The sequence below is a fragment of the Conger conger genome, chromosome 4 (genome assembly GCF_963514075.1).
Source record: "Conger conger chromosome 4, fConCon1.1, whole genome shotgun sequence".
NCBI classification, from domain to species: Eukaryota; Metazoa; Chordata; class Actinopteri; order Anguilliformes; family Congridae; genus Conger; species Conger conger.
The window spans coordinates 75,470,196-75,604,954 of NC_083763.1; the positions used below are offsets into that span (position 1 = coordinate 75,470,196).

General features: G+C 43.9%; 8 protein-coding genes and 1 long non-coding RNA gene across 14 annotated transcripts in view; 1 reads left to right on the top strand and 8 right to left on the bottom strand.

The window, feature by feature from the left end:
* rsu1 (Ras suppressor protein 1) overlaps window positions 1–9,525 on the bottom strand; it is a 21,596-nt gene extending 12,071 nt beyond the window's left edge. Inside the window, exons 1-6 of one of the 2 annotated variants that reach the window (XM_061239196.1) lie at window positions 9,336–9,525; window positions 8,817–8,933; window positions 8,164–8,214; window positions 3,165–3,285; window positions 1,923–2,041; window positions 1,099–1,181 (exon numbers count right to left, since the gene is read on the bottom strand). In XM_061239196.1, the coding sequence (XP_061095180.1) occupies window positions 1,099–1,181; window positions 1,923–2,041; window positions 3,165–3,285; window positions 8,164–8,214; window positions 8,817–8,925 (483 nt within the window). In that variant the 5' untranslated portion in view covers window positions 8,926–8,933; window positions 9,336–9,525. Of the gene's footprint in view, window positions 1–1,098; window positions 1,182–1,922; window positions 2,042–3,164; window positions 3,286–8,163; window positions 8,215–8,816; window positions 8,934–9,246 lie in introns of both variants that reach the window. The other variant, XM_061239195.1, reaches the window with a different exon arrangement.
* A 3,085-nt stretch (window positions 9,526–12,610) lies between these two features.
* On the bottom strand, window positions 12,611–20,496 carry LOC133126796 (tripartite motif-containing protein 16-like). The gene is made up of 6 exons (XM_061239183.1): window positions 19,771–20,496; window positions 17,684–17,779; window positions 17,210–17,443; window positions 16,416–16,575; window positions 16,115–16,165; window positions 12,611–15,803 (listed from the first exon to the last, which is right to left on the bottom strand). Exons 1-6 carry the CDS (start codon window positions 20,359–20,361, stop codon window positions 15,220–15,222), a joined length of 1,716 nt encoding a protein of 571 aa, XP_061095167.1. The 5' UTR covers window positions 20,362–20,496; the 3' UTR covers window positions 12,611–15,219.
* A 6,055-nt stretch (window positions 20,497–26,551) lies between these two features.
* Window positions 26,552–50,445, bottom strand: LOC133126733 (uncharacterized). Its single transcript, XM_061239071.1, has 12 exons — window positions 49,855–50,445; window positions 47,586–47,681; window positions 34,910–35,143; window positions 34,608–34,767; window positions 33,671–33,721; window positions 32,681–33,194; window positions 30,085–30,679; window positions 28,557–28,652; window positions 28,083–28,316; window positions 27,790–27,949; window positions 27,534–27,584; window positions 26,552–27,078 (listed from the first exon to the last, which is right to left on the bottom strand). The coding sequence occupies exons 1-12, from the start codon at window positions 50,443–50,445 to the stop codon at window positions 26,552–26,554; spliced, it is 3,309 nt and encodes a 1,102-aa protein (XP_061095055.1).
* A 5,177-nt stretch (window positions 50,446–55,622) lies between these two features.
* On the bottom strand, window positions 55,623–56,571 carry LOC133126810 (uncharacterized). The gene is made up of 3 exons (XR_009708550.1): window positions 56,490–56,571; window positions 56,084–56,211; window positions 55,623–55,909 (listed from the first exon to the last, which is right to left on the bottom strand). It is a non-coding gene; the product is annotated as an uncharacterized LOC133126810 (long non-coding RNA).
* Window positions 56,572–64,811: 8,240 nt separating this feature from the next.
* Window positions 64,812–70,976, bottom strand: LOC133126800 (tripartite motif-containing protein 16-like). Of its 5 annotated transcripts, none has more exons than XM_061239188.1 (7): window positions 70,291–70,976; window positions 67,111–67,206; window positions 66,637–66,870; window positions 66,309–66,468; window positions 66,220–66,240; window positions 66,079–66,114; window positions 64,812–65,784 (listed from the first exon to the last, which is right to left on the bottom strand). In XM_061239188.1, exons 1-7 carry the CDS (start codon window positions 70,879–70,881, stop codon window positions 65,258–65,260), a joined length of 1,665 nt encoding a protein of 554 aa, XP_061095172.1. In that variant the 5' UTR covers window positions 70,882–70,976; the 3' UTR covers window positions 64,812–65,257. The 5 variants fall into 5 exon arrangements, with proteins under 5 accessions (XP_061095172.1, XP_061095173.1, XP_061095175.1 ...); XM_061239189.1 differs by having other exon boundaries at window positions 66,079–66,109; window positions 66,229–66,251; window positions 66,306–66,468; XM_061239191.1 differs by lacking the exon at window positions 66,220–66,240.
* A 6,221-nt stretch (window positions 70,977–77,197) lies between these two features.
* LOC133126734 (chemokine XC receptor 1-like) lies at window positions 77,198–82,981 on the top strand. The gene is made up of 3 exons (XM_061239072.1): window positions 77,198–77,219; window positions 82,023–82,053; window positions 82,093–82,981. Exons 1-3 carry the CDS (start codon window positions 77,198–77,200, stop codon window positions 82,979–82,981), a joined length of 942 nt encoding a protein of 313 aa, XP_061095056.1.
* An 11,878-nt stretch (window positions 82,982–94,859) lies between these two features.
* LOC133126799 (tripartite motif-containing protein 16-like) lies at window positions 94,860–100,729 on the bottom strand. The gene is made up of 7 exons (XM_061239186.1): window positions 99,915–100,729; window positions 98,534–99,137; window positions 97,480–97,575; window positions 97,007–97,240; window positions 96,704–96,863; window positions 96,463–96,513; window positions 94,860–96,154 (listed from the first exon to the last, which is right to left on the bottom strand). The coding sequence occupies exons 2-7, from the start codon at window positions 99,122–99,124 to the stop codon at window positions 95,634–95,636; spliced, it is 1,653 nt and encodes a 550-aa protein (XP_061095170.1). The 5' UTR covers window positions 99,125–99,137; window positions 99,915–100,729; the 3' UTR covers window positions 94,860–95,633.
* A 7,835-nt stretch (window positions 100,730–108,564) lies between these two features.
* Window positions 108,565–114,432, bottom strand: LOC133126801 (tripartite motif-containing protein 16-like). Its single transcript, XM_061239193.1, has 6 exons — window positions 113,842–114,432; window positions 110,404–110,499; window positions 109,930–110,163; window positions 109,610–109,769; window positions 109,365–109,415; window positions 108,565–109,088 (listed from the first exon to the last, which is right to left on the bottom strand). Exons 1-6 carry the CDS (start codon window positions 114,430–114,432, stop codon window positions 108,565–108,567), a joined length of 1,656 nt encoding a protein of 551 aa, XP_061095177.1.
* A 1,245-nt stretch (window positions 114,433–115,677) lies between these two features.
* LOC133126809 (tripartite motif-containing protein 16-like) lies at window positions 115,678–121,627 on the bottom strand. Its single transcript, XM_061239205.1, has 6 exons — window positions 120,569–121,627; window positions 118,767–118,862; window positions 118,293–118,526; window positions 118,002–118,161; window positions 117,117–117,167; window positions 115,678–116,638 (listed from the first exon to the last, which is right to left on the bottom strand). The coding sequence occupies exons 1-6, from the start codon at window positions 121,337–121,339 to the stop codon at window positions 116,112–116,114; spliced, it is 1,839 nt and encodes a 612-aa protein (XP_061095189.1). The 5' UTR covers window positions 121,340–121,627; the 3' UTR covers window positions 115,678–116,111.
* Window positions 121,628–134,759: the final 13,132 nt, after the last annotated feature.

Sequence of the window (134,759 nt, forward strand, 5' to 3'; positions counted from 1 at the left end):
TAAAGTTTGCGTGACTTTACACCAGAGGAGATGAAAGAGGGTTCAATTGCACCTTCATGGGGTAGAATGAAATACTGTGAAATGTAAGCAAAGAAGCAAGCAGAGAAACCTGTCTGTTCCAGAAACCAGACAGGAGTACACGAACACAAAAACAGACATACTAAAAAAAACTAATAATAATAAAATAAAATCTGGTTCCTACAGCCTTTTTGTGCTTTTGGTGAATGGTAAATGGTTGGAATTTATATAGTGCCTTTATCCAAAGCGGTTCTCAATCACCCATTCATACACACAGTCACACGCTGCCATGCAAGGCACCACCCAGCTCGTCAAGAGCATTTGGGGGTTAGGCGTCTTGCTCAGGGACACTTCGACACAGCCACAGGGGGATGGAACCGGCAACCCTCCGACTGCCAGACGACTGCTCTTACCCGCTTGAGCCACGTCGCTTTTCTCACGCAAAACATTACATTACATTACATTACTGGCATTTGGCAGAAGCTCTTATCCAGAGCGATATACAACAAAGTGCATACCCATAACCAGGGATAAGTTCGCTGAAAGACCCTAGAGGGAAGTACAATTTCACCTGCTACCTGTACAACAAAGATAAGGACCAGGGCCTTTTTTTTTTTTTTTTTTTTTTTTTTGAACAAAGAAACAAACAACAGAGCAAAAGTGACCACAGTTAACTATCCAAATACTGCTTACCTAGCCAACTCAAAATACCGATACACAAAGCAAGTCACAGAGACAACAATTAAGGTTCACAGGGAGGTAGGGAGGGATGGGGAGAGGTGCTGCTTGTTGTTGTTGTGTCTTCAGCTTGCGCTTCAGCTTGGAGAGATTCTACAGTTCAACAAAATCAACTTTGACTCTATTTGTCTCACTCGCAACCCATCGTCAGTGATAACACCTCGTTCTGAACAAAACTCAAATGTGACATCCTTTCTTCCCCAAACGGAGGCCTGAGAGACCTGAGGCCGCTTCGCAGCAGGCAAACAATGGGACCGAAAAAAAACAAACAAAAAAAACCGAAGGAAAACAGGAAAGCAAAGCGAGGATTGATTCGGCGGGGAATGCAGATAAATGACTCACGATCTGCAGCTTGCCCAGTTTGCCGATGTCAGGCGGGAGCATCTCGAAGTCGTTGTCGCTGAGATAGAGTGCGCGCAGAGTCGCTGCAAATTAACCAGGAGTGTGAGGGTGGGGGCACAGGCCACAGGCTGCAGCCTGATCAATACAGCAGCCACACCCCATTAATAACCACACAGAGAGGCAGCTAATGGGAGCGCACTCACACACTCACACACTCACACACTCACACACTCACACACTCACACACTCACACACTCACACACTCACACACTCACCATTAATAACCACACAGAGAGGCAGCTAATGGGAGCGTACTCACACACTCACACACTCACCATTAATAACCACACAGAGAGGCAGCTAATGGGAACTCACTCACTCACTCACTCACTCACTCACTCACTCACTCACTCACTCACTCACTCACTCACTCACTCACTCACTCACTCACTCACTCACTCACTCACTCACTCACTCACTCACTCACTCACTCACTCACTCACTCACTCACTCACTCACTCACTCACTCACTCACTCACTCACACCCCATTAATAACCATTACATTACGTGGCATTTAGCAGACGCTCTTATCCAGAGCGACGTACAACAAAGTGCAAATCAAACACAAGAACAAGTGCAAAAGTGGACCTGAGAGGAGAGTACAGTTCCGAGTCCTAGTGTAAACATACAGAAATTCAGAACCACACAGAGAGGCAGCTAATGGGAGCGCACACTCTCACACACACTCACTCTCACACACTAGGCTAGGGGAGGAGGTGTGGTTAAGGGAGGAATTAGGCTAGGGGAGGAGGTGTGGACTCACCCAGGTAGAAGAAGTTGCCGGGCAGAGACGACTCATTCAGGTTGTTGTAGGTCAGATCCAGAACCTCCAGGGCAGGGAGAGATCCAAACCCACGAGGGAGAGAACTCATTCTGTTCATCCTGCAGAGCGAAGAGAGGAAGGATTATGTCATTCCTGCATCTCCAGGGTTCAATACCTAACTAAATTGCTGCTGCTCATATTGTGTGTGTGTGTATGTTCATATGAGTGCGCTTGTGTCTGTGTCTGTATATGTGTGAGTGCACACGTGTGTGTGTGTGTGTGTGTGTGTGTGTGTCTACGTTGCTGCACTTGTGTCTGTATATCTGTGTGTGTGTTAGTGTGCCTGTGCTTCTGTCTCTGTCTGTATATGTGTGTGTGTATGCGCGCGTGTGTGTGTGTGTATGCGCGTGTGTATGCGCGTGTGTATGCGCGCGCGCGTGTGCGTGTGTGTGTGTGTGTGTGTGTGTATGCGTGTGTGTGTGTGTGTGTGCATGCAATTCTTATGACTTTCCATCATCGCTTGGCGGTGACAGGAATCTTGTATAAAGTCACGCAAACTTTATTTATCCCTCTCTTGCCCTCCCTCCCTCTCTCTTCCTACCTCTCTCTCTCTCTCTCTCTTTCTCTTTCTCTCTCTCCCTCTCCCTCTCTGTCCCTCTCTATCTCTCTCTCTCTCCCTCCCTCCCTCCCTCCCTCTCTCCGTCTGCCGTTTGGAAAAGGAGGCTCAAATTGATTTTGAGGTTTGTGTACAAAGCAATTACGCAGGAACAGGAGCGCTATGCCAAACGCAATCAGGGTCGGAGCGGAGGCCCGTGTGTGTCCCTGAATACCGCCAGCGAGCTTATTCTCCTCCCATTACACGCACCCCCCCAAATCAATACTACCGCTGCTACACACACGCTCCACAGCGCAAAACTCCCTAAGTCCACATGACATTGAGCCAACTCCTCTACCCCCATCTCTCCATCTCACACACAACTCCTCCACCCGTCTCTCCATCTCACACACAACCCCTCCACCCCCATCTCTCCATCTCACACACAACCCCTCCACCCCCATCTCTCCATCTCAAACACCACCCGTCTCAGCAAAAGTGTTCTCTGCTGAAAACGCGCAAGCTTCGTCATACGACATTGGAGTATAAATCAGGCTTAAGAGGTCAGTGGAGAACAGAATGGGGGAGGACACACAGAGGTTGAAGGGCTGGAGGGCCAGGGGCCTACCCCAGGCCCAGGGGCCTACCCCAGGTTCAGGTGCTTGAGTTTCTGCAGGCTGCTGATCTGTGTGGGCAGCTCCTCGATCTGGTTGTTGAACATATTCAGCACCTCCAGGTTCATCAGCTCGGCCACGTTGGGGGGGACAGCTGCCAGAGAGAGACAGAAGCCATTTTGACCGCCAGAAAAGAAGCCATTTTAACCCTGAGAAGAGAAGCCATTTTAACTCCATTCCCATTTCACATTCCACAAGCCAGAAGATGCCTAAAACACCATTAGCATACGGCGTAGATGAATTGTTTGCTAATACAGTTCCCTGTAAGTAAAAGTGGGGTCTGAGGTCATGCAGCACAGCCCTGGGGGGTTAATGTGAATTGCAGCACTTCCTTTAAAGGGAAGAGAGGATGGTGAAGGAAGAAGGGAAGAATAGATGAGGAGAGAGAGGCCAGAGAAGAGACAGGGTGTGTGTGTGTGTGTGTGTGTGTGTGTGTGTGAGAGAGAGAGAGAGAGAGTGAATGGGGTGTGTGTGTGTGTGTGTGAGAGAGAGAGTCTGTGTGCCCTGCGATGGATTGGTGGCCTGTCCAGGGCGTTCCTGCCTCTCTCCCAGTGCATGCTGGGACAGACACTGTCGTGTCCAGGGCACTCAGCTGGAGCAAACACCAGGCCCGGAGTTGGGACTCGGCGCGTGTAACCCGCTGTAGCTGCCAATCAAACTCCGAGGACGACCGGAGCCAGCGGCGCGTGTGCACACGGAGTAACAGGGAACGCCGCGCTACGCCGGGCAGCAGGAGGGATGGAATCTAACGAGAGGGAATGTTGTAATGCAGGGGTGTCAAACTCCAGTCCTGGAGGGCCGCAGGGTCTGCTGCTTTTCGGTGTTTCAGCACGGGAGATACATTTCAGTCAAGTCTTTCATTGGCTAAAGAGTCCATACGCCTTTCTTCTCAAGGCCAGAATTGGCCACTGATTGAAAGGAAACCACAAATACCAGCAGACACTGCGGCCCTCCAGGATTGGAGTTTGACACCCCTGTTGTAATGGGAGTCGGGGGCCTGAGGGTTTGACGACCCACTCCTTTTTAACATAGCATAGCATAGCATAGCATAGCATAGCATAACATTCAGCCCAGCAATGCACGCCTTTTCCTCCCAATATAGTGTACCGAATGCTTAGTTTACGTAAAAGCCAGACATCATTCTTCACTGGCCTTTGCTTAACACCCCACCCCGCTGCTCTGTCGTAGGCCATGTACTCCTCCATGGCTCGTGCTAACAGACGTCAACACTGAAGCCCACCAGCACACCGCCTGCAAATGCTCACAAGCGGCAGAGGTGTGAGCAGGATATTCCCAAAAACTGCTAAGGGAACAACCGTTCCTCCTTACAGAACTCATGGAGGAGTTGTGAATCAGCACAGTGCTGTTAGCTTACATTACATTATATTACATTATTGATTAGAGTAAGCAGGAGACAATCCTCCCCCTGGAGCAATGCAGGGTTAAGGGCCTTGTTCAAGGTGTGTCTCATTTTGGCTACACTGGGGATCGAACCAACGACCCTGTGGGTCCTGCACGCTAGCCAGCCAAACAGAACGATAAGTAGCCATTCAGTTTTCCGCTAAAAACGTCACACCGAAATCAACATTCGGCCGGACATGACTACGCAATGCTACTGCTGATAATTGATCAATAATTAGCCTACAGCGAACTCAATTAATCAGTGAATAATTTCCTCAATCGACCAGAGGGGTCACTAACGAGCGATGAGGGGAAAGGCACCGCCCGCCGACCAAAACCCTCCCTCCCTGGGCAACCCCACGGCCAATCACAGACCAGCTTCTAACAGCCCACAGCTCTAGAACAACACGCTAGAAAATTTGGGCACACAATGATTCAAGGCAAAAAAAATAAAATAAAATATTTTACCATATTTTGTCATGAGTGAAGCTCATAAACAGTCTTATGGTTTCATTGGATTAAAGGCGTATTGGAACCTATGAAATGAAAGTGTGAAAACTATTAGGTATGTAACCCCAGATCTGGTCAGTATTCATACCAGGTCTGATTCAGCCAGGCAAAACCACTCAGCAAAAAGCCTCTAGTCTTCCAGTCCGTCTGTAAGACAGCAGGATTAACCAGCGAGGAAGTCAAAAAGATGTGTAGCAGAAAAAGGCAGACCTGGCAACCCAGGGCTGAGGGGTGCAAGCGTGCTGGGAATGGAGATGAGAGAGAGAGAGAGAGAGAGAGAGAGAGAGAGAGAGAGAGAGAGAGAGAGAGAGAGAGAGAGAGAGAGAGAGAGAGAGAGAGAGAGAGAGAGAGAGAGAGAGAGAGAGAGAGAGAGAGAGAGAGAGAGAGAGAGAGAGAGAGAGAGAGAGAGAGAGCACAGCATTTTGGTGGGAAGTTCAGAATGAAAGTGGTAGACTGATGCTGTGCGTGTGTGCGTGCGTGCGTGTGGGGGGAAACCGGCCTAAAGTACCTCCCCACCACAGACCTGATCCAATTAAAACGGCGGAGATTAGGTCGCGGGCGGGGGAGAGCGGAGGTGCAGTGAAAATCTGATTCTGAGCCCGTGTCCGAGTCAGGCTCCACATCAACACACGCCCCTGATCCCAGATCAGTCTGGCTCCCGCAGCACACAGCCAGAGGCCAGCGTCTGGGGCCAACTGCCTGATCCCAGGTCAGCTGACGCACCTCAAAACACCCCCCAGCCTGCCCTGGCTCTAATAGGCTTCCTCAGAGGCAGGTGGGCTGATTGGGCAGTGGGGATGGAAATGGAAATGAGGCTCTCGGGGCAGTACAGTTGCCACCATTCCGGCTCAAACTAGAGGAACGCAACGGGCTGGAGCTGCCTACTGGAGGCCCTGGAGACCTGAACACGTGTGTGCTACGAGCAAGAGCCACATCAAACCTCTACAGACCAGGCGTAGCTTTTCAGGCTTCCGCCTTCATTTACGATGCGACCAGCACAAGCCGGAATGGCCATGCAGCTGCTGAACACTGGGACTGCTTGGAGGCCCACACCCAATACACTCACACGCAACCACCTGTAGGAAGAGCCAAAATGGCGGGAACCTCAGGTTAACGGTCTCACTGAAACCATCGTACGATCACAGGCGCCCTCATATATATGGCAGCGCACCTACTTGTCGCCGCTTTAGATCATAATCCCCATCAAGTCGCAAATGCACAGGAGTGAAATAGTACTTTAAACATAAACATAGACAATACTATTAATATGGATATTGGTAACGGCTCAAATCTGATTTGAAGCTCAAGAGGAAGGCGAACGGCGACACCTGGGGGTCTAAAAGCAACACTGCGGCAGATGCTACCGAGAAAGTGTGCGCACGCAAGAGAAAGTTCAAGACTCAGTATCCCATATTACGTTTGAGCACCTGATCTCAGATCAGTCACAGGGACAGCTGATCATCACACAAGGACTGCCCGCAATGGCATGACCGTTGTTGGCCCGAGAAACAGGCGATTAGACAATCGCCCCAGGAGCCGTGTGGGGTTGACCGCTAGATGTGCGCCATCATCATAAATGTTTAGTTAGTTATGACCGTCTCACCTGTAATATATGTAACATGTAACATTACATTATGTTTTTATCTTGCTTTATTTCTTTTCGTCCTCTTTCTATATGGCATACTCGATTGCATTTAAAATTTGAGCGTGATACCTCGATCTCGAAGTTAGCAACCCAGCCCCTAAGCCCTCCACTACTGTATTACATAGGGGAAACTGCAGCACAGCGGCGTGAAACGTGAGCCGTGCCCGACAGCCGTGTGAATGACAAGGACCCAGACAGACGTCATGGAGACATCAAGTCCCACAGCCCCCTTTCTCAGAAACACATCACGACTTTCTGTAGACATATCGGACACACAGTCTTAACGCCGGGCGTTCAATCTTCCCCCTACGCAGAAGCGCAAACATTCCTATCCGATGAATCTCCAGAAAATTCACTACGGAGCGTGACCTGGAGCGATCAAATTAAATTGATTTCATTTTTATATATAAAAAAAAAAAACACAAAAAAAAAAAAAACGGTTAAAGGCACTTCACAGAGTAGCAGAAAAAATAACTAAATCAAAGACATCCCCCCCACCAAATAGCAAGCACACGACAATGTACAATGCCATGGAGAAGATCATTCTGTACTGTTACCAACCCAAACATCCTGGATAGTACGAGTGCAGATGTTCAGCACAGATAAGACTATGGTAAAAGTCCTGTAAAATTAATCTAAATTGTGACATCATTATATCTTGGGCAGGGGGGCTATTCCGTTTCAAACCAAATAGATGTCTTTAATCCTCAATCTGTTTTCTTTTTTTTTCCCCACCACTCTGCAAAGGCCAATCGTATTTGTAGATATTTAACTTCTGAAGGGCGTAAAGTGTGTCTATAAACTGAGCTGCAATGTTCACCCACGGCTTCCGATAACGCAAAGGGCTAAACTACACGTTACAGTGTCTCCCTCTAGTGTTCAAAAGAAGCACCGTCATCCTCCATCAGGCCAGGGTACACAACATGACAGGGGAAACGTCTGCCAGTTCACCCGTGTATGGGGCTATTAGCTACAGTGGAGGTAGAAACTGCGGGGTTTTTAAAAAAAATAGTTTACCTAACAGCTAAATGGTAGCTAAGCAGCTGGTACATTTTAGTGATAGGTACAAAAGGTGAGCACGCTCTCGTAATTATGTTATATCATGTTGTTATATCATGTTACAATAATACACAAGTGCATTTCTACACGTTGGCAATTGCCGTTTGCAGTGCCAATGTTTCACGTCAGAGTCGTAAACACGGCAGGTTCACTACGCAATCGCAAGCTCAAACAAATTCCACCATTCACAACCAGCACACGAGGATAATGTACCTTCCCCAATTATAACAACGAGGACAACGTCGCATAAAACTGACAGACAGGGACTTGCAGAATGAGAATCTGGTCACGTGGTTATTCTGGACAGAGTCGCCAACTGTCAGACCAAATAAAAGAACAAAAATACGCCGAACTTACTCGTCAGCTTGTTGTGGCTCAGGACTAACTGGGTGATGTTGCACAGGGTGACTGAAAGAAAGAAAAGTTAAGATGTGAGATGTTCCAATAATTAAGTCCCAGGATAAATATCCCAGACTAAACGGGCTACAAACAGTGAGCAGTCAACAGGCGTTTTATTCCAGAGACAAGATGCAAAGCTAACAGCAGGTCAGTTGTGCATTCATTCATGTAGCAGACGGTCTTATCCAGAGCGACGTATCCATGGTACATCTAACATCTAGAAGGGTGCTAGGCCCTGAAATCGATTACATTACATTACATTATTGGCATTTGGCAGACGCTCTTATCCAGAGCGACGTACAACAAAGTATTTAAGTTAGCGAAGTCACAGACACAACTGTAGAGACAAGTGCAAAAACAAGAAGTGGGGAGAAAAAAAAAAAAAAAACATGGCAAGTCTATAGCAGCATAAAGCCATGCCGTTCTCTTCAGACAGATGGATCGGGTAGCAACCATAATACAGTGCCGTTATGCATTCTATTCCCAGAGGTATTTTAGTCAAATACGATGGTAGGGGTTAGTTGTACAAGACGCGACGTTCGCCTGATAGCACTAGGCATTAGCGATGAAACAAATATAGAACGATAAAATATGATATGACAATTACTTACAAAGCCCCGGGACATCTGTCATGTTAGATATGCCTCTGTCACACATGTCAACTTCGGGCAAGTTCTTCTCCCGACTCTCCTCCACGATCTTTTTCAATGACTTGGACATTTTCTACACTGAAAAGCATAAAACGGTAGACAATCAACTCAGACTAAGCGACATAATAATAATAACACTTTGGCTACTTTGCAATTTAGCTAAAAAAAGATCGAAGAACGTTTAGTTTGCTCGTGAATAAGAAAGCGCCGGCCAGTCTGTTAGCAAGACAGTTGTAAACAGTGAATTACGAGATGCTGGGCAGTCAGGAAGTTAGCTAGCTATCTGGCTAACGCTGCTAGCTAACCAGCTTTTTTTTTTTTGCAAACTAAAGCAAGCTCACATGATGGTTGAGCAACTGACAAACAATTCAATTTCGATTCGGAGCCGTACCAACTTTGTCGAACCAATGCGCTAAATTGTTTTGCACAAGAATAACGAGTTCCCACACCAAAAACTGCCTTTAAAAAAATCGCACACACCCTGATCAGCCGGAAATAGGTGGGTATGTTCCTTAAATTCTCAGCATTCCATAAAAGGACACTTCCTTCAGCGACATGCAACTCGGGAATGTGGTCGGATGGTTCTCCCGCGGTATCCAATCAAATTAAGGCATTCCTCTGTGTCGTTCTGACCAATGAGGATAGTTGATTTAGGCCGATTGGCCGAGGTTCGTTTGAGGATGGGAGGAAGTCGCAACTGAAATACGTTCCGCAGTGAAACAGCGCCCGAAGCTAGATTGTATTGGCTATGTAGCCGACAGGGTTGGAAAAAGAAAACTAGGAACAAAGAATTGATAACGCTGTGCCAACTGAGTGAGGCAAATATAATATTACTGCGAGACATGTTTCAATCTGTAATGTTTCATCGTGTCAATTGATGGGAAAGCGGTTAAAGCACATTATGCAAATGTTGCTAACAAGTTCTGAACTGTCTTTGAAATGTAACTTTTATTTTAAGGGAGAACTTTAAAAAGGAATAAATTATTTGAAAGAATATCACTACGGACCATAGGCCTACACATTGGACACAGACGTGTGCGTAAATGCGACAAGCTGCAAGTGTATACCCAATGTTAACCGTGAGCACAAAGAAAGGGTTCTTTTAGAAATCACGAGAGACAGGAGGAGGGAAACCGGTGTCTGTATAATTCCTGCAACGAAGAAACAAAAAAGTTGAAAGTTGAAGGTCACCTACACGTACATTCAAGATATCATGATGCATTTATTTTAGACAGAATAGGCGAACATAGCAAACCCAAACAGGATCGTGGAGCAGGTTTGGGGGGGGAATCAGTTGGTTGCCCACTCCCTGTTCTTACCTACATTATTACATTACATTATTGGCATTTGGAAGATGCTCTTATCCAGAGCGATGTACAGTTGATTAGACTAAGCAGGAGACAATGCAGGGTTAAGGGCCTTGCCAGGGAGATAAGAATGTGAGCTGTTGTGTCATCCTAAATGTAGCCCAGACGGGAGGGGACATATTGGTCATATGTATGTTCATATGACCAGTGGATGTAAAGTCCTGCATTGTCACTGGACAAAAGGTTACAGATGGGGGGGAGTGGTTCAACTGGGAGACTTAGCAAAGCCAGAGGATGGCCCAGGATATGGGGCGGATCCATTTTGAATAAAAATGTGTAATTGCTTGGCATTTATATAGCGCGCTATCCAAAGTGCCGTACAGTTGATGCCTCTCATTCACCCATACACACACACACACACACACACACACACTACATTACTGGCATTTGGAAGACACTCTTATCCAGAGCGACATACAGTTGATTAGATTGACGGGGATTAGAACCACTGACCTTGTGTGTCCTAGTCATTTACCTTAACCACTACGCTACAGGCCGCCCTACACCGATGGCGATTGGTAATGGGCTATGTGAATGTGGACTGCCCTGAGACAGAGAGCATGCACAAAAAAATCTCACAATGTTGTTGCCGTTTTTTTAAATCAATGTTATAACATTGACAAAACACTCCGGTGACATTGAGGGAGCATTTTGTTAACTGGAAGGAAAGCGTGAAATAGGGGATGTGTAACTCAGTGGCTGTAGAGCAGTGGGGTCAGGTCATTAGTGTGTGCTTAGTCTCGCTCGCTTGAGGGTTAAAACGGACGCTCAATTAGTGATGTGTGCATGTGATTGATTGAGTACAAGATTATGCGGTTGTTGAGGTTGACCAACGGTTGGCTGCAGCAAGGATTTCCTGGCTGAGCTTGCTCTGTGCATTTCATGCGCATCGCTCATTTTATAATTTTTCACCGGCAGATGGCAGGAATACGCTCTTTAGCGTCTAGCCAGGGAAACCAAGAAGAAAAAAACAACCGAGCTTGGACTCCCCCAAAAACAGAAAGTTCGGTAAAAAAAAAAAGAAAAAAACGAAATGGGAAGAACATACACTGACGAACAATGGTCGGTAAAATGTGTGGAGGATTTCCACAAAGACGGTTACCAGGACATAGGGAACTTGAGAACGATTGAGTTTGAACTCACAAAAACTAGGAAGTGATGTACAAAAGTGCTTTCCAGTGGGACGGAGGTCCAGTGCAAGAAAAAAAACTGTCAGGAAGTGTGACGCTGCAGCACAAGAGCTACAAACTGTGGGAGACAGTGCGAAGCACTCCTCATTTCTCTGCAGAATAACGTCATTAAAACATGGAGATGTGCCACGTTTCTCTCCGCAAGATTTGGTCCTGCCATCACCTTTGGTCTGGGAGGGGGGTATACGGTTAAATAATATGTTGTAAACGATAATGACAGTTGAAACACTTTTTTCAAGATAAAACGTGTGGTATACTTTAGTAAGCAAAATGCAAGACCCATGATATCATTTAATTTCAATGTGTCCTTTTGGAGTCTCCAAATGTCCTTTTTGTAAAAGAAAAGTGAACCTGATCTCTAAATGGTACAGAATTTAATATCACACATTTCTTCAAATTTTAAAGCAACCTTTTATTACTTTTTTTACAGTTTTGAAAAAAAAAAAAAAGGAAAAAGCTGAGAACCCTGTCAGTTAGTACTGTGTAACTCGGGCAACTATAACAGCTTGTAAACGCTTCCTGTAGCCATTAAAAAAAAAAAAAACACCTGCCATATTTCAAAATGCTTGGGATCTATTCCTACATAAGTTTCACCACATGCAGTACTATGCAATTCCAATGGGGGGAAGAAGGGTGAAACTGATGTAGGATTATATGCCATGCATTTTACAATATTCTACAGGTCCTGGAGCTTCTGTTAAGATAGACATGATCATGAACACCAGTACACAGCAAAATATTTAACAAAACAATGCACCCAACTCCCAATGAGCTTACAAGATTTCCATTGTTATTTTAAAATTAAACTTTTGAATGCAATTCACTTATGATTATCTGCTTATATCAGTACACATATCATATCATGAAATAATAAGTGTTTATAGACAAGATGATACAGTTTAAAGCTTTTTAAATCATGAAAAATCTGGTTTAAGCAGGAGGTTTTAATGTTGTGGCTGATTGGTGTATATTGTCCCATTTGGGAGGATCTCTTACACAACTTCAAACTGTATACATGTAATAATCAATTTACACATTAATCAAGTGAAAATGTGTCCCAAAATGAACGCAAGTTATATTTTCAAGTAAACATAAAGCGAGTAATATATAGCCAAAAATAGACATCTTCTCCATAAACCGCACACATTGTCTTGACAGTTGGCACTTCCTAGTGTTGAACTAGGTAGTGTTTTACCTAAAAAGGTAAAAATGCTTGTACAGTTGTGTTAAAAAAAATTGCAGTACAACATCAGTATGAGTGATGAGTGATGAGTAACAGTGATGACCACTGTTATTAGTAGTAGTGATATTTCTGCATGGCAAATACTTTACTTATAGATGTAGTAGTGTAATAGAAAAACAACAGACCCAACTGTCATGACATGCACGCTGCTTGTTCTGAGTAATTGACTCATTCATTGAAAGGGGTGTGTTCAAAATAATAGCAGTGTGGAGTTTAATTTGAGAATTCATTAATTCTGTGAAGAAACGGGTGTCATTAATTGTCCTTTATTAAGGAAGAAAGGGAAGCAAATGTTTCACATTGTTATAAAATATATTTCCTTCTGAATTGCTAAGTACAATGGGCCGTTCCAAACATTCTTTGGAGGAACAATGTAATTTGATAAAAAGTTGATTGGAGAGGGGAAAACGTAGCTGAGCTCAAAAATGAGCTCAAATTCTTTGAAATGGAAATAAAAACCCAAAACACGCGGAAGAAAAGGAGCAACTACTGTTAAAATGGATCGAAGAATAGTCAGAATGGCAAAGATTCAGCCATTTATCAGCTCCAGAAAGATCAAAGATGATCTACAATTACCTGTAAGTGCTTTTACTGTCAGAAGATGTTTGATCGAAGCTAAGCTATCAGCAGGAAGCCCCCGTAAAGCACTATTGTTGAAAAAATGGCATGTGCAGAATCATTAAAAATTTGAACACATCGATTGGCCCAAAGACAAATGGTATAACATTCTGTGGACTGATTAGAGTTAAATTTTTCTTTTCGGGACTAGTGGTTGTCGACAGCACGTCAGACGACCTCCGGGTACTGACTTCAAGCCACAGTACACTGTGAAGACAGTGAAGCATGGTGGCGCAAAAATCATGGTATGGGGATGTTTTACATACGACGGTGTTAGGTTCGTATACCAGGGATCATAGATCAGTTTGAATACATTTAAATATTTGAAGAGATTATGTTGCCATATGCTGAAGAGGAAATGCCCCTGAAATAGGCGTTTCAACAAGACAACGACCCCAAACACACGAGTAAGCGAGCAACATCTTCGTTCCAGACAAAAAGGATTGAGGTAATGGAGTGGCCAGTTCAATCCCCCGAACTCAACGCCATTGAAAACCTTTGGCGTGACATTAAAAACCCAAAAATTGACAGGATCTGTGGAATGTAGTTCGTTCATCCTGGGCTGAAATACCTGTTTCTCGGTGCCAGAAGTTGGTTGACTCGATGCAACGCAGATGCGCAGCAGTTATCAAAAACAATGGTTATGCAACTAAATATTAGTTAAGTAATTTAGAGTGAAGTTAAATCTTGAAAGATTTCTTCAGTTTATACAGTAAGTGTTTGTCGACACTGCCATTTTTTGGAACTGATTAATATTCCTTTTCTTTGCTTCCTGTAAATGAATAACGCAAACTTGATAAAATTTGTTAATTTGTGGAATTGAATGTGTAATGTTTCCACTAAATGTGAAATATTGAACACAATATTTGCACTTTATGCACTTTTTTTTTAACGCACTGCTATTTATTTGAACACAACTGTACATGTCTTGGCAAGCTGTTCCACACGGCGACCACTGGGTGTAAAAAAAATATTTCCAAATCTAATGTCTGTGTGAAATTGAACCTTTACTAATTTCCATTTATGCCAATTCTGCAAGCAGAACTCAACCTGAAGAATCTCCTGTAAGAATGTTTACATCCTGTAAAATGCTGCAGTGCAGCAGTATGACTTCTTTGGGGAGACTGATTGAACAGGAGTCGTTTCTACCCTGCAGGAGAAACAGGTTATTTATGCAATTAAGGTGCAACAAAATATGGCTGAGATGCTACGTATGGTTGTCCCACTCTAGCTCAGCACACACAACTTATAGAATGTTAATATACAAGGCAAGTACTGTTACATTATTGGCATTTGGCAGACGCTCTTATCCAGAGTGACGTACAGTTGATTAGACTAAGTAGGAGACAATCCTCCCCTGGAGCAACGCAGGGTTAAGGGCCTTGTTCAAGGGCCCAACGGCTGTACGGATCTTATTTTGGCTACACTGGCAATCGAACCTCTGACCTTGCAGGTCCCAGTCATGTACCTTAACCACTACACTACAGGCCACCCCTATTGTCATATATAACGTGTGCACTGATTATAGCCTATTTATGACTTTTGCCAGTTACTGTCACTGTCCTTAATGGGGTAATACACTAGATTGATGTGCTTCAACTTTAAACAGTGTGGTCCCTATGCACATAAAAAGGATTCCTAGATCTGCAAGAAGTACACGCTGCAAGTAGGACATTACAAATCCTGTGGAGCTGATCACCCCTGCAAGGCTACTGCATACAGCTTGAAAGAGTTATTAGAGTATACAGAATGCAGAGACTTTGAGAATTAAGCAATTAAATGCACCCGCCTATCAATGTATCTGTACTTATAGGAAATAGGCCATATTTATATTAGCTAGCTGACCATACTGGCAACACTAGTACTTGTGTTGCCAGTTGCGCACGTGTCAATCCTGAACTTTCTGTTAATTAATTTCATCAAAATATTTATTTAACTCTGTGATTTTATTTTTTATTTTTTTCTGTTTTCCCATCATTGGCCTCAACCTGATCTTCCCTCTCTAATTCCAGAAGTTTTACAGCACATCCAACAGGACCAACCCAAAACCCAGGATAGAGGGGCTGAGTGAACGTGGTCTGGACTCTGTGCAGGAGGGTCATTGTGTCAGAGACGCTGTAGAAGGACAGAGTTCCTGCCCTGTGATCCAGGTACACTCCTATTCTGTAGGAGGGGAGAACAGGGATTTTACTGATCCTCTTTTCGTGACAAAAAGAGTAACTGGAGGCAGAACAGTCCAAACTCCAGGACTTGTCATTACGTCCCATTAAACAGTCATCACCCTCTCCTTTCCTGCTGATGTCTTTATATGACACTGCTATATAAACCCCATCATCCCCACTCCACTTAGCCTCCCAGTAACAGCGTCCAGACACACCCTCCCTGCATAGCACTTGGAACACGCAGTCGAATCTCTCCGGATGATCAGGGCATGACTGGATCTCTCTCACATGGGTCACCTCTCTGTTCCCCTCAGACAGACGGAGCTGTTTATGCGCTGTGTTGGGGTCCAGTGTGTGCTGACAGGAATCTGATGGAGGAGAAGGATAAGATTTAAAATGAGGACAGGTCCATCTGAGGTCTGTCAACAGTGAATGATATTCTCCAAAAATACTATGCAGTGTGATTCCGGTTTCTGTTATCTGCATGTGCATTGTTGATTGTTTCAGATGAATCAGACTTACAATAATGGAGGAGAAGAAGTTAGGAGAATACCTTTTTATTAAATAGTAGTAGTCCTCTGTTTTGGGTTTATAGATAACATTTTTTATACGGAGAGATCTTGCATGTGTGTGTGTATGTGTGTGTGTGTGTGTTTAGAGTTTCAGAGTGAACACTCACACTGTAAGAAATCCTCTCTGGTCCTGGGCTCTAGAGTATGGACTTTGTTCACTACAGAGAGAGAGAGAGAGAGAGAGAGGGAGAGAGAGAGAGAGAGAAAGAGAGAGAGAGAGAGATGTGATGGTGATGATGGAAGACAATGCTCACACTGAGATGAATTAATAATGAAATTAAATTATCTGTAAAATGTAAGTGTTTACAGTGTAACTGACATTATGTTCACTTCACTGTATCTGACCATTGGTTTTGCGTTCAACAGAAACGTGAAAAATGCATTTCGCTCCGTAGAGTTTTTCACAACCTGATTCAGGGATTTTCACTAGATGCACATTGCAGACGTCCTCCAGTCGCTCTTTCAGCTCAGAGACACATTTCCTCACAGCCTCAAAAGAGATGTGTGGACTGACAGTGATGCTGGGTAAGTCTCCAGGTCCAGGAGGGACACAGAGAGACTGAAAGTTCTACAGACAGACAGAGAACAGTCATTACATTTACATTTACATTTTTTTGGCAGACGCTGGTGCGATAGTGCATAGGTTCTTCCACAAGTTAATGCATCACATCCATAACTAGTAAAATACACATGAAATGTTGTTCTAAACATATATTTTTTGGGGGGGGGGGGGGGGGGTTAGACAAGAGGGATAGGGATATCAGAAAGGGGGGTGGGGGAAATCAAGAGGGAGGACTAAGGTACACTTTGAAAAGGTGTGTTTTTAGTCTATGTCGAAATAGGGGGAGGGATTCTGCTGTCCTGACAGTGGTAGGCAAGTCATTCCACCACTGAGGAACCAGAGCGGGAAGCAGGCGTGAACGTGCAGCTCGACCGCCAGGTGCACGTAGAGAGGGAACCATAAGGTGACCAGAGCTGGCAGACCGGAGTGGTCTAGCTGGGGAGTAGGGAGTGATTAAGGATTGTATGTAAGGTGGGGCAGTCCCCTTAGCAGCCTGAAATGCCAACACTAGGGCCTTGAATCAGTCTCAATACAGATTCCTGTGCAGATGCCAGGAGAAGATCTTTGTAAATGAGGAACACACCTCACCATATATGTACAGTGTACATAGTGCAGACTGTCAGAGAGCCAGTGATGTTACCTGGAGGAAATGGATGTGATCCTCTGTGTGTGAAAGCTGCTCCAGCTCAGCGTCTCTCCTCCTCAGCTCAGCAATCTCCTGCTCCAGTCGCTCCAGGAGTCCTTCAGCCCGACTCACTTCAGCCTTCTCCTGATCTCTGATCAGCTCTTTCACCTCAGAGCACCTTCTCTCAATGGAGCGGATCATCTCAGTAAAGATACTCTCACTGTCCGCCACTGCTGCCTGTGCAGAGCTCTGTTAGGAGACACAGAGAGAGGAGGGCTGTACATTTTAACTAGGCCTTTCACTCAGCTCTTACTGGGACCCCAGAGAGCCTGTTCCCCACAGTGTGGCTCAGTGGGATTGAGCCCCACAGGGCTGGAAAGTGGCCCAACACTGGGCTCCTCACTGGTTGACTGGAGGAGAGCCCTGACTGAGCCCTGAAATGGCTCTTCCAGCAGCCAGCTGTTGTCTTCTCCTCTGGTCAGTACCCACCTTGAGTGACTGCATAGCCTGTCTCAGATCCTGCAGCTCCTTCTCTCTCTCCTGGATTCTCTGCTGGAATTGGCTCTGTGTCGCCGCCAGCTGCTTCTGTGGATAGATATTTTTTTCATATCACATTTATATATCATATAGCCCTTTGGGGGGTGAATGGGGGGGGGCATCTGACTTGGAATCTATTTCTGCTTCACACTTTGAACTCACTGCGTTGTTCAGTACTTCAAATAAAACATTTAAACATATAAACAGAATATTTAATATTGAATTTCATGTTGTTATAAATGGCGGCATGGATGGTGCAGTGGTCCTGGGTTCGAATCCCTGTCGGCCGGGGCCTCTCTGTGCGGAGTTTGCATGTTCTCCCCGTGTCTGCGTGGGTTTCCTCCGGGTACTCCGGTTTCCTCCCACAGTCCAAAGACATGCACGTTAGGCTGATTGGAGAGTCTAAATTGCCCGTAGGTATGAGTGTGTGAGTGAATGGTGTGTGTGCCCTGCGATGGACTGGCGACCTGTCCAGGATGTATTCCTGCCTTTCGCCCAATGTATGCTGGAATAGGCTCCAGCCCCCCTGCGACCCTATTCAGGATAAGCGGGTTAAGATAATGGATGGATGGATGGATGTTGTTATAAATAATATCATAATATAATGCAATAAAGCATAGGTCATAAATGACGGCGTAGCTATAAGCCAATATTATGTCTCATCATCTCTGTGGCAAAGCATTAGGGTTATGTGCACACTGCACAAAAAATAAGTCAATCTCAACAAGTATTTTAGTCTTCTCTGGCTATGGGGAGGCAAAGCAGACATTTTGGGAACAATATTTCCTGTTTACTGCTCCTATTTAAATAGAGCAGCAAAAGCTAAATATAAGCACTGTCGCATTAGTCTGATTTCAAAGTATGTTTTTCATGATTTAAAGACACACACTTACTCAGCACTTTATTAGGTAGACCTGTACACCAGCTTGTTAATGAAAATATTTAATCCACAATTCATGTGGCAGCAACTAAATGCAAAAAAGCATGCAGACATGGTCAAGAGGTTCAGCTGTTTCTCAGATCAAATGTCTGAATAGGATTTTACTGACCGTGGAATGATTGTTGGTGCCAGACAGGGTGGTTTGAATATCTCAGAAACTGCTGATCTCCTGGGAGTCTAATACATACCTAATAAAGTGCTCAATGAGTGTGGCTATTTGCTGAATATGATGGGATTTCAAGAACTCAGTCTCCCATAATGCAACTCAGTCTCCCATAATTCACCAACAATCATCCCTTTCATAGTGACAAAATATTCACAATTGGACTAATGCCACCAACAGCGGTATCTGTTTTCATTTATCATCCCGACTTAACCGACATGATTTTAACTTAATTACAAATGAAATACGTACATTAATTTAATCAGTAGTCTATCGATGGCAACCTGCAACTGATGTCAAATGCAATTGGGAAAACAAACCCATGGGAGTGAATGTTCTGTTAGGTCCCATGAGGCTGGCGAGGATAGATAACTTAATATTTTTTTACATTTTAGTCATTTGGCAGACGCTTTTAATCCAAAGTGACTTACAAGTGCATGGGTTCTTCCACAAGTCAAAGCATCACATCCATAACTAGGAAAATACACATGAAATGCTGTTCTGTTTGTTGTTGTGTTTGTTGCACAAATTTAACCGTGTGCTTGTAACGACCATATTGAAAAAAAAAAGTAATGAAAAGCTGCATGTCGATCATTTGCTGATGATATGGAGCCTTTTAATTTTGTGGTTGCTGAACGATTTAATGCTTAATTGGTTGTATGGAGTTGTCGCTGCTGCTGTCTATGATGAATTGCGCTAGCATAGTGTTTAGTAGTACACCAGAAATCCAATTCGGCAGGACATCCTCTTCACCTCCCCATTGCATTGTGTTACAGGCCGCACTGTGGATATTTTAAAGGGCACATGGGATTTGCAGTGTGCAATTCTGATGCAAGTACCACTTACTAAGGCAGTCATTAAGACAACCAAAAATGAGAAAATGACATATTGCCACTTTGACAGACTTTTTAGCGGTTTAAGATTTTTTGTTTTTACCTCTTTCTTAGTCCTTTCTACAGCAGCCGAGCCTATTTTATGGCCTCTGTGTTGTTCCATTGTACACGGATAACAGATACACTGCTGATCGGTACGACAGTAAATCTCCAACAGTTTGTCATGATGAGAGCAGATCTTCTCCTGCAGGTTTCCAGTGGCTTTCACCAGTTTGTGCTTCTTAAAGGCCGGAGATTCGTTGTGAGGCTGGAGGTGAGTTTCACAGTAAGAGGCCAGACACACCAGACAGGACTTGACGGCTTTGCGCTTTCTCCCAGTGCAGACATCACACGCCACGTCTCCAGGTCCAGCGTAACAGTGAGCAGGAGGAGCAGCTTGGAGTCCTGTCTTCTTCAGTTTCTCCACCACTTCAGCCAGCATGGAGTTTTTTCGTAGAATGGGCCTTGAGGTGACATTCTCTCTGCACTGGGGACAGCCGTAGACACCAGTATGATCATCCTGATCCCAGCAGCCTTTAATACAGCCCATACAGTAACTGTGTCCACAGTGAATAGTCACCGGATCCTTCAGTAGATCCAGACAGATCGTACAGCTGAACTGGTCCTGATCCAGAAGACCTGCAGCCTCTGCCATTGTACTGCTCAAATGGAAATAGATTAGTTGTAGTCCAGAATGTAGTATAGTTTCCCTGAATCTGTGTGAGAAAGAGCAGGAGATATTTATTTGTTCTGAGCAGATCTGCTTGGTTACTGAGAGTGGGACTGGTGCTCTGGCTCTGCAGGTTCTCACAGTTGCAGGTTATACAGGGCAGGGAGTGGAGAGAAAAATCTGGTTGTACCGGTATCTGAGGTTTGGTGATGGAGCGATAGTGAGAACTCTCGCAACACAGAGCCACCAGTCGGCCACAAACTCTTCTTCTGGTGTTTTAGTATTACTGTCATTTTCAATAAGAAATATGGAATATTTCACGGCCTATGATGTGGCGTGCTGGAACTCACACTCATACAGCAGGACTGGTTCAGGCCTTCCAGTGTGAGTGCTGGGTGGTTATTGGCCCAGTAGGGAATTGGGCCTGATGGGATAATACGTGAGGGAACTGGAATGTCTTCAGTGTTCTGTTCTCTTACCGTATCATCTAATGATCTCTCCTGGGCTTTTATCCTCTGACGCACACAGGTGAGTTGACACACCCAGGTATGTCTTGCATGTGACCTTACACGTTTTTAGTAAATGCCATATGGCCATGATCTTCAGTTTACAGTTTTTAAAAGTTTCGGGTCCCTCAAAAGGAACTGATCTAGCCGTCACAGGTCATCATCTGCTTGAGACGTTATCAAATCCACTCAGGTAAGAATTACTTAGTTATTACACAAACATTCTGCAAAATGCAACAAGCAGCAACAGGTTCATGCCATTCCTCTTTAGCAACGGCGTCACCAAGGTTTGAATACATTTGGTGCTGAGCCAAAGTCATCTGGGGCTGAGCTGGGAAGGAATGTTCCACACATTTTACCTCTACAGGTTAAACTGCTGTAATGTTTATCAGTCTGTATGTATAAATATAATAAACAGGGAGCCTGATGACAGTAGATTGGATTGAAAGACTTATTTACAGTATATAGCCATTTAAGTAGTACACTGATGTGACGTTAAATCACTTCAACAGCATCATCACCAGATCGACTGATAGACAGACAGACATACCGACAGTAGTGTGTAAGGCGGAAATGATTACAATCTGGCATTGTCACTCAGTGCGCTGGTCAGCTTGCTGGCTTCCTCTGGTATTGTGGCAATACGTGGCTGTAAAGTAATTTAACCCCAGGAGCATACACCATTAGCCCCCACCGTCTCCGCACCCATACGGGCAGGAGCCTGTGGGGGAAGACTCAGGCATCTGTTTTCTTGAGAAGCTCTCTGGTCCCTGGGTTTACTCAGGCCTCCAGCCGTAAAACTTGTGACGACAGGGGAAACATCCTTTACGGCACGGGAAGGTTTCAGAGGGCACGGCCTGTTGGGCCCATTATTCCCTTTGACCCCCCTTTCTTACTCCCTCCCTCTCAGATCTCCCTCTTGCTCAGTCACTAAATGATGTGTACAGCACTGGATGTTTCATGGCAAAGTTAGTTTAGATAATATTCATGTTTGGTATTATTCTGATTGTTTCAGTGCGACTGGTGCAATGGTTTAATTTCTGCAAAGCATTCATAGAGTCCTGTGTGGAAGAAGCAGAAATGTAAGCAAAGAATCCTATTTTCTGAACGCACAGGTTTCCTGTCTTATTCCTGTTTGATCTCTCTTCAGTTTCTGATAAATTATCTATACCACACAGTGTATCAGAGAAAATGAACAGATGATTTTCAATAAAGGAGGTATCCGCCCATTTGGGAGTCAATGCAGCTTCCATGTTTTATTTACTTCTCCTCTCTGTCTCACTGCAGTGTTTTTCTCTCACTCTGATTACAGCTGATCCTCCCTCTCTCTCATCACAGATCACACAGTTTCACAGAAGAAGCACCACGATTAAACCAAAACCCAGGATAGAGGGGCTGAGTGAACGTGGTCTGGACTGTACTGCTCAAATGGAAATAGATTAGTTGTAGTCCAGAATGTAGTATAGTTTCCCTGAATCTGTGTGAGAAAGAGCAGGAGATATTTATTTGTTCTGAGCAGATCTGCTTGGTTACTGAGAGTGGGACTGGTGCTCTGGCCCTGCAGGGTATACAGGGCAGGGAGTGGAGAGAAAAAGAGATTGATTGAGAAATATCTGGTTGTACCGGTATCTGAGGTTTGGTGATGGAGCGATAGTGAGAACTCTCGCAACACAGAGCCACCAGTCAGCCACAAACTCTTCTTCTGGCGTTTTATTATTACTGTCATTTTCAATAAGAAATATGGAATATTTCACGGCCTATGATGTGGCGTGCTGGAACTCACACTCATACAGCAGGACTGGTTCAGGCCTTCCAGTGTGAGTGCTGGGTGGTTATTGGCCCAGTAGGGAATTGGGCCTGATGGGATAATACGTGAGGGAACTGGAATGTCTTCAGTGTTCTGTTCTCTTACCGTATCATCTAATGATCTCTCCTGGGCTTTTATCCTCTGAAGCACACAGGTGAGTTGACACACCCAGGTATGTCTTGCAGGTGACCTTACACGTTTTTAGTAAATGCCATATGGCCATGATCTTCAGTTTACAGTTTTTAAAAGTTTCGGGTCCCTCAAAAGGAACTGATCTAGCCGTCACAGGTTATCATCTGCTTGAGACGTTATCAATTCCACTCAGGTAAGAATTACTTAGTTATTACACAAACATTATGCAAAATGCAACAAGCAGCAACAGGTTCATGCCATTCCTCTTTAGCAACGGCGTCACCAAGGTTTGAATACATTTGGTGCTGAGCCAAAGTCATCTGGGGCTGAGCTGGGAAGGAATGTTCCACACATTTTACCTCTACAGGTTAAACTGCTGTAATGTTTATCAGTCTGTATGTATAAATATAATAAACAGGGAGCCTGATGACAGTAGATTGGATTGAAAGACTTATTTACAGTATATAGCCATTTAAGTAGTACACTGACGTGACGTTAAATCACTTCAACAGCATCATCACCAGATCGATCGATAGACAGACAGACATACCGACAGTAGTGTGTAAGGCGGAAATGATTACAATCTGGCATTGTCACTCAGTGCGCTGGTCAGCTTGCTGGCTTCCTCTGGTATTGTGGCAATACGTGGCTGTAAAGTAATTTAACCCCAGGAGCATACACCATTAGCCCCCACCGTCTCCGCACCCATACGGGCAGGAGCCTGTGGGGGAAGACTCAGGCATCTGTTTTCTTGAGAAGCTCTCTGGTCCCAGGGTTTACTCAGGCCTCCAGCCGTAAAACTTGTGACGACAGGGGAAACATCCTTTACGGCACGGGAAGGTTTCAGAGGGCACGGCCTGTTGGGCCCATTATTCCCTTCGACCCCCTTTCTTACTCCCTCCCTCTCAGATCTCCCTCTTGCTCAGTCACTAAATGATGTGTACAGCACTGGATGTTTCATGACAAAGTCAGTTTAGATAATATTCATGTTTGGTATTATTCTGATTGTTTCAGTGCGACTGGTGCAATGGTTTAATTTCTGCAAAGCATTCATAGAGTCCTGTGTGGAAGAAGCAGAAATGTAAGCAGAGAATCCTATTTTCTGAACGCACAGCTTTCCTGTCTTATTCCTGTTTGATCTCTCTTCAGTTTATGATAAATTATCTATACCACACAGTGTATCAGAGAAAATGAACAGATGATTTTCAGTTTTCATGGCCATGATCTTAGGTTTCCAGTTTTTAAAAGTTTCAGGTCCCTCAAAAGGAACTGATCTAGCCGTCACAGGTCATCATCTGCTTGAGACGTTATCAATTCCACTCAGGTAAGAATTACTTAGTTATTACACAAACATTATGCAAAATGCAACAAGCAGCAACAGGTTCATGCCATTCCTCTTTAGCAACGGCGTCACCAAGGTTTGAATACATTTGGTGCTGAGCCAAAGTCATCTGGGGCTGAGCTGGGAAGGAATGTTCCACACATTTTACCTCTACAGGTTAAACTGCTGTAATGTTTATCAGTCTGTATGTATAAATATAATAAACAAGGAGCCTGATGACAGTAGATTGGATTGAGTAGTTCAACACATCATCACCGGATCGATCGATAGACAGACAGACATAGCGACAGTAGTGGATAAATGGATAAATAGATTGATAGACAGATAGATAGATAGATAGATAGATACTCAGCACCAGTGTCAAGTGAAGTTAGATAGCTAGCTAACTCCGTGTCTTGAATATAATTTGTATTGATAGATCACAGATCAGAGATCAGAGAATTAGATCCAAAGAAACACTTTTGGTTTGTGGTTTAGATTGAGCCAGTTTAACCCAGGATACGATGATTGTATTTCTGCTGTTCTCAGAAATAAACATATTTTTCCAATTCTGAGCCCTTTTCTTCCTGATTTCCTCTATTATTGCATATTTGTCCCGCAGAATCGTTTCAGATCTTGGGAGAAAATTTTATATTTGACAAAGGGAGCCTGAGTGAACAAGAAACACATTTTCAAAATGATTGTTTCGTTTATTTAATGAAAAAAGAGATCAAACACCAGTATCACTCATGTGAAAAAGTAATTATCTCCTAAATTTTAATATCACCATTTCTTGCAACAATAGCTGCAATCAAACACTTGTGTGATTCGATGTTGCAGAGTGTGGAGGAACTTCAGCCCCCTCTTTATTGCAGAGCTGCTTTCATTCAGACAGTCGGCAGGTTTTTCAGCATGAACTGCTCCTTCCAGGTCCCGCCACAGTGTCTATTGTGTTGATGTGACACAGCAGAGCAGAGGGCATCAGTGACAGAAGAGGAGCCCTGACCACAAAGAGCCAATGATCCATCAAGGCCAAAGGGGAACTACAACATGAGACAACCACCCCCAGATGCAGGAGTGCCACTGTGACCAAACCCAAACCACCACAGATGTAGGAGATAAGCCCCACCATTCAGAACCCTTAAGACAGGAGCCAATCGGGCCCTGACGTGCTCCTGTCTGGTGGTGAAACTGTGCTACTGCATGAGCTGCTCACTGTGGGACACTGAGCAGAGCCCAGCAGGATAAGAACACAAGATGGCAACGGGATACACAGGCATGGAGTGCTTATCAACCGACTAACAGTCCTGTACAGTCTGCTGTGTGAGACGGAAGATGGCGGCCATATTGGGGTACAGCACAGACACATTTACACAGGTTAATATCTCATTAGCTGCACAGATCTATGGTGGTGAGGCACTTCCTGTATGTGGTCACCACTGCTGTATTATAACTGACAGGAAACCCAGAGAGCCCAAAGCCCTGCTTTTCTTTCAGTTCTCTCCATCCAACCCTTTCAAACCTCACTTCAACTGTTCTCTCTCTCCCCTCTTAGCTGTCCACCAAATTTAAGCAGGAGGGAAGCAAAATATTCTTACCACACCAAAAACCGAGGGCAGAGAGGAATGAACAAACAACAAAGTATACAGTATGTGATACATGTATAACAATCTTTTGGAATTTTAATTCAGTTTACACTTCCTCACATTGGTACAAAGGACACATGAGCATAAACTACAGAACAACTTTCCCAAAAGAGTGATCGTCAAAAAGCATTCACAAGAGTCCTGTGTGGAAGAAGCAGAAATGTAAGCAGAGAATCCTATTCCTGATTGAGTCTTATTCCTGATTTATCTCTCTTTGGTTTCTGATGAATTCTTTTTAGCTTCTTCTCCAGGTCGTAATTCACACAGATACTTATCAGGAAATAGGACAACAGGGAAAGACTGAGCTTGAACTCACAGGAACCAGGAATAGGGGTTAAAAAGAGGATACTCGGTGGGATGAAACTAAACGGAAACAGCTGCGGCTAAAAAAATCAAAAGAAGAAGAAATCTCAGGTGTGGAGGAGCAGCACAGGAACAGCTAAGTGGGAGAAGGAATCCTTCTAGAAAAAGACCTGGAGGGACTCTCTCCTCCTTTCTCTGCACAATAATCTCATTACAAAAGTTTAACTAAAACATGGAGATACACCATGAACTATTTCACACCCACAATTTTAGTAATCTGGGGAGGAGGTTAAAATAATATGTCTCTACAGATTAGTGCGCGTGAATATCCCAGGATATTTCTGAGATACTCAAATCAACCTGTCTGCCACCAACAATCATTCCACGGTAACTTCTCCTCTCTGTCTCACTGCAGTGTTTTTCTCTCACTCTGATTACAGCTGATCCTCCCTCTCTCTCATCACAGATCACACAGTTTCACAGAAGATTCAAGATTAAGGCCAAACCCAGGGTAGAGGGGCTGAGTGAATGTGGTCTGGACTCTGTGCAGGAGGGTCATTGTGTCAGAGACGCTGTAGAAGGACAGAGTTCCTGCCCTGTGATCCAGGTACACTCCTATTCTGGAGGAGGAGGGAACAGGGATTTCAGTGTCCTCATTATTGTGCCAGAAAAAGTAACTGGAGGGAGAGCAGCGCAAAGCCCAGGACTTGTTATTATATCCCAGAGCAGCGGCATCATCCTCTCCTTTCCTGCTGATGTCTTTATATGACACTGCTATAGAAACCCCTTTATCTCCACTCCACTCAGCATCCCAGTAACAGCATCCAGACAGACCCTCTCTGCACAGCACCTGCTTCCAGGAGTCAAATCTCTCTGGATGATAAGGATATGACTGGTTCTCTCTCACACGGGTCACCTCTCTCTTCCCCTCAGACAGACGGAGCTGTTTATGCGCTGTGTTGGGGTCCAGTGTGAGCTGACAGGCATCTGATGGAGGACAGGGTTATGATTTCATATGAGAACAGGTCCATCAAATGTCTGTCTATAATTAATTGTTTTCTCCATACATGCTATATAGTGCAATTTTAGCTGAGTTATAATAATAGGCCAACATTTCTGAACTAAAACTGAGAGTCAAATCTATCTGGTTACACCCTCCTACAACTCATATAGTGACAACCAGGCTGTTCTGGATGTGTGTAAGTGTGTGTGTGTGTGTGTGTGTGTGTGTGTGTGTGTGTGTGTGAGTGTGTGTATGTGTGCGTGTGCGCGTGCGCGTGTGTGTGTATGTGAGTGTGTGTGTGTGTGTGTGTGTGTGTATGTGTGTGTGTGTGAGTGTGCATGTGTGTATCTGTGTGTGTATGTGTGTGTGTGTGCATGTGTGTGTGTGAGTGTGTGTGTGTGTATTTATCTCAGCTGAGAGTTTCAGAGTGAACACTCACACTGTAAGAAATCCTCTCTGGTCCTGGGCTCTACAGTATGGACTTGTTTCACTGCAGGGACAGAGAGAGAGAAAAGGACAAAAATAAAGTTATGGGAATGGGGGATTCTGTTTAAACTGAGGGGGGTTTTCAATATTATTCAGAGCCTATAGTTTAACAGAGAATTACTGTATATGCATTCCATTTGATCTCCCCAGTGGCTTTGCATGGTTAGAAACTTCAAAGAAAGATTTTGCCTGTTAACATTTTTCACAACCTGATTCAGAAATTTTGAGCAGTTCCCCCTTGCAGACGTCCTCCAGTCGCTCTTTCAGCTCAAAGACACATTTCCTCACAGCCACAAAAGAGACGTGTGGACTGACAGTGATGCTGGGTAATTCTCCGGGTCCAGGAGGGGCACAGAGAGACTGACAGCTCTGCAGACAGAGAACAGTCTCAGTACAGATCCCTGTGCAGATGCCAGGAGCAGATCTTTGTAAATGAGGAACACACCTCACCATGTATGTACAATGTACATAGTGCAGACTATCAGAGAGCCAGTGATGTTACCTGGAGGAAATGGATGTGATCCTCTGTGTGTGAAAGCTGCTCCAGCTCAGCGTCTCTCCTCCTCAACTCAGCAATCTCCTGCTCCAGTCGCTCCAGGAGTCCTTCAGCCCGACTCACTTCAGCCTTCTCCTGATGTCTGATCAGCTCTTTCACCTCAGAGCACCTTCTCTCAATGGAGCGGATCATCTCAGTAAAGATCCTCTCACTGTCCTCCACTGCTGCCTGGGCAGAGCTCTGTTAGGAGACACAGAGAGAGGAGGGCTGTACATTTTAACTAGGCCTTTCACTCAGCTCTTACTGGGACCCCAGACAGCCTGTTCCCCACAGTGTGGCTCAGTGGGATTGAGCCCCACAGGGCTGGAAAGTGGCCCAACACTGGGCTCCTCACTGGCTGACTGGAGGAGAGCCCTGACTGAGCCCTGAAACGGCTCTTCCAGCAGCCAGCTGTTGTCTTCTCCTCTGGTCAGTACCCACCTTGAGTGACTGCACAGCCTGTCTCAGATCCTGCAGCTCCTTCTCTCTCTCCTGGATTCTCTGCTTGAATATTCTCTGTGTCTCCTCCAGCTGCTCCTGTGGATAGTTAGATTTCTTATCGTACATTGTACACATAATTTATAAAATATTGCATCTTGTGTAGCATTGAAAAAAATAAAAATAAAAAATAAATAAAATAAGCACCACGTTTTAAGACACTAAATTGTATGCCGTTAAGGTTGTAGTAGTTTAAACTGTAAATACAATGACACCTGCAGGCTAGTGTGTAGCAGTGTACTGGTCAGATATAATTTAATGAATAGTGTTTGCAAAATAGACAGCATGTTCAGAGGTTATTAAATTATTTTCTTATTAAAAATGTCACCCAGGGAAGGTAATGAGTAAAGCAGGTTTTGAAAAGATGTTCAAATGCATAATAAAATTCTTTAAGTTTCTGCATGCTTTTAGATACAGGAAGATATTTTGTTTCTCTTGCTTTATTCATATATACACAGAAATAAAGGTACAAAAACTGCCTAAAAAGGTACTAATCCTTGTCACTTGGGCGCTAGTCTATACAGGTTGTACATACAATTTTATCCCTCGCCAGCAATATATCATTCATTATTTGTCCCTTTTTTGCCTGGAAAACATACTAATTTGTAACCAAAGAGAACATTACTGTCCTCTCAGGGTATATTTGGGAAATGTCATCCTTGAAGAACAAGAATATACCTCCACTGTCACTTTATTTGTGAGAGTGCAGGCAGAAAGCAGAGAGGGTAACAGACAGAGAAGGGACCAGAGCAGTGAAAGTGCCATGGGGGACCGATCCTCCGTCCGTGTGGGAGAATCAGATGTGGCACGTAGGGAAGAATACATTGCCTGCTTCATTGTTCTTGGAGGTCACCTGACACCTCAATCATACTGAATGATCAAGGGGGGTTAGGAAGCCCAGACTGAATGAACAAGGGGGGGGGGGGTTCACTGTCTGCTTTGCTGACAATGACCATTTGGTTTCCTTGATCACATCATATGCATACAAAATAATGTGTATTCGTCTGCCTGTGACCCATTCAGGGACAACTACCTGTATTTTACATCAGGAGGTTTGGGGCAGAAAAGCTCATTCCTTTGTAACGTGATTTTGAAATTTAACTGCCTTGCTTTTACCCAGTATGCTTCATACTGTAATTAAAGACTATTTTTGCTCTCTTAATACATTGTTGCTAACCTGAATATCGGACTACTTGTTCTACTTCACAAAGGACCAAATTCCTACAGGCTCAATATTCAGCCTCCCTACAGGTTCCAGCACATGGTCAAGAAGGTGTAACGTGTAAAAAACATTTTAACAACATACAAACATATACCATATTGTATGTGTTTTTTTTATTTTTTCAGAAAACATGGCATTACATTTTTTGGAGTGTTTTCAATCAGTAACTTTTCAACTTTAATTTGAAACTATTCCTCTCCTGTATTATTACCAGTGTCAGAGCTGCCAGGGAAGAGCTCCAGTCCTTACCTGTATCTCAGTCCTTGCTGCTGGAGCTGAGACTGTATCATGACCTCTGTGTTCATCCATTGTACACAGATAACAGATACACTGCTGATCAGTACGACAGTAAATCTCCAACAGTTTTTTATGTTGATGGCAAATATTGTCCTGCAGGTGTCCAGTAGCATTGAAGACATTATGTGTGTTTCCTGGGTGAAGCTCATTGTGAAGTTTGAGGTGAGTTTCACAGTAAGAGGCCAGACACACCAGACAGGACTTGATGGCTTTGCGCTTTCTCCCAGTGCAGACATCACACGCCACGTCTCCAGGTCCAGTGTAACAGTGAGCAGGAGGAGCAGCTTGGAGTCCTGTCTTCTTCAGTTTCTCCACCACTTCAGCCAGCATGGTGTTTTTTCTTAAAACAGGTCTTGGGGTGAAGGTCTGTCTGCATTGGGGACAGCTGTAGACACCAGGATGATCATACTGATCCCAGTAAACCTTAATACAGCCCATACAGTAACTGTGTCCACAGGGAATAGTCACCGGATCCTTCAGTTGATCCAGACAGATCGAACAGCTCAACTCGTCCTGATCCAGTAAAATGCCACCTTCAGCCATTTTACTGTAAAAACTGATAAGAGATTCGTTTTAGTTCAGAATGTAGTGTAGTTTCTCCGAATCTGCGTAAGAAAGAGCAGGAGGTATTTCCTGGTTCTGAGCACACCCACAAAGATACTGGTCTCTGCTATTTTACTGCGCACACTGACAGAGAGAGTTAAGTTTGGTTTTCTCTGAAACTGCGTGACAGAGAGTGGGAGGGACTCCCTGGCTCTCCCCACAGCTACAGGAGGTGTGGTGTTGGACTGAGGCCAGGCTGAGCAGAGCAGGGAGTGTAGAGAGAGAGAGCAGACTTTCAAAGCTCATAGAACACACAGTCTCTCTCTCTGAAAGGATGTTGAAATGTAGTTCTCACTGCAGGGACAGCAGGACTACATTTCCCAGCTCACATTGTGACTCCCTCTCCTGCCCTTTTCCATTTCTATCAATTATGAAGTGGGGTGGAAAATAAAATCTAATGTTTCTATTTTACTCACAGGGTAAATAACCCCTGGCTTGGCCAAACATTGTTCACACTTACACAGTCACTGTATGCAGCATGCTTTATTCAGATTCTGTACAGAACACACATTTGTGTTTAAAAGAAACAAACGTTTTGGAAGTTAATATTCAGATTTATCTGCAAAATAAGTGTTCACACACACACACGCCTCAGCAATGAGCTTTTGATTGTGTAAGACAAATCAAAAAAATAAATTCTGTCCTAACTATTACTATTGCTCAATATAAATTGTTATAGAGATGCAACATTATAGATTTAATTTGGTCCGGATTGGGTTAAACCTTCCAAGCCAGTAAGTAACTGTTCTCTCTCTCCACTCTCAGCTGTCCACCAAATTTAAGCAGGAGGGAAACAAAAGCAGGAAAGATTCTTAGCAAAAATCCAGGTCAAAGAAGAATGTAGTCTGTTTTTATTTCATTAAAGTAACACAAACTAACAAACAAAGTATACAGTATATATGATCCTTGTATAACAATCTTTTGGAATTTTAATTCAGTTTACACTTCCTCACATTGGTACACATTGGCATAAACTACAGAACGACTTTCGCCCAAAAGAGTGATCGTCACAAAGCATTCATAGAGCCCTGTGTGGAAGAAGCAGAAATGTAAGCACAGAATCCTCTGTTTGAAACTCACATTTTCCCTTTCTTATTCTTTATCGCTCTTCAGTTTCTGCAGTTTCTCCAGTGCTGGTAGAGGTGTAGAACTGTGTAAAATGTGCTCTTCTGATCCCAGTGCTGGTAGAGGTGTAGAACTGTGTAAAATGTGTTCCTCTTACCTCAGTGCTGGTAGAGGTGTAGCACTGTGTAAAATGTGTTCCTCTTACCTCAGAGCTGGTAGAGGTGTAGCACTGTGTAAAATGTGTTCCTCTTACCTCAGTGCTGGTAGAGGTGTAGCACTGTGTAAAATGTGTTCCTCTTACCTCAGAGCTGGTAGAGGTGTAGCACTGTGTAAAATGTGTTCCTCTTACCTCAGTGCTGGTAGAGGTGTAGAACTGTGTAAAATGTGTTCCTCTTACCTCAGAGCTGGTAGAGGTGCAGAACTGTGTAAAATGTGTTCCTCTTACCTCAGAGCTGGTAGAGGTGTAGCACTGTGTAAAATGTGTTCCTCTTACCTCAGTGCTGGTAGAGGTGTAGCACTGTGTAAAATGTGTTCCTCTTACCTCAGTGCTGGTAGAGGTGTAGCACTGTGTAAAATGTGTTCCTCTTACCTCAGAGCTGGTAGAGGTGTAGCACTGTGTAAAATGTGTTCCTCTTACCTCAGTGCTGGTAGAGGTGTAGCACTGTGTAAAATGTGTTCCTCTTACCTCAGTGCTGGTAGAGGTGTAGAACTGTGTAAAATGTGTTCCTCTTACCTCAGAGCTGGTAGAGGTGCAAAGGTGTACTCATGGTGAGGGCCTATACTGACTGAACCGCTCATCAGATCCTCAGCTTTCATCTTTTATGTTTCATTAGCTTCTCCTGTCTGTCTGATCCTCCCCCTCGCTCTCATCACAGATCACAGTTTCACAGAAGATCCGACAGCATAAACCCTAACCCCAGGGTAGAGGGGCTGAGTGAATGCGGTCTGGACTCTGTGCAGGAGGGTCATTTTGTCAGAGACACTGTAGAAGGACAGAGTTCCTGCCCTGTGATCCAGGTACACTCCTATTCTGGAGGAGGAGGGAACAGGGATTTCAGTGATCCTGTTATTGTGGTAGAAAAAATAACTGGAGGAAGAGCAGTATAAACTCCAGGACTTCTCATTTTTTCCCAGAACACAGACATTGCTTGACCCTTTCCTGCTGATCTCTTTATACGACACTGCAATATCAACCCCATCTCCACTCCACTCAGCCTCCCAGTAACAGCGTCCAGACAGACCCTCGCTGCACAGCGCCTGGGCTCTGTAATCAAATCTCTCTGGATGGTCAGGATATGACTGGATCTCTTTCACATTGGCTATCTCTTTGTTCCCCTCAGACAGACGGAGCTTTCTGTGCAAGGTGTTTGGGGCCAGTGTGAGCTCACAGGAATCTAATGGAGGAGAGATAAGATTTACTGTTCATAATCTCAGAAGATCTTTTTTCATCATTGTAATACTTGATAAAAGCGTTTCAGGTTCCAGTAACTATTGTTACCTGCTTCCTGCAGGTGCAGCACATCAGTCAGTTGGTCAATTTATTCATTGGGAATTGTGTGCACAATTGTGTGAGTTCACCTGGCTAAAAGAATAAAGCTGGAAGCCTTGGCACTTTTGAGAGACTGAGAAGAAGCATCGTTTTGAAGAACTGTTTGTGAGACTCTCTGTATTTGATCATTTTAGCTAAGTGTGTTGTGCCATGTTTGCAGTTTATTTTTGGTTATGGTCCATTATTGTCCCCCATGGTTATGTTAAGGTTTGTATATAATTTATTATTTTAGGAACATTCACACTAAACAGCATGTATGAGTGTGTGTGTGTGTCTGTGTGTGTGTGTGTGTCAGCTGAGAGTTTCAGAGTGAACACTCACACTGTAAGAAATCCTCTCTGGTCCTGAGCTCTACAGTATGGACTTCTTTCACTGCAGGGACACACAGAGAGAACGGAACATAAAGAATAAACAGAGAGAGGGAAAAGGACAAAAGGAATAAACAGAGTGATAGACTATAAGAGAGACATACAGTTGGCTGCAGAATTACTGGCACCCCTTTCTGGCAGTGCACAAAAAGAACAAAAAAAACCAAAAAACAATATCATTATTGAGATAGATACGTGTAAAATACTGTAATTTATACATGTTTCAATGGAAACAACCAAAATCAAACATTCATATAATAAAAAATAGATTTCACCAAAAAGCAAGGTTCCTATTGGCAGCCCTGGCCTAGTGCTTGGTGCATCCACCTCTGGCAAGGATAACAGCATGGAGTCTTTTCCTGTAATGCTCAACATGGTTACAGAACACATATGGAGGGATTTTGGATATTGGATTGAGGTCCGGTACCTGGGATGGCCATTGCAGAACATGGATTTTGTTGTCACAGAACCATTTCTGTATGGATTTTGAGGTATGCTTTGGGTCATTGTCTTGCTGGAAAGTCCACCTACAGCCAAGTCTCAGCCTTGTGGCAGAGGCAGCCAGACACTTGCTGGAACCGCTTATGTCATTGACTTGAACCAGTGCCCCTGGACCTCTGGAATTAAAACAGCCCCAATACATCACTGGCCCAGCACCATACTTTGCTGCGGGGATGAGGTGCCTCTCTGTTTCAGTGCCAAACATGTCAATGCTGTATCTGACCAAAATTACCAAATGAGACAATGTTTTTGAGTCCATCTCAAGAATTGTATTAAGTATTTTTTTTTGTGTATTGCCAGTCAGGGGTGCCTATAATTCTTGAACCCACTGTATGTAGGGGGAAAGAGAAAGAATTTGCCGAGAAGGATTGAGAATAATTAAGAACAACCTGATTCTGAAACTTTGAGCAGTTCCCCCTTGCAGACGTCCTCCAGTCGCTCTTTCAGCTCAGAGACAGATTTCCTCACAGCCTCAAAAGAGATGTGTGGACTGACAGTGATGCTGGGTAAGTCTCCAGGTCCAGGAGGGGCACAGACAGACTGACAGCTCTGCAGACAGACAGAGAGACAGACAGAGAACAGTCTCAGTACAGATTCCTGTGCAGATGCCAGGAGCAGATCTTTGTAAATGAGGAACCTCACCCTGTATGCACAGTGTACATGTGCAGACTGTCAGAGCCAGTGATGTTACCTGGAGGAAATGGATGTGATCCTCTGTGTGTGAAAGCTGCTCCAGCTCAGCGTCTCTCCTCCTCAGCTCAGCAATCTCCTGCTCCAGTCGCTCCAGGAGTCCTTCAGCCCGACTCACTTCAGCCTTCTCCTGATGTCTGATCAGCTCTTTCACCTCAGAGCACCTTCTCTCAATGGAGCGGATCATCTCAGTAAAGATCCTCTCACTGTCCTCCACTGCTGCCTGTGCAGAGCGCTGTTAGGAGGCACAGAGAGAGGAGGGCTGTACATTTTAACTAGGCCTTTCACTCAGCTCTTACTGGGACCCCAGACAGCCTGTTCCCCACAGTGTGGCTCAGTGGGATTGAGCCCAACAGGGCTGGAAAGTGGCCCAACACTGGGCTCCTCACTGGCTGACTGGAGGAGAGCCCTGACTGAGCCCTGAAATGGCTCTTCCAGCAGCCAGCTGTTGTCTTCTCCTCTGGTCAGTACCCACCTTGAGTGACTGCACAGCCTGTCTCAGATCCTGCAGCTCCTCCTCTCTCTCCTGGATTCTCTGCTGGAATTTACTCTGTGTCGCCCCCAGCTGCTTCTGTGGATAGTTTGATTTCTCATATTATTGTACATTGTACACATAATTTATAAAATATTGCATCTTGTGTAGCATGAGACAAAAAAATATGAAAAAATAAAAATAAGCACCACGTTTTAAGACACTAAATTGTATGCCGTTAAGGTTGTAGTAGTTTGTCACTGTAAAATAATCCTTAAACTGATAAAACCCTGGGTTAAACAATGATGTCATTTTCAATTGAACGCAGAGTAAATAACCAGGAAATACAATGACACCTGCAGGCTAGTGTGTAGCAGTGTACTGGTCAGAAATAATTTAATGAACAGTGTTTGTAATGTAGAAAGAAAATATTATAATAGCCTCTGAACATGCTAAGTTAAAATGTCACCCAGGGCAGGTAATGAGTTAAGTAGGTTTTGAAAAGATGTTCAAATGCATGATAAAATGCTTTAAGTTTCTATATGCTTTTAAATACAGGAAGATATTGTTTCTCTTGCTTTTTTCATATACACTCAGAACACACCGAAATAAAGGCATTAAAACTGCCTAAAAAGGTACAAATCCTTGTCACTGGGGCACTACTCTATACAGGTTGTACATACAATTTTACCCCTCGTCAGCAATATATAATTCATTATTTGTACCTTTTTTTGTTTGGAAAACATACTCATTTGTACCCAAAGAGAACATTACTGTCCTTTCAGGGTATATTTGGGAAATGTCATCCTTGAAGAACAGGAATATACCTCCACTGTCACTTTATTTGAGAGAGTGCAGGCAGAAAGCAGAGAGGGTAACAGACAGAGAAGGGACCAGAGCAGTGAAAGTGCCATGGGGGACTGATCCCCCGTCCGTCTGGGAGAATCAGATGTGGCTCAATATTCAGCCTCCCTACAGGCTCCAGCACATGATCAGGAAGGTGTGATGTGTAAAAGACATTAACAACATACATACATATGCCATATTCTATGCGTTTTTTTCCCGAAAACATGGCATGACATTTTTTGGAGTGAGTTTTCAATCAGTAACTTTTCAACTTTAATTTGAAACTATTCCTCTCCTGTATTATTACCAGTGTCAGAGCTGCCAGGGAAGAGCTCCAGTCCTTACCTGTTTCTCAGTCCTTTCTGCTGCAGCTGAGACTGTATCATGGCCTCTGTGTTCATCCATCGTACACAGATAACAGATACACTGCTGATCGGTACGACAGTAAATCCCCAACAGTTTTTTATGCTGACGGCAAATATTGTCCTGCAGGCGTCCAGTAGCATTGATGACATTATGTGTGTTTCCTGAGTTGAATTCATTGTGACGTTTGAGGTGAGTTTCGCAGTAAGAGGCCAGATACACCAGACAGGACTTGATGGCTTTGCGCTTTCTCCCAGTGCAGACATCACACGCCACGTCTCCAGGTCCAGCGTAACAGTGAGCAGGTGGAGCAGCTTGGAGTCCTGTCTTCTTCAGTTTCTCCACCACTTCAGCCAGCATTGTGTTTTTTCTTAAAACAGGCCTTGGGGTGAAGGTCTCTCTGCACTGGGGACAGCTGTAGACACCAGTATGATCATCCTGATCCCAGTAGCATTTAATACAGCCCATACAGTAACTGTGTCCACAGGGAATAGTCACCGGATCCTTCAGTAGATCCAGACAGATCGAACAGCTCAACTGGTCCAGTAAACCTCCACCTTCAGCCATTTTACTGTGAAAACCGATAAGAGATTAGTTTTAGTTCAGAATGTAGTGTAGTTTCTCTAAATGAGCGAGTAAGCAACTGTTCTCTCTCCCCCCCGTAGCTGTCCACCAAATTTAAGCAGGAGGGAAGCAAAAGCAGGACAAAGAGTAATGCTGTCTGACAGCCAAGAGACTGACTGTCTCAAAACGGATTCTAACCTGATATCTGTTACAAACTGTACATGAATCCAAACTATTTCACGATGAGAGCCAGCCTACAATGTTGTATACATCCATGTAGAAAACTAGGCCAGGGTCCATGTTGTATGTGTGGAAATTTTGGTCATTTTAATAATAAAACAATTTTAACGAGCGCTCAGACAATCACGATTTCCTCTGAAATGTGTAGTGAAGGAACAGCTTCCGTTCAGCCTGCAGTTCACTCCGCACATACTGAGCTACGAAGCCACTTCATGTGCAGTAGATGCAGGCAAACTTTTGTCTGAAAGTGGCTGAACAAATAGTGAATTACAATTAATACGAATATTATAATATCGCCATTGAGAAAAGAACTAACGTCACGAGAGAAAGTTCTAGAGAAAGCATTAGCTTGTCCCTGAAAAGCAATGCCGTGTTGTTAGCAGTATCACTTAACCAATAAACCTGAATAATTTATCCAGTCAACTACTGTAATCTCAGACAGTTTAAGGCACTAGTGTTCAGTTAATGAAAGTTAATAAACCTTTGCCCGTAGCCGTCTAATTCGCCAATAAAAGGTAAAGTGTTTTAACTTTGCTCAGCATTCTCTCAACGGTATGCCATAATTGCACAGCTGGACAAGCGAGAATATTTTAAACAGTCTTATCTGGGATAATGTATTATTATAATAACAAATAGAAATGATCTAGAAATATTTATTACATTAATATAAATAAAAGAACGAATGCACACGTAATGATTGAGCAGCGGAAAAACAGCACACAATTACTTACAATATCAAGATGCGAAGGACAAGCTCTCTGCGCCTCAGGAACAGAGAAAAGGACCTAAAACCACTGGCAAAGCGACAGGCTTTATACCGACTGTCTGAGGCACACCCAGAGATTGATTGGTAGTTCAGTTTGTTTAAAAGCTACTTGCGACATCATCAAAATGAAGGGGACATATTGGAATTTCTTCACACGGAGCAAAAAGTCCAAATTGCCGAGTCACTTGACTACCTAGAAACCAGACTGAATTTAGCCATGGAGCTATTTATTAGCTTGGCCTTTGTACATATTAATGAGATGCTTAGTCTAAAAAAAAAAAGCTGACTTTGTCGCACATCTTCCAGATACGTTTAACAATTGCATTGGGCAGAGCATGCTTAAAAGGTTTATTTCACAAATCCAATCATCCAATTTGAAACACTGAATTTACTCTCTTAATATGCTACTAAAATTCTTATCATGACAACTTCTGTTCTCTGCACAGGAGCATTACTGAAGTTTCCATCAGCATTACAAGAACCAATCTCTCCTCAAAGTCAGTTGCGTCTCGTGAGCTCAGAAATGGCGGGGCGCAAAACCTTCCTTTAAACTAATCCTTTAAACTACTCCATCCGGTTTTCATTCAAATTATCTTGATTAACAAACGTTTCAATGACGGGGCTAATCAATTAACCGCTTAGTAGCCTAGCCAACACTTATTAAAAAAGATGCGTCACTCTGTTATCTACCGCGTTCGCTTTCAGAATGACCAGCAGTACCAGTTTACAATCTACGCATTGTAGATCATTTCCACCCCAGTCTATTATCCGAGAGTGAGTGCGGACTGCAGTCTACATGTGTCCGCAAATAATGTTGATGAAATGTGCACGATTTGATAATGCAAATATAATTAAATGCGTAAGACATATAGGCTACTAAATGATAATACCTAATTGGGGAGATATCTGACGGCACTTAGTATTTTGCGAATTAATCGTTGAATGGATAGCCTACTCAACGAAAATCAGGGGAAGTCTGCCACTGCTTAGTGATTATAACTGATTATTGGAAATTGTATTCATCATTCATCACGATGTGATAAAGCCGCGTGTTAATTCCAGATTGATTAGCCAGATCGTCGACACGTTTGTTAATCAAGGAAAGTTAAAGAAAACAGTATGAAATCAAATCAATGATTGGTTTAAAGATAAGTTTTGCGCCCCACCAATTCTGAGCTCACGAGACACCACTGCTCTAAGTGCTAATACTGATACAGTGCCGCGGGAAAGTATTGCCCCCTTCCTGGTGTATGATTGTGTGTGAATCCACTCAAGTCTCAAACTCTGCTAAATCAATCATTCCGGCTCCTGCGTAGTTTCGCTACGACTCAGATAAGATTGACTCAGTTTAACCCAGGATACGATGATTGTATTTCTGCTGTTCTCCGAAATAAACATCTTTTTCAAATTGTGAGCCTTTTTCCTTACCCTGATTTCCTCTATTATTGGATATTTGTCCCGCGGAATCGTTTCAGATCTTGGGAGAAAACTGAAAATTAAACAAAGGGAACCTGAGTAAGCATGAAACACATTTTCGATTTTTTTTTTTTTTTTTTTAAGAGACCAAACACCATGATCACTCTTGAAAAAGTAATTCTCTCCTTAAACTTAATATCTGATTTCACCATTTCTTGCAACAATAGCTGCAATCAAACACTTGTGTGATTTGATGTTGCAGAGTGTGGAGGAACTTCAGCCCCCTCTTTATTGCAGAGCTGCTTTCATTCAGACAGTCGGCAGGTTTTTCAGCATGAACTGCTCCTTCCAGGTCCCGTCACAGTGTCTATTGTGTTGATGTGACACAGCAGAGCAGAGGGCATCAGTGGCAGAAGAGGAGCCCTGACCACAAAGAGCCAATGATCCATCAAGGCCAAAGGGGAACTACAACATGAGACAACCACCCCCAGATGCAGGAGTGCCACTGTGACCAAAACCAAACCACCCCAGATGCAGGAGTGGCACTGTGAGCAAAATTAAGAATTAAAAAATGGGGGAGGGGGGGCAATTAATGAGCAATGCGGGTGACAGGCATGATTGATTGAGCAGTGTTTGAGACTCGAGTGGATTAGGACATTTGAAGTCCAAAGACAGACTGCTGATCCTCATGCTTACACAAACCTTGTACTGACCATTGATTAAGCACCTCATTCATTGACTGAGAGAGAGAAACCCACAGCCCAACAGACAGGATTCTGCAGGCAGAGGCTCTGGGGCCCTGCGATGCTGGTATTGCATGAGAATAAATTAATCTGGACCCTTTACTGGACTTCCTTCCGTCCTGATTCCTGGGTCATTTCCCACTGCAGGGTTCACGTCAGGACTTTGACTAGGCCACTCCAAAACTTTAATTTTGTTTATTTTCAGCCATTCAGAAGTGGTCTTGCTCTTGTGTTTTTTTTTAACCACGCGGACAGGAGCCCCGCCCTCTCAGTTCAAATCATTTCCCAAATTCTTTAAATATCTACTTTAGTCTCATCTCTCCACAATGGAGTTTGCCAAAACTTACCTGAAGAAGCCAAAAACCTTTTGGGAGAACGTCTTGTGGACAGATGAGACTAAAGTAGAGCTTTTTGGTAAAGGATATCAATGCAATGTTTCCAGAAAACAAAATGAGGCCTTTAGAGAAAAGAACTCAGTCCCTACAGTCAAATATGGTGGAGGTTCCAGGACGTTTTGGGGTTGCTTTGCTGCCTCTGGCACTGGACTCCTTGACTGTGTGCATGGCATCATGAAATCTGAAGACTACCAAAGAATTTTGGAGCGCAATGTAGGGCCCAGTGTCAGAAAGCTGGGTCTCCATCACAGGTCATGGGTCTTCCAGCAGGTTATGACCCAAAGCACACTTCAAAAAGCACTCAGAAATGGTTTGAGGGAAAGCGCTGGAGAGTTCTGAAGTGGCCAGCAATGAGTCCAGATCTGAATCCCATAGAACATCTGTGGAGAGATCTCAAAAAAGCAGTTTGGAGAAGGCACCCTTCAAATCTGAGTGACTTGGAGCAGTTGGCAAAAGAAGAGTGGTCCAAAATTCCAGTAGAGAGGTGTAGGACACTCATTGATGGTTACAGGAAGCGATTGTTTTCAGTTATTTTTTCTAAAGGCTGTGCTACCAAATATTACTTTTGTCCGGCCCTTTTTTGATTTAGGTGTAAAATTATATCTGATTTGGATTTTTGTCGATTCTTTTTTGTGTTTTTTCATTGCAAGCCAAACAAATAAAGATATTAAAACCAAAACATTTGTAATTGCAACAATTTTCTGGGAGAAACTGAGCATTATCTGACAGAATTGCAGGGGTGCCAATACTTTTGTCCATGACTGTATTTGTTATTGATTGTAATGTATCTTGAGTAATTGATTGTATTGTATTCTTTTCTGAATTACAGTATATTGCACTGTGAGAACAAACATCAAAATACTGTAAACCCTCTGAAGAATACTGTTGCTTTTGTGATTTGTTTCTTTATCATATATTGTTTTACATTACGCTTCACAGCAAGGAGGTCCTGGGTTCGAATCCCCGTCGGCCGGGGCCTTTCTGTGCGGAGTTTGCATGTTCTCCCCGTGTCTGCTTGGGTTTCCTCCGGGTACTCTGGTTTCCTTCCACAGTCCAAAGACATGCAGGTAAGGCTGATTGGAGAGTCTAAATTGCCCGTAGGTATGAGTGTGTGAGTGAATGGTGTGTGTGCCCTGCGATGGACTGGCGACCTGTCCAGGGTGTATTCCTGCCTTTCGCCCAATGTATGTTGGGATAGGCTCCAGCCCCCCTGCGACCCTGTTCAGGATAAGCGGGTTCAGATAATGGATGGATGGATGGATGTTTTACATTACACAGTAAACATAGTTATTCTAGGTTTCCAATATAGTAAAACATTCATTTATTTACAGTTTACTGTATATTTACCACACTCAGTCATGACATCTATTGTGAGAGGCAAACCAACAGATCAAAAGTTTCTTTAGCTGCTTGGCTTGAAATATTTGTGGATGCAAAAATAGAGGAAAGGGAAACACATAATATATGTATTTAGCAATGCTCCAAGTTGTTTGTGTTTTGTCGTTCATTGAACATTGAGTGACAAAGTAGTCTTATGGGAGAAAGCATATGCTATAATTATGGCAGCAAGAGTCACTTTTGGGTGAAATATGAAGTGTTTTGGTGGATTTTGCACCAAAGGTTAACTGATGTGCTCAGGTGTGTGTTTCAAAAGCACACTGTGTGAAGTGTTTTGAAAAAGAGGACATGGTATTGAGACAAGTGTGAAAACGATTGTAAAAAAAAACTGTAAATTGATGTGTATATTACAGCAGTACTGTGAATTGAGAAGTCTCCAGAAAAGGCAGTGCACATTTGTCTTTGACTCACTACAGGACCCAGCGGTTACCTCACACAGTCACACAGGGGGAAGGTGAAGAATGTTTATGCCTCAACAGGAGGACAATAGTTGGGATGGTCATTGACAACATAATCGCAGACAACAACATATATCCAAACATTGACAGTGTAAGCACTACAACCATTTCAAGAGTGCTACAGAAACATTGGATCAGGATGAAACAGTTGTACACTGTCCCCTTTGACAGGAACTCTGAGGGTGTCAAGGAACTCAGGTACCAATATGAAGTTTATGTAGGTATATGTGAAGGTTTAGGACCACCACCCACATGAACAGATGTCACTTCTAGATGCAATGGCTGCTGGGTGTATGGACATAGCAGTGGAACACATCCAGGGCTGGATAAGGCACGCAAGAGATGTTTTCCTCTGTGTATAGCAAGAGATAACATTCTGAGTGATGTTGATGAAAATCTATGGCCAAATGCAGAGGACAGGATTGATGGGCCAGGCCAACAGTAGACTTCTGATACTGATAGGCAGACAATATATGTGCAAATTACTGTATATAGTGAAAATACTGCTTTTTGGTTTGTATTTGTTTTTGATTGTAATGTATTTTGAGTAATTGATTGTATTGTATTTTTATTTTCTGAATTACAGTATATTAGAACAAACGTCAAAATACTGTAAACCCTCTGACGAATACTGTTGCTTTTATGATTTGTTTCTTTATCATATATTGTTTTACATGATAAAAAGTGTTATTCTGGGTTTCCAATAGAGTAAAACATTAATCAATTTACAGTTTACTGTAAATTTCTATCTATCTATTGTGAGAGGCAAGCCAACAGATCAAAAGTTTCTTTAGCTGCTTGGCTTGAAACATTTGTGGATGCAAAAATAGAGGAAAGGTAAACACATAATATATGTATTTAGCAATGCTCCAAGTTGTTTGTGTTTTGTAGTTCATTGAACAATGAGTGACAAAGTAGTCTTATGGGAGAAAGCATATGCTATAGTTATGGCAGCATGAGTCACTTTTGGGTGAAATATGAAGTGTTTTGGTGGTTGAAGTGCATTTTGCAAAAAGGTTAACTGATGTGCTCAGGTGTGTGTTTCAAAAGCACACTGTGTGAAGAGTTTTGAAAAAGAGTACATTAGCTTTGACCAGTCTGGCCTTTCTCCCTGACATCTCTCATTAACAAGGCGTTTCGGTCTGCAGAACTGTGCTCACTTTTCATTTTTGGCTTTGTAAGCTCAAGAGACTAGTGTACGTCCGAGGAGATTTCTAAGATACTCAAATCAACCTGTCTGCCACCAACAATCATTCCATGGTCAAGTTTTTCCCCCATTCTGATGGTTTGTGTGAACATTAACTGAAGCTCCTGAACCATATCTACATAATTGTATGCAATGCACTGCCGCCACACAATTGGCTGATTGGATGATCGGCTGAATAAGTAGGTGTAATAAAGTTAAAATGTTCCTCATAAAGTGCTCAGTGAGTTTATATCTTCCTATTTGGGGGGCTCTCCTGATGGTTGCAGGCTAAACGATCAGTACTATAAATACAACTTCCATGTCTTATTAACTTCTCCTCTCTGTCTTGTCTCACTGCAGTGTTTTTCTCTCACTCTGATTCAGTGGAGGCTCCTCCATAGAGGTGGAGGAGGCCTGGCCTCCCCAATAATTTGAAAGAAGAGAGAGATTTAAAAAAACAACAAATATATTTATTTTATTTATTTATTTTAACAAAAAACATATTTTTTATTTTTTATATTCATATTATTTTAGTTTTGTTCATAAATCTAAATTTTCCCATGGCTAAAACCCAATATTGCAATTGTAAAGCAACAGGCCAGATTTCCCTATCAGTTTGTATTAAGGGAGGCCAGGCCTCCCCTAGGAAATTAGCTTTTCATAGAAGTCAATGTAATGCATTTTTTTTCATGCCAATATGTGATTGGCCAGATCACTGAAAATGGGTGGGCAACGGAGGCCTGGCCTCACCATGCATTGTGTCCAGGGCTGAAAGATTGACATTTTGTTTGTCCAATCACATGCTACTGGTTCATTTGGAATCAACTATCCTTTCCTTTCCTATTCAACACAGAAGCCATTTTGAGAATTCGCTAGTCACTTCAGTCAAACAAACACTCGCCATAGTGGCTACGAGTGTCCTATCAACTTGTGCTTTTCAGGAAATTTAGAGAACACCCGTGGCTATCATCCCTGGAGTTTATAGCTCATTTGGCCAAACACTTTTGCTTAAAACTACCTCGGAAGTCGGCGAGATTCTGGCGCAATTTGAGATCTTGGGCTGGAGATATGCAGATTCCAGATACTAGGGAGTGAGAATGACATTCAATAGGTCATGTTAGACACCATTTGGGATTTATTGAACAGTTTTATTTTTAATGTAGTCCATTTCGTTTTATTACAAGTCAATTTAATAATCTTCCATATCAAATTACTGAATTGTTGCTCTGTGAGGAAATTCACTCTAAATACGAATAGAGTGCTGCCCTCTAGTGGATAACGTTAACGTTAGATAAAGCCAACTGGAACCATATTTTTACATATTTTATATTAAATATATTGAATAAAACTACATATGATAAAGAAAGTGTTATCTTATCTTTTTTATATGCTAAACTTGATTAAATTGGTGATTACATGTTGAAGCTGTAGAAGAATGAAAAATGTAAGCTAAACAAAATTGTTTTTAACTACTTAATTAAAATTCCTGCCTTTTACACATGTTCACTTGGCATTTATATTACATCCAAATGTCATTTCTCAGCTTAATTATCAGGCAGGCTCATAGACTTCATTTCTTCAGGAAGGCACAAGGCTAAGCTCTGCACAATGAATTTCATCAGCCAGAACTTTCTGACTGTAGCTTACACTCCAAATAGTATGCCTTTGGCCAGCACAAAGACAGATAAGAGAACAGGGAACATTCCATCGCGAGTGAAGTGAGCAAGCGGAAAAAAATGGCCTCCTCAATTCTGGAAGTCACCAGCCTCCACTGCTCTGATTACAGCTGATCCTCCCTCTCTCTCATCACAGATCATACAGTTTCACAGAAGATTCAAGACTAATGTCAAACCCAGGGTAGAGGGGCTGAGTGAATGTGGTCTGGACTGTGTGCAGGAGGGTCATTTTGTCAGAGACGCTGTAGAAGGACAGAGTTCCTGCCCTGTGATCCAGGTATATTCCTATTCTGGAGGAGGAGGGAGCAGGGATTTTAGTGAGTTTATTATTGTGCCAGAAAGAATAACTGGAGGCAGAGCAGTCCAAGACTCGCTATTGCGCCCCAGAGCAGCGTCATCACCCCATCCTTTCCTGCTGATCTCTTTATATGACACTGCTATATAAACCCCATTATCTCCACTCCACTCAGCCTCCCAGTAACAGCATCCAGACAGGCCCTCTCTGCACAGCACCTGCCACCAGTAGTCAAATCTCTCTGGATGATCAGGATATGACTGGATCTCTCTCACACATGTCACCTCTCTGTTCCCTTCGGACAGACGGAGCTGTTTATACGCTGTGTTGGGGTCCAGTGTGAGCTGACAGGAATCTGATGGAGGAGAAGGTTTTCATATGAGAACAGGTCCATCTAAGGTCAGTCTATTATTCATTATTTTCTCCATACATGTTGTCTAGTGTGATTTTAGCTGAGTTATAATAATAGACCAACATTTCTGAACTAAAACTGAGAGTCAAATCTATCTGGTTACACCCTCCTACAACTCATATAATGACAACCAGGCTGTTCTGGATGTGTGTGTGTGTGTGTGTGTGTGTGTGTGTGTGTGTGTGTGTGTGCGTGTGTGTGTGCATGTGCGTGTGCATGTGTGTGTATATGTGTGTCTGTGTGTGTGTGAGTGTGTGTGTGTGTGCATGTGTGTGTGTGTGTGTGTGTGTGTGCATGTGTTTGTGTGTGTGATTGGGTGTGTGTGTGTGTGCGTGTGTGTGTGTGTGAGAGAGAGAGTGTGTGTGTGTGTGTGTTTATCTCAGCTGAGAGTTTCAGTGAACACTCACACTGTAAGAAATCCTCTCTGGTCCTGGGCTCTACAGTATGGACTTCTTTCACTGCAGGGAAAGAGAGAGAGAAAAGGACAAAAATAAAGTTATGGGAATGGGGGATTCTGTTTATACTGAGGGGGGTTTTAAATATTATTCAGAGCCTAGAGTTTAACAGAGAATTACTCTATATGCATTCCATTTGATCTCCCCAGTGGCTTTCCATGGATAAAAACTTTCAAAGAAAGATTTTGCCCGTTAACATTTTTCACAACCTGATTCAAAGATTTTGAGCAGTTCCCCCTTGCAGACGTCCTCCAGTCGCTCTTTCAGCTCAGAGACAGATTTCCTCACAGCCTCAAAAGAGACATGTGGACTGACAGTGATGCTGGGTAAGTCTCCAGGTCCAGGAGGGACACAGAGAGACTGACAGCTCTGCAGACAGACAGACAGACAGACAGAGAACAGTCTCAGTACAGATTCCTGTGCAGATGCCAGGAGCAGATCTTTGTAAATGAGGAACACACCTCACTATGTGTGTACAGTGTACATAGTCCAGACTGTCAGAGAGCCAGTGATGTTACCTGGAGGAAATGGATGTGATCCTCTGTGGGTGAAAGCTGCTCCAGCTCAGCGTCTCTCCTCCTCAGCTCAGCAATCTCGTGCTCCAGTCGTTCCAGGAGTCCTTCAGCCCGACTCACTTCAACCTTCTCCTGATCTCTGATCAGCTCTTTCACCTCAGAGCACCTTCTCTCAGTGGAGCGGATCATCTCAGCAAAGAAGCTCTCACTGTCCTCCACTGCTGCCTGTGTAGAGTGCTGTTAGGAGACACAGAGAGAGGAGGGCTGTACATTTTAACTAGGCCTTTCACTCAGCTCTTACTGGGACCCCAGACAGCCTGTTCACCACGGTGTGGCTCAGTGGGATTGAGCCCCACAGGGCTGGAAAGTGGCCCAACACTGGGCTCCTCACTGGCTGACTGGAGGAGAGCCCTGACTGAGCCCTGAAATGGCTCTTCCAGCAGCCAGCTGTTGTCTTCTCCTCTGGTCAGTACCCACCTTGAGTGACTGCACAGCCTGTCTCAGATCCTGCAGCTCCTTCTCTCTCTCCTGGATTCTCTGCTGGAATTTACTCTGTGTCGCCCCCAGCTGCTTCTGTGGATAGTTTGATTTCTCATATTATTGTACATTGTACACATAATTTATAAAATATTGCATCTTGTGTAGCATTAAACAAAAAATAAAATAAAATAATAAGCACCACGTTTTAAGACACTAAATTGTATGCCGTTAAGGTTGTAGTAGTCTGTCACTATAAAATAATCCTTAAACTGATAAAACCTAATGATGTCATTTTCAATTGAACACAGAGTAAATAACCAGGAAATACAATGACACCTGCAGGCTAGTGTGTTGCAGTGTACTGGTCAGAAATAATTTAATGAATAGTGTTTGCAATATCAACAGCATGTCCAGAGGCTATTATAATATTTAATATAAGTTAAAATGTCACCCAGGCAGGGAATGAGTTAAGCAGGTTTTGAAAAAATGTTCAAATGTAGAATAAAATGGTTTAAGTTTCTATATGCTTTTAAATACAGGAAGATATTTTGTTTATCTTGCTTTATTGACATACACTCAGAACACACAGAAATAAAGGTACAAAAACTGCCTAAAAAGGTATAAATCCTTGTCACTGGGGTGCTAGTCTATACAGTTTGTACATACAATTTTACCCCTCGCCATTGTTTGTACCTTTTTTGCTTGGAAAACACTCATTTGTACCCAAAGAGAACATTACTGTCCTTTCAGGGTATATTTCTGAAATGTCATCCTTGAAGAACAAGAATATACCGCCACTGTCACTTTATTTGTGAGAGTGCAGGCAGAAAGCAGAGAGGGTAACAGACAGAGAAGGGACCAGAGCAGTGAAAGTGCCACGGGTGAGATGGGTGCGCGGGGGGGGGGTTTGGACCCGAAATGCACGACTCAGAAACAATAATGAAGTAAAGTCCCGTCAGGGCTTTATTTGGGGAAAATCCAGGGAGCGTAGTCAAAAACTGGCAATGTTCATACACGTAAATATCCAGCCAGAAAACCAAAGCGCATTACCGAGGGAGAAGGCAGTTTCGTAGTCGGTACACCATGCGGGAAGTCCGGTAGCCGGGAAAGCTGTCAGCGGGGCAGAAGTACAGGCGGACGGTAGGCAGGCTCAGGGTAAATGACGGTGCAAGAGTCAAGATCGAAGTCTGCACCGCGGGGCAAAAGCACAAAAACAGCAGGCAAAGGTGTGGTACAGGCAGGCAATGGTCAACAAAACAGAAGTAAATAATCTTTCTGAAATGCCTGGTCCAAGCCTGGTCGGTAACCAGGCTTGGATCGTAACGGGTAAACAATGGCTTGCCAATAACGCTCAAAAGTTGCACTGACAAACAATTTCGCAAAAACAAGACCTGAGACTGAGCTTTATATGCAGGTGTAGACAGGTGTAGACAATTAGCTTGAGAGCAGCAAAATAATGGAATCAGGTGTGGAGGATTGACAAGTTAACGAGGTAATTAGTAATCATTAGTAATAAACCTATCCATGCACAAGAAACATAAGGTAACATGAACACATGGTTAGAATGTTAGTATTACCCAATCCTGATCTAAAGTTAGGAGATTAGTAAGAAGACAAGGGAAATTGAAACAATTTGGGTGTGACTGACAGAAAGGGAGAGAGAGAAAGCAGGAATGCAAGATTTGCAGAAAGACACAAAAAGGTGTATGCTAATCAATTAACAGTACATAACATGAAACAAACATAAATCATGACATAAGAAGTTTGCAAAATTATGACAATAAACTATATAACAAGACATGGCAAGACTAAGACATAAATGGTAACAAGAACTAAACATGAAACTTAACATGATAAGACAATGAATCGTAACAAGAAATAAAACATAAAAACGTGGCGAGACTAGACTAACATAATACGTGACATGACAATAACATAACTAAGACTATGACTAAACATAAAACATGACATGACAAACATGAAACGTGACAACAGGGGGCCGATCCTCCGTCCGTGTGGGAGAATCAGATGTGGCTCAATATTCAGCCTCCCTACAGGCTCCAGCACATGATCATGAAGGTGTGACATGTAAAAGACATTTTAACAACATACATACATATGCCATATTGTCTGTGTTTTTTTTCCCAAAAACCCACATGACATTTTTGGAGTATGTTCTCAATCAGTAACTTTTCAACTTTAATTTGAAACTATTCATCTCCTGTATTATTACCAATGTCAGAGCTGAAAGAGCTCCAGTCCTTACCTGTTTCTCAGTCCTTTCTGCTGCAGCTGAGACTGTATCATGGCCTCTGTGCTCATCCATCACACACAGCAGACAGATACACTGCTGATCGGTACGACAATAAACCTCCAGCAGTTTTTTATGCTGACGGCAAATATTGTCCTGCAGGCGTCCAGAAGCATGGATGACATTGTGTGTGTTTCCTGGGTGAAGCTCATTGTGAAGTTTGAGGTGAGTTTCACAGTAAGAGGCCAGACACACCAGGCAGGACTTGACGGCTTTGTACTTTCTCCCAGTGCAGACATCACACGCCACGTCTCCAGGTCCAGCGTAACAGTGAGCAGGAGGAGCAGCTTGGAGTCCTGTCTTCTTCAGTTTCTCCACCACTTCAGCCAGCATGGTGTTTCTGCCCAGAACAGGCCTTGGGGTGAAGGTCTCTCTGCACTGGGGACAGCTATAGACACCAGTATGATCATCCTGATCCCAGCAGCCATTAATACAGCCCATACAGTAACTGTGTCCACAGGGAATAGCCACCGGATTCTTCAGCAGATCCAGACAGATCGAACAGCTGAACTGGTCCTGATCCAGCAAAATGCCACCTTCAGCCATTTTACTGTAAAAACTGATAAGAGATTTGTTTTTGTACAGAATGTAGTGTAGTTTCTCTGAATCTGCATAAGAAAGAGCAGGAGGTATTTCCTGGTTCTGAGCACACCCACTGATACTAGATACTGGTCTCTGCTATTTTACAGCACACACTGACAGAGCTAGGTTTTGTTTTCTCTGAAACTGCGTGACAGAGAGAGTGGGAGGGACTCACTGGCTCTCCCCACTGCTGCAGGAGGAGTGGTGTTGGACTGAGGCCAGGCTGAACAGAGCAGTGAGTATAGAGAGAGAGAGAGAGCAGACTTTCAAAACTCATTCAACACACAGTCTCTCTCTCTGCTGTGCTGTGTGTGCAAAATTCAATACAGGGTGAAAGGATGTTGAGATGTAGTTCTCACTGTAGTGACAGCAGGACTACATTTCCCAGCTCACATTGTGACTCCCTCTCCTGCCCTTTTCCATTTCTATCATGTATGAAGTGTGGTGGAAAATAAAATCTAATGTTTCTATTTTACTCACAGGGTAAATAACCCCTGGCTTGGCCAAACATTGTTCACACTTACACAGTCACTGTATGCAGCATGCTTCATTCAGATTCTGTACAGAACACGCATTGATGTTTAAAAGAAACAAAAGTATTGGAAGTTAATATACAGATTCATATGGAAAATAAGTGTTTACACTCACACAAGCCTCAACAATGAGCTTTTGATAGTGCAAGACAAATCAATAAAATAAAGTCTGCCCTAACTATGACTATTGCTCGATATAAATTGTTATAGAGGTGCAACATTACAGATTTAATTTGATCCGGATTGGGTAAAACCTTATAAGCCAGTAAGTAACTGTTCTCTCTCTCCCCTCTTAGCTGTCCACCAAATTTAAGCAGGAGGGAAGCAAAACTAGTTTGTTTTTTTCTTCTTATGAATTGAAGTAGGGCTGCAAGATATGAGGAAAATATGTGATATGTGATAAAGTTGAATATTGTGATGACGATATTACTTGCGATAAGTAAACAAATATCAAAGTGTGCAAAGTCTTCCTGCTTTAGGTACACTGTTAACATAGTCCCCAGACAATGAATAACCTTTGCCCACTGAATATAAATACATTATTTCCCACCTGCTTTTTGACCAAATTTCACCTGAACAGCCAATTAATTTAACATAACATCAATTTAAATGAATGCTATTCATCGTAGGTCAAGCAGTCTTTTGCAAAGTGTTTATCTTGCATGTTCATATTCTCAATGACGTCAAACATACCATATATCATGCAGTGCAGCCCTAGATCAATGTTAACTTCTGTGTACAAACGATTGAGTGCTGTGGTGTTCAGCCTATGGCAGTGTGCCAATCTGAGAGATGTTTGTGAACATCCATTACAGAAAGCAACGGGTCCTCCTGAGACAATATGAGTTTGATTAAGTATGCGGTTAACTCCACTGGCTGGAAAAGCTCTTTAGTTGAGTGCGGTGGGCACAGATTTTGTGCTGTGTCAGCTGACAGCAAATTAACAAAACATTTGCACTTTGTGCACTGCCTACAATACAGACATCCATCTTTAAAAGATTCAGAACCATTTCAGATGCCAACAAATGTGTTTTTTGAATTTGATTGGGAAGGAGATTGTCAAACATTACATTACATTACATTATTGGCATTTGGCAGACGCTCTTATCCAGAGTGACGTACAACAAAGTGCATACCCATAACCAGGGATAAGTTCGCTGAAAGACCCTAGAGGGAAGTACAATTTCAACTGCTACCTGTACAACAAAGATAAGGACAAGGGCCATTTAAAAAAAAAAAAAATTTTTTTTTTGAACAAACAAACAAACAAACAAACAAACAGAGCAAAAGTGACCAAAGTTAACTATCCAAACACTGCTTACCTAGCCAACTAAAAATACCGATACACAAAGCAAGTCACAGAGACAACAATTAAGGTTCACAGGGAGGTAGGGGGGGATGGGGAGAGGTGCTGCTTGAAGAGGTGTGTCTTCAGCTTGCGCTTGAAGGTGGGGAGAGATTCTATAGTTCTGACCTCAACGGGGAGTTCGTTCCACCACCGTGGAGCCAGAACAGACAGTAGTCGTGAGCGTGAGGTGGAGGTTCTGAGAGGGGGAGGTGCCAAGCGGCCTGTGGAGGCTGAACGAAGAGGTCTGGCAGGGGTGTAGGGTCTGATGATTTTTTGCAGATAAGCTGGGGAAGACCCTTTAACTGCTTGGAAGGCTAGCACCAATGTTTTGAATTTGATGCGAGCCATGACAGGCAGCCAGTGGAGGGAAGTAAGCAGGGGGGTGACGTGTGAGTATTTGGGAAGGTTGAAGACCAGACGAGCTGCTGAATTCTGGATGAGTTGGAGGGGTCTGATGGCGGACGCTGGGAGGCCAGCCAAGAGGGAATTGCAGTAGTCCAGGCGGGACAGAACCATTGCTTGGACCAGGAGCTGGGTCGAGTAGGGGGTGAGAAAGGGGCGGATTCTCCGTATGTTGTATAGGAAGAACCTGCAAGACCGGGTCACCGCCGCAATGTTCTCGGAAAGGGACAGTCTGCTGTCCATCACCGCCGAGGTTCCTTGCACTGGCTGACGGCGTGAGTGTGGTATCCCCGAGGGAAATGGAGAGATCCAGATGGGGAGAGGTATTAGCAGGGATGAATATCATTTCAGTTTTACCTGGGTTGAGCTATAGATGGTGGTTGTCCATCCAGCTCTGGATGTCCCTCAGGCAAGCAGAGATACGGGCTGAAACCTGCGTATCAGACGGCGGGAACAAGACGAAGAGTTGGGTATCGTCCGCGTAGCAGTGGTAGGATAGCCCATGTGCAGTGATCACAGGGCCAAGGGAGCGAGTGTAAAGAGAAAAAAGAAGTGGGCCAAGGACTGAGCCCTGGGGAACTCCTGTGGCCAGGGGCCGAGGTGTCGATACCGAACCAGCCCAGGCAACCTGGAAGGAGCGACCAGAGAGGTAGGACTCAATCCAGTCCAGGGCTGTGCCACAGATGCCCGTTGCTGACAGGGCAGACAGGAGGATGGAGTGATCCACAGTGTCGAAGGCAGCAGAGAGATCTAGAAGAATGAGGACAGAGGAGAGGGAGGCTGCTCGTGCGGCATGGAGTGACTCACTGACGGAGAGGAGCGCAGTCTCTGTCGAGTGGCCCGATCTGAAGCCAGACTGATGGGGGTCTAGCAGGTTGTTGTTAGAAAAGAAGGAAGAAGGAAGAAGGAAGAAAACAATGTGCATTTCAGACGTGTCACATCCGTCACACAATGGTGTTACATCCATAACGCTGGTATTGCCTCATAAAACTCAAGATGAAAATAATTGCATAATTGCTATTTTTATGTTCAGCCAAGCCTCCTACATTACATGGATATCAAACCTTCTGCATTAGACTTTAAAATTCACAGTTTTTAGAATACCAGTCTTTTTTTCTGGCTTAACAATATCAAAAAATCCCCTTCCCCTCAGCCAAGTGGGTGCTCTGATAAGATTCATTTACATGTTTTATAATGTGAGAAGGCAAATTTTTCTGAGGGATTTTGTTTGTCATTTTGTGTCCAAATGTTACATCCGTAATGCTGGACTTGCCCCTAATTGTGTTACCTGCCATCTCTGGCTCACAGAAGGACCAGATTCCTGATTCCAAACTGCATGTTAGGCACTGAGTTCATAGTTAGCATTAACTGTATGTCTTGCACAGAGGAACTCAATATTTCCAAGGGAGTTCATCATTTATAACAAGTAGTATCTCTTCAGAACAGGATCATGGATCCCATAAAGCAAGGATCTGATTGTTTCAGTGGCTCTGATACAGCACACCTCTTCATGTGTTTATTTCACACACTGATACACCACACCTCTTCATGTGTTTATTTCACACTGATACAGCACACCTCTTCTTGGGAAAATACACCCTAACAAGGCAAAATAGACCACGTAAAAAATAAACGCGTTCAAAATACCTGCGTTAACACGGAAGTAATGGCCGCGTTTAGATGACCAAAATGAACGCGTTCAAATACCCCTGCCAACATGGGAAAATTGACCGTCTTAGATATTAGAAGTTGTAGAGCTACCAGCCTACTGCAGAATATTTATTTGTATTTCTTTAGTTGTAAAGGTCGACCTATTGTGTTAATTAAGCCAGCTAGCCAATTTGGGTTGATCTAGATATAATTACAAATGAGCCTACTTCAAATAATTACAAATGAGAATTTTTTTTTTTTTTTTTTTTAATGTATTTATTAAACCTTTAATGTTTTTTTTTTGCCCCCTATATCCCACCCCTGGTCCCAAATGTAGTTTTTACAATTACAATAATATATATATATATATATATACACACACATATTTATATATGTATACATACATATGTACAAATGAAAAATGTGTCTGTGCATGCATATAGGCTATTGTAATCTTTAATAAAAATTAAGTCAACAAAACTTCACACTAAGGTGAAACAACTACCATCATAACAAATACCACCATATGAGATAACTTCCTCCATTATATAACACAATACCACTATCATAGGCCTATAACTTCCTCCATCATAGAACACAATACCACTGATCTGCGTGACGTTAATGCGAGAGGCATACGGTAAATTTAAAAAATAGATGTTACCAATGACATTTTAATTTGCAATGTCAGAAAAAACTATTCACAAACTCCTACTTCCCATGTCTTTAACATTTTTAAGACTTGAAAGATTGTAAGACATTTTAATACCAATTAAAGCCTTTAGATTAATTCAAAGCCTTTTAAGGATCCGCGGGAACCCTGTACCTTGTTTTCAGCCAAACACATGCACTGACTTATATGGCTTTACTGCTTATTATGCTACATACAAAGACCAAGATCTGACTGGTGTGTAGTGTATAGTATCTCAAAGGTGACAGCCTTGACTTCAAGGTTCAACACTAACAATCAAGTTAGAAGTCAGGACAACACGACTATTCAATTAGAAAAATAACAAGGAACCTTCAGCTGAATTACACAATATTTTAATACAAATGTTGAATAAAGGTGTAAGTAGAGAGGCCATTAACTAGGCTTGCTAACTGCACTCATGCAGATTCAGGAATGCCCCTAATGAAAGTTAAAACTTCTTCCAGAACATCAATTCCCAAACTGTCCCATGCTCCATCCAAAGGATTGACCTGTTCCATCAGCTCGTGCCTGTGTCCTTCCTCAAGATTGAACTGGTTGTTGGGAACCTGGACTGCTTCTGCATAGTCCAAATTAGGTGGTGCCACTTCATCCTCTGCAGCTGGGATGTCATCCCCTGCAACTGGTTGTTCATCAGCTCCAAACACTCCCTGGATGGCAGTCTGATTTCGGGCTTGTTGGGCAAGGCAACCTCGAATGAAAATTTGGTAGGGGGACATATGCCTTGCCGTCCTCAGCCTATGGTGGTTCGACCAACAACTTGAGGAGCCCGGTAGCCTTGGCCAACTGAAAACATTAAAACAACCATTTAAAATATTACAAGCTTTCCAAACTACATTTGTAGTTTAAATTCATAAAATAAACCAATGTCAAAATAGTTAAGTGATTAAGCTACAATGCTTTCAGTAGACAATATCTGTAGATCTGACAATAAAAAGGAGTTGGGGGCTGTAGCTTTACCTTGCTGCTGAGTGAGTGTTCTCAACTCTTGAAGAAACTCGGAAATGATATCCTGCATTTCATCTGCCAAGTCAGGCTCAATCAATCGCCCTCTTGCCCAACTAATACTTCTCTGCATCGTCTCCATCCTGTAAATGTAAATGAAACCAGACCTTGATATTGCACACACAATCCTACTTCAGTACTAGCTCGGGTCTAGAAGTAGCTGCTGGGAAGGAGCGTCCCGTTTGTAAGTACATGCTTTTACTGCCAAAGTGGCTAACCATTCACAAGGCACACCGGAAAAAATGCTATTGATATTTCACCTGTTCATATTGGCAGCGCTATCGACAAAGCTTCTCCATATACTAATGTAGCATTACTACATCAATGAAGACTAGCACGCCAAATTCAAACGTTTGCTTACCTTGTAATAATCGGCCCAGAGTCTGTCTCCACATTGTCCGACAAAGCTAGTCTTGTGCATTCTGAAAAAGTCCTCTGGCAATTAACAACAAATCATGCTATGCTTATTTGGAGAGCTTAGCTTCTTCTGTTAGCCTATTTTACAAAGCCATCCCGGCTTATCACTCAAGTCGTAAGTTCAGGTCTGTCGCTGGGTGAGCTGTTTTACAAGATTCTTGAACTGCGAAGACTTAAGCTGTGCAATAAACTATTACAAACCAATGATGTACCAGGGATTGAAGTGAGGTAAGCCTCTATCTCAGCAGACGTGGACGGTAAGTAGGCGATACATCACCATCTCATGAATATAACGCAACGTGCACACTTCTTCATGTGTTTATTTCACACACTGATACAGCACACCTCTTCATGTGTTTATTTCACACTGATACAGCACACCTCTTCATGTGTTTATTTCACACTGATACAGCACACCTCTTCATGTGTTTATTTCACACACTGATACAGCACACCTCTTCATGTGTTTATTTCACACACTGATACAGCACACCTCTTCATGTGTTTATTTCACACTGATACAGCACACCTCTTCATGTGTTTATTTCACACTAATACAGCAAACCTCTTCATGTGTTTATTTCACACTAATACAGCACACCTCTTCATGTGTTTATTTCACACTGATACAGCACACCTCTTCATGTGTTTATTTCACACTGATACAGCACACCTCTTCATGTGTTTATTTCACACTAATACAGCAAACCTCTTCATGTGTTTATTTCACACTAATACAGCACACCTCTTCATGTGTTTATTTCACACACTGATACAGCACACCTCTTCATGTGTTTATTTCACACTGCTACAGCACACCTCTTTGTGTGTTTATTTCACACTGATACAGCACACCTCCTCATGTGTTTATTTCACACTGATACAGCACACCTCTTCATGTGTTTACTTCAAGGATCTCGCTGACTCACTTGACAAGAGAAATGCTTCAGAACTGTGCTTACAAAGGGCATAGCTGGCATTGGGAAAACCATCTCTGTGCAGAAGTTAATTCTGGACTGGGCAGAAGGAAAAGCCAATCAGGACATTGATTTCATCTTTACTCTTCCTTTTCCGAGATCTGAATCTCATTAATCTCATTCTGCTTCCCTCTGCTCTCTTCTGGATCACCTCCCAACCTGCAGCAGCTAATCAGATCCCTCCTGAGTGCATCCACCAGGTGACAGAGGTACGAGGGTTCAATGACCCACAGAAGGAGGAGTAAGTGGCAGAGTGCAGCTGTCTGAGTTACACAGGAGGGCAGTGGATCAGGCCTGATGGAGTAAGAATGGACACCTGGACCTTTTCCTCCAATTCCTTCTAGGACTCTCTCTGGACACCATTCAGACTCTCTTAGGAGGTATACTGACACAGACAAGAAGCAGGTCACCTGTACCAGGAAGGCAGACCAGAAGCAGGTCATCTGTACCAGGAAGGCAGACAAGAAGCAGGTCATTCATGGAGGAAATCCACGTTTAAATTTTTTTTTTTATTAAAGTAACACAAACCAACATACAACAAAGTATACAGTATATGATACATGTATAACAATCTTTTGGAATTTGAATTCAGTTTACACTTCAGGCCAGCCAGCCTCACATTGGTACAAAGGACACATGAACATAAACTACAGAGCGCCTTTCTCCCAAAAGAGTGATCATCACAAAGCATTCATAGAGTCCTGTGTGGAAGAAGCAGAAATGTAAGCAGAGAATCCTATTTTCTGAACGCACATATTTCCTGTCTTATTCCTGATTGACCGCTCTTCGGTTTCTGATAAATGATCTATACCACACAGTGTATGGGAGAAAATGAAAAGATCATTTTCAATAAAGGATGTATCTTCCCATTTGGGAGCCAATGCAATTTCCTTGTTTTATTTACTCCTCCTCTCTTTCTCACTGCAGTGTTTTTCTCTCACTCTGATTACAGCTGATCCTCCCTCTCTCTTATCACAGATCATACAGTTTCACAGAAGAAGCACCACTATAAAACCAAAACCCAGGGTAGAGGGGCTGAGTGAACGTGGTCTGGACTCTGTGCAGGAGGGTCATTGTGTCATAGACACTGTAGAAAGACAGAGTTCCTGCCCTGTGATCCAGGTACACTCCTATTCTGGAGGAGGAGGGATGGACAGGGATTTTAATGCTCTTATTATTGTGCCAGAAAGAGTAACTGGAGGCAGAGCAGCACAAACTCCAGGACTTGTTATTATGTCCCAGCACAGAGTCAGTGGCCCATCCTTTCCTGCTGATCTCTTTATATGCCACTGCTATAGAAACCTCATCCCCCTTCCACTCAGCCTCCCAGTAACAGCGTCCAGACACACCCTCCCTGCACAGCACTTCAGCATGGGAATCAAATCTCTCTGGATGCTCAGGCTTTGACTGGATCTCTTTCATATAGGTCACCTCTCTGTTCCCCCCAGAAAGATGGAGCTGTTTATGCGCTGTGTTGGGGTCCAGTGTGAGCTGACAGGAATCTGATGGAGGAGAAGGTTAAGATTTAAAATGAGGACAGGTCCATCTAAGTATGGCTTCATCTGTATGTACATTTAAGATTGTTTCAGAGGAAGCAAGTAGCACCCGAGAGCCAAATGGTCATGTTTCTGTGTTTAAAAAATAGGCTAACATTTATTTAGCTCCGTGATCCGATAATTTTGCAAAAACAGAGAATGCAACAAATCATTTTATGAACAGCTTGGAAACATTGCACTTTAACTCTAAAACATGCATACTTTGAACAGAATTTATAAATATGGACCACAAATCGAAAGCTTTTCATTAAAGTGAAAAAGAAAAAATCTATTTTTGTTCTAGAGTACATTTAGAGCAAGCACTCACTCTGTAAGCATTCCTCTCTGGTCCTCTGCTCTACAGTATGGACTTGTTTCACTGCAGGGAAGGAGGGAGATAAAAGAACAGAAATAAACATGAATAAGATGGAGAGAGAAATGTGAGGATGGAGGATAATGTTGACACTGAGATCGATTTTAAATATTCTGTCCCAACAGAATATTTTCTGGGTACTTAAACCAACTGTGCTATATAAAGTTTTTAACAACCTGATTTAGACATTTTGAGCAGTTTCCCCTGGCAGACGTCCTCCAGTCGCTCTTTCAGCTCAGAGACAGATTTCCTCACAGCCTCAAAAGAGACGTGTGGACTGACAGTGATGCTGGGTAAGTCTCCAGGTCCAGGAGGGGCACAGAGAGATTGACAGCTCTGCAGACAGAAAGACAGATAGACAGAGAACAGTCTCAGTCATATTCTAACCTGATATCTGTTACAAACTGCACATGAATCCAAACCATTTCACTATGAGAGCCAGTCTACAATGGTGTATACATCCATGTAGAAAACTAAGCCAGGGTCCATGTTGTCATTTGGTCATTTTGATAATATAACAATTTTAACAGTTTTGTCAGTTTGTGAGTTCTCCGACAATTACAATACTATATTGTATATTTCAATCATAAAAATAACAGAACGAATGCACATGTAATGATTTAGCAGTGGAAAAACAGCACGCAATTACTTACAATATCAAGACGCTAAGGACAAGCTCTTGGTGCCTCAGGAACAGAGAAAAGTACCTAAAACCACAGGCAAAGTGACAGGCTTTATACTGACTTTCCTAGACACACCCAGCGATTGATTGGTATCTCAGTTTGTTTAAAAGCTACTTGTGACATCATCAAAATGAAGGGGACATATTGGAATTTCTTCACACAGAGCCAAAGTCCAAATTGCCGTGTGAATTTCACCAAGGAGCGTTTTTGCATGCAGTTTTCCTATTTATTAGCTTGGCCTTTGTACATATGAGCGAGAAGCTTAGTCTAAAGAATGCTGGCTTTGTCACACATCTTCCAGATACGTTTAACAATTGCATTGGGCAGAAGAATGAAACATAGCGACAGTAGTGTCACGTTTCAGGTCTGTCTTGCCATGTTTTATGTTTATTCATGTTATCTTAGTCACGTAGTGTCTTATCATGTATTATGTTAGTCTAGGTTCGTCATGTTGTTTAGTTATGTTTCGTTACGATTTATTTTCTTGTCATGTCTAGTTATGTTTCGTACGATTATATTACCTTGTTATGTTGAGTGGTTATCGTCTTAGTTTCGCTTTGTGTTATGTTTATTGTTACGTTAACTGGTCGTTGTTTATGCATACACTTTTACATGTCTTTCCGCAAACCTTGCGTTCCGCCTTTTCTCTCTCTCTCTTTCTGTCATTCACTCCCTAATTGTTTCCATTTGTCTATTTACTAAAACTACTAACGCTAGATCAGGATTGGGTAGAAACTAACAAACTAATCATGTGTTCATGTTACCTTACGTTTCTCGTGCATGTCATTTACTAATTTACTAATGCTAGGGCAGGATAGGTTTATTACTAACGATTACTAATCACCTTGTTAAACTTGTCATCCATCGCACCTGTTTTCCATTTTCTTGCTACGCTCTCACTAATTGTCTACATCTGTCTACACCCGCATTTATAGCCCAGTCGCGCAACTGTTCTTCGCGAAATTGTCTGCCTCTTGAACTCCAAAGCAACTCTTGAGCATTACTATTATTGATTACACGTTACGATCCAAGCCTGTTTACCGACCATAGTTTATTGATTTCTGTTTTGTTGACCACCGCTTGTTTTTGACCAGGTCCTCGCCTACCGTCTTTGTACTTTTGCTTCGCTGATTGTTTTATGGTTTCGACTTCCGCATCGCCCTCGACTAAGACTCTGCCTGCCATCCACCTGTACTTCAGCCCTGCTGACAGCTCTCCTGCTACCGGACCTCCCTGCACGTTTACCGACTACGAGTTTGCCTCTTCCCTCGGCACCGTGCTTTTTGTTTGTTTATCGTCTGTTTGGCTGGATCTAGGTGTATGGACTTTGCTTGTTGTGACTACGCTCCTGGGATTTTGGGTCCAACCCCCACGCACCCGTCTCAAGTAGCCTCTGTTACTGAATAGTAATGATGGTATTTTTCATTAGGGTATCAGAATGGACAAAAGACCCAGCCTCAGGCTACAGCAAGCACAGTTCAGAAATGACCACAATAGTTTGTAAAAACACTGTTGCGGGCTGAGCTACATTAAAGAGTCTGACATCAACCAAGCTGTGAAACCCATTAACACGATGAAAATTATTTAGGTCAAGAAATTAATATAAAGATAATAATGTAATTAGGCCTGCATTTAATCTTTCTGTAACTGTAAAGTTCCGACAGCCATGTCCAGTCAAAATATTACAAATTAAATTAAAATTAAGGAATACTTAAAAGGTTTCACAAATCCAATCATCCATTTTGCAACAATGCAATACTTTCTGAATATGCTACTAAAATTCTGATCATGTCAACTTCTGTTCTCTCCACAGGAGCATTACTGAAGTTCCTATCAGCATTTAAAGAACCAACCCCTCCTCTAAGTGCTAATACTGATACAGTGCCGCGGGAAAGTATTGCCCCCTTCCTGGTGTAAGATTGTAGGTTTGTGTGTTAATCCACTCAAGTCTCAAGCGCTGCTAAATCAATCATTCCGGCTCCTGCGTAGCTACGCTCAGACTATCATGAGTCGCCCTGCAATAGGGCTGATAGGAGTGGCAACGAGTCACCACAACCGTTGGGAATAGCCGTCAATTATTGAATAGCGACCAGGAGTGCGTGGTCAGAGAACTAGTCCATCCACAGAGACACTTTTGGTTTGCGGTTTAGATTGACTCAGTTTAACCCAGGATACGATCATTGTATTTCTTATCCAAAGTAAATGTCTTTTTCCAATTCGGAGCCCTTTTCTTTACCATGATTTCCTCTATTATTGCATATTTGTCCCGTGGAATCCTTCTTCGGATCTTTGGAGAAAATTTAATATTAGACAAAGGGAAGAGACTAGATCAGCCAATAAATAAACCAAGTTACAAACACAGTAGTAGCACTCTGCCTTCCGGCTGACAGAGAATCTCCACAATAGGGCCAATAAATCAACCTTCGTATGATCTGACTCCATTTTAATACCAACCTCATGCTCACGACTACTGTCTGTTCTGGCTCCACGGTGGTGGAACGAACTCCCCGTTGAGGTCAGAACTATAGAATCTCTCCCCACCTTCAAGCGCAAGCTGAAGACACACCTCTTCAAGCAGCACCTCTCCCCATCCCTCCCTACCTCCCTGTGAACCTTAATTGTTGTCTCTGTGACTTGCTTTGTGTATCGGTATTTTTAGTTGGCTAGGTAAGCAGTGTTTGGATAGTTAACTTTGGTGACTTTTGCTCTGTTTGTTTGTTTGTTTGTTCAAAAAAAAAAAAAAAAAATTTTTTGTTGTACAGGTAGCAGTTGAAATTGTGCTTCCCTCTAGGGTCTTTCAGCGAACTTATCCCTGGTTATGGGTATGAACTTTGTTGTACGTCGCTCTGGATAAGAGCGTCTGCCAAATGCCAATAATGTAATGTAATGTAATGTAATAATCATTTTGATTAGGTATCTACCTTTGGTAGATTTCTTAGTTATAATTCAGTCTTGATCGTGACAGAAATCCTGTACCGTACTGGGCTCCCTGAACAGTCCTCTGCTGGTTCTGCCACATGTCACATCGGCCGTTATGTGCACGTCTCACGAGCTGGCTAGATATCTGCAGTCATTCCAGAGGTCGCAGGAACAGTTGCTTTTGGGTGTGGCCGAATGGCAGCTCAGGGACCCAAGAAGACCAACATTAGCTACGGCTGTTCTCCACATGAATGAAGTGACACGCAGAGGCGTGAATCTGCATCCTCCCTCGACCAACTCGAGGGCAGTAACCACCCATTCCCTGTGTAACAGCGAGTGTTCAGTAAGCAAAACCACACGGATCAAGTTATAACAATTTACTTTACCAGGAAGGTCACTTAGTTAATCACAGTCTAATTCCAAATAAAATACAAATACAAGTATTACAATGCAAACCAAATCACAGAGTGTTAAAAGTCATACCTGGTAACAAAGAAAGAAACAATCTTCATGCGGTGTGTGTGCATGGGGTCCTGGTGAAGGACGTAGGAGCTACATGCATGGTCTGCATGGCGGTATGGCTACAGACCCGCCCAGACTGTTTGCTTCCTGCTGATAAGCTGAAACCAAGCCTTTGATCTGAGACAGGTCCATGGTCCAAATCCAAATTTAGTCAATTCGGATTTAGAAGCATTGCTCTCTTGGTGGTGGGCGCTGGTCAAGAGAAGGAGAAAGATGGCCTCACAGGGACACTGGCCAAAAGGGAACTACAACATCAAACAACCACCCCCAGACGCAGGAGTGCCACTGCGACCAAAACCAACCACCCCCAGATGCAGGAGTGCCACTGTGACCAAAACCAACCACCACCAGAATCAGGAGATAAGATCCGCACAGCCGTTGGGCCCATGAGAAAGGCCTTTAACCTTGCATTGCTCCATGGGAGGATTGTCTCCTGCTTAGTCTAATCAATTGTACATCGCTCTTGATAACAGCGTCTGCCAAAATGCCAATAATGTAATGTATGTTGGACAGTCGGCAGTATTTTTCATAGACTGGACATATTTAGAGGACACAGTACGGTCAAACTCAGTGAAACCCTGTAAACACAGTATGTATATCATCAAGGGATTTTAAATACACTACATTCAGAGAACATTTAGCCAAATTAACAACTTTCTCATCCAGTGAACTGAAGTTACGTCCTCAGTAGGAAGCAAGTAAGCTGCATTCTCCAATTCCTCCTTCTCCCAGCCCCACCATTCAGAACCCTTAAGACAGGAGCCAATCGGGCCCTGACGTGCTCCCTCTGGTGGTGAAACTGTGCTACTGCATGATCTGCTCACTGTGGGACACTGAGCAGAGCCCAGCAGGAAAAGAGCACAAGATGGCAGCGGGATACACAGGCATGGAGTGCTTATCAACTGACTAACAGTCCTGTACAGTCTGCTGTGTGAGACGGAAGATGGCGGCCATGTTGGGGTACAGCACAGACACATTTACACAGGTTAATATCTCATTAGCTGCACAGATCTATGGTGGTGAGGCACTTCCTGTACGTGGGCCACACCACTGCAGTATTATAACTGACAGGAAACCCAGAGAGCCCAAAGCCCTGCTTTTCTTTCAGTTCTCTCCATCCAACCCTTTCAAACCTCACTTAAACTGTTCTCTCTCTCCCCTCTTAGCTGTCCACCAAATTAAAGCAGGAGGGATGGAAAATATTCTTACTACACCAAAAACCCAGGGCAGAGAGGAAAGTAGTCTGTTTTTATTTTATTAAAGTAACACAAACGAACAAACAACAAAGTATACAGTATATGATACATGTATAACAATCTTTTGGAATTTTAATTCAGTTTACACTTCCTCACATTGGTACAAAGGACACATGAGCATAAACTACAGAACAACTTTCTCCCAAAAGAGTGATCGTCACAAAGCATTCATAGAGTCCTGTGTGGAAGAAGCAGAAATGTAAGCAGAGAATCCTATTTTCTGAACGCACAGGTTTCCTGTCTCATTCCTGTTTGATCTCTCTTCGGTTTCTGATAAATGATCTATACCACACAGTGTATGGGAGAAAATCAACAGATGATTTTCAATAAAGGATGTATCCACCCATTTGGGAGGCAATGCAACTTCCATGTCTTATTAACTTCTCATCTCTGTCTCACTGCAGTGTTTTTCTCACTCTGATTACAGCTGATCCTCCCTCTCTCTCATCACAGATCACACAGTTTCACAGAAGAAGCACCACTATAAAACCAAAACCCAGGATAGAGGGGCTGAGTGAATGTGGTCTGGACTCTGTGCAGGAGGGTCATGGTGTCAGAGACGCTGTAGAAGGACAGAGTTCCTGCCCTGTGATCCAGGTACACTCCTATTTTGGTGGAGGAGGGAACAGGGATTTCAGTCTCCTCATTATTGTGCCAGAAAGAGTAACTGGAGGGAGAGCAGCGCAAAGCCCAGGACTTGTTGTTACATCCCAGAGAAGCGTCATCACCCTTTCCTTTCCTGCTGATGTCTTTATATGTCACTGCTATATCAACCTCTTCTCCACTCCACTCAGCCTCCCAGTAACAGCGTCCAGACAGACCCTCTCTGCACAGCACCTGCTTCCAGGAGTCAAATCTCTCTGGATGATAAGGATATGACTGGATCTTTCTCACACGGGTCACCTCTCTGTTCCCCTCAGACAGACGGAGCTTTTTATACGCTGTGTTCGGGTCCAGTGTGAGCTGACAGGCATCTGATGGAGGACATGGTTATGATTTCATATTAGAACAGGTCCATCTAAGGTCAGTCTATTATTCATTATTTTCTCCATACATGCTGTATAGTGTGATTTTACCTGAGTTATAATAATAATAGGCCAACATTTCTGAACTAAAACTGAGAGTCAAATATATCTGGTTACACCCTCTTACAACTCATATAATGACAACCAGGCTGTTCTGGATGTGTGTAAGTGTGTGTGTGTGTGTGTGTGTGTGTGTGTGTGTGTGTGTTTATCTCAGGTGAGAGTTTCAGAGTGAGCACTCACACTGTAAGAAATCCTCTACAGTGTGGACTTCCTTCACTGCAGGGACAGAGAGAGAGAAAAGGACAAAAATGAAGTTATGGGAATGAGGGATTCTGTTTATACTAAATATTATTCAGAGCTCAGAGTTTAACAGATAATTACTGTATATGCATTCCATTTGATCTCCCCAGTGGCTTTGCATGGATAAAAACTGTCAAAGAAAGATTTTGCCCGTTCATATTTTTCACAACCTGATTCAGAAATTTTGAGCAGTTCCCCCTTGCAGACGTCCTCCAGTCGCTCTTTCAGCTCAGAGACAGATTTCCTCACAGCCTCAAAAGAGATGTGTGGACTGACAGTGATGCTGGGTAAGTCTCCAGGTCCAGGAGGGACACAGAGAGACTGACAGCTCTGCAGACAGACACACAGACAGACAGACAGACAGAGAACAGACAGAGAACAGTATCTGTAAAGATTTCTGTGCAGATGCCAGGAGAAGACCTTTGTAAATGAGGAACACACCTCACCATGTGTGTACAGTGTACATAGTGCAGACTGTCAGAGAGCCAGTGATGTTACCTGGAGGAAATGGATGTGATCCTCTGTGTGTGAAAGCTGCTCCAGCTCAGCGTCTCTCCTCCTCAGCTCAGCAATCTCCTGCTCCAGTCGCTCCAGGAGTCCTTCTGCCCGACTCACTTCAGCCTTCTCCTGATCTCTGATCAACTCTTTCACCTCAGAGCACCTTCTCTCAATGGAGCGGATCATCTCAGTAAAGATCCTCTCACTGTCCTCCACTGCTGCCTGTGCAGAGCTCTGTTAGGAGACACAGAGAGAGGAGTGCTGTACATTTTAACTAGGCCTTTCACTCAGCTCTTACTGGGACCCCAGACAGCCTGTTCCTCACAGTGTGGCTGAGTGGGATTGAGCCCCACAGGGCTGGAAAGTGGCCCAACACTGGGCTCCTCACTGGCTGACTGGAGGAGAGCCCTGACTGAGCCCTGAAATGGCTCTTCCAGCAGCCAGCTGTTGTCTTCTCCTCTGGTCAGTACCCACCTTGAGTGAGTGCACAGCCTGTCTCAGATCCTGCAGCTCCTTCTCTCTCTCCTGGATTCTCTGCTGGAATTTACTCTGTGTCGTCCCCAGCTGCTTCTGTGGATAGTTTGATTTCTCATATTATCATACATTGTACGCATAATTTATGAAATATTGCATCTTGTGTAGCATTAAACAAAAAAAAACAACCCATAAATGGGAAAAAGATTTGCTTATTAACCCTGACCCTCACTTTTGGTCGCAAATTTGCAAAAACACCTTTGGAATGACCCAAAGCTCAAACCTACAGCTAATCCAATACAAAATTCTTCACAGAACACACTATACAGGACAAAGACTGTTTCAGATGGGTATCAGTGATACTAACATATGCTCACACTGCAGAAACAAACTGCCAGATAACCATTTACATGCCACTTGGCACTGCACACCTATTAACGCATTTTGGCGAAGGGCCTGTGAAGACCTATCTCTGCACCTAGAACACCCCATCCCGGCCTCCTCCTCCCTTTGCCTACTTGGTGACCTCACTAACCTTAACATGGACACAAAACAATCCCATCGGCTCCTCACAATCCTTACTATCGCAAAGAAAACTATCCTCCTGAACTGGAAGTCCAAAGAAAATCTGAATTTAACGCAATTCAAAAATCTACTGTCAGAACACGTTTCCATGGAGAGAATGTCTGCATGTAGGAAAAACCAATTGGCAGCATTTGAAGACACCTGGGCCCCGATAATTAATTGCATCACATAGGGTGGGGGGCTCGGCGGGGTACCCCTCCCTGGCCTCCGGGCGTGGGCTGGGTGGGGGGCTGCGCATGGCCGGTGTCCTCCTCCCACCCCAGGCCGCCCTGGCCGCTACTCCCTTCCCGTTCACATGTCACTAGGGTTTTGGGGGGACGGTGAGGAGGGGGGATAGGTTCGGGGCAGCTTCGTCCTGTTTGCCGGACCCTGCCTTGTTGCGCCACCCCCCCCCCCCGCCAAAAAAAAAAAAAAATGTAACAACACACACTAGTCACCATATGTCACAAGGGCTCCGGGGGGAGGGATGGGGCAGACTAGCTCTCTGTCGCCCAACCGAGGTGGGAGCCCCCTGCCCTGGTCACTCCCCCCAATTTTAATTGCACGTCAGTCAGAGACACACTCCACCCACACCACATATCACTAGGGCCTTGGGGGGCGGACAGGGATAGTTGGCCAGCGTTTAGGCCCCTGCACCATGACTGTCCTCCCAATTTGTTTTTTTTAATGCTCCATAGACATCCATACAGCCCACAACTCACACAGTCACGCATACACACTACACGCTCACACCTAGCGCCCACATTGGGGGAGGAGTGGTGGGGGCCGGTGGGGGGGGCTGGTGGGTGCCGGCGGTGGGCGTCCCCACGCTCCCCGTGCCCCCCCCCCCTCGCCCCCCCGCGCCCCGCCCGCCTCTGCGGGGCCTGGGGGTTCGCCGTCCGCGCCCCGGGGGGTGGCGTTTCCGTCCGCCCCGCCCCCAGGCGGCCACACCACGCCCAACCCCGCGGGGCCGGCGGCGGGGGCCCCGGGACCCGGCCGGGGTGTGCGCGGGGGGCCCGATGCTTGGGGGCCACTGGATGGCGGGGCCAGCCGCGCCCTGTCGCGCCCCTCATCCACCAACGTTCCACAGGAAGTGACAAACCTGCTCACGCCCACTTACATGCGCGTATACACACATCCCACTTTAGTGAATATTTGGTTCATCTTGATGCTAACCTCACCTCTTGCTACAGCCAAGGCTTTAGTGTTGTAGTTGTCTTTGTACTGTCTTGAACGTATGTCTTATGTTTTGTGTCTCTCCCCATCACTTGTCCCCCTCCCTTCCCCTCTCCTAGGCCACTCCCCCCCCCCCCCCCTCCGGCCCCCCCCAATCCTCAATCTGCGGCGTGGGGGAGGAGAGCAGTAACAGCCTACTCATGGAAGAAGACGAAGACGAAGACTCGCTACTCCACCCCCCTCCCCAATCTCATATCCCATCCCCATATGCCTAAATAAAGTATGAAATAAGCAACAGGGGGAACATCTGACACCTCTGGAAGAATACAAGGGTACCAATACTCCCCTGTTATAGATCAAACTGGCCCCAAAACACACAGCACCAAGATCAATCATACTGCTTGCCCAAGATACCAGGGACACAAAAAATAAATAAATAAAAATAAAAAAAACAACAACAAAAAAATCAGCACCACGTTTTAAGACACTAAATTATTTGCCGTTAAGGTTGTAGTAGTCTGTCACTGTAAAATAATCCTTAAACTGATAAAACCCTGGGTTAAACAATGATGTCATTTTCAACTAAACACAGAGTAAATAACCAGGAAATACAATGACACCTACAGGCTAGTGTGTAGCAGTGTACTGGTCAGATATAATTTAATGAATAGTGTTTGCAATGTAGACAGAATTTTATTATATTTTCTAAGTTAAAATGTCACCCAGGACAGGAAATGAGTTAAGCAGGTTTTGAAAAGATGTACAAATGCATAATGAAAATGCTTTAAGTTTCTATATGCTTTTAAATACAGGAAGATATTTTGTTTCTCTTGCTTTATACACTCAGAACACACAGAAATAAAGGTATGAAAACTGCCTAAAAAGGTGCAAATCCTTGTCACTGGGGTGCTACTCTATACAGGTTGTACCTACAATTTTACCCCTCGCAAGCAATATATAATTCATTATTTGTAACTTTTTTGCTTGGAAAACATACTCATTTGTACCCCAAGAGAACATTACTGTCCTTTCGAGGTATATTTGGGAAATGTCATCCTTGAAGAACAAGAATATACCTCCACTGTCACTTTATTTGTGAGAGTGCAGGCAGAAAGCAGAGAGGGTAACAGACAGAGAAGGGACCAGAGCAGTGAAAGTGCCATGGGGGACTGATCCCCCGTCCGTCTGGGAGAATCAGATGTGGCTCAATATTCAGCCTCCCTACAGGCTCCAGCACATCAGGAAGGTGTGACGTGTAAAAGACATTTCAACAACATACATACATATGCCATATTCTATGTGTTTTTGTTTCCGAAAACATGGCATGACATTTTTTGGAGTGTGTTTTCAATCAGTAACTTTTCAACTTTAATTTGAAACTATTCCTCTCCTGTATTATTACCAATGTCAGAGCTGCCAGGGAAGAGCTCCAGTCCTTACCTGTTTCTCAGTCCTTTCTGCTGCAGCTGAGACTGTATCATGGCCTCTGTGTTCATCCATTGTACACAGATAACAGATACACTGCTGATCAGTACGACAATAAACCTCCAACAGTTTTTTATGTTGATGGCAAATATTGTCCTGCAGGCATCCAGTAGCATTGATGACATTATGTGTGTTTCCTGGGTGAAGCTCATTGTGAAGTTTGAGATGAGTTTCACAGTAAGAGGCCAGACACACCAGACAGGACTTGATGGCTTTGCGCTTTCTCCCAGTGCAGATATCACACGCCACGTCTCCAGGTCCAGCGTAACAGTGAGCAAGAGGAGCAGCTTGGATTCCTGTCTTCTTCAGTTTCTCCACCACTTCAGCCAGCATGGTGTTTTTTCTTAAAACAGGCCTTGGGGTGAAGGTCTCTCTGCACTGGGGACAGCTGTAGACACCAGTATGATCATCCTGATCCCAGCAGCCCTTAATACAGCCCATACAGTAACTGTGTCCACAGGGAATAGTCACTGGATCCTTCAGTAGATCCAGACAGATCGAACAGCTGAACTGGTCCTGATCCAGTAAACCTCCACCTTCAGCCATTTCACTCCTTGGTTCTGCCCACAGCTGCAGGCGTGTTGAATTGATCTGTGTCGCGACGAAGAAAAATAGCCTGACAGTCAAACCCCAGGGTAATGCTCTAGGGTTTCCCGCGTTTCACGATAACGGTGTCTCTTAGCGTTTTACGAAGACTCGAAAGGTATACCTCACTAAAGTCGTTTTATAGCTTAAAGTGACAGTGATTAGATATCGTGTAGTTTCTCTGAATCTGCGTAAGAAAGTGCAGGAGGTATTTCCTGGTTCTGAGCGCACGCGCGTAGATACTGGCCTCTGTTATTTTACTGCGCGCACGGACATGGAGAGTTAAGTTTCGTTTTCTCTGGAACTGCGTGACGGCCGCCGCGCGCACGTGGGGCCCGGCACGGCCGCGCGCGCGGCACCGATAGTTGAGCTTCACTTCCCTTAACTTTTCCCATTCATTCTCAACGGAAGTTCTTAACACTTCGGATGTAATATATTCTTGGCCGCTCGTTGATATCGCGGCGCTGTTCCGAGCTAAATGAATGACGTCTTTTCCGTGCGGATTCCTTAACTATACGATTAATTTCCATGGCCGCCGACGCACGTTTCGGTAAGTCTATCTCAATAATGATAAAATTGCCTGTAGTTTAATCAGTTACTGCGATGTATTATTGTTATTTTGAATGTTCCAATTGTTCGTTTTTTTACGTGGGAAAATTCCAGGTAAACGGGATCATGTCTGTGCATCTCTGTTTCTCAACGTCGAAGCCAGCTACATTAACATATTACGGTTTAAAATATCACCGTCATTAATAGTATTGCCAATTTTTATCTACGTTTGATTCACTGTGTCATGAAGGCTTAGACATAAAATGTATTATTGTTACTCTTATTTCACTGCTATTGTAAAATCAATGAGTAGGGCCAATGCCAATTTTTTATTCTCATAGGCCTAACTCACTGTCATTCAGACATCTTATTTTTGTATATGTTCCTTTATTTAGAATTAATATATTATTGTTGTTGTTGTTAACTTGCCCATATTATGTAATTGCCCAGCAAAGTATTTAAATAATACAGCAGTTTCCACAATTATTATATTATACAATATTTGCACCCATGTTACCTTAAATTATATGAATGTACAGTAAATACATACTTGTTGTTTTTGTTTTTTCTTTGTTTAGTACAATAATGACTGTAATGCCAGGCATTACAGTATAATTAGGCACACAGTATAATTAGTACGGGTCTCTTGGTTACTTTTCATCCTAACTCTCGTTACTTTGATATCTTCAGGTGATCAGCATGTGGAGGTGTGTATATTTTCTCCCAGGTAGGCTACAGATGTGCTTCCGGAGAGGTCTGTGAAGTCCTTGGCAAAATCATAACAACACCAGTACTTAACACCAGTCCTGAGAAGCTTTAGGAGACCCAGCAGTTTTGGCAGCATCTGACTGTCGGGAGATAGGCTGTGTGTGTTCTAGTTGTCACCTTCCCTCCTGCCCTGGCTATTCCAACTGCCCCAGTCCCAAGCCCAGTCTCATTTAACACCTGTGCATATCATACCTGCTAATCTTGTTACAAACAACAATACATAGGTATTCACTTATATATTTGTTGCTGTTGTTGTGTTTATGTGTTCAGAAGAATTGTAATATGTAATGCCCTCCATAATGCTTGGGACAAAAACATTAATTTGGCTCAGTACACCACAATTTTTATATTCATAAACAAATGATTCAAAGTGCAAGTTTTTTATTAAAGGGTATTATTATACATTCTGGTTTCACCATGTAGACATGACAGCACTTTTTATACATAATCCCCCATTTAAGGGCACCATAATGTTTGGGACATATTTATGTGATGTAAATGATAGTCATGTTTACTGCATATTTTTTGTATGCATGACTGGTTGAAGTCTGTGACCCACTGAGACATTACTGTAGTCTTCTGTGGACAGTAGTCTCTGACACATCCACGCTTGCCTCCTGAAGAGTGTTTCTGATCGGTCGGACACGTGTTTGGTGATTTTTCTTCATTCTGATGAGAATTCTTCAGCTATCAGCTGTAGATGTCTTACTTGGCTTGCCATGCCTTTTGCCCCAATACATGTTCTCTCTCCTGAATGCTGTTCCAGACAGTTTATTTTGTTACACCTAAGGTTTGACATAACAAAACGGACATTACAGATTTTTATTTTTATTTTTCAGTCTCATAATGGCTTCCTGACATTCATTGGAACAACTCTGGCCCTCAAGTTTAATGACAATAAAACAAACCAAAGGCAAGAAAAAGCCTAGAAAAATATGGTGTTTATGGTTACTATGTATAAAACACACTGTAATTTCAATATGGTGAAACCAAAGTCTGTAAACATGCCCTTCAATATTTGCATTTAAAGAACATTTGTACTCATCTGTCTAAACATTGCAGATGGCACTGTATATAACATTGTAATCTTTTTTTGTGTATGTAATAAATTGCAATAATTGATCTAATGTCAGTACTTGTAGAACTTTCCATATATTGATATACACTGCTATTTGCACAAACTGTACAACTTTTATGTTGCCTCATTGTGTTAGTGTAAATATGTTTATACAGTTCTGTGCTTTAATAAGCTATACCTCAGTTACATATTTTGCATGTTCTATTTGACAATACACACTCAGTGTGTCAGGGTTGGGATGTAGCACCGTTCAGGACCACCAGGGGTTTATTATTTTCACCTGGTCCTCATTAGTGCCAAGGGAGCCTACCTCCTGAAAAGTATTTAAAGCCCTCTCTGACTATCGGATATAGCATTTTCTGTTTCCTCAATCTTCCGGGGTTTTATTATATTATTATTTATTATTGCATTATGAGGGATACTCTTAGTCGCTCTTGGCTCTCTGCCAGTCCCCGACCTTATACAGTGAGCACTTTATTAGATATTTATTAGACATATTATGTCTTCTGCTGCCGTAGTCTATCCACATAGAGGTTTGACACATTGTGTGTTCAGAGATCTGTTCACTGATGAAATGTATAGTTATTTGCATTGCATTGTATAGTTATTCACCTTCCTGTCAGCTTAGACCAGTCTAGCCCTTCTCCATTACCTCACTCATCCTCAAGCCATTTCCATCCTCAGAACTGCCCATCTCTGAATGTTTTTTGTTTTTCGCACCATTCTGAGTAAACTCAAGACACTGTTGTGCATGAAAATCCCAGGAGATCAGCAGTTACAGAAATACTCAAACCAGACCGCCTGGCACCAACAATCATGCCACAGTCAAAATCACTAAGATCACATTTAAATATATTTTTGATGGTTGTTATGAACATTAACTGAAGCACCTGACCCATGATTTTATGCATTGCACTGCTGCCACGATTGGCTGATTAGGTAATCACATTACTAAGTAGGTGTACAGGTGTTCTTAATAAAGTTCTCAGTGAGTGGATATTTTGGTAATTGCTGTCTGTATCTGTGTGCTTGGATAGTAGGCAAGTTGTAAATATTGTTCTCCTTCAGTTGCCATAAAGACTTTTACCCAACATCCAACCAGCTGCCTGCCTTTCATTTTATTTCCTGCTTGTTATAATTTGAATGTGAAGTTTGTCAGGATTAGAAGAGATTAAATAATATACTTTATTATCTGTCACGACCTGGCTCACTGGCCGTGACAAAGAGAGAGATGCATATTTCAAAACATTTATTTGAAATAACCAGGCAACAAAAATGTGTAGTGTGAGTGATCGAAAACGGATCGAAATACGTTCTTTTCAAACAAATAAATGCAATACATGTTATAATGACATGTCGAAATTATGTTTAATTTATATGTATTTATATATATTTCAACATGCATGAATGGCATATTAGTCATATACTTTCCGTAACTTTCAGCCAGACGGGCTTTAGAAAAGCACAGACTACGACTTTTATTTCTTAACCCTGTGAATTCTGAAATATCAATTATGAACAAATTAAGTGATTTTTCTTTTTAATATAATGCCCAGAATTAACGTGAATATATGAGTGCAGGTATTTTTATTTTGCTGTCAACCATGAATGGAGCCCAAAGGAGAAATTGGCGTTTTGATTGGAATTATAGGTAGCAGCAGAGGGCGCTATTATTTCTAGTGCTGGGGTTGAGAACCCAAGGTAGATTTTTTTTTGTGTGTATGCTGTAAATACAACATCACCCCTATAAATTGAATAACATTTTTTGGGTCTTTCATTGCAGTTCATACACTTATAATACAATGAAACAACTGGGTTGTCCACGCAGCAGAGACTGCTCAAAAAAAAAAAAAAAAATCAGCCATGGCTCACTGGTTAAGGGAAAGGCAGAAGCTAAAGTTATGAGTTAAAAACTAAGAGGAGGAAATCCATCCATCCATCCATTATCTGAACCCGCTTATCCTGAACAGGGTCGCAGGGGGCTGGAGCCTATCCCAGCATACATTGGGCAAAAGGCAGGAATACACCCTGGACAGGTCGCCAGTCCATCGCAGGGCACACACACCATTCACTCACACACTCATACCTATGGGCAATTTAGACTCTCCAATCAGCCTAACCTGCATGTCTTTGGACTGTGGGAGGAAACCAGAGTACCCGGAGGAAACCCACACAGACACGGGGAGAACACAGAGAGGTCCCAGTCGACAGGGATTCAAACCCAGGACCTCCTTGCTGTGAGGCGGCAGTGCTACCCACTGCACCATCCGTGCCACCCTTTGCTTCATTTTGTTGCACCTATATTGTTTAGGATTTTTGTGAAAGAGGCGTGAACTTGCAGCTCAACCGCCAGGTGCTTGAACCACAATGCGAGCAGAGCTGGCTGACCGGAGTGGTCTGGCTGGGGAGTAGGGAGCGATTAAAGATCATATGTAAAGTGAAGGAAACGCGTGTAGGCTGACCAATGCTACTGGAACAGGGTTAATTTTATTTTGTTCTCGTTTATCTGACTCCAAAAAATAAGTTCAACAGCTCCTCTGTTCTAACAGTTCAACAAAAGGAACTGCAAATGTCTGCCAATAGTGTGGCTCTATATGATCACTATCTATTTGTACAGACTCGGACGTGCCTGTGTCTGTATAGCCTACAATGATGCACTTAGTATGTATCTTGTGACGGCACTGGTGTATAGGTGAGGGACTATGGGGTGCAGGTATCCTAGGTTGTCTTTCTCTGTTAGGACTCTAAACTCCTAAGTTTATATTGGTGCGAGTGAAGAGGATGTTGGTTCAAATTAATACAATTTATTCAACAATGTGCATTGCAGAAATAGAGTGACAATGTGTTACAAGAATTACAAGTTGTAATATGAATGGCTATACGCAAATGGTGTGCAGGAGATCATATTAGCGAGTCTCCTCGAACCATTCCACGTTTCCCTCTATATACCCAGGGTTTACAGGAAAACAACAAATCATCAAATGAAGAGTCACAAGATGGCGGTAACAACAATGGCCCTGCTGACGTTATCTCTGTATGTCTAACAAATCTGGTTAACCCTTGTAACTTGCAATACCTGTGGTTTATTCCTACAAGATCTTTATTCAGCAACCAGTGTACTACACCACCAATGACACCAAACTATTTCCCACATCATTAGCTATCTAAAGACACCAAGCACTGTATGTGGAAAACCCATGGTTTATACAGTGCTATTTCAACTCATCGGTTCTGGGAGCATTCCACTGAGGTGCAGATAGAGGAGTAGAGTGGAACAGGAGGTGCAGATAGAGGAGTAGAGTGGAGCAGGAGGTGCAGATAGAGGTGTAGAGTGGAGCAGGAGGTGCAGATAGAGGAGTATAGTGGAGCAGGAGTTGCAGGTAGAGGAGGTGTATAGTGGAGCAGGAGGTGCAGATAGAGGTGTATAGTGGAACAGGAGGTGCAGATAGAGGTGTATAGTGGAACAGGAGGTGCAGATAGAGGTGTAGAGTGGAGCAGGAGGTGCAGATAAAGGAGTAGGGTGGAACAGGAGGTGCAGATAGAGGTGTATAGTGGAACAGGAGATGCAGATAGAGGTGTAGAGTGGAACAGGAGGTGCAGATAGAGGTATAGAGTAGAGCAGGAGGTGCAGATAGAGGTGTAGAGTGGAGCAGGAGGTGCAGATAGAGGTGCCTTGCCTCATGGTTCTCCTCACACCGGGCCTTGAGTCGAGCTTCCAGTGCTGAGCCACTTCCAGTAACAACAAACCATAACTTAGATGTGATTATATTCATATGAGGGTGTGTGTGTGTGCCTGAGTGTGTGTGTGAGTGTTTGTGTGTGTGTGAGAGAGAGAGTGTGTGTGTGCATGTGTATGTGAGTGTGTGAGTTTGTGTCTGTAAGATGAAATCTACTGTAAACTACCGTAAACACCCGAATAGTGGGACACACAGACAGGGGAGTGAGTCGGCTGGTAAACATTCAGACGCATACATAACAGGGGATCACGAATGAGAAACTTGAACGGGAAACAATAACCAAGGATGTATGAAAATGAATAAATAACAAGAATAAACACTAATACGAACAGGACAGATGCAGAAACATTACATCGGGCTTTTTGGATTTTTGACCTCAGATTGTTTTCTCACCATAATTTTGCTACTCGCTTTGGCATTGTGTTTATGGGAATACCTGGCTTGGTTATTGGACTGAAATGAACGACGATTCTGATTATCCCTTGGTCTGCGCATGGGTCTCTGTAAAGATGTCACAGAAATTGCCATCATGAGTAGCCTAGCATAGCATATTGCTGTAATATCTGTAATGTGTTTGTGGATTATATGTAGCCTACTATTTTTTTATGGACTGTATTCATGACATTACGCCATTTATTTGTCATAACCTGCCCAGCTAGGGCTACCGATGAAAATGAACTAATTTGCTGACTCCGGCACATTTACTTTTGTGTAAACGAAAATGTTGGTTAATGTGCACAGTCCCTGATAAATATGTTCCGTTGTGTTGTTGAATAGAATAATGGCATCCCTTATATGGCTTGGGTTGTCTCAGTGAGACTCTTAATTTCCCCGGTTCCAGGCTTTCTGGTCTTGAATACCGAAACGTTTGGAAACAATTAAAGCGTTGACGGGTTCCAGGTTCCAGGAGTAGAAAAAAAAACTAAAAACTTTGTAACAAATACGCGGCTCAACCAGCCTCTGGTCCGGGAAATATTCTGACTACTTCCCAGCTCGTTTGTGAATGAACTTCCAGCTGTGCATGTTGTCAGATTTAGAAAATTAAAAATAAAATCTGCCAACCGTACCAGCCATCAACGACGATAAATAAACAACCGCATTGTTTGTTCAGAGCGAAACCATGGCCCTGGAGTTTGACTGTCACGCTATTTCTATCGCGATACAGGAATAATAATAGCTCAAAATCTGCTAAAGGTGTTGTGAACCCGAGCTCCCAGAACTCCAGAACGTGTTCACAGTCCTTTCTGAGGACGGACTGTGTTCTGTTAAGGTTGCTTAAACATGTTTATGTCACAGCAATATTGCTAAACACTGTTAATGTAGTTTGACTTGAAACGTGCCCTTTAACCCAACTGCAGCTCTGTTTCCAGGTTAGTGACCAAACACTCATCACTCCGTCATACGCAGGCTTGTGTTTGTGAGATATTTATGAGTAAATCTCCGCTCTGAAAGTCTTGCTCTTCAGCCTGGCCTCAGTCCAACACCACACCTCCTGAGCTGTGGGCAGAACCAGGGAGTCCCTCCCACTCTCTGTCACGCAGTTTCAGAGAAACAAAATTTTTCTCTGTCTATTTCCGAGAAACTAGTCTTCTATTTCCGAGAAACTAGTCTGTCTGTGTCTGTGTGAGCAGTGAAATGGCTGAAGGTGGAGGTTTACTGGATCAGGACCAGTTCAGCTGTTTGATCTGTCTGGATCTACTGAAGAATCCGGTGACTATTCCCTGTGGACACAGTTACTGTATGGGCTGTATTAAGGGCTGCTGGGATCAGGATGATCATACTGGTGTCTACAGCTGTCCCCAGTGCAGAGAGACCTTCACCTCAAGGCCTGTTTTAAGAAAAAAAACTATGTTTTCTGAAATGTTGGAGAAACTGAAGAAGACAGGACTCCAAGCTGCTCCTCCTGCTCACTGTTACGGTGGACCTGGAGACGTGGCTTGTGATATCTGCACTGGGAGAAAGACGGCGATTGGCTGCCATGCAAGGCACCCAGCTCGTCAGGAGCATTTGGGGGTTAGGTGTCTTGCTCAGGGATACTTTGACATAGCCCGGGTGGGGGATCCCCCATTTTATTCTGCAGTGCTGCATTTTGTTATGTAGCTCCGCCTAATCGCAGACTACGTAGACTGACATGCGGATCACGATACAGGCCTTTCAACAAGCATAATTAGACCATTTGGATGACTCCATACAGATATTGCTGATGGCAAATTGGGGAAACATTAATTGCTATTCAAGATTTAATTAATCTGTTCGATCTATGAGCTATTCTATGGCTCTATTCTGTTGAAGTAAATACATATCTTTAGTATTTCTTGAGATTCAGGGGAATTTAGGGGAATCCGCTCTTCCTTCGACTCACACACTATTTCCTGTGCCCCCAGCTGCCACACAACCTCAAAGCATAATGGATCCACCTCCATGCTTCACAGTTGGCAAGGTGTTCTTCTCTACAAAGGCTTCACCCTTTTTTTCTCTAAACATACATTCTTTGGTGGTGGCCAAAATATTCAATTGTGGTTTTGTCAGTCCAAAGCACTTTTTAGGATTCAGGCTTCTCAGTGTTTTCTTTTGCATGCTTCAGATGCAGAATTTTATGTTTAGGTTGTTCTTTCTGGCAACTCTGGCATGTATGTTTTTGTTTAAAGTACATTGTATTGTTGTCCTGTGTAACAGTTAGACCTGTGTCTGCTAATGTTTTTTGAAGCTCTTTGGCAGTCAAGACAAGATAGAACAGCCACTGCAGTTGGATACGTTAGAGGGCATGGAGTTATTTCAGAATAAAAATTTCAGCCCTGGAATTATACTTAACTGACTCATTGAAGCCCTAACAAGTAAATCATCTGGGTCTGGGCCTTGGTAATCATCTTTTTTTAAAAGTAACAAAGAATAATTAAAAAGGGTTCCCAAACTTTTGCTCAGGGCCCTTTTCCTTTTTCATATCATTTATAAAGAGTAAAAAAAGAAAATGAAGACCAATCTTGCTTTATAATTTGCAGAAAGGCCTCATGTTTACCTCATGTAGCATTTAAAGTTTGATCACATACAGATTCACTGTAACAGACATTTAAGCCACGGGTGCCCATATTTTTGCACCCCAATGTACCGTTTGAAAGTGTTAAAACGCACAGTTCTGTCTGTTGCACTTCAGCAAGAATAGTTCTTGAGAGTTCCAAGGAATCTCTTGTCAGAGTGAATATTTCTGAGGTAGACAGTGAAAACACAGTTGGCTCAATACTAGCAGACCGTTTCAGTGACGTGACCCAATTTTATATTGGTGAGCATCTAAATACATTCTCAAAGTATTATTCAGTATGTTTATAAATAAGGAGCAAGCCTGCTTTTGAATAATAAATACAGTAGAATATGAAATTGTGGAATGTGTTTGACTTGTTCGGGGTTTGGTATTTGACAAAAACTTCAATCAATGGACCTCAATGAATACATCAATATACAAGATGCTATTATTGTGACTATTCTGCTTATTTTCTTTGATCTTCTCGACCTGTTGCTGAGCTGGAAGGAGAGGGAGGTGCAAATGCTTTTTTTCAGGATAAAAAGTGTTGTATAGTTTAGTAACAAGATGCAGTATTTCAGCATAATATTCATGCGTTTTCATGCATCCTTTGGGAGTCATCAAATGTCCGAGAATGCTTTGTGAATTTTTGTGAAAGGGAATTTGTCCAGTGTTGTGACCTGGTTCCATTGTGTTTCTAAACGCACCAGCCACAGCCATAATAATCAGTGGCCTGTGAAAAAGAGAAAATAATTTCAGTGAGGGGGAAGAAAAAAAGCTTTCTCTTTCACTATGTTTGAGCTTCAGTAACTTTGTATTAGTCATTTAGAGTAATTCTGTCTCTTGGAAAACTTCAAAGGGTTAACTTTCAGATTAGACCAGAATTTATTTTGGGTATGTCATTTTTAAGCACGTGTCCGGAAAAGGGGCGATATTTAAGAGGTGAAAGCGCACAAGGAAGTGAGACTTCACCATTACAAGACTACAGTTACTGAACGTTTTATAGCTGAGAAGAGGCAAGTCTTCGTCACATATGCCCAAAGAGGTCCAAGGTGGCGGACATTTTAGGCTGCTAAGGTAGGTACAAGGGCCATTTACCACCCTGTGATTCACTTGATGAGCAGGACCCTCTGTTCTCTCCCTGACGCATGCATTATAGACAGAAATATCTCTAAACGAAGTAGTTTAGGCTTATAATGTATGGGGTGAAACACATTTTTCCTGTGTTTATTTTCTTCTCGGATAGCCTAAGTACAGGATTTTCTTCAACATTTAGACTAAATATTATTTTCTTTACTCAGATTTCACATACAGGCTAAATTAAGCTTTTAAAATGATAATATAAAGGCTTATTTAAAATAAAAAAATAAAAATGATTTAAGATTTAAATGAAATATTTATATTTGAATAAAAGTGTGTTTCTGATATAAGTAAAAATAAAAAATAAAAACATTCAAATGATATATTTAGCCTTTATATTTAGCTATTTTCCTGATGAATCTTAAATATGAACTAAAAGCTTTATTTTGCATGTCAAATGTGAGTAAAAAAAAAAGCAAGGCCCTTAACCCAGCATTGCTCCAGGGGAGGATTGTCTCCTGCTTAGTCTAATCAACTGTACGTCGCTCTGGATAAGAGCGTCTGCCAAATGGCAATAATGTAATGTAATGTAATGTTAATATTGAAAATCTGTATTTCGGCTAAATCTAAGAAGAATGAAAAATGGGCTTAGGGTAGAAATAACTTGAAATACAATAAATATAATCAAAGTAATGAGATTTAAAAAATGTTTTAATTATATATATATTTCTTTTTTTTACTTGTAGCCTATTCATAGTTTATTAATTGATTGAATGAATGAATGAATGAGTGAATGAATGATGAATTCATTGTCCATTACCGAATGTTTATTTTTATTTATTTTTTCCAACAGGAGTTGAAAAAATGACACCAGAATATGACTACGAGGAGTTCGACTACAGAGAGTACAACTACAGCGGGTACGACTTCGATTACGGTCTAAGTGAAGTTTGCAATAAAACAGACGTTCTCAGATTTGGATCCATCACGACCCCGATATTCTTCTCCGCAGTGATCGCCCTGAGTCTCGTGGGGAACATCTTGGTCCTCGTGGTCCTGGTGCTGTACGATACCCTCCGATCGCTCACAAATACTTTCATTCTACACCTGGCCCTTTCGGACTTGGTCTTCACGTTCGGACTGCCGTTCTGGGCGTATGATCATCTGTGGGGATGGACGCTCGGAGAGAGAACCTGCAAAGCCGTTAATTTTGTCTTCTACGCCGGATATTACAGCAGCATCGTTTTTCTAATGATAATGACCATCCACCGCTATCTGGTGGTGGTCCATCCACTCTCTGACTTTGGAACCAGGAAGCATTTATATGGGATCATCGCCTCCTCCATTATCTGGACAGTGAGCTTTGCAGCAGCCGTCCCCTCCCTCCTCTACACCAAGGTCGTACTCCACAACGGAGTGTTGTACTGCACGTACGACGACATAACTTGGAAGACGGCTTCGGCTTTCGGGCAAAACATAGTTTTCTCGCTGGCGTTTTTGGTGATCGCCTTCTGTTACGCCAACATTCTGCGGAAAATCCTCCGATCGAGATCGCACGCAAGGCACATAACCGTGAAGCTAATCTTCGCCGTGGTTGTGGTGTTTTTCGTGGGATGGGCGCCGTACAATACGATGATATTTCTGAGATCGCTGGCGGATTTGCAGGTGCCACCTTTCGACCAGTGCGAAATCAGTATCGCGGTTGATTATGGGTTTTATGTCTGTCGTCTGATTGCCTTCTCTCATTGCTGCTTGAACCCCGTCTTTTACGTCTTTGTTGGCGTGAAGTTCAGGACCCACCTAACATGTGAGTTTAACATGGATGTCATGTAGGTTGCCACATGAAATGCAATAATTAGAGGAATGATAAACTTCAACAGGAAGCTTGTTGGCTAGCCTATTTGTGGGTTTTAATTAATCTTTGGTTTAATTTCTGGATTTTACTGTGGTCAATTACTTGTACATTCATACTTATACATTCAATTACTTGTCAATTCATAATTTGATATGCTATCCTGACATGTATTCTTAGAACACCATTGAAGTTAATTATTATTATAGCCTATTTTTGTGAAGAAGTAAACATTGCTGTGTTGTGTACAGGATTACAATTACATTTTCATTAAAAGTACGATGATGGTGTTTGAGTCGTAATGATGGAATTTATTTATATATTTAGCATACTGTTAATAAGCATCACTGTGCTGATCGACCTCAGCCTGCAGCTAAATGCCCAAAAACACTCTATTCTGCAGTGCATTAGGTCCACTCCGATCTGAATTTGGGTTTAGGGTTTTGCAAGCATCAAAACAGAGGTGCGACGCTTTAGGCAGTTGGTTCACAGGGGGTTACAGCTGTACGTTTAGCAAAGCTCGTCAGGTATCAACTCTGAAGAGGGGACGATGCACACACACAATAGAGAGCTATCACTCATGAACGGCTGGTTGCTGGAATATACAGTCGCCTATTTTCACATAGTTAACATTATCAGGGTGCCTTTCCCCAAATAGATCTTCAGTTAACACCGTGTATTACAGACGAACAGATCAATGTGCACAATAGAAAAACACCATTCACACACACTTATACCATCGCAGGGCACACACACACCATTCACTCACACACTCATACCATCGCAAGGCACACACACACCATTCACTCACACACTCATACCATCGCAAGGCACACACACACCATTCACTCACACACTCATACCATCGCAGGGCACACACACACAATTCACTCACACACATATACCATCGCATGGCACACACACACCATTCACTCAGGAATAGCCAATGGATCCTTCAGTAGATCCAGACAGATTGTACAGCTCAACTGGTCCTGATCCAGTAAACCGCCACCTTCAGCAATTTCACTGCTCAGACTGACAAAGACAGACGAGTTTCCCTGAAATAGACAGCGTTGGTTTCGTTTTCTCTGAAACTGCGTGACAGAGAACATGCAAATATATGAAATATACAAATAAGTAATAATAGAGGAAATCAGGAGGGGGGGGCGAATACTTATTATTGTAATTCCTGGGTTTCCTGTGTGCTTTTTGGGGGCAGACATTACAGGAAGTACATCATACTTTTTTGGGAGGTCCCACAGAGAGGAAGAGGCAGAGCCATCTTTGGCTCCAATCACAGTCCAATAAATCAGAGTGGAAGGCGGGGCCTTTTTATAAGGGCGGACGTCTCACGACACTGGGTGTCGCTGGACAATACTGGAGGGTATATTGGACAGCGTTAAGAATCCCTCCCAAGCTCAGGTGTGTGCTGTATTTCCACAGGTGACCAAGCTCAGGTGTGTGCTGTATTTCCACAGGTGACCAAGCTCAGGTGTGTGCTGTAGTTCCACAGGTGACCAAGCTCAGGTGTGTGCTGTATTTCCACAGGTGACCCACCTCTGCTGGAAGACGGCCCCCTCATTCCTGCCTTCTCCTGCGGCGTGCTCTCCTCGTATTTTCGCTGGAGATTCCTCCTCCCCCCCCACCCACAACTGCAAGGAACCTCGGCGTGGTGATGGACAGCAGACTGTCCCTCTCCGATAACATTGCGGCGGTGACCGGTCTTGCAGGTTCTTCCTATACAACATACGGAGAATCCGCCCCTTTCTCACCCCCTACTCGACTCAGCTCCTGGTCCAAGCAGTGTTTTTGTCCCACCTGGACTACTGCAACTCCCTCTTGGCTGGCCTTCCAGAGTCCGCCATCAGACCCCTCCAACTTATCCAGAATGCAGCAGCTCGTCTGGTCTTCAATCTTCCCAAACACTCGCATGTCACCCCGTCCACTGACTGCCTGTCATGGCTCGCATCAAATTCAAAACATTGGTGCTAGCCTTCCAAGCAGTTAAGGGCTCTGCCCCAGCTTACCTCCAAGAAATCATCAGACCCTACACCCCTGCCAGACCTCTTCATCAGACCCTACACCCCTGCCAGACCTCTTCATCAGATCCTACACCCCTGCCAGACCTCTTCATCAGACCCTACACCCCTGCCAGACCTCTTCATCAGACCCTACACCCCTGCCAGACCTCTTCATCAGACCCTACACCCCTGCCAGACCTCTTCATCAGACCCTACACCCCTGCCAGACCTCTTCATTCGGCCTCCGCAGGCTGCTTGGCGCCTCCCCCTCTCCGAACTTCCACCCCACGCTCACGACTACGGTCTGTTCTGGCTCCTCGGTGGTGGAACGAACTCCCTGTAGAGGTCAGAACAGTAGAATCTCTTTCCATCTTCAAGCGCAAACTGAAGACACACCTCTTCAAGCTGCACCGCTCCCTGTCCCTCCCTACCTCCCTTTAAACCATAATTGTTGTGTTTCAGTGATATTTACTTGTGTTAATGACGATTTATTAAAAAATAAAATAATAAAGAATTCAGATAATCAAATAGGCCCTGGTCCTTTGTTGTGCAGGTAGCAGTTCAAATTGTAATTCCCTCTAGTTTCTTTCAGCACACTTATCCCTGGGTTGTAGGTATGCACTTTGCTGTATGTCGCTCTGGATAAGTGCGTCTGCCAAATGCCATTAACGCAATGTAATATAATGAAAAGAGCACAAGAAACACAGGGATGGAGTGCTTATCAACCGAATAACAGTCCTGTACAGTCTGCTGTGTGAGACGGAAGATGGCGGCCATGTTGGGGTACAGCACAGACACATTTACACAGGTTAATATCTCATTAGCTGCACAGATCTATGGTGGTGAGGCACTTCCTGTATGTGGTCACCACTGCTGTATTATAACTAACAGGAAACCCAGAGAGCCCAAAGCCCTGCTTTTCTTTCAGTTCTCGCCATCCAACCCTTTCAAACCTTAAACTGTTCTCTCTCTCCACTCTTAGCTGTCCACCAAATTTAAGGGAAGGAGAATATTCTTACACCAAAAACCGAGGGCAGAAAGGAATGTAGTCTGTTTTTATTTTATTAAAGTAACACAAACTAACAAACAACAAAGTATACAGTAGATGATACATGTATAACAATCTTTTGTCATTTTAATTCAGTTTACACTTCCTCACATTGGTACAAAGGACACATGAACATAAACTACAGAACAACTTTCTCCCAAAAGAGTGATCGTCACAAAGCATTCATAGAGTCCTGTGTGGAAGAAGCAGAAATGTAAGCAGAGAATCCTATTTTCTGAACGCACATGTTTCCTGTCTCATTCCTGATTGATCTCTCTTCAGTTTCTGATAAATGATCTATACCACACAGTGTATGGGAGAAAATGAACAGATGATTTTCAATAAAGGATGTATCCACCCATTTGGAAGGCAATGCAACTTCCATGTCTTATTAACTTCTCATCTCTGTCTCACTGCAGTGTTTCTCTCACTCTGATTACAGCTGATCCTCCCTCTCTCTCATCACAGATCACACAGTTTCACAGAAGAAGCACCACGATTAAACCAAAACCCAGGGTAGAGGGGCTGAGTGAACGTGGTCTGGACTCCGTGCAGGAGGGTCATTGTGTCAGAGACGCTGTAGAAGGACAGAGTTCCTGCCCTGTGATCCAGGTACACTCCTATTCTGGAGGAGGAGGGAACAGGGATTTCAGTGCGCTCTTTATTGTGCCAGAATGAGTAACGGGAGTGAGAGCAGCGCAAATCCCAGGACTTGTCATTACCTCCCAGAGCAGCGTCATCACCCCCTCCTTTCCTGCTGATGTCTTTATATGCCACTGCTATAGAAACCCCATTATGACCACCACCTCTCCACTCAGCCTCCCAGTAACAGCGTCCAGACAGACCCTCTCTGCACAGCACCTGGGACCAGTGCTCAAATCTCTCCGGATGATCAGGATATGACTGGATCTCTCTCACACGGGTCACCTCTCTGTTCCCCTCAGACAGACGGAGCTTATTATACGCTGTGTTGGGGTCCAGTGTGAGCTGACAGGAATCTGATGGAGGACATGGTTATGATTTCATATTAGAACAGGTCCATCTAAGGTCAGTCTATTATTCATTATTTTCTCCATACATGCTGTATAGTGTGATTTTACCTGAGTTATAATAATAGGCCAACATTTCTGAACTAAAACTGAGAGTCAAATCTATCTGGTTACACCCTCTTACAACTCATATAATGACTGTGTGTAAGTGTGTGTGTGTGTGTGTGTGTGTGTGTGTTTATCTCAGCTGAGAGTTTCAGAGTGAACACTCACACTGTAAGAAATCCTCTCTGGTCCTGGGCTCTACAGTATGGACTTCCTTCACTGCAGGGACAGAGAGAGAGAAAAGGACAAAAATGAAGTTATGGGAATGAGGGATTCTGTTTATACTAAATATTATTCAGAGCTCAGAGTTTAACAGAGAATTACTGTATATGCATTCCATTTGATCTCCCCAGTGGCTTTGCTTGGATAAAAACTGTCAAAGAAATATTTTGCCCGTTTATATTTTTCACAACCTGATTCAGAAATTTTGAGCAGTTCCCCCTTGCAGACGTCCTCCAGTCGCTCTTTCAGCTCAGAGACAGATTTCCTCACAGCCTCTAAAGAGATGTGTGGACTGACAGTGATGCTGGGTAAGTCTCCAGGTCCAGGAGGGACACAGAGAGACTTAGAGCTCTGCAGACAGACAGACAGACAGACAGAGAACAGTATCTGTAAAGATTTCTGTGCAGATGCCAGGAGAAGATCTTTGTAAAAGAGGAACACACCTCACCATGTGTGTACAGTGTACATGTGCAGACTGTCAGAGAGCCAGTGATGTTACCTGGAGGAAACGGATGTGATCCTCTGTGTGTGAAAGCTGCTCCAGCTCAGCGTCTCTCCTCCTCAACTCAGCAATCTCCTGCTCCAGTCGCTCCAGGAGTCCTTCTGCCCGACTCACTTCAGCCTTCTCCTGATCTCTGATCAGCTCTTTCACCTCAGAGCACCTTCTCTCAATGGAGCGGATCATCTCAGTAAAGATCCTCTCACTGTCCTCCACTGCTGCCTGTGCAGAGCTCTGTTAGGAGACACAGAGAGAGGAGGGCTGTACATTTTAACTAGGCCTTTCACTCAGCTCTTACTGGGACCCCAGACAGCCTGTTCCCCACAGTGTGGCTCAGTGGGATTGAGGCCCACAGGGCTGGAAAGTGGCCCAACACTGGGCTCCTCACTGGCTGACTGGAGGAGAGCCCTGACTGAGCCCTGAAATGGCTCTTCCAGCAGCCAGCTGTTGTCTTCTCCTCTGGTCAGTACCCACCTTGAGTGACTGCACAGCCTGTCTCAGATCCTGCAGCTCCTTCTCTCTCTCCTGGATTCTCTGCTGGAATTTACTCTGTGTCGCCCCCAGCTGCTTCTGTGGATAGTTTGATTTCTCATATTATCATACATTGTACGCATAATTTATGAAATATTGCATCTTGTGTAGCATTAAACAAAAAAAACAACCCATAAATGGAAAAAGATTAATGGGAAACTTATTAACCCTGACCCTCACTTTTGGTCGCAAATTTGCAAAAACACCTTTGGAATGGCCCAAAGCTCAAACCTACAGCTAATCCAATACAAAATTCTTCACAGAACACACTATACAGGACAAAGACTGTTTCAGATGGGTATCAGTGATACTAACATATGCTCACACTGCAGAAACAAACTGCCAGATAACTATTTACATGCCACTTGGCACTGCACACCTGTTAACGCATTTTGGCGAAGGGCCTGTGAAGACCTATCTCTGCACCTAGAACACCCCATCCCGGCCTCCTCCTCCCTTTGCCTACTTGGTGACCTCACTGACCTTAACATGGACACAAAACAATCTCATCGGCTCCTCACAATCCTTACTATCGCAAAGAAAACTATCCTCCTGAACTGGAAGTCCAAAGAAAATCTGAATTCAACGCAATTCAAAAATCTACTCTCAGAACACGTTTCCATGGAGAGAATGTCTGCATGCAGGAAAAACCAATTGGCAGCATTTGAAGACACCTGGGCCCCGATAATTAATTGCATCACATAGGGTGGGGGGCTGGGCGGGGTACCCCTCCCTGGCCTCCGGGCGTGGGCTCCTTGTGGGTTGGTCGGCTGGGGCCTGGGGCGCTTGTCCCCGGGGGGCCGCGTGTCCGGCCCTCTGGGGGTGGCGTGGGGGGGGTCGGTGGCCTTGGGGGCGCTGTCCTCTGGGGCGGGTGGGGGCTTGGGGACGTTGGGTTGGGGTGGCCGGGGGGCCTTGGGGCCCGTCTCGCCCTTGTGGCCGGCGGTGGTGGCCGTGTTGGCTCCTGGGGGCGTGGCTGCCCGCTTGCGGTGGGGCTGCGCTTGTCGGGTCCGGCGGTGGTGGGGGTGCGGGGGGTGGTGAGGGGTGTGTGGGGGGGGCGGATGGGTGGGGGGCTGCGCATGGCCGGTGTCCTCCTCCCACCCCAGGCCGCCCTGGCCGCTCCTCCCTTCCCGTTCACATGTCACTAGGGTTTTGGGGGGACGGTGAGGAGGGGGGATAGGTTCGGGGCAGCTTCGTCCTGTTTGCCGGACCCTGCCTTGTTGCGCCACCCCCCCCCCCCGCCAAAAAAAAAAACTTTAGTCATTGAAGCAAATGAAACAAAGCAAAGCTCAGGAAGTTAGTCTTTTTAAAAGTATAACATTACCTTATAAATTCAGGTTATGAAAACACAAATAACTCAAGAATGCCTTTAACACTGCGAACATGAAGGATGGTGGTTTATGAAAGAATACAGGATTTTTGCATTTTATTTAATTACATGAATTTGAATTATATCATTAAATTTCAGTTTTATAAAATATCTTGCATTTCCCTTTTTTATCACCACTGGCTTTGGTTTTCTCTCACTCATCCCAGATCACTCAGTTTTACAGAGGATCCAAAATTTAAAATCACAAACCCAGGATAGAGGGGCTGAGTGAATGTGGTCTGGACTCTGTGCAGGAGGGTCATTGTGTCAGAGACGCTGTAGAAGGACAGAGTTCCTGCCCTGTGATCCAGGTACACTCCTATTCTGGAGGAGGGACGAACAGGGATTTCAGTGCGCTCTTTATTGTGCCAGAAAGAGTAAAAGGTGGACAATCTCCAGGACTTGTTATTATATCCCATACGACAGTCATCACCCTTCCCTTTCCTGCTGATGTCTTTATATGACACTGCTATATAAACCCCACCTCCACTCCACTCAGCCTCCCAGTAACAGCGTCCAGACAGACCCTCTCTGCACAGCACCTGGTCCCAGTAGTCAAATCTCTCTGGATGATCAGGATATGACTGGATCGCTCTCACACGGGTCACCTCTCTGTTCCCCTCAGACAGAAGGAGGTTTTCATACACTGTGTTGGGGTCCAGTGTGAGCTGACAGGAATCTGATAATCAGATAACCTGATATCTGTTACAAACTGCACATGAATCCAAACCATTTCACTATGAGAGCCAGCCTACAATTGTGTATACATCCATGTAGAAAACTAAGCCAGGGTTCATGTTGCATATGTGGACTCTGAATCCAGCTTGGATGATATTTGGTCATTTTAATAATAAAACAATTTTAACAGTTTTGTCAGTGCATGAGTTCTCAGACAATCACGATACTATATTGTATATTACAATAATAAAAATAACGGAACGAATGCACACGTCGTGATTGAGCAGTGGAAAATCAGCACACAATTACTTACAATATCAAGACGCTAAGGACAAGGCTCTCTGCGCCTCAGGAACAGAGAAAAGGACCTAAAACCACTGACAGAGCAACAGGCTGTATACTGACTGTCCTAGGCACACCCAGAGATTGATAGGTATCTCAGTTTGTTTAAAAGCTACTTGCGACATCATCAAAATTTAAGCAGGAGGGAAGGAAAATATTCTTACCACACCAAAAACCCAGGGCAGAGAGGAATGTAGTCTGTTTTTATTTTATTAAAGTAACACAAACTAACAAAGTATACAGTATATGACATGTATTACAATCCTTTGGAATTTTAATTCAGTTTACACTTCAGGCACAAGTTTTTCTCTCACTCTGAGTACAGCTGATCCTCCCTCTCTCTCATCACAGATCACACAGTTTCACAGAAGAAGCACCACAATAAACCCAAAACCTGGGACAGAGGGGCTGAGTGAACGTGGTCTGGACTGTGCAGGAGGGTCATTGTGTCAGAGACGCTGTAGAAGGAAGCACAAAATTGTGCACAAGGTAGAAAATTGTGTGAATATTTTTGCAAAAGTGTTGAGACTGAAATCTGCGTGGAAGTGTGGGGAAAAAATGGGAACTGTGCCCAGTTTTTAAAATAATTGTCTTTATTAAAAAAAAATCTCAAAAAATTACAGCAAAGATTAAAACTCTTTCATTGGAAAGGACACACAAAGCATCCTTGGGGTGACATTGGCTCAGGCGGTAGGAGCAGTCTGGGTTGCAGGTTCAGTCCTGTCCTGGGTGTGTCAGTGTCCCAAAGTATCAGTGACGCGTCACACCTGCACTAATAGCCCCCCCTAGTGGAGAATCTTCAACCTGCGGTTTATGAGGGGCTTTGTATATAAAACTAGTTGAACATAAATTAGTTAAACATTAGCTCATATTAACTATTCATATCCATATTACCTATTCTCTGACGCCATCATTGTTCAGAAACAATCAGAAATTCACATGAATGCTCCTGTCCTCATATCATATTAAATCCACCATCTAAAGCTCAACCCAGGTAAAACTGAAATGATATTCATCCCTGCTAATACCTCTCCCCATCTGGATCTCTCCATTTCCCTCGGGGATACCACACTCACGCCGTCACCCAGTGCAAGGAACCTCGGCGTGGTGATGGACAGCAGACTGTCCCTTTCCGAGAACATTGCGGCGGTGACCCGGTCTTGCAGGTTCTTCCTATACAACATACGGAGAATCCGCCCCTTTCTCACCCCCTACTCGACCCAGCTCCTGGTCCAAGCGATGGTTCTGTCCTGCCTGGACTACTGCAATTCCCTCTTGGCTGGCCTCCCAGCGTCTGCCATCAGACCCCTCCAACTCATCCAGAATGCAGCAGCTCGTCTGGTCTTCAACCTTCCCAAATACTCACACGTCACCCCCCTGCTTACTTCCCTCCACTGGCTGCCTGTCATGGCTCGCATCAAATTCAAAACATTGGTGCTAGCCTTCCAAGCAGTTAAAGGGTCTTCCCCAGCTTATCTGCAAAAAATCATCAGACCCTACACCCCTGCCAGACCTCTTCGTTCAGCCTCCACAGGCCGCTTGGCACCTCCCCCTCTCAGAACCTCCACCTCACGCTCACGACTACTGTCTGTTCTGGCTCCACGGTGGTGGAACGAACTCCCCGTTGAGGTCAGAACTATAGAATCCCTCCCCACCTTCAAGCGCAAGCTGAAGACACACCTCTTCAAACAGCACCTCTCCCCATCCCTCCCTACCTCCCTGTGAACCTTAATTGTTGTCTCTGTGACTTGTGTATCAGTATTTTAGTTGGCTAGGTAAGCAGTGTTTGGATAGTTAACTTTGGTGACTTTTGCTCTGTTTGTTTGTTTGTTCAAAAAAAAAAAAAAAAAAAAAAAAAAAAAAAATGGCCCTTGTCCTTATCTTTGTTGTACAGGTAGCAGTTGAAATTGTACTTACCTCTAGGGTCTTTCAGCGAACTTATCCCTGGTTATGGGTATGCACTTTGTTGTACGTCGCTCTGGATAAGAGCGTCTGCCAAATGCCAATAATGTAATGTAATGTAATGTAAAAATCATAACCTCGATCAGATCTGTGAAAATAGCCATCCGTCTGAGAGCATGTCACGGATTGAAACACTTATTTCCTTCTTGAGTAGTTTAACAGTAATACAGTTGAAGATGAATTGAGTCAAACACATAATACAGTCCCAAGCAAATTAAAAAATAGCCATTTTGATGCTACTCATGAACCATTTTTTCAATGAAATTAATCTTTATGTTCTAAACCCAAACTTTAGTTATTGAAGCAAATCAAAGCTCAGGAATTTAGTCTTTTTAAAAGTATAACATTACCTTATAAATTCAGGTTATGAAAACACAAATAAACTCATAAGAATGCCTTTAACACTGCGAACATGAAGGATGGTGGTTTATGAAAGAATACAGGATTTTTGCATTTTATTTAATTACATGAATTTGAATTATATCATTAAATTTCAGTTTTATAAAATATCTTGCATTTCCCTTTTTTATCACCACTGGCTTTGGTTTTCTCTCACTCATCCCAGATCACTCAGTTTTACAGAGGATCCAAAATTTAAAATCACAAACCCAGGATAGAGGGGCCGAGTGAATGTGGTCTGGACTCTGTGCAGGAGGGTCATTGTGTCAGAGACGCTGTAGAAGGACAGAGTTCCTGCCCTGTGATCCAGGTACACTCCTATTCTGGAGGAGGGACGAACAGGGATTTCAGTGCGCTCTTTATTGTGCCAGAAAGAGTAAAAGGTGGACAATCTCCAGGACTTGTTATTATATCCCATACGACAGTCATCACCCTTCCCTTTCCTGCTGATGTCTTTATATGACACTGCTATATAAACCCCACCTCCACTCCACTCAGCCTCCCAGTAACAGCGTCCAGACAGACCCTCTCTGCACAGCACCTGGTCCCAGTAGTCAAATCTCTCTGGATGATCAGGATATGACTGGATCGCTCTCACACGGGTCACCTCTCTGTTCCCCTCAGACAGACGGAGCTGTTCATGCGCTGTGTTGGGGTCCAGTGTGAGCTGACCGGAATCTGATAATCAGATAACCTGATATCTGTTACAAACTGCACATGAATCCAAACCATTTCACTATGAGAGCCAGCCTACAATTGTGTATACATCCATGTAGAAAACTAAGCCAGGGTTCATGTTGCATATGTGGACTCTGAATCCAGCTTGGATGATATTTGGTCATTTTAATAATAAAACAATTTTAACAGTTTTGTCAGTGCATGAGTTCTCAGACAATCACGATACTATATTGTATATTACAATAATAAAAATAACGGAACGAATGCACACGTCGTGATTGAGCAGTGGAAAATCAGCACACAATTACTTACAATATCAAGACGCTAAGGACAAGGCTCTCTGCGCCTCAGGAACAGAGAAAAGGACCTAAAACCACTGACAGAGCAACAGGCTGTATACTGACTGTCCTAGGCACACCCAGAGATTGATAGGTATCTCAGTTTGTTTAAAAGCTACTTGCGACATCATCAAAATTTAAGCAGGAGGGAAGGAAAATATTCTTACCACACCAAAAACCCAGGGCAGAGAGGAATGTAGTCTGTTTTTATTTTATTAAAGTAACACAAACTAACAAAGTATACAGTATATGACATGTATTACAATCCTTTGGAATTTTAATTCAGTTTACACTTCAGGCACAAGTTTTTCTCTCACTCTGAGTACAGCTGATCCTCCCTCTCTCTCATCACAGATCACACAGTTTCACAGAAGAAGCACCACAATAAACCCAAAACCTGGGATAGAGGGGCTGAGTGAACGTGGTCTGGACTGTGCAGGAGGGTCATTGTGTCAGAGACGCTGTAGAAGGAAGCACAAAATTGTGCACAAGGTAGAAAATTGTGTGAATATTTTTGCAAAAGTGTTGAGACTGAAATCTGCGTGGAAGTGTGGGGAAAAAATGGGAACTGTGCCCAGTTTTTAAAATAATTGTCTTTATTAAAAAAAAATCTCAAAAAATTACAGCAAAGATTAAAACTCTTTCATTGGAAAGGACACACAAAGCATCCTTGGGGTGACATTGGCTCAGGCGGTAGGAGCAGTCTGGGTTGCAGGTTCAGTCCTGTCCTGGGTGTGTCAGTGTCCCAAAGTATCAGTGACGCGTCACACCTGCACTAATAGCCCCCCCTAGTGGAGAATCTTCAACCTGCGGTTTATGAGGGGCTTTGTATATAAAACTAGTTGAACATAAATTAGTTAAACATTAGCTCATATTAACTATTCATATCCATATTACCTATTCTCTGACGCCATCATTGTTCAGAAACAATCAGAAATTCACATGAATGCTCCTGTCCTCATATTAAATCATAACCGATCAGATCTGTGAAAATAGCCATCCGTCTGAGAGCATGTCACGGATTGAAACACTAATTTCCTTCTTGAGTAGTTTAACAGTAATACAGTTGAAGATGAATTGAGTCAAACACATAATACAGTCCCTAGCAAATTAAAAAATAGCCATTTTGATGCTACTCATGAACCATTTTTCAATTAAATTAATCTTTAGGTTCTAAACCCAAACTTTAGTCATTGAAGCAAATGAAACAAAGCAAAGCTCAGGAAGTTAGTCTTTTTAAAAGTATAACATTACCTTATAAATTCAGGTTATGAAAACACAAATAACTCAAGAATGCCTTTAACACTGCGAACATGAAGGATGGTGGTTTATGAAAGAATACAGGATTTTTTGCATTTTATTTAATTGCATGAATTTGAATTATATAATTAAATTTCAGTTTTATAAAATATCTTGCATTTCCCTTTATCACCACTGGCTTTGATTTTCTCTCACTCATCCCAGATCACTCAGTTTTACAGAGGATCCAAAATTTAAAATCACAAACCCAGGATAGAGGGGCTGAGTGAATGTGGTCTGGACTCTGTGCAGGAGGGTCATTGTGTCAGAGACGCTGTAGAAGGACAGAGTTCCTGCCCTGTGATCCAGGTACACTCCTATTCTGGAGGAGGGACGAACAGGGATTTCAGTGGTCTCATTATTGTGCCAGAAAGAGTAAAAGGTGGACAATCTCCAGGACTTGTTATTATATCCCATACGACAGTCATCACCCTTCCCTTTCCTGCTGATGTCTTTATATGACACTGCTATATAAACCCCACCTCCACTCCACTCAGCCTCCCAGTAACAGCGTCCAGACAGACCCTCTCTGCACAGCACCTGGTCCCAGTAGTCAAATCTCTCTGGATGATCAGGATATGACTGGATCGCTTTCACACGGGTCACCTCTCTGTTCCCCTCAGACAGAAGGAGGTTTTCATACACTGTGTTGGGGTCCAGTGTGAGCTGACCGGAATCTGATGGAGGAGAAAGACAAGACTTCACATGAGGACAGGTCCATCTAAGGTATGTCTGCAATTCCTTGTTTTCTCCAAGACTACACAGAGAAATTTAAGTTTCTGTTCATCTCCATGTTGGTGTGATTGTGTGTTTCTGATCGTTTCAGCGGAAACAGACTCGAGTTCAGACAATATTTTTCAATTAGTTAGATTTTTTTTTCTTTTTGTTTAATATTTTTTTTATTCAGACTGATTGTGTGTGCGCGTGTGTGCGTGTGCGCGTGTGCACGTGTATCTCAGCTGAGAGTTTCAGAGTGAGCACTCACACTGCAAGAAATCCTCTCTGGTCCTGGGCTCTACAGAAGGGACTTCTTTCACTGCAGGGAAAGAGAGAGAAAAGGACAAAAATAAAGTTATGGGAATGGGGAATTCTGGGTTTCAAATATTATTGAGTGCTGACAGTTTAAAAGACAATTACTGTATATGTATTCCATTTGATCTCCCCAGTAGCTTTGCGTGGATAAAAACAGTCAAAGAAGGATTTTGCTCATTAACATTTTTCACAACCTGATTCTGAGATTTTGACCAGTTCCCCCTTGCAGACGTCCTCCAGTCGCTCTTTCAGTTCAGAGACAGATTTCCCCACAGCCTCAAAAGAGACGTGTGGACTGACAGTGATGCTGGGTAAGTCTCCAGGTCCAGGAGGGGCACAGAGAGACTGACAGCTCTGCGGACAGACACACAGACAGAATAGTCTCAGTACAGATTTCTGTGCAGATGCCAGGAGCAGATCTTTGTAAATGAGGAACACACCTCACCATGCATGTACAGTGTACACACTGCAGACTGTCAGAGAGCCAGTGATGTTACCTGGAGGAAATGGATGTGATCCTCTGTGTGTGAAAGCTGCTCCAGCTCAGCGTCTCTCCTCCTCAGCTCAGCAATCTCCTGCTCCAGTCGCTCCAGGAGTCCTTCAGCCCGACTCACTTCAGCCTTCTCCTGATCTCTGATCAGCTCTTTCACCTCAGAGCACCTTCGCTCAATGGAGCGGATCATCTCAGTAAAGATCCTCTCACTGTCCTCCACTGCTGCCTGTGCAGAGCGCTGTTAGGAGACACAGAGAGAGGAGGGCTGTACATTTTAACTAGGCCTTTCACTCAGCTCTTACTGGGACCCCAGACAGCCTGTTCCCCACAGTGTGGCTCAGTGGGATTGAGGCCCACAGGGCTGGAAAGTGGTCGAACACTGGGCTCCTCACTGGCTGACTGGAGGAGAGCCCTGACTGAGCCCTGAAATGGCTCTTCCAGCAGCCACTGTTGTCTTCACCTCTGGTCAGTACCCACCTTGAGTGACTGCACAGCCTGCCTCAGATCCTGCAGCTCCTTCTCTCTCTCCTGGATTCTCTGCTGGAATTTACTCTGTGTCGCCCCCAGCTGCTTCTGTAGGTAGATTATTTTCACATATTATTGAACATTGTTTTTGCATTTGTTGAATCATATCATGTTTAAATCAAAACACTATAATAAAAAATCTGGCAGATTTGTGTAGATTGTACTGGCCATTTAAGCAAAAGTTGATTCCCATTCAGGGAGTGAATAGGGGGGTGAGGGGGGTGAACAGAGCTGTCACACAGATCTGACTTTGGTTCACTTCCTGCTCCTACTGCTTTATCACTGTGGACTTCAGACCGGTAAATTACTTTACTGTTGGTGAAATGTTTTCAGCAAAGTCTCATGAAACACACCTTCCAAGTGAATGTTAAAATTGCTTTTTACCATAGACACTCACCAAGCACTTCATTAGGAACATTTTGACTTCATCACACCTACTTTATGCCATGATCTAATCAGCCAATTGTGTGGCAGCAGTGCAATGCATACAGTCATGTAGATAAGGGTCAGGAGCTTCACTTAATTTTCACATCAACCATCAGAATGGGGGAATGAGTGTTGGTGGCAGACAGGGTGATTTAAGTATCTCTAAACTGCTGGTCTCCTGGGACTTTCACACACACTAGTCTCTAGTTTGCAAAGAATTCTGCAACAAACAAAATTCTGCTGCCAGAAATGCCTTGTTAATGAGAGGTCAGAGCAGACGGGCCAGACTGGTCTAACCTGACAGGAAGGTGACAGTAACGCAAATAACCACACATTCCAACAGGGGTATGCAGAAGAGAATCTCTGAACACACAACACATCATAACTCTAAGTAGATAGTTTTTAGACTTCTACTGCTGTAGCCTAAGTCTAACAAATACCTAAGTGCTCACTGAGTGAAGGCTACAACATAATGATGCGATTTTTAAAAAATGACGGAAATCCCACTGTTCTCAGTTTACTCGGTTCCTCTCCCATTATAGCACTATCAGAACTGCCAGGGAAGAGCTCCAGTCCTTACCTGTTTCTCAGTCCTTTCTGCTGCAGCTGAGACTGTATCATGGCCTCTGTGTTCATCCATTGTACACAGATAACAGATACACTGCCGATCAGTACGACAATAAACCTCCAACAGTTTTTTATGCTGACGGCAAATGTTGTCCTGCAGGTGTCCAGTAGCATTGATGACATTATGTGTGTTTCCTGGGTGAAGCTCATTGTGAAGTTTGAGGTGAGTTTCGCAGTAAGAAGCCAGACACACCAGACAGGACTTGATGGCTTTGCCGTTTCTCCCAGTACAGACATCACACGCCACGTCTCCAGGTCCAGTGTAACAGTGAGCAGGTGGAGCAGCTTGGAGTCCTGTCTTCTTCAGTTTCTCCACCACTTCAGCAAACATGGTGTTTTTTCTTAAAACAGGCCTTGGGGTGAAGGTCTCTCTGCACATGGGACAGCTGTAGACACCAGTATGATCATCCTGATCCCAGCAGCCCTTAATACAGCCCATACAGTAACTGTGACCACAGGAAATAGTCACCGGATCCTTCAGTAGATCCAGACAGATCGAACAGCTCAACTGGTCCTGATCCAGTAAACCTCCACCTTCAGCCATTTTACTGTGAAAACTGAAAAGAGATTAGTTTTGGTTCAGAATGTAGTGTAGTTTCTCAGAATGAGCCAGTAAGTAACTGTTCTCTCTAGCCCCTCATAGCTGTCCACCAAATTTAAGCAGGAGGGAAGCAAAAGCAGGACAAAGAGTAATGTTGTCTGACAGTCTCAAAACTGATTCTAACCTGATATCTGTTACAAACTGTACATGAATCCAAAGTATTTCACTATGAGAGCCAGCCTACATTGTTGTATACATCCATGTAGGAAACTTAGCCAGGGTCCATGTTGTATATATGTGGACATTTTGGTCATTTTATTAATAAAACTATTGTAACAGTTTTGTCGGTTCATGAGCGCTCAGACAATCACGATTTCCTCTGAAATGTGTTGTGAAGGAACAGCTTCCGTTCAGCCTGCAGTTCACTCCGCAGATACTGAGCTACGAAGCCACTTCATGTGCAGTAGATGCAGGCAAACTTTTGTCTGAAAATGGCTGAACAAATACAGTGCATTATATTTAATACGAATATTATAATGTCGCCATTGACAAAAGAACTAACGCCACTAGAGAAAGTTCTAGAGGAAGCATTAGCTTGTCCCTGAAAAGCAATGCCGTGTTGTTAGCAGTATCACTTGTCCAATAAACCAGAATAATTTAGCCAGTCAGCTACTATGATCGAAGACAGTTTAAGGCACTAGTGTTCAGTTAATGAAAGTCAATAAACCTTAAATAAAAGAACGAATGCACACGTAATGATTGAGCAGTGGAAAAATAGCACACAATTACTTACAATATCAAGATGCGAAGGACAAGCTCTCTGCGCCTCAGGAACAGAGAAAAGGACCTAAAACCACTGGCAAAGCGACAGGCTTTATACTGACTGTCCGAGGCACACCCAGATTGGTATCTCAGTTAGTTTAAAAGCTACTTGCGACATCATCAAAATGAAGAGGACATATTGGAATTTCTTCACACGGAGGAAAAAGTCCAAATTGCCGAGTCACTTGACTACCTAGAAATCAGACTGAATTTAGCCATGGAGCCATTTATTAGCTTGGCCTTTGTACATATTAATGAGATGCTTGGTCTAAAAAAATGCTGGCTTTGTCGCACATCTTCCAGATACGTTTAACAATTGCATTGGGCAGAGCATGCTTAAAAGGTTTATTTCACAAATCCAATTTGAAACACTGAATTTACTCTCTTAATATGCTACTAAAATTCTTATCATGACAACTTCTGTTCTCTGCACAGGAGCATTACTGAAGTTTCTATCAGCATTACAAGAACCAATCCCTCCTCAAAATCAGTTGCGTCTCTTGAGCTCAGAAATGGCGGGGCGCAAAACCTTCCTTTAAACTAATCCTTTAAACTAATCCTTTAAACTACTCCATCCGGTTTTCATTCAAATTATCTTGATTAACAAACGTTTCAATGACGGGGCTAATCAATTAACCGCTTAGTAGCCTAGCCAACACTTATTTAAAAAGATGCGTCACTCTGTTATCTACCGCGTTCGCTTTCAGAATGACCAGCAGTACCAGTTTACAATCTACGCATTGTAGATCATTTCCACCCCAGTCTATTATCCGAGAGTGAGTGCGGACTGCAGTCTACATGTGTCCGCAAATAATGTTGATAAAATGTGCACGATTTCATAATGCAAATATAATGAAATGCGTAAGACATAGGCTACTAAATGATAATGCCTAATTGGGGAGATATCTGACGGCACTGAGTATTTTGTGAATTAATCGTTGTATGGATAGCCTACTCAAGGAAAATCAGGGGAAGTCTCTGCCACGGCTTAGTGATTATAACTGATTTTTGGAAATTGTATTCATCACTCATCACGATGTGATAAAGCCGCGCGTTAATTCCAGATTGATTAGCCAGATCGTCGACACATTTGTTAATCAAGGAAAGTTAAAGAAAACAGTATAAAATCAAATCAATGATTGGTTTAAAGTTTTGCGCCCCACCAATTCTGATCTCACGAGACGCCACTGCTCTAAGTGCTAATACTGATACAGTGCCGCGGGAAAGTATTGCCCCCTTCCGGGTGTAAGATTGTAGGTTTGTGTGTTAATCCACTCAAGTCTCAAACGCTGCTAAATCAATCATTCCGGCTCCTGCGTAGCTTCGCTCAGACTATCATGAGTCGCCCTGCAATAGGGCTGATAGGAGTCGCAACGAGTCATCACAACCGTTGGGAATAGCCGTCAATTATTGAATAGCGACCAGGAGTGCGTGGTCAGAGAACTAGTCCATCCACAGAGACACTTTTGGTTTGCGGTTTAGATTGACTCAGTTTAACCCAGGATACGATCATTGTATTGCTGCTGTTCTCCGAAATAAACCAATAATAAATAAATCCAATCGGCAGGGTAAAGAAAAGAGCCCTTTTCTTTACCCTGATTTCCTCTATTATTGCATATTTGTCACAGGGAATCGTTTCAGATCTTTTGATAAAACATAATATAAGACAAAGGGAACCTGAATAAACATGAAACACATTTTCGAAATTATTATTTTGTTTATTTAATGAAAAAGAGATCAAACACCATTATCTCTCGTGAAAAAAGTAATTCTCTCCTTAAACTTAATATCTGATTTCACCATTTCTTGCAACAATAGCTGCAATCAAACACTTGTGTGATTTGATGTTGCAGAGTGTGGAGGAACTTCAGCCCCCTCTTTATTGCAGAGCTGCTTTCATTCAGACAGTCGGCAGGTTTTTCAGCATGAACTGCTCCTTCCAGGTCCCGCCACAGTGTCTATTGTGTTGATGTGACACAGCAGAGCAGAGGGCATCAGTGGCAGAAAAGGAGCCCTGACCACAAAGAGCCAATGATCCATCAAGGCCAAAGGGGAACTACAACATGAGACAACCACCCCCAGATGCAGGAGTGCCACTGTGACCAAAATCAACCACCCCCAGATGCAGGAGTTCCACTGTGAGCAAAATTAAGAATATAAAAGTGGGGGAGGGGGACAATTATCGGGCAATGCGAGTGACAGGCATGACTGATTGAGCAGTGTTTGAGACTCGAGTGGATTAGGACATTTGAAGTCCAAAGACAGACTGCTGATCCTCATGCTTACACAAACCTTGTACTGACCATTGATTAAGCGCCTCATTCATTGACTGAGAGAGAGAAACCCACAGCCCGACAGACAGGATTCTGCAGGCAGAGGCTCTGGGGCCCTGCGATGCTGGTATTGCATGAGAATAAATTAATTTGGACCCTTTACGGGACTTCCTTCCGTCCTGATTCCTGGGTCATTTCCCACTGCAGGGTTCACGTCAGGACTTTGACTAGGCCCCTCCAAAACTTTAATTTTGTTTATTTTCAGTCATTCAGGAGTGGTCTTGCTCTTGTGTTTTTTTAACCACGGGGACAGGAGCCCTGCCCCCACCCTCCCAGTTCAAATAATTTCCCAAATTCCTCTACAGGGACAAATATGCAATAATAGAGGGAATCAGGAAGGGGCCGAATACTTATTATTGTAATTCCCAGGTTTCCTGTGTGCTTTTTGGGGGCAGACATTACAGGAAGTACATCATACTTTTTTGGGAGGTCCCATAGAGAGGAAGAGGCGGAGCCATCTTTGGCTCCAATCACAGTCCAATAAATCAGAGTGGAAGGCGGGGCCTTTTTATAAGGGCGGACGTCTCACGACACTGGGTGTCGCTGGACAATACTGGAGGGTATATTGGACAGCGTTAAGAATCCCTCCCAAGCTCAGGTGTGTGCTGTATTTCCACAGGTGACCAAGCTCAGGTGTGTGCTGTATTTCCACAGGTGACCAAGCTCAGGTGTGCGCTGTATTTCCACAGGTGACCAAGCTCAGGTGTGTGCTGTATTTCCACAGGTGACCAAGCTCAGGTGTGTGCTGTATTTCCACAGGTGACCCACCTCTGCTGGAAGACTGCCCCCTCATTCCTGCCTTCTCCTGCGGCGTGCTCTCCTCTTATTTTCGCGGGAAGTTCAAGTTATGATTGGAAATAAAAGAAACAAAAGAAAGACCACGCAAAACCAAATCCTTGGGTGCAGATGAGGACCAAACTGTCTTCCTCAAAACACATTCTCGGCTGGAGACTTCTCCTCCCCCCCACAACTGCAAGGAACCTCGGCGTGGTGATGGACAGCAGACTGTCCCTCTCGTGACCGGCGGTGACCCGGTCCTGCAGGTTCTTCCTATACAACATCAGGGGGATCCGCCCCTTTCTCACCCCCTACTCGGTCCAAGCAATGTTTTTGTCCCACCTGGACTACTGCAACTCCCTCTTGGCTGGCCTCCCAGTGACCGCCATCAGACCCCTCCAACTTATCCAGAATGCAGCAGCTCGTCTGGTCTTCAATCTTCCCAAACACTCGCATGTCAACCCCTCCACTGACTGCCTGTCATGGCTCGCATCAAATTCAAAACATTGGTGCTAGCCTTCCAAGCAGTTAAGGGCTCTGCCCCAGCTTACCTCCAAGAAATCATCAGATCCTACACCCCTGCCAGACCTCTTCGTTCAGCCTCCACAGGCTGCTTTGCGCCTCCCCCTCTCCGAACTTCCACCCCACGCTCACGACTACGGTCTGTTCTGGCTCCACGGTGGTGGAACAAACTCCCTGTAGAGGTCAGAACAGTAGAATCTCTTTCGATCTTCAAGCCCAAACTGAAGACGCACCTCTTCAAGCTGCACCTCTCCCTGTCCCTCCCTACCTCCAAGTGAACCACGATTGTTGTGTTTCAGTGTTGTGTTTACTTGTGTATTAGGATGCTTAGCTTGCCGAGGTAAGCAGTGTTTGGCTAGGTAAACGGTTTGTTCATACATTTGCGTGTTGCGGTACTGCGAATTAAAAAATAAAAATAAAAATGAATAGAAAATTCCGATGATCAGGCCCTGGTCCTTATCTTTGTTGTGCATGTAGCAGTTAAAATTGTACTTCCCTCTAGGGTCTTTCAGCACACTTATCCCTGGGTTGTAGGTATGCACTTTGCACTTTGTTGTATGTTGCTCTGGATAAGAGCGTCTGCCAAATGCCATGAATGTGATGTAATGTAATGAAAAGAACACAAGATGGCAGCGGGATACACAGGCATGGACTGCTTATCAACCGACTAACAGTCCTGTACAGTCTGCTGTGTGAGACGGAAGATGGCGGCCTTGTTGGGGTACAGCACAGACACATTTACACAGGTTAATATCTCATTAGCTGCACAGATCTATGGTGGTGAGGCACTTCCTGTACGTGGGCCACACCACTGCAGTATTATAACTGACAGGAAACCCAGAGCCCTGCTTTTCTTTCAGTTCTCTCCATCCAACCCTTTCAAACCTTAAACTGTTCTCTCTCCACTCTTAGCTGTCCACCAAATTTAAACAGGAGGGGAGGAGAATATTCTTACCACACCAAAAACCCAGGGCAAAGAGGAATATAGTCTGTTTTTATTTTATTAAAGTAACACAAACTAACAAACAACAAAGTATACAGTATACAGTATACACACATGTTTCCTGTCTCATTCCTGATTGATCTCTCTTCAGTTTCTGATAAATGATCTATACCACACAGTGTATGGGAGAAAATTAACAGATAATTTTCAATAAAGGATGTATCCGCCCATTTGGGAGGCAATGCAACTTCCATGTCTTACTTACTTCTGTCTTACTGCAATGTTTTTCTCTCACTCTGATTACAGCTAATCCTCCCTCTCATCACTGATCACACAGTTTCACAGAAGAAGCACCACTATTAAACCAAAACCCAGGGTAGAGGGGCTGAGTGAACGTGGTCTGGAGTCTGTGCAGGAGGGTCATTGTGTCAGAGACGCTGTAGAAGCACAGATTTCCAGCCTTGTGATCCAGGTACACTCCTATTCTGGAGGAGGAGGGACGAACAGGGATTTTAATGCTCTTATTATTGTGCCAGAAAGAGTAACCAGAGGCAGAGCAGCACAAACTCCAGGACTTGAAATTATGTCCCAGCACAGAGTCAGTAGCCCACCCTTTCCTGCTGATCTCTTTATATGCCACTGCTATAGAAACCTCATCCCCCTTCCACTCAGCCTCCCAGTAACAGCGTCCAGACACACCCTCCCTGCACAACACTTCAGCATGGGAATCAAATCTCTCTGGATGGTCAGGCTTTGACTGGATCTCTCATATAGGTCACCTCTCTGTTCCCCTCAGACAGACAGAGCTGTTTATGCGCAGTGTTGGGGTCCAGTGTGAGCCGACAGGAATCTGATGGAGGAGAAGGTTAAGAATCAAAAAGGGGACAGGTCCATCCAAGTATGGCTTCACCTGTTTGTACATTTCTGAATGTTTCAGGGGAAACAAGTAGCACCCAAGAGCCCAATGGCCCAATGGTCAACACAAACGGAATGTGGGATAGAAGAAGTTATGAGATTATTATTTTAGAGATTATACATTTAGAGCAAGCACTCACTCCGTAAGCGTTCCTCTCTGGTCCTCTGCTCTACAGCCTGGACTTGTTTTACTGCAGGGAAGGAGTGAGAGAAAAGAACAGAAAACAAAGATGGAGAGAGAAATGAGGATGGAGGATAATGTTAACACTGAGATTGATTTCAAATATTCTGATTTTGGTACTTAAACCAACTGTAAACAACTGTGCTCTGTAAAGTTTAACAACCTGATTCAGACATTTTGAGCAGTTGCCCCTTGCAGACGTCCTCCAGTCACTTTCAGCTCAGACGGATTTCCTCACAGCCTCAAAAGGGACACGTGGACTGACTGATGCTGGGTAAGACTCCAGGTCCAGGAGGGGCACAGAGAGACAGACAGCTCTGCAGACAGACAGTCTCAATACAGATTCTAACCTGATCCGTTACAAACTGCACATGAATCCAAACCATTTCACTATGAGAGCCAGTCTACAATGGTGTATACATCCATGTACAAAACTGAGCCAGGGTCCAAGCTGCATATGTGGACTCAGCTTGGATGATATTTGGACATTTTAATAAAGCAATTGCATTGGGGAGAAGAATGAAATAGCTACAGTAGCCTCAGCAGGCACGGTTACTAAATCGTGACGATGGCATTTTTGATTAGGGCATCAGAATGGAAATGAGACCCAGCGTCTACCAGACTCGAGTCTAGAACCCAGGTCTCCGGTGAGGTAGTCAGTGAACAATCCCCTGAACCAACAAGGAACCGAGGGCGACACAATTGCGAAGCAACGGCAGGTAAAGTTCAATGTTTTATTCCAACAAAAGACAAAGTTCCAAAAAGCTCAGATGATATAGCACAAAATCCAAACGCAAAAACTACAGTCCTTAAATTCACGAAAAGGCAAAAACATCTGACATTTAGTCCACTGAGTAATCCAAATATCACAGGGTAATAACAATCCAGGGTCAAAGAACAGGTAAGGCAAACAAAGTTTAGGTTTACAGAGGCACAGGCCAAAGTTACTCACAGAGCGTTCAGCGAAGACTCAACAAACACAGAGTGAAAAGACCAGGCTTAAATACTCTAAGACAATTGGCTAACCAGCTCACATGACCAGATAACAGAGAGCAAGTGGGTCTGTTAACAAGAGGCATAATTAGGCAGCAAAACTTACTACAGACAAAATCAGGTTTAGTGACATCTAGTGGTCAACAACAAAAGTTAAACATTGTGACAGCGTCTGGCTCCAGCAAGCACAGATCAGACATTACCGCAATAGTTTGTAAAAACACTGTTGTGAGCCGAGCTTGAACTCAAGTTACGTCCTCAGTAGGAGGCAAGTAAGCTGCATTCTCCAATTCCTCCTTCTCCCAGCCCCACCAATCAGAACCCTTAAGACAGGAGCCAATCGGGCCCTGACGTGCTCCCTCTGGTGGTGAAACTGTGCTACTGCAAGAGCTGCTCGCTGTGGGACACTGAGCAGAGCCCAGCAGGATAAGAGCACAAGATGGCAGCAGGATACACAGGCATGGAGTGCTTATCAACTGACTAACAGTCCTGTACAGTCTGCTGTGTGAGACGGAAGATGGCAGCCATATTGGGGTACAGCACAGACACATTTACACAGGTTAATATCTCATTAGCTGCACAGATCTATGGTGGTGAGGCATTTCCTGTACGTGGGCCACACCACTGCAGTATTATAACTGACAGGAAACCCAGAGAGCCCAAAGCCCTGCTTTTCTTTCAGTTCTCTCCATCCAACCCTTTCAAACCTTAAACTGTTCACTCTCTCCCCTCGTAGCTGTCCACCAAATTTAAGCAGGAGGGAAGGAGAATATTCTTACCACACCAAAAACCCAGGGCAGAGAGGAATGTAGTCTGTTTTTATTTTATTAAAGTAACACAAACTAACAAACAACAAAGTATACAGTATATGATACATGCATTACAATCTTTTGGAATTTTAATTCAGTTTACACTTCCTCACATTGGTACAAAGGACACATGAGCATAAACTACAGAACGACTTTCTCCCAAAAGAGTGATCGTCACAAAGCATTCATAGAGTCCTGTGTGGAAGAAGCAGAAATGTAAGCAGAGAATCCTACTCCTGATTGAGTCTTATTCCTGATTGATCTCTCTTTGGTTTCTGATCCCTTATTTTTAGCTTCTTCTCCAGGTCGTAATTCACACAGACACCTATCAGGAAATAGGACAACTGAGAACTCACAGGAACCAGGAATAGGGGTTAAAAAGAGGATACTCGGTGGGATGAAAGTAAACAGCTGTGGGTAAAAAAATCAAAAGAAGAAGAAATCTCAGGAGTGGAGGAGCAGCATAGGAACGGCTAAGTGGGAGACAGAATCCTTCTAGAAAAAGACCTGGAGGGACTCTCTCCTCCTTCCTCTGCACAATAATCTCATTACAACGGTTTAACGAAAACATGGAGATGCACCATGAACTATTTCACACCCACAATTTTAGTAATCTGGGGAAGAGGTAAAAACAGTATGTTTAACAAATTAAATTAGCTTTGACCAGCCTGGACATTCTCCTCCGACGTCTGTCATTATCAAGGCGTTTCTGTCGGCAGAACTGTGCTCACTTGTTTATTTTTTTCTTTTTCTTTTTTTTGCTCTGTAAACTCTACGGACTAGTGCGCGTGAAAATCCCAGGAGATTTCTGAGATACCCAAACAAACCTGCCACCAACAATCATTCCACAGTCATGTTTTTCCCCATTCTGATGGTTGATGTGAACATTAACTGAAGCTCCTGAACCATATCTACATGATTGTATGCATCGCACTGCTGCCACACAATTGGCTAATTACATAATCACATGAATAAGTAGGTGTAAAAAAGTAAAAATGTTCCTAATAAAGTTTATATCTTCCCTTTTGGGAGGCTCTCCTGTTGGTTGCAGGCCAAACAATCACTACTATAAATACAACTTCCATGTCTTTTTAACTTCTCCTCTCTGTTTTTCTCTCACTCTGATTACAGCTGATCCTCTCTCTCTCTCACAGATCACACAGTTTCACATAATCACCACGAGAAAACCAAAACCCAGGATAGAGGGGCTGAGTGAACGTGGTCTGGACTGTGTGCAGGAGGGTCATTGTGTCAGAGATGCTGTAGAAGGACAGAGTTCCTGCCCTGTGATCCAGGTACACTCCTATTCTGGTGGAGGAGGGAACAGGGATTTTAGTGCTCTCACTGTTGTGCCAGAAAGAGTAACCAGAGTGAGAGCAGCGCAAAGCCCAGGACTTGTCATTACGTCCCAGAGCAGCGTCATAACCCTTTCCTTTCCTGCTGATGTCTTTATATGACACTGCTATATAAACCACATCTCCACTCCACTCAGCCTCCCAGTAACAGCGTCCAGACAGACCCTCTCTGCACAGCACCTGCCACCAGGAGTCAAATCTCTCTGGATGATCAGGATATGACTGGATCTCTTCCACACAGGTCACCTCTCTGTTCCCCTCAGACAGACGGAGCTGTTCATGCGCTGTGTTGGGGTCCAGTGTGAGCCAACAGGAATCTGATGGAGGATATGGTTATGATTTCATGTGAGAACAGGTCCATCTAAGGTCAGTCTATTATTCATTATTTTCTCCATACATGCTGTATAGTGTGATTTAACTGAGTTATAATAATAGGCCAACATTTCTGAACGAAAACTGAGAGTCAAATTTATCTGGTTACACCCTCTTACAACTCATATAATGACAACCAGGCTGTTCTGGATGTGTGTAAGTGTGTGTGTGTGTGTGTGTGTGTGTTTATCTCAGCTGAGAGTTTCAGAGTGAGCACTCACACTGTAAGAAATCCTCTCTGGTCCAGGGCTCTACAGTATGGACTTCCTTCACTGCAGGGACAGAGAGAGAGAAAAGGACAAAAATGAAGTTATGGGAATGAGGGATTCTGTTTATACTAAATATTATTCAGAGCTCAGAGTTTAACAGAGAATGATTGTATATGCATTCCATTTGATCTCCCCAGTGGCTTTGCATGGATAAAAACTGTCAAAGAAAGATTTTGCCTGTTTATATTTTTAACAACCTGATTCAGAAATTTTGAGCAGTTCCCCCTTGCAGACGTCCTCTAGTCGCTCTTTCAGCTCAGAGACAGATTTCCTCACAGCCTCAAAAGAGATGTGTGGACTGACAGTGATGCTGGGTAAGTCTCCAGGTCCAGGAGGGGCACAGAGAGACTGACAGCTCTGCAGACAGACACACAGACAGACAGAGAACAGACAGAGAACAGTATCTGTACAGATTTCTGTGCAGATGCCAGGAGAAGATCTTTGTAAATGAGGAACACACCTCACCATGTGTGTATAATGTACATAGAGCAGACTGTCAGAGAGCCAGTGATGTTACCTGGAGGAAATGGATGTGATCCTCTGTGTGTGAAAGCTGCTCCAGCTCAGCGTCTCTCCTCCTCAGCTCAGCAATCTCCTGCTCCAGTTGCTCCAGGAGTCCTTCAGCCCGACTCACTTCAGCCTTCTCCTGATCTCTGATCAGCTCTTTCACCTCAGAGCACCTTCTCTCAATGGAGCGGATCATCTCAGTAAAGATCCTCTCACTGTCCTCCACTCCTGCCTGTGCAGAGCGCTGTTAGGAGACACAGAGAGAGGAGGGCTGTACATTTTAACTAGGCCTTTCACTCAGCCCTTACTGGGACCCCAGACAGCCTGTTCCCCACAGTGTGGCTCAGTGGTATTGAGCCCCACAGGGCTGGAAAGTGGCCCAACACTGGGCTCCTCACTGGCTGACTGGAGGAGAGCCCTGACTGAGCCCTGAAATGGCTCGTCCAGCAGCCAGCTGTTGTCTTCTCCTCTGGTCAGTACCCACCTTGAGTGACTGCACAGCCTGTCTCAGATCCTGCAGCTCCTTCTCTCTCTCTTGGATTCTCTGCTGGAATTCATTCTGTGTCGCCCCCAGCTGCTTCTGTGGATAGTTTGATTTCTCATATTATCATACATTGTACGCATAATTTATGAAATATTGCATCTTGTGTAGCATTAAACAAAAAAAAACAACCCATAAATGGGAAAAAGATTTGCTTATTAACCCTGACCCTCACTTTTGGTCGCAAATGTGCAAAAACACCTTTGGAATGACCCAAAACTCAAATCTACAGCTAATCCAATACAAAATTCTTCACAGAACACACTATACAGGACAAAGACTGTTTCAGATGGGTATCAGTGATACTAACATATGCTCACACTGCAGAAACAAACTGCCAGATAACTATTTACATGCCACTTGGCACTGCACACCTGTTAATGCATTTTGGCGAAGGGTCTGTGAAGACCTATCTCTGCACCTAGAACACCCCATCCCGGCCTCCTCCTCCCTTTGCCTACTTGGTGACCTCACTAACCTTAACATGGACACAAAACAATCCCAACGGCTCCTCACAATCCTTACTTTCGCAAAGAAAACTATCCTCCTGAACTGGAAGTCCAAAGAAAATCTGAATTTAACGCAATTCAAAAATCTACTCTCAGAACACGTTTCCATGGAGAGAATGTCTGCATGCAGGAAAAACCAATTGGCAGCATTTGAAGACACTTGGGCCCCGATAATTAATTGCATCACATAGGGTGGGGGGCTGGGCGGGGTACCCCTCCCTGGGCTCCGGGCGTGGGCTCCTTGTGGGCTCTCCGGCTGGGGCCTGGGGCGCTTGTCCCCGGGGGGCCGCGTGTCCGGCCCTCTGGGGGTGGCATAGGGGGGGTCGGTGGCCATGGGGGCGCTGTCCTCTGGGGCGGATGGGGGCTTGGGGAGGGTGGGTTGGGGTGGCCGGGGGGCCTTGGGGCCGGCGGTGGTGCCCGTGTTGGCTCCTGGGGGCGTGGCTGCCCGCTTGCGGTGGGGCTGGGCTTGTCGGGTCCGGCCCCCGGGCGGGGCGGGGCGGTGCTCGCTGCGGTGCCTGGGGGGGGGCGCCCTGGGTCCTGCGGTGGTGGGGGTGCGGGGGGTGGTGAGGGGTGGGTGTGGGGGGGGCGGATGGGTGGGGGGCTGCGCATGGCCGGTGTCCTCCTCCCACCCCAGGCCGCCCTGGCCGCTCCTCCCTTCCCGTTCACATGTCACTAGGGTTTTGGGGGGACGGTGAGGAGGGGCGATAGGTTCGGGGCAGCTTCGTCCTGTTTGCCGGACCCTGCCTTGTTGCGCCACCCCCCCCCGCCAAAAAAAATAAAAAATGTAACAACACACACTAGTTACCATATGTCACTAGGGCTCCGGGGGGAGGGATGGGGCAGACTGGCTCTCTGTCGCCCAACCGCGGTGGGAGCCCCCTGCCCTGGTCACTCCCCCCAATTTTAATTGCACGTCAGTCAGAGACACACTCCACCCACACCACATATCACACTAGGGCCTTGGGAGGCGGACAGGGATAGTTGGCCAGCGTTTAGGCCCCTGCACCATGACTGTCCTCCCAATTTGTTTTTTTTAATGCTCCATAGACATCCACACAGCCCACAACTCACACAATCACACATACACACTACACGCTCACACCTAGCGCCCACATTGGGGGAGGATCGGTGGGGGCCGGTGGGGGGGGCTGTTGGGTGCCGGCGGTGGGCGTCCCCGCGCTCCCTGGGCCCCCCCCCCCCTCGCCCCCCCGCCCCGCCCGCCTCTGCGGGGCCTGGGGTTTCGCCGTCCGCGCCCGTCCGGCGGCGGGGGCCCCGGGACCCGGCCGGGGTGTGCGCGGGGGGCCCGATGCTTGGGGGCCACTGGATGGCGGGGCCAGCCGCGCCCTGTCGCGCCCCTCATCCACCAACGTTCCACAGGAAGTGACAAACCTGCTCACGCCCACTTACATGCGCGTATACACACATACCACTTTAATGAATATTTGGTTCATCTTGATGCTAACCTCACCTCTTGTTACAGCCAAGGCTTTAGTGTTGTAGTTGTCTTTGTACTGTCTTGAACGTATGTCTTGTTATGTTTGGTGTCTCTCCCCATCACTTGTGTCCCCCTCCCTTCCCCTCTCCTATGCCACTCCCCCCCGCCCCCCCCCGGCCCCCCTCAATCTGCGGCGTCGGGGAGGAGAGCAGTAACAGCCTACTCATGGAAGAAGACGAAGACGAAGACTCGCTACTCCACCCCCCCCCCCCCCAATCTCATATCCCATCCCCATATGCCTAAATAAAGTATGAAATAAGCAACAGGGGGAACATCTGACACCTCTGGAAGAATACAAGGGTACCAATACTCCCCTGTTATAGATCAAACTGGCCCCAAAACACACAGCACCCAGATCAATCATACTGCTTGCCCAAGATACCGGGACAAAAAAAAAAAAAAAAAAAAAATCAGCACCACGTTTTAAGACACTAAATTGTTTGCCGTTAAGGTTGTAGTAGTCTGTCACTGTAAAATAATCCTTAAACTGATAAAACCCTGGGTTAAACAATGATGTCATTTCCAACTGAACACAGAGTAAATAACCAAGAAATACAATGACACCTGCAGGCTCGTGTGTAGCAGTGCACTGGTCAGAAATAATTGCATGAACAGTGTTTGCAATGTAGACAGAGTTTTATAATATTTTCTAACTTAAAATGTCACCCAGGACAGGAAATGAGTTAAGCAGGTTTTTAAAAGATGTACAAATGCATAATGAAAATGCTTTAAGTTTCTATATGCTTTTAAATACAGGAAGATATTTTGTTTCTCTTGCTTTTTCCATATACACTCAGAACACACAGAAATAAAGGTATGAAAACTGCCTAAAAAGGTGCAAATCCTTGTCACTGGGGTGCTACTCTATACAGTTTGTACCTACAATTTTACCCCTCGCAAGCAATATATAATTCATTATTTGTACCTTTTTTGCTTGGAAAACATACTAATTTGTACCCAAAGAGAACATTACTGTCCTTTCAGGGTATATTTTGGAAATGTCATCCTGGAAGAACAAGAATATACCTCCACTGTCACTTTATTTGTGAGAGTGCAGGCAGAAAGCAGAGACCAGACCAGACCAGAGAAAGTGCCATGGGGGACCGATCCTCCGTCCGTGTGGGAGAATCAGATGTGGCTCAATATTCAGCCTCCCTACAGGCTCCAGGACATGATCAGGAAGGTGTGACGTGTAAAAGACATTTCAACAACATACATACCTATGCCATATTCTATGTGTTTTTGTTTCCGAAAACATGGCATGACATTTTTTGGAGTGTGTTTTCAATCAGTAACTTTTCAACTTTAATTTGAAACTATTCCTCTCCTGTATTATTACCAATGTCAGAGCTGCCAGGGAAGAGCTCCAGTCCTTACCTGTTTCTCAGTCCTTTCTGCTGCAGCTGAGACTGTATCATGGCCTCTGTGTTCATCCATCACACACAGCAGACAGATACACTGCTGATCGGTACGACAATAAACCTCCAGCAGTTTTTTATGCTGACGGCAAATATTGTCCTGCAGGCGTCCAGAAGCATGGATGACATTGTGTGTGTTTCCTGGGTGAAGCTCATTGTGAAGTTTGAGGTGAGTTTCACAGTAAGAGGCCAGACACACCAGGCAGGACTTGACGGCTTTGTACTTTCTCCCAGTGCAGACATCACACGCCACGTCTCCAGGTCCAGCGTAACAGTGAGCAGGAGGAGCAGCTTGGAGTCCTGTCTTCTTCAGTTTCTCCACCACTTCAGCCAGCATGGTGTTTTTGTTCAGAACAGGCCTTGGGGTGAAGGTCTGTCTGCACTGAGGACAGCTGAAGACACCAGTATGATCATCCTGATCCCAGTAGCCCTTAATACAGCCCATACAGTAACTGTGTCCACAAGGAATAGCCACTGGATTCTTCAGCAGATGCAGACAGATCGAACAGGTGAACTGTTCCTGATCCAGTAAAACACCACCTTCAACCATTTTACTGTAAAAACTGAGAAGAGATTTGTTTTAGTTCAGAATGTAGTGTAGTTTCTCTGAATCTGCATAAGAAAGAGCAGGAGGTATTTCCTGGTTCTGAGCACACCCACGTAGATACTGCTCTCTCCTATTTTACTGCGCACACTGACAGAGAGAGGTAAGTTTTGTTTTCTCTGAAACTGCGTGACAGAGAGAGTGGGAGGGACTCCCTGGCTCTCCCCACAGCTGCAGGAGGAGTGGTGTTGGACTGAGGCCAGGCTGAGCCGAGCAGTGAGTGTAGAGAGAGAGCAGACTTTCAAAACTCATAGAACACACAGTCTCTCTCTCTGCTGTGCTGTGTGTGTAAAATTCAATGCAGGGTGAAAGGATGTTGAGATGTAGTTCTCACTGCAGGGACAGCAGGACTACATTTCCCAGCTTACATTGTGACTCCCTCTCCTGCCCTTTTCCATTTCTATCATGTATGAAGTGGGGCGGAAAATAAAATCTAATGTTTCTATTTTACTCACAGGGAAAATAACCCCTGGCTTGGCCAAACATTGTTCAAACTTAGTCACTGTATGCAGCATGCTTCATTCAGATTCTGTACAGAACACGCATTCGTGTATAAAAGAAAAAAAAGTATTAGAAGTTAATATACAGATTTATATGGAAAATAAGTGTTTACACACACACACACACACACACACACACACGCACACACGCAAACACAAGCCTCAACAATGAGCTTTTGATAGTGTAAGACAAATCAATAAAATAAATTCTGTCCTAACTATCACTCTTGCTCAATATAAATTGTTATAGAGGTGCAACATTACAGATTTAATTTGGTCCGGATTGGGTGAAACCTTCCAAGCCAGTAAGTAACTGTTCTCTCTCTCCACTCTTAGCTGGCCACCAAATTTAAGCAGGAGGGAAACAAAAGCAGGAAAGATTCTTAGCAAAAACCCAGGGCAGAGAAGAATGTAGTCTGTTTTTATTTCATTAAAGTAACACAAACTAACAAACAACAAAGTATACAGTATATGATACATGTATAACAATCTTTTGGAATTTTAATTCAGTTTACACTTCCTCACATTGGTACAAAGGACACATGAACATAAACTACAGAACGACTATCTCCCAAAAGAGTGATCGTCAGAAAGCATTCAGTCCTGTGTGGAAGAAGCAGAAATGTAAGCAGAGAATCCTGTGTTTGAAACTCACATTTTCCCTTTCTTATTCTTTATCACTCTTCAGTTTCTGCAGTTTCTCCAGTGCTGGTAGAGGTGTAGCACTGTGTAAAATGTGTTCCTCTTACCTCAGTGCTGGTAGAGGTGTAGAACTGTGTAAAATGTGTTCCTCTTACCTCAGAGCTGGTAGAGGTGTAGAACTGTGTAAAATGTGTTCCTCTTACCTCAGTGCTGGTAGAGGTGTAGAACTGTATAAAATGTGTTCCTCTTACCTCAGAGCTGGTAGAGGTGCAGAACTGTGTAAAATGTGTTCCTCTTACCTCAGTGCTGGTAGAGGTGCAGAACTGTGTAAAATGTGTTCCTCTTACCTCAGTGCTGGTAGAGGTGCAAAGGTGTACTCATGGTGAGGGCCTTTACTGACTGAACCGCTCATCAGATCCTCAGCTTTCATCTTTTATGTTTCATTAGCTTCTCCTGTCTGTCTGATCCTCCCTCTCTCTCTCATCACACATCACACAGTTTCACAGAAGATCCGACAGCATAAACCCTAACCCCAGGGTAGAGGGGCTGAGTGAATGCGGTCTGGACTCTGTGCAGGAGGGTCATTGTGTCAGAGATGCTGTAGAAGGACAGAGTTCCTGCCCTGTGATCCAGGTACACTCCTATTCTGGAGGAGGAGGGAACAGGGATTTCAGTGATCCTGTTATTGTGGTAGAAAAAATAACTGGAGGGAGAGCAGTATAAACTCCAGGACTTCTCATTTTTTCCCAGAACACAGACATTGCTTGACCCTTTCCTGCTGATCTCTTTATACGACACTGCAATATCAACCCCATCTCCACTCCACTCAGCCTCCCAGTAACAGCGTCCAGACAGACCCTCGCTGCACAGCGCCTGGGCTCTGTAATCAAATCTCTCTGGATGGTCAGGATATGACTGGATCTCTTTCACATTGGCTATCTCTTTGTTCCCCTCAGACAGACGGAGCTTTCTGTGCAAGGTGTTGGGGTCCAGTGTGAGCTCACAGGAATCTAATGGAGGAGAGATAAGATTTACTATTCATAATCTCAGAAGATCTTTTTTCATCATTGTAATACTTGATAAAAGCGTTTCAGGTTCCAGTAACTATTGTTACCTGCTTCCTGCAGGTGCAGCACCTCAGTCAGTTGGTCAATTTATTCATTGGGAATTGTGTGCACAATTGTGTGAGTTCACCTGGCTGAAAGAATAAAGCTGGAAGCCTTGGCACTTTTGAGAGTCTTTGAGAAGAAGCATCGTTTTGAAGAACTGTTTGTGAGACTCTCTGTATTTGATCATTTTAAGTATGTTGTGCCATGTTTGCAGTTTATTTTTGGTTATGGTCCATTATTGTCCCCCATGGTTATGTTAAGGTTTGTATATAATTTATTATTTTAGGAACATTCACACTAAACAGCATGTATGAGTGTGTGTGTGTGTGTGTGTGTGTATGTGTGTGTGTCAGCTGAGAGTTTCAGAGTGAACACTCACACTGTAAGAAATCCTCTCTGGTCCTGAGCTCTACAGTATGGACTTCTTTCACTGCAGGGACACACAGAGAGAACGGAACATAAAGAATAAACAGAGAGAGGGAAAAGGACAAAAAGAATAAACAGAGTGATAGACCATAAGAGAGACATACAGTGAAAAAAACAAAAAACAAAAAACAATATCATTATTTAGATAGATACGTGTAAAATACTGTAATTTATACATGTTTCAATGGAACCCACCAAAATCAAACATTCATATAATAAAAAATAGATTTCACCAAAAAGCAAGGTTCCTATTGGCAGCCCTGGCCTAGTGCTTGGTGCATCCACCTCTGGCAAGGATAACAGCATGGAGTCTTTTCCTGTAATGCTCAACAAGGTTACAGAACAGATATGGAGGGATTTCGGTGGTCCAGTACCTGGGATGCCATTGCAAAACATTTTGTTGTCACGGAACCATTTCTGTATGGATTTTGAGGTATGCTTTGGGTCATTGTCTCGCTGGAAAGTCCACCTACAGCCAAGTCTCAGCCTTGTGGCAGAGGCAGCCAGACACTTGCTGGAACCTCTTATGTCATTGACTTGAACCAGTGCCCCTGGACCTCTGGAATTAAAACAGCCCCAATACATCACTGGCCCAGCACCATACTTTGCTGCGGGGATGAGGTGCCTCTCTGTTTCAGTGCCAAACATGTCAATGCTGTATCTGACCAAAATTACCAAATGAGACAATAATGTTTTTGTGTCTATCTCAAGAATTATATTATAAGTATTTTTTTTGTGCATTGCCAGTCAGGGGTGCCTATAATTCTAGAGCCCACTGTATGTAGGGGGAAAGAGAAAGAGAATTTGCCGAGAAGGATTGAGAATAAGTGAGAACAACCTGATTCTGAAACTTTGACCAGTTCCACCTTGAAGACGCCCTCCAGTCGCTCTTTCAGCTCAGAGACACATTTCCTCACAGCCTCAAAAGAGACGTATGGACTGACAGTGATGCTGGGTAAGTCTCCAGGTCCAGGAGGGGCACAGAGAGACTGACAGCTCTGCAGACAGACACACAGAGAACAGTTTCAGTAAAGATTCCTGTGCAGATGCCAGGAGCAGATCTTTGTAAATGAGGAACACACCTCACCATGTGTGTACAGTGGACATAGTGCAGAGCCAGTAATGTTACCTGGAGGAAATGGATGTGATCCTCTGTGTGTGAAAGCTGCTCCAGCTCAGCGTCTCTCCTCCTCAGCTCAGCAATCTCCTGCTCCAGTCGCTCCAGGAGTCCTTCAGCCCGACTCACTTCAGCCTTCTCCTGATCTCTGATCAGCTCTTTCACCTCAGAGCACCTTCTCTCAATGGAGCGGATCATCTCAATAAAGATCCTCTCACTGTCCTCCACTGCTGCCTGTGCAGAGCTCTGTTAGGAGACACAGAAAGAGGAGGGCTGTACATTTTAACTAGGCCTTTCACTCAGCTCTTACTGGGACCCCAGACAGCCTGTTCCCCACAGTGTGGCTCAGTGGGATTGAGCCCCACAGGGCTGGAAAGTGGCCCAACACTGGGCTCCTCACTGGCTGACTGGAGGAGAGCCGTGACTGAGCCCTGAAATGGCTCTTCCAGCAGCCAGCTGTTGTCTTCTCCTCTGGTCAGTACCCACCTTGAGTGACTGCACAGCCTGCCTCAGATCCTGCAGCTCCTTCTCTCTCTCCTGGATTCTCTGCTGGAATTTACTCTGTGTCGCCCCCAGCTGCTTCTGTGGATAGATTATTTTCCGATATTATTGTGCACATGGGAAATTGTGTTCACATTTATTAAATGCTAGCCTCATATTTTATACCAAGCACAAACATATCATGTGACAAATAGCTATAAGGCTTATTTAGAAAAGAAAAATCCCTTCAATAAAAATACTGTTTGAATAATGGGATTTTGAATCCAGCATGCAGTAATTCAAATGTCTATTGACAATTATTTTCGGTGGATTTGTTGACTGGTGGTCACAGCAGTTTATGTTCACAACAAAACTATCACTAGTTACCCATTGTCACCATAATTGTCTTATATAAATGGTAAATGGTTGGCATTTATATAGCCTTTATCCAAAGCGCTGTGCAATTGATGCACTCACACACCAACGGCGATTGGCTGCCATGCAAGGCACCGACCAGCTCGTCAGGAGCAAATGGGGGTTAGGTGTCTTGCTCAGGGACACTTCGACACAGCCCGGGTGGGGGATCGAATCGGCAACCCTCCAACTGCCAGACGACTGCTCTTACTGCATGAGCCATGTCGCCCCCTCTTATATAATAATCCAGAAATTGTAATTTGGTGAAAGAAGACTTCCCAGAGCAAGCAACAGAACACTTTCAAGAAAATTGTCCAATGAATATGTTCATTATTATACAGTATACACGGTACTGTAGGTGGGTTCTGTCGGACAGACGGCCAATGGGGTTAACAAGAACAAAGAATGTTTAACGTAATCGGCATCTGTTTGGTTAGACTGCAATTCACCATTTTTTTGGCAAAGCATAATTTTACTCCTAAACAATCCACTAAACATTTGAACATTGAGCATTTGTTCATGAAAACATTTGAGGCAAGAAATAAGCAAAGCAAGCACTGAATCTTGATTCATACTGGATCTGCAAAGGCTAGTTTGAAGGTTTGATCTGAATTTTGCGTGCCAAGTGAGCAGCACTGCAAGGCTTTTGTTTCCATGACTTGTACGACAGGTCAGAGCCACTCGTAAATGTTGTCTCTACCAAGGAAGACAAGGAAAATTGGTGAATGCGCCAAGTCCTCTTAAATCGTAAATAGTTTTCAGAGCGTTAAGCGATTTAAGAACAAATCTGTTTGTACGAGTGGCTCTTTATTGAGGCCCAATGTCCCCTGACATGGTAATATTGATGAACATATCAACCTAATTTTACATTTTCTTTTTTGGAATTTCGGTACTTGCTGTTCTCCAGTCAGCATGGCAGTGCCTATAGATGCATCATCACATCTGAATGCACGGAGAGAAGCAATCACAGAATTCAAACACACTGAATCACTATTGGTGCAAAAAGGCCAGAATGAAAAGGTATAACATAATGACACCTGGAGGTCAGTGTGTGGAAGTGTACTGGCCTGATAGCAAAAGCTTCTAAACTGTGTGAGTGAACTAGCTCCTCCAGCCATGTTGATTCCCATTCAGGGAGTGAATAGGGGAGTGAGGGGGGTGAACAGAGCTGTCACACAGAGCTGACTTGGGTTCACTTCCTGCTCCTACTGCTTTATCACTGTGGACTTCAGACCTGAAAATCACTGTGTCGGTAAGTACTTTTTTAAATGCATGATACATTTCAAGCTAAAATTAATCTCGTAAATATTTTCCACCAATTCAAGACACAGGTCAAAAGCCTACTTATTGTTGCAATGACTCATGAGTGTTATGTGAAAGAGTTTCATTCTTACCCATTTCTCAGTCCTTTCTGCTGCAGCTGAGACTGTTTTATGGCCTCTGTGTTCATCCTGCTTACACAGCAAACAGATACACTGCTGATCTGTACGACAATAAACCTCCAACAGTTTGTCATGATGAGAGCAGATCTTCTCATGCAGGTTTCCAGTGGCTTTGGCCAGTTTGTGCTTCTTAAAGGCAGGAGATTCATAGTGAGGCTGGATGTGAGTTTCGCAGTAAGAGGCCAGACACACTAGACAGGACTTGATGGCTTTGCGCTTTCTCCCAGTGCAAACATCACACGCCACGTCTCCAGATCCAGCATAAAAGTGAACAGGAGGAGCAGCTTGGAGTCCTGTCTTCTTCAGTTTCTCCACCACTTCAGCCAGCATGGTGTTTTTTCTTAAAACAGGCCTTGGGGTGAAGGTCTCTCTGCACTGGGGACAGCTGTAGACACCAGTTTGATCATCCTGACTCCAGTAGTTTTTAATGCAGTCCAGACAGTAACTGTGTCCACAGGGAATAGTCACCGGATTCTTCAGTAGATCCAGACAAATTGCACAGCACAACTGGTCCTCACCCAGTAAACCTCCACCTTCAGCCATTTCACTGCTCACACTGACAGAGAGAGTTAAGTTTGGTTTTCTCTGAAACCATGTGACAGAGAGAGTGGGAGGGACTCCCTGGCTCTCCCCACTGCTGCAGGAGGTGTGGTGTCGGACTGAGGCCAGGCTGAGCAAACCAGGGACTGTAGAGAAAAATATGTGATCTGATTGGTCGTACATGTTTCTAACCGGAGGTTTGGTTATGGAGTCAAACTAGAGAACAAAGAGAGTGGGGAGAGTGCTGTTCCTGTTTCTTCCAGGAAGTTTGTTAGAACAGGGACAGCCCTGACAATGTTGGAGCCCTAGGCAAGATTTTAGATTGCCAACCCCCCACGCAAGAAATGAAACATTGCAAAACAATATCAATAAGTAAAGTAGAATATATAATAAATAACGTATTTGTGATAAATAATAATAAATACTTCAAGAAGCTTTTGAGAACTGTTAACAAGAATACAACAAAATTCAAAGAGGCAAAAAAAAGTGCAATGGTAGACTTCCCTTTCGAATCGTAACATCATGGAGAGGTTGGGTCACCTTGGTCACGGGGGATGGTTGACACGAGGTGGATGGAGAGGCTAGTCTTTTATACATACGTCATTACAGAATCTGTTAAAATATGGAAGATACTAGGACATGAGCCTTCAACACAAATAAAGACATGCATAGGCACACACTCACAGGTTACACTCACTGGGTTAAAGAATATATTATAATGAAAAAATATGAATATTCAGTGTATCTAAAGAAACATATATACTGAATGTGTAGATGATACATTACACATCATAATGCATTTGGTGTCTGCATTTTTAATCCAATATGAACAATAGGCTTGGCATATATCTTACAGTGCATGCAGCAAAGGCAGCCGGTAGAAAAAAGTAATCATGGAGAAAGGATATTACATAAGCTACAGGAACCGTGCACAAGATAGCTAGTTGTTGCTACCTAGCTAATTGGAAGAACATAGGCTCTATTTATATAGCTAGCTCAAGGTACAGTAAAATCACCTCAGCAAACGAGGTATAACCAAATTGCAATGATTTTACATCACAAACCAATCTAAGCAGTAGGCCAACTGTCTGGCTCCTACCACACGCAAATTATATCAATCAGCTGGTAACGGGTCTTCCATCTGCTGACATTAGTCAGCTAAACTAGCCAGCCGCTGGCTAGCCGCTAGTAAGTCTTCAGTGAAGAAAAGCTAATCGAAAACAACTACAAATGAATGATGCGTGGTGATTCTAACTTTTATGCTGTTTTATGCTGCTCCCCTTCTTAGCGCCTCTTCCTGCCTTGTGGGCCTGATAATTTGGTACTTTTGACTCATTTTGCATCTGCAAACTAAAAGCAGCGTTTTGCTGATAATGTTGTTACTGTAACCGTGATTAATAGAATTATGCTTGTCGCGTTTTCCTCTCACAACACTACTCCATAGTCACCACGAAAGGGCGCACTTCCGGGAAAAAAATCTTGCAGCCCCCACTGGCATTTTGCGCTCTAGACAACCACTTATGCCGCACACCGGTCAGAGTACAATGGGAGTGAGAACTGTAGCAGCACAGAGCCAACAGTCGGCCATAACCTCTTATCCAGGTGTTTTATTATTATTGTTATTTTCAATAAGAAATATGGAATATTTAACGGTCTATGATGTGGTGTGCTGGAACTCATAGTCCTACAGCAGGAATTCCAGTGGAATGTCTTACATTACATTATTGGCATACGCTCTTATCCAGAGCGACGTGCAGTTGATTAGACTAAGCAGGAGACAATCCTCCCCTGGAGCAATGCAGGGTTAAGGGCCTTGCTCAAGGGCCCAACACCTGTGCGGATCTTATTGTGGCAACACCAGGATTAGAACCACCGACCTTGCGTGTCCCAGTCCTTTACCTTAACCACTACGCTACAGTCTTCAAATGATCTCTCCTGGGCTTATACATTACATGACATTACATTAATGGCATTTGGCAGACGCTCTTATCCAGAGCGACGTACAACAAAGTGCAAAGTGTAAAGTGCATACCCATGACCAGGGATAAGTTCCCTAGAGGGAAGTACAATTTCAACTGCTACCTGTACAACAAAGATAAGGACCTGGGCCTATTTGATTTTTAAAATGTATTTATTAATTTATTTTAAATAGTAATACTGCAACATGCAAATGTATGAATAAACTGCTTACCTAGCAAAACAAAACTAGCAAAGGTATCATCCTAATATACAAGTAAAGAACATTTAAGGTTTAAAGGGACGGGGAGAGGTACAGCTGCTTTCTCGGTAAGTTGGAGGTGATGATGGCGAACGCTGGGAGGCCAGCCACGAGAGAGTAGCAGCAGTCCGGGCGGGACAAACCCATTGCAAGACAAAGAGCTGGGTTGAGTAGGGGGTATCATCTGAAATCTTAATAAATCTTCCTTCTTTCACTCACTTTCACTCTTTTTTCTTTACTATTTCTCGCTGATTTAATTCACCTTAGTTTTCTTTGATTTTGTTAAATTTTGTAAAGTTTAACTTGTTTTCATTCTTTTGATGTCTTTGTTTCATTAGTCTAAGTGTCTGTTTAAATGATTATTTTGTGTCATTGAGTATGTTTTAAAAACCAATAAAACTACATTTCACTCACTTTGATTAACGCAGCTGCCTCTCAAACTGTTTTAAACTTTCTACTCTCTCCTCACCCTCCCTCCTCCCCCACCTTCCTCATCCCTCACAGCTGATTTGACTTTGTCACCTTATTTGAAAATAAGGTACATGACATCCGCAATTCCTACTCCCAACCCCCTCCGCCCCCTGACTCCCCTTCCTTCCCCAACTCTCTATCCTCATTCTCTCCCCTCTCTGACTCTAACACTTTGAAACTCCTCACATCCCACCACCCAACCACCTGTCCTCTTGACCCCATCCATTCTCCCCTTCTGCAATCCATCTCTAATGTCACTCTCCCTTTTCTCTCCTCCCTAATCAACACCTACCTTTCTTCTGGCACAAGGCCCACTACCCTTAAGATGGTCAGAGTTACTCCTCTGCTCAAAAAAATCTACTCTTGACCCCTCTGCTTCTAACAACCACCTGGCTGTCTCCCTGCTACCATTCCTATCTAAAACTCTGGTGTTATACCTGTCCTTTTCAGTTGCACCTTGCTAGTCTTGTCCTGTTGTTGAGTCCTGAGCCCTTGAATTCCTTCCCCCTTGTTCTAGCCTCCTTGTTCCCAAGCCTTTGCCCTTGTGGCATTCTGTCTTGGTTTTTCTTGTTTCTGGATTTCTTGTTTATGACCCTTGCCTGCTCTTTTGACTCTTCTCGTTGGATCACGCTTTTGGACCTCTGCCTGATTTGGACTGACCTCCCGGTTTTTAGAACTTTTTTGGTTACTCTCTGTCTGCCCCTTCATCTGCCATTAAACCTGCCATTTTTCAACATCCCAGTGTCTGCGTATGGTTCCTCTGCTCTCAACTGTCCACGTATCTCCTCCAGAACAACCTTCGTGATCTTAAAGAGTGGCTTGCTGGTCCTGCTCACAGCTGCAGAGGGTTGGACAGAGGCCAGGCTGAGCGGAGCAGTGAGTTCATAGAGAAACATGTGATCTGTCTGGTCGTACATGTCCAACCCGAGTACTGAGAGAGTGGGAATGTGATCTTTCTGGTGGTTCCTGTTCCATACAAGAAGTAAGTCAGTGTACAATGGGAGGGAGAACTATTGCAGCACAGAGCCCACAGTCAGTGACAAACTCTTATTCAGGTGTTTTATCATTATCATTTTATCATCATTGTCATTTTCAGGCAGCCTCTAGTGTAGTGGTTAACGTACATGACTGGGACCCATAAGGTCAGTGGTTCGATCCCCAGTCTAGCCATAATAAAATCCGTACAGCTGTTGGGCCCTTGAGCAAGGCCCTTAACCCCGCATTGCTCCAGGGGAGGATAGTCTCCTGCTTAGTCTAATCAACTGGACGTCGTTCTGGATAAGAGCATCTGCCAAAAGCCATTAATATAAAGTATTGTAATTTTCAATAAGAAATATAGAATATTTCACAGTCTCAATTGTCTACTTATCTCCTCCAGAAGAAAATCTTCATGACCTTCAAGAGCCACTCTACTGAGACTTTCCTCCTGGCGGTCACAGGTACCTCACCCAGCTTGTGCTAAATCCCTCTCCTCTGTCCTCATCTTCTCGACCTGTCAGTGGACGTGGACACCGTCAACTATGAGATTCTGCTCTCATCGCTGACTGGGATGGGCATCACAGGATCTGCACTCGTGTAGTTGACATCTCCTACATGACCAGAACCTGCAGGTTCTTGCTCCACAACATACCTTGTCATATCCTGTTGGGGAAAGCACCCAGCTCCTAGTGCAGGTGTTCAGCTGGATTACTGCAACTCCCTCCTGGCCGCTCTCCCGGTTTGTGCTATCAAGCTCCTCCAGCTGGTCCAGAATGCTGCAGCCCGCCTGACCACCATTCAGCCCAGGTTGGCTCATGTCACCCCATTTTAACACAAAGCACTACTGTTCAAGGCACGCCATGTGGTCCCATCATTATAGGCACCAGGTGGCTGAGCTGCACGTTCATGCCTGTTCTGGTTCCTCAGTGGTGGAATGATCCGGCAATCACTGTCGGAACAGCCAAATCCCTCCCTTTTGTTTGACACAGACTGGTGTGGAAAATGGAAGGTGTGGAAAATGAAAAGTTTACTAGCAGGTGAAGGGGCAGACAGAGCGTAGTCACAAAACAGGCCAAGGTAAAAAAAAAAAAACCAGGGGGTCAGTCCAACAAGGCAGAGGCAGATATCCACAACAATGAAAGAAGAGTCCAGGGAAGCAGGCAGGGGTCAAAACAGGAAATCCAGAAAAACAAAGGTAAGGACTCAGGAACAAGGGCAAGGAAACAAGGGCTCAGGAAGAAGGAGGCTAGAACTGGGGGAAGGAATAAAGGGCTCGGGACTCAGAAATCAGGACAAGACGAACTAGCAGGGTGCAACTGAAAAGGACAGGTATAAATACACAGGGGAATGAGACAAACTAGGCGGGGCATGGGAGTGAGGGCGGTCTAACAAATAAACATCAAATGAGACACATGAAAGGGTAATAGCACAATAACAAGGGGGAAACGAAAACGCGGACTGGATTCACAAAGAGACACATGTAATACAAACGGCTCTGGACTAGAGAGTAGAGAATTGCAGAGAATCAGGAGATGCAGAGATACGGAGAGACAGGTGCGAATACTTCACTGAAACAAAGCAAGTAATCAGTGATAGAATAGGGAGGCGGAGTTATAGAACAGAATTGAAACTGGAGATGCGTTAGTAAGTTAGTTAAGTGATTTATATTACAAATACCCAAAACTAGTGAATGTTAGTTTGTTAGCTTGACAAACATATTAGTGTGTTAGTATAATTAGTACTGTACAACTTCTAAGTTAGTTGAGATTAGTATATTAGTGCTATGTACAAACATGAAATGGAGAGAAAGCAGGAAGTAAGGAATGCAAGATTGAAAGGAAGGTTGAACCCCGGAACTACCGTAAACACCCGAATAGTGGGGCACGCAGACAGGGGAGTGACTGGGCTAGTAAACATTCAGATTCAGACATCACAGGGCAAGACGAGTGCAAAGACTAATGAATATAAACAAAACACCAGACATGAATATTAAAAATAATAAATTACAAGAATAATGATAATAAACAATGATAAACTAACACAGGACAGAGCACAGGAACATAACACTTAGTCCCTTAATCCTCCCTCCACTTAGTTTCTTCAGAGTTTCTCTTGATACTCTCCCTATGTGCTTCCCCAGGTAAATCAGGGCTGTTTTGTAGGTAATGTAAGATTACAGTGTAGAACCTGCACAGCTAGACCAATGAGGGAATAGCTGGAGGTGAAGGGACGACGTGTTCTTTCCTGGCTGTTGAATGAAAGATTTTGAATTATCAAACTCCGCACACGAACAGAGCACAATTATGTTTAGGAATATACTGGGTCTGTTGCCACGGGTCGGATATGGATTGACCTGCCCCATATCCCGCTTACAACTGGCCTGAAACAGATCAGTAATATTCCTAATATTCTCCGTTCGTAAACGGGGCCGTTTTGAAAGCTTAGTGGTTACTCTCGTTCCACTCGTTGATCTAACTCCATTTAAGATATATAATTTAGAAATTTGGGTGTGCAACTTACGCGAACCTCGGGAGTGATTACACTCGACTCGTACCTGCGCCACTATTACTCAATATATGTTCTCGCGATTTAACATTATTGCTGAATATTTCAGTTCGGTGTAGAACTCAGAGGCTGAGGGTCCAGTCAACACAATACATGCAACACTGTCATGATAGTTGCGAGCCCAGGTCGGCGCAGCATTAACTGGGCTCCTTAGAGCTAATTAGACAGGAACCGGCGTATTAACGCCCATGGGTTCCCTTCGCGTCCAATCACAAGAGCCATGCCTAACCGACCCTTTACGGTGGCCGAAACTTGCTGGCCTCACAGCTTAGAACTATCACAGGGGTACCAAGCTCTCAGTTCGGTGTAGAACTCAGAGGCTGAGGGTCCAGTCAACACAATACATGCAACACAGTCATGATAGTTGTGAGCCCAGGTCGGCGTAGCATTAACTGGGCTCCTTAGAGATAGTTCGACAGAAACCGGCGCATTAACGCCCATGGGTTCCCTTCACATCAAACCACAAAAGCCTTGCATAGCCGACCCTTTACGGTGGCAGAAACTTGCTGGCCTCACAGCTTAGAACTATCACCTGTACCACGGGACTGCCGATCGGTCAGTCCTTGGTCCCCATTGTCCCCCTCAATATTCAGTTGTAATTTAGGCTGAAAAGGTACAAGATGAATTAGAGTCATGGAGATCACGCAAGTTACAAACAAAATAATTTATTTCCAGACGGGTAGGCAGTTAGCGTAGAATAAAACAGTCAATTACAGTCAATAGACAAATTAAAGATAAATAGAATAGAGTGAAATCTTACCCAGCCTGCTTTCGCTACACACATATACAAAGTATGCACAGTGTGGGAAATCGAGTGCGATCTTCCCGATACTTACATACACGCATACCTACATAAGACATGTTGTGTGGGAAGTCGAATACGATCTTCCACTGCTACACATACATACATACATACCCAAGACATGTTGTGTGGGAAGTCGAATACGATCTTCCCCGATTGGTCTGTCTCCCTTGCTTTTATGCCAAATCACACGTTTGAAACCAGGCGGCAGTGCCATAAATCAACCTGGAGGGGTGGTCAAATCTGGAATTTAGACCCCCACCGTTGGGGGTTGTTGAGTAGGGAAAATGAGATGATTACCAGGAGAGGACGTGTAGGTTTTCCCTTGAGTTATTGAAACTATGGTTAATTAAAATCCATTTGGTATGAAATGTATCTCATCTGATTCGTTGACTTTACTGGATCACATCCATACCAAACAGATTATCCTAATGTTTTGTTATGGTGCAGTTATCATGAAACTTCCCTCCTGATTATCCATTTTACATGCAATTCCTGTTACCATTACATAAGACTTAATGCAATAATACAAGGATCACATGGGCAATGTTTTCAAGGTGTTACCGGGTCTATTTACCATCTAAACAACAGTTTTGAGGTTTTCATTCAAGAGAGTAGTCCCTGGGGTAATGACAGCAGTGCCCAAAGGAGGGCACTGTGGTACTGCCCGGAGTCTTTCCCCCTGGAAGTGACCAGGTGTGGGGCCATAAGATGTTAGGCACATTCCTTTCCCGGGAGTTTTAATGGCCCACATGGCCTAATTGCCCGGGAACCGCTCATCCACCCACCATATATCTCTCCTTTATCATCTTGGTGTCACTGGTCTGGAACTCCTCAAAAGGTACTACAAACAGTATTGTCCTTTGTCCCTTTTGACACGCCCCAGAACCCCCACCTCACAAATGGCAGAGTCAACCCCCAGCTCACAGGCTCTTCACAGATGGCAGCCCCATCATATCTATGAATGCTGTAGTTGGGAGTTTTCATGATAACTGCATTATGCTGTAAATATGTCTTTGTGCCTCTCATGGTAATATACCTTTTGGATAAACCTGATTTGGGTGAATGAAAGGAAAGGAGACATCCCAGACTGTTTGGTTTCTTCTCCTTATCTCCGAAATCCAGTTCTAAACAGTGAGTCACCCATCTATAATTTACAGCCAGGCCCACCCGGCAGGGGGCTAAAACACCTGGCTTCTACAGAGACTTTTTGTCCAGTTTCCCCTCGGCTCCTGAATGGTTGTGATATCAAAGGTAGACTGTTACAAAAACTAGACCATTACACCAGTCGCACTGAACCAATCAGAATAACACCAAACATTGTAGGGGGAAAATTCACAGAATGAAAGATCTCCCTCCTAAAAGCATGATAACCAATCACAAGTCAAAATCAGACTCCGCCTTAGTGAGCAGGCTGGTTCCTCCAAAACTCTCGACGATGTGTGCTAAAAGTTTATCAATATATCTGTATTAAAGTATGATATGTACCCTGTATAGTTTCAAACTGATTAACTGCTAAATTGTGCTAGGATTACACAGTGAGCCCAGCCAGCTGGCAGGGGGGGGGCCCGTCTTGAACTGTGTAGACCAAACTGTCAAGGACACGGGCAGAGCAAGATATGACTATACAGCTGATTTCTCCGGGACTCTCGATGTTTTATGCCAGGAGTGTATCTATTTGACCTAGAACATTAATTATAGCTGAGCTTATGAAAACGCAAGAAACCACAGTGAAAACTGTTGAAATGAGAGCAAATAATGCTACGTACATTTACTCCCTTAGAAGAGAATAATTAATCAAATGTTTAGTATGTCTGTAGATTAGAAAAGTATATTAGAAGTGAATATTAATGAAATGTTTAGTTTGTCTGTATATTTTCAATGATTACTGCTGCTTAGTTCGTCTTATAAAAGCGAAAGATACAGAGTGACGTGTATGGATGACGTGTTAGAGGGAGGGCATCCAGAACTTTCTGAGGTCTGGTAGTTTGCCAAGAGCAGGTGCGGGGTGAAGTGAGGACACGTAGTTGGCAGAATGCCCTGAACTTTGTACAGAGTTGGCAGAGCATAAGGACCGTTGGCAATTTGCCACAATGACGTTGTGGGAGGAGCGTTGGGAGGAGTTACGATAAGAAAAGTGTGGGTGATTTGCCAGAATGCGGTTTGAGGAGGAGTTGTAGGTGGAGTAACTGTGTATAAAATGGGTGTACAAATGCCAGTCGGGGTTCAGTTCTGGAGAGCTGATCCGGCTTTATGCACGTGTGCTAATAAAGTCTGATTTTCCTGAAGATCTTGCTGCCTGGTGTCGTCTTTTCCCTCGCGAAGATGTTTTTCGACAAATTGAAGATTTGGACTCTGTCGTTTCCTAGACACGACATTTGGGGGCTCGTCCGGGATACGAAAGAGAAAGAGAAGCTCCCGGCGACTGGAGACCAGGGTGGAGAGTACTTTTTGATAGGCTGCAGCTGCAGCTTATCAGGGAATGAAAGTATTCAAGGACTCTGATCTCCTCTCCTGGACGCCGGAGGCAACATTCTCTCGTATAATTAACCCGGCAACTAAATTAAGGGGACAAACGTAGCAAACTTTTCAGGAAACGTGCGCGAGGTGAACTGTGAGTAAACGGTGTGGGAATTTATTAATTGTGGTGGAAAATGTTTTTTTTAGCGGAACTTGTATTAAGTCTAAAAAGTATATTGATACTGCGGACTGAAGTTATATTGTTGCTGCTAACGATTTTAAGTTATGTGATAAGAGGTGCCAGAGACTTGGAAGGAAAGAAACCCAAAAAGGGGATCCTGCAAGCTATATCTAGGTAGTTACCTCAAGGTGTGATGTAAGAGAAAAATTGCTGTGATGTAAGAGAAAATACTGTTACGCTGTGCTGAGGCTTAGAATGCTTGTGCGTGTGCGGATATAACGTTGTATTGAGACAACGGAGGTAAAAATCGTTATTTATGCATGTGTAAGATAAGAAACGCAAAGAGTGAATAAAAGTATTAACGGGAGAAAATACAGGCTCTGGCGGAAAAATAAAGATAAAATATATAATAATATAGATAATAATAGGGAAAATAAAGGTTAAAGACATAATAATATAGATAATAATAGGCGGAAAAAATATAAATAAATAGATAATAATATAAAAGTATTACGGGCAGTATATGAAAATGAAAAAGGGAAAGAAAACGGCGATTGAGATAATAGCGGGGGTGTATCTTAAATGTATACAGGAGATAGAAACTATCGCCGATAAGTGGAAACAAAAAAAGAACTAAGAAAATGGTGGCAAAATGGCCGTTTGATAAGAAAAATATGCGGAGGAGAAGGAGAGCGTAATGGCGACGGGTAGAAACTGAAGCGAAGAGGCGACTCCGCCTCCATATGACGTGTGGCCTTGGGAAGGAGGAGTGTGGAGAAGGGGGGTCAAAACAGCTGCAAAGGGACTTAGCTGGGTGATACAGAACTATAATTTTAAAAAAATAAAACAAGAACAACACAGAAACCCATACGGTTTTGCGATAAGGAGGAGCTCCCCAAAATAGTAGGGCCATTATTAATTAGGAATGCTGTACCTCGATACATTCCCTGGTCCACTCAGGGCATGCAACATGTAATAACAAATCTCCCTGAGTTACAGAATGGAGTGAGCCACTGGTTCAGGGTGCTGGAGAAGGAGATGAGCGGCCGAATCTTGGCTGTCGGGGGCCTGAAGGCTCTCCTGGGGAAGGTTGTGGGGATGGAAACAATGCTGGACATATTCGAGCAGGCTGGCGTTGTCAGAGCCCAGATGCAAACCTACAGCAGTGGACAGTGGGTCATTTGACAATGTACGTGCTGCGCAGGTGGAGGCTGATGACCGAAAGGGACGCACAAACAGATCCCATAATGCCGTAAAGCCATACGGGAGGGGATGTCACCAGGAGTGGGGTGCCGCCTCGATGAGGTGGTGGGACTGAACACCATGACACACAGGGAGTTTGTGGATCATGTGGCGCATGCTGAAGAGAGACAGCGAAAAGATGGAAAAGAGTTGGAAGATCAAGCAAAAGACATTCAAAGAAAACTACTGTGCAGCTGAAGGAGCTGGAAGCCAAAGAACAAAAGCACCCCCCACACCTGAACCATGGAGCAGCCCGATGGCGCCCCGCCAGCGGTGGTCTACAACTTCTCCGGCATCCCTCACCCAGTGGCCATGCAAGGTAATATACAAGGGGGGGAACTACAAATGGGTGGGAACCAAATGAAGGGAGGGCCAGGGAATGGTGGGCAAACCAATCAGTGGACAGGGCAGCAGAATCAGCGCACTTTTGATGATGCTGGTAGTGGTAGTATTTATGATAGCTGGTATTTATCTGATTCTAATTGGAGTAGATAATCAAAGTAAAAATAAAAGTAAACTTGGTGAACTTAGAGTAGTAACACATAGAACCAGACGCCTTCCTAAAGGTTCTTTGTCTCTTTTTATTTTCTTGCTCATGTGAGCTTGTGGGTGAGGGACGTTGTCCCCGGTATTTGTATTTTGGTTTGTGTTTTTTCCTGAGCTGCGTCTCATGGTTCTTTATTTCCGTGCCTAGTGTTTTTTCTGGGTTGTATGTTGTTATTTTGGTTTTGGTTTTTTAGGGTCACTTTATTCCAGCTTACAGCTGGGAGTGCCAGAAGCACCAACAGTGCCCCAGCGGACCCAGTACGAGAATTGCAAGCCGGCTCACCAGTGGAGGGACGTGCAGACCACATCCACTGGTTGGAAGATCAAGCCAGCTCACCAGTGGAGGGACGTGCAGACCACATCCACTGGTTGGATCCAGGAGCCCACCTGTTACATGGACTATGGCAATTCCTTGTGCTACGAATCAACATGTTAACAAAATTAAAAGAAGTGTGTGATAATTTTAATAGTTGAGTCACTTAGGATAATACATACAGCTGTGATACGGCTATGGCCAATCAAATTACGCGGGATGCACTTGTGCAGAGAGTGTTGGAGGAACCATGGAAACGCCGTTATATTGAGGAGTCTGAGGCAATTGGATGCTGCTATAGCAGCAGGGGATGTGCAGGAACCCAACTTAGTATGGTGCATTGGCCAAGGGAGATATTCGGGGCCATAGGTTTTGACCCCGAAAGGGGGGAATGTAGGGGGAAAATTCACAGAATGAAAGATCTCCCTCCTAAAAGCATGATAACCAATCACAAGTCAAAATCAGACTCCGCCTTAGTGAGCAGGCTGGTTCCTCCAAAACTCTCGACGATGTGTGCTAAAAGTTTATCAATATATCTGTATTAAAGTATGATATGTACCCTGTATAGTTTCAAACTGATTAACTGCTAAATTGTGCTAGGATTACACAGTGAGCCCAGCCAGCTGGCAGGGGGGGGGCCCGTCTTGAACTGTGTAGACCAAACTGTCAAGGACACGGGCAGAGCAAGATATGACTATACAGCTGATTTCTCCGGGACTCTCGATGTTTTATGCCAGGAGTGTATCTATTTGACCTAGAACATTAATTATAGCTGAGCTTATGAAAACGCAAGAAACCACAGTGAAAACTGTTGAAATGAGAGCAAATAATGCTACGTACATTTACTCCCTTAGAAGAGAATAATTAATCAAATGTTTAGTATGTCTGTAGATTAGAAAAGTATATTAGAAGTGAATATTAATGAAATGTTTAGTTTGTCTGTATATTTTCAATGATTACTGCTGCTTAGTTCGTCTTATAAAAGCGAAAGATACAGAGTGACGTGTATGGATGACGTGTTAGAGGGAGGGCATCCAGAACTTTCTGAGGTCTGGTAGTTTGCCAAGAGCAGGTGCGGGGTGAAGTGAGGACACGTAGTTGGCAGAATGCCCTGAACTTTGTACAGAGTTGGCAGAGCATAAGGACCGTTGGCAATTTGCCACAATGACGTTGTGGGAGGAGCGTTGGGAGGAGTTACGATAAGAAAAGTGTGGGTGATTTGCCAGAATGCGGTTTGAGGAGGAGTTGTAGGTGGAGTAACTGTGTATAAAATGGGTGTACAAATGCCAGTCGGGGTTCAGTTCTGGAGAGCTGATCCGGCTTTATGCACGTGTGCTAATAAAGTCTGATTTTCCTGAAGATCTTGCTGCCTGGTGTCGTCTTTTCCCTCGCGAAGATGTTTTTCGACAAATTGAAGATTTGGACTCTGTCGTTTCCTAGACACGACAACATCACTATATTCTGACCTGGGATTATCATGAAACATCTTTATACCATCTCCAATATTCCTGTTCTGGAATGTGAGAAAATCCTTCTCTAGCTCTCCCCCACAGGCATGTGTGCCAATGGTGGGGGCTAACAATGTAGGAGGGGGGAAGTCAGCAAGCTGACCAGCGCATGAGACCAAATGTTCCTTATGACCGGCTTACAACAGTTACCTTTCAGTTATTTAGCTAACACTTTTACCACCAACCTTCTGGGTCCCAGTCATGTAGCTTAGCCACCAGGCTACAGGCTGCCCATTTTACCTGATACCCTTCACCAATTAGGTTCTATTTCTGTGATACAAAAAAAAACACAAAAAAAAAACAGGCCACAGTTCTTTAA

Coding starts and splice junctions, on each gene's coding strand:
- LOC133126796 (XM_061239183.1), bottom strand. CDS start 20,361: ATGGCAGAGGCTGCAGGTCTTCTGGATCAGGACCAGTTCAGCTGTACG. Junction 17,780..19,770: donor TAGAAAGGACTAAGAAAGAG/GTAAAAACAAAA, acceptor ATCTATCCACAG/AAGCAGCTGGCGGCGACACA. Junction 16,166..16,415: donor AGTGAAAATCCCTGAATCAG/GTTGTGAAAAAC, acceptor CTCTCTCTGTAG/TGAACAAAGTCCATACTCTA.
- LOC133126733 (XM_061239071.1), bottom strand. CDS start 50,445: ATGGCTGAAGGTGGCATTTTGCTGGATCAGGACCAGTTCAGCTGTTCG. Junction 35,144..47,585: donor AGGCTGTGCAGTCACTCAAG/GTGGGTACTGAC, acceptor GCCTCCTAACAG/CGCTCTGCACAGGCAGCAGT. Junction 33,195..33,670: donor CAGAGAGGATTTCTTACAGT/GTGAGTGTTCAC, acceptor CTCCTCCATTAG/ATTCCTGTGAGCTCACACTG.
- LOC133126800 (XM_061239187.1), bottom strand. CDS start 70,881: ATGGCTGAAGGTGGAGGTTTACTGGATCAGGACCAGTTCAGCTGTTCG. Junction 66,871..67,110: donor AGGCTGTGCACTCACTCAAG/GTGGGTACTGAC, acceptor GTCTCCTAACAG/AGCTCTGCACAGGCAGCAGT. Junction 66,139..66,308: donor GCTCAAAATTTCTGAATCAG/GTTGTGAAAAAT, acceptor TCATTTTTGTCC/TTTTCTCTCTCTCTGTCCCT.
- LOC133126734 (XM_061239072.1), top strand. CDS start 77,198: ATGAAATCTACTGTAAACTACC. Junction 77,220..82,022: donor GAAATCTACTGTAAACTACC/GTAAACACCCGA, acceptor AAATGACACCAG/AATATGACTACGAGGAGTTC. Junction 82,054..82,092: donor GAGGAGTTCGACTACAGAGA/GTACAACTACAG, acceptor TTACGGTCTAAG/TGAAGTTTGCAATAAAACAG.
- LOC133126799 (XM_061239186.1), bottom strand. CDS start 99,124: ATGGCTGAAGGTGGAGGTTTACTGGATCAGGACCAGTTGAGCTGTTCG. Junction 97,576..98,533: donor CAGAAAGGACTGAGAAACAG/GTAAGGACTGGA, acceptor ATCTACCTACAG/AAGCAGCTGGGGGCGACACA. Junction 96,864..97,006: donor ATCACATCCATTTCCTCCAG/GTAACATCACTG, acceptor GTCTGTCCGCAG/AGCTGTCAGTCTCTCTGTGC.
- LOC133126801 (XM_061239193.1), bottom strand. CDS start 114,432: ATGGTTGAAGGTGGTGTTTTACTGGATCAGGAACAGTTCACCTGTTCG. Junction 110,500..113,841: donor CAGAAAGGACTGAGAAACAG/GTAAGGACTGGA, acceptor AACTATCCACAG/AAGCAGCTGGGGGCGACACA. Junction 109,770..109,929: donor ATCACATCCATTTCCTCCAG/GTAACATCACTG, acceptor GTCTGTCTGCAG/AGCTGTCAGTCTCTCTGTGC.
- LOC133126809 (XM_061239205.1), bottom strand. CDS start 121,339: ATGTACGACCAATCAGATCACATATTTTTCTCTACAGTCCCTGGTTTG. Junction 118,162..118,292: donor ATCACATCCATTTCCTCCAG/GTAACATTACTG, acceptor GTCTGTCTGCAG/AGCTGTCAGTCTCTCTGTGC. Junction 116,639..117,116: donor CAGAGAGGATTTCTTACAGT/GTGAGTGTTCAC, acceptor CTCCTCCATTAG/ATTCCTGTGAGCTCACACTG.